The sequence below is a fragment of the Drosophila ananassae genome, chromosome 2L (genome assembly GCF_017639315.1).
Source record: "Drosophila ananassae strain 14024-0371.13 chromosome 2L, ASM1763931v2, whole genome shotgun sequence".
Classification (NCBI taxonomy): domain Eukaryota; kingdom Metazoa; phylum Arthropoda; class Insecta; order Diptera; family Drosophilidae; genus Drosophila; species Drosophila ananassae.
Genome location: NC_057927.1, coordinates 5,275,002 through 5,418,014, shown reverse-complemented (window position 1 = coordinate 5,418,014; position 143,013 = coordinate 5,275,002). Strand labels below are relative to the sequence as shown.

Genomic DNA, 143,013 nt, shown 5'->3' with positions numbered 1-143,013 from the left:
ATTAGGCCGAAATCATCCTAGATTAGGATGCGAGGCGTCTACGGGGTCCTTGGGTCCACACTCCCGGGTCCATGGTCCCCCAGACTCCGGGCCCCGCATCCTTTTCTGGCATCTCCTCCTGTCCCGGCACATTCCCCCCCTTTATTTGTATTCAATCGTGGCGCTGTTCCGCTAAATCACCGTCACATTATTATTTCGCATTATTATTTTATAAACGTTTCGCTCCGCGTTCATTTCCATTTTTATTGGCCGCCTTCGAAAATGTTCGCAAAATCTGTTGTGTGCGACAAGCGGGCTCCTGCCAAAGTTATTTCTCCTTTAAAACGAGCTCGTTTGCAGTTGTCTCTGAATTTAAATTTATTGGCCCCGGTTTCGGTTTCGGTGTCTGTTTCAGTTTCAGTTCGGTGCCAGTGTCGCTTTTTTCTGGCTTTTGGGCTCACTTTTCGGGGTTCATTTGGGCCGCCAGTCAAGTTCAAGTTCTTATGATTCATTTGGCTTTGGGGCTTAACGATTTTGATTTGTTTGGCTAAATGCCTTAATTAAAAATCCATTTCATATTTGCTACCAACATTCCAGATTCACATTTGGAGCTAAACAAATGCTGTTTGATTTCAGTCACATTTAAATTTGAATTCCATTCAATCGCTTGAAAGATTTTTAAAGCTTGATTGGCTATTTTTATCTTTGGATTATCATGTGGCGAAGCTGATGAAGACACACCCAATATAGATTTTCAATGAGATGATTGTATATATTTTTTATGAAATAAAATGATGGTAGATAGGGGATCTTCTCAAAAGTCTGTTCATTTGGGGCTCACTATAATGTTAAGAGGCAACAGAGAAAGTGATTTTTAAAAACAATACCTTTATTTGAAAAAAGTATCAATTTACTGATGAGGTTATACTTGTAAAAAATCAATACAAATTTTGCTTAAATTCAAATAAACTAAAGCTTCATAGAAGCAAGTAACTTCTTATTGAATCATCGGAAGTGTAAATTCTTTGAAGTATTTAGTCCATGGGACTGTTGTTTTCCTAAGGACTCATTCCAATTTCCACATGTTTTCCTTTTCCAAGTACACATGTAAGGCCCTCTTTCCTCTACTTCCCTCGACAACCCGCACATCATCTACAAAGCAAATAAAAATATGTTTAAAAAAAGAAGAAGATGGAAAATAAATGAAAAACTAAAAAAAGAAATCATAAGAGAGACGCCTGCGTGTACTTCTGTAATTGGAGTTGATGTTGGCGATGCCAGCGGGCAGTCAGAGCCAGACTTTGGGCATCCCATGCCAGAGCAACCCGTACCATCCTCCTCCCTCCATCCCAGATTCCATATCCCAGATCCATGGAGGGTCCCCTCGACAGCATCCAACATGTTGCAGGCGATTTTTCATCATCGCTTGCATGTTGTTACCCCGCCGATGTGGATATTGAAGTTGTTGGTGCCTCGCACACACTCGTTCAGCATTTAATATGAAACAATCAACAGCGTTTGTAGTTTGTTTTTAGTTTACACAAGCGGCGCTTAACGTGAAATAGGAATTTTCAAATTAAATGTGGGCATAGAACGGCAACGGAATGGAGACTCCGACTGCAACTGCAACTGCAACTGCAACAGTTTCCAATTAAACGATCCAAGAAAAATGGCCACCCCTCCTCGGCGAAACTCACGACAATTCGTTAATACCTTGCCATTTGAGTTCTTCACGCATCCGTAATGGAAATGGGGGGTTCTAGGGAGACGGCTACGAGTAGTTGATAAATTCCCTCCATTTAGAGACGAACACAAGTCGGTGTTAGTTGGGATATACGTATAAGCGATATCTGGAGCAGGCTGCTCCCGTAGCCACTCCAGTTGGCGATGCATTGAGAGATGCATTTACATTAAAGGCCAATTTAAATTAATTTCCATTCTCCGCTTTTTGGCAGCTACCAGTTTTCAGTACGCACTTCTCAGAGCTCACTCCTCGGTCGTCAGTCGTCAGTCGTCAGTCGCCAGTCCTCAGTGTCAGTGTCAGTCCATTCACATTTGATTATGACAAACGTTGCTCAGCTGTCAGACATGAGCTACTTAGTTGAACAAGATGGCTGCCAAAGTTGTTAAGGGGAGAGGGGCGAGAGTCCGGGCTCTGAGACCGGGTGAAGTGGTTCCTCTGGTTGGCCAGAGAGGCGGGATGAAGCAGAGACACTGGAGGTCATTAGGAGAAGACAACAGCTGAGCTTAAGCGTCAAGCTTGGAGCAGGAGTCTTCGGTATGCAAAGAGCTGTCAGGAGCTAGACTTTAAATGTTATGGAAAGTTAATTGTTTGAAAAACAGGATATGCAATTTGATATACATATATGTTGATAACTTTTAAATTTTAATTGGCAGACCAGTTTATTAATCACGTTTGTAGAAATCTTAAGAATCCCCCTAATGTGCTGAGAGAGAGAAAACTAATAAGCCAAAGTATCAAAATATTTTGTATCTTATTTTCAAAATAATATTGCTTTCAAAGCAGCCCAAGCGCCATTTTGATTGAATTTATATTCGCACACATATTTATGCAATACACAAGGACCATAAGGACACATTTGCCAGCCAGCCAGATAACAAAGCTTTTTTCCGCAGCGTGGAAAGCTTTAACTGTATATTGCTCTCGCTTTGGCCACAGCTGCTGCCGGGAGAGATGATTTCAGGATTTTGTGATGGGATCCTAGAGGAGGGGTGGCGCTGGGAGGGACTGTTGCGCATGTCCTTAGCCACAAGCTGCGTGCTTATGCGATGATTAATTCGCCAGGACAACAGCAGCTCCAGTGGCAGCGGCGAAAGTTGCTCCACCTACGATGATTTTCCAAATATTTAAGACGTCTTTAAAGTGTAAAATTTGTAGCAAGCATTTAAAATGGCCGCCGAAGAAGAGCCTTCGGGGATAAACGGCAGCTGCTCTCTCTCGGGCAGCCCCTACAGTCCTTTCCCAGCAACAATCCTGACAGCAATCAATCAGATTGCAACAAAAGATACGCAGCCGAAGAAAAAAAACCAGAAACTGAAAACAAAAAATTCTATAAATGTCGAACTGCTCTTGAAATGCTGCGCCAAGGTCGAACTCAACCTCCGATGTCCTTCCAACAGGTCCTTCGGCATTGTTCGACATGTTCCAGTTGTAGTTTTTGGCAAATGTTTGCCAATTTCTTACCCGAAACTCCTTTCGCCCGATTCGAATTTCGATTGCGAGGCTCATTTGTGTTCATTATCGTCCTGCGGCGCGCCGCCATCAGAATCCTTCCCAGCCGATGCTTTGCCCTTCATCCGCTTTTCGCCCACATTATGCGTGTGAACAATGCGGGTATTCACTTGTGAGCAGGACACGGCTACATGTGTCCCTATTGTGTCCTTTCGTCTCCTGCCGCCGCTGCTAATCAGCGCCGCTTTAATTAGTTCACCTCATCAAGGCCACATTAAAGGCGCAGAAGGATTGCAGAAATGTAAGGGATTTGCGAGTCCCCTGTCGTCACGGTTTGCATGAAGATGGAAATAAGTCCTGGAATTGCTTAAAAATGAATATATTTTTAAATTTACAGAATAAGTTTTTAAACTAGATATTTATATTTTAAAATAAAGATTTAAAAAACTATACCATTCATTGAGGAATCAAGAAATTTAAAAGTAAAAATTGAAGAATTATTTTTAATATATAATATAGAAATATATTGCAGGTGCAATACATTTCATTTATTTTTTTATTATTATTAAGAGTATTACTTAAGAAAGTGTTGGCAGGATTTCTTGCAACACTGCACTTGCAACATTGCATCCGTTGCAACAATGTTGATGCAAGGACAGCGGCAAGCAGTGCAACACTGCTTTGTCACCACATATGCCACAGACTTGGTTTGTGTCCCAGCAGCAAAGGATGCAAGGATTCTCTTTTCGAAAACTATTTTGTAAAATGTATAAAAACTATTTTTCTAATTAGCAGGATATGAAATTGTTTAATTTTTGTTCTAATTAGATAAAAAATTAATTTTGGTTTAAAAGTCTCGCCAAGAGAGGGTGCTTTAAGGAGATTCCCAACATCCATTAAGGCAGGACTCATTAAAGACAAGTTAAATTTTTGAAACAAACAAAACGCCAGACCCAAACAGTTTCAAACAGACCCCCGTTCGGGCTGTCAAATTGAACATCGACCTTGGCCATTAATCGTGGCATTCATGTCAAATTTGTACAATTCAAATGTCAATTGAGGCCGAGAAGGAGAAAGTTTTGCAGCCAGCCTCCCCGACGACAGAAAATCAATAATTCCAAACGCGTGGATTTCCATTAACAATTTGTTTTGGCGCCGGTCGCATTCGAACTTGAAACGAGAAGAGCCTTGAACCGATGCTAAAAAATAAATTAGAAAATTCCTCCACACCCGCCCGCGGGCACATGTGCCGGGCAACCCATGGAAACTGGGTCTCTTCCTTCCGCCTCCTTCCACCCTTGGATTTCCCATCTCCATCACCTTGTGAGCCGAGGCCATCGACTTTTCTGCTTAGAATTAGGGTTTTTTGGTGGGTGGGGCTGGGTGGAGTGGTTGGCGCCTTGCCTAATTTGAATACACGCTTTAGGGAAGCTCGTGTGTGCGTCTGTACGGGTAAGTGTCTGAAAATGGAAATTCTGTGTGCGATTCGCTCGGTGACTGACTGACACATATTTGGGCATGATCAAAATTAATGACCCGGCACTCATATAGGCGCACACAACCGAGCACACAGACACCTTGGCTCACGGACTTCGCTGATGCAATTCAAGCTCTGGAAAATGGGTCAAAAGGGCCTTAGTTTCAAGTTTTCATTCCTTTAAATCAGTCCTTAAGTTAGCTTTTCAATTTAAAACTACAGACTTCTTAGACTTGTAAGCTGTTTAGAATTAAATGGTTGAAAGGTTGGATCCTGGACCTCCCCGAACCAAACCCATTTCATGATCATATCTCCGCCCTTGGGTAAATATTATTTTATGGATTCTTTTGCCGCCACCGAGCGTCACATGCAATTTTCCATCATTTCGAGTTAAATGCTTTTTTTCTTGACCCGAGCTGTCGGTTATTAAAAGTCATAATTGAATTTCTTGTAAACAGTTGTTGGTTGTGAAAGATGTGGCCCGAACATGCAAAAACCCACAAATCAGGGGCCGGTGGGCAGGATGAGGCATCCGGCCTGGCGCTCAAATTTTCGAAAGTATGAAAAAAGCAATTAAAACTGAAATAATGAATTCTTTCTTTCGTCTGCCAGTCGCTGCCATGTCGCTTTCGTGGAGGTTGGAGTTGAATCCGGAGTCGGAGCTTGGGTTGGAGCTACCAGTGCTCGGTTGGTTGCTTTGGTGGTGAAGGGATTGGCCCTCTCGGTTAGCCCCGGTGCCTTTTCCCGGGCTGATTAGCATGAGGCGTAACAGTTTTTAATTGCAGCCACATTTGGCTGGGCCGCAATGTGCAGCAACAGAAACACACAGTCAACAAATAATGATAGCAACACTTATCTTGCCATCAGAAAGTTGAAAAAGTTTCTTTTTCGCGTTTTAGGAAATATTTTTAATAACAAACAATAAAAGTCTTCGTCTTCACATTCAGTTCGTCGTCTGAGGCGCTGTTTTTTGAATGGATTGATGGGTTTGATAAGAAAAATGGATTTGAATATTTTGGGGAAACACCTCTGAGGAGGTACATACAATCCTTTAAAGAAAGGCTATTCCTTTTAATATAATTCTATGACTTAGCATTTGGTTAAGCCATCAGTTGAACTGTTCAAATAAAGTTGCCATACTTAATGGTAATCTTTAAAATCATATTCTGCTCTACATCTAATCTAAGGACACCCATCGGGTGTTGACTGTCCTTAGCTGCACTTCCATTATGTTCTTTAGGTTGTCGAGTTATCTACGCCGCTTGAGTCCTTTGTGGCCGACTTCTTCGAAAATTTCAACAAAAAATTGTGACAATTTCCACCGATCGCAGGGCTCTCGTCCTTGACTGTCATAAAGTCAGCTCCTTGGCCAGTTCCGCTAAAAATCGTCGTAAAATACTCCCGTGAACTAGAAAAAAATAAAGCGCACAAAAAATGTGCCTCAGTTCTAGTTTGGTTTCGAGAAATTCTCTGTTCGCCCCGAGGGAAAAAAATGGAAACTAGAATATGCGGACAATAAAAAAAACGATGTGCTGTAAAAACGTTTTAGAGCGAATCCGCATTGTATTTCGCGCATTTTGGCCATTGTTAAAAAATTCGAGCATTTTTTTGGGTCGCGACACAATTTTTTGCCGTCGTATCTCCGTGGTCTTGGTCTTGAATTTCTCTTGGTCCTGGCCTCGTTCCCTGGTCCTGGCCTCATTTTCCATTTAAAATGCACGTCGTACAAAAGTTTTTAGTCGAATTTATGATTTTATCGCTTTACGACCCTCGGTCCCAATAAAACTTTATTGAGGCTGCTGACGGTTCCTTCGCGAAGTGCTCGAGTTCCGTTCCGTTCCGCAGTAGACCTCATTTGGTAGCCTCAAAACTGTAGCAGGGTCAGGCTTGGGCTCGGGATCGGGCTCGGGCTCTGGTTCTCGGCCAGGACATATCCTGCGAATTAAGCCGGTCCAAGGACGCGCCCGGTTATGCAAGTCTATGCAACGGATGGGCTTGCATAATAAAGACAAATATTTGTTTAACGGGGAACTGCTCTAGTTAGCATTGTCCTGGCCGCATTGTTCTGATTTTACCCAGGCACCGCCCACGAGCCGAACTGAGAGAGTCAATAAAGCGTCACCTTCACCTCTTACACAATATTTCACAACAAACTCCTAAATCCGGGGATTAGGCGCAGTGTCCTCGGCGGTCTGTAAAGGATCCGATCCGGGCATCATGCCCGCCGACCGTAGTCGCCGCTTGCTCTAATTTAAATTGCCAACTGCATTGTTTAGAGACCGGGAATGTTTCCTAAAAACTGACCTAATTTACGCCACACACTTTTCTTTGCGTGTTTTCACGTAAGTCTTTCGTTTTTACGACTCCTTAAAATTGTTCCTTAAAAGTTCTGCGAATCCAGAGTGGATTGAATGTTTTGTAAGAGGGTTTTGAACATGTCTGGAGTTGCGGAATCTGCAATCGGAACATAGGACAGTTTCTCAGAAGGAAAAAGACTGATTAAAATAGTTGGTTAGCCAGTAATCCTTGATTCTCAGTAGTGAAAGTTACAGTAAAGTTTTTGGATGTTTTAAAATATTTTTCACCAAATTTGGTTAAAAAAAGTTAAACAAAATATTTTTGAAGCCAATATCTTGGGAAAAATGCTTTGCTATTGACATATTTTACATTATTTTTTATTCTCATAATAACAACATGTAAAAAATAAATTCGATACGTTCTTTTAAAAGAAAGAAAGGTGCAAACATCATATTAAACGGATGCTTTTTATTGAAATATCGAGAAAATTCTTCAATACCATGTCCCTCAAATATCTTCATTATTATCCGGAACCAAAGGATTTTAAGCAAATAGAAATCTTTACTTAACTCGAAATGTCATTACAGCTCAATTTCTTAAGAGACGGGGGCGTTATCGGAAGGATAGTATGTTTTGGGTAAACAGATTGAAAATCCCTTCCACCACCCCCGCCCCAGACACTTCCACCTCTGATTTCCACGGACGAATCAAGGTCTACCTGAGGATGAACGACGCGTGTGTCTCGCATTAAAATGATGTCTTGTTGACGGACATATCTGGCAAGGCCGAACCCCGAGAGGCAGGACGAATACGAGTACGAGGACGAAGACTCACGCGACTCGACTTGGTCCGAGTCGACTGTTTATGGATAGTAAATACACCGTGTCATGGGTCCTTAAGCGTCTTAATTGCCCGCGTATCCTTCGTCGACTAGCAGCGCAATTGGTTTCCAAGGTGGAAATATTATTGGCACATCATAAAACTATAAAACAGCCCGCAGGGGGCCCCCTACTCCTCGCCTTTTCACCTTTCCATTCCCTTCCACTCCGTCCAGTTCAGCGATCCAGAGCCAGGCTATCGAGAATTTCCTTTCCGTCCAATGCCATCAGCGAATTCGTCGAATTCCGAGGAGCGCGCGCGACTTCGATTCCCCGGCGTACGACTCGTCGACGGAATCGCATTGACAGTTTACGACGAACTCCCCGGAGACCGATGTCCCAATCATTGTTAATGTACTCCGTCCTTATTAGTCGTTGATATCCCACGAAGCTGAATTCCACGCCCTGGAACGAGGACATCTTGCTCGTGTGCTGAAATCTGCAATTCCAAATGACAGACCGATAATAGCTTGCTAATAAACTATCATATTTTATATTGATTTATAAATTACTTGTCACGTAAACTATTAATTATGCTTGTACATTTTTCTATTAATTTATTAACTAATATTCAATCGATGAAATTTAATAAACTTGCAGATAGCTGGAAGGTTTCTATCCAAAATATTCGAAGGTGAAATCAGGAAAATAAAATTACTTAAGAAATACATTTCTTAAATTTAATATTGGTAAGGTTAAGTGTTAGTAAATTTTAAATAAAAGAAGAAGTAATAAATAAACTAATGAATATTTTAAATAATTTTTAAGGCTTCTAAAAGAAATATAATTTGAGTAAAATTTTTAACAAACTGCCTGCTAAAAAAACCATCAATCTCATCCTGCTCAGTCGGAGCGGCTGACATAGAAGGTGTTAACATGGCCCTTACTGAGAGTTGGACAATTCGAAATTTATATTTAAGGCCATTAATGGGTCCATTGCGATGCATAATTCCCATTTCATTCAGTTTACGAGGTCATCATCTCTATTGAAGAGCGGCAAGACAATGCGAATAAGTGTGACAGGAGCAATTATAGCCTGATCCTGATGCGATGTCAACACAACAGAGCTCGAAGACATCGGCAGGCAGTTGACATTGAGCGCAGGACGTGCAGGATATCGCACAGAAGCCAAGGACACAGGCGACGCGTGACGCATTGGGAAAATATTTGTACAAAAACATTGAGAAGTTCTGAAAAGGAGCACAGCGTTCCGGCATCCTTGACTTTGATTGGTACCGATCGGGTCTGGCTGCCCAAGGTCGAAGTTGATGAGATGACCTCGAGCGGCGTCGTCAGTGGGCCACCGATCGAGGGTCCTTGAAGCAGTATCCTGTCTGGCTTTCTCTTCGCCTAGAATGAGGCATGCCAAATGAAGTTTTCTAGCCGTAGATTGCTTCATCGAGCATCGGACATCTGGCAGATTGATTTCCCCCAGAGGAGGGCTAACGACTCGATCCGTTCGGTGATCGGTGCAATTCGATTGTTAAATCAAACAAATCGCATAACGCACAACAAAATTTTGAATAATTCTCGAGCACCGCTCACTAATTAGCCGCCGATTGAGGCAATCACATTGATTGCTCCAAGGAAAGCCTCACGCTGGGTCCGTCTTAGACGGACTGACGCTGATACTATATATAGCCAGATATCGGGTCTGTACGGGGAACTTACACCACTCGCTGTTCTTTGTTTTGTTTGTTGATAATTTTTCTCAGCCCTTTACGGTTTTATACACAGCGGGTCGTCGCCTGTTTCCCTCCGATAATGATTGCGATCTATTCGATTGTTTTTTTTTTATCTCTCCCCACGAATAGGTATACAGATAATGAGCCATCCCCCAATGGGGAGATCACCATCGACTTCAAAGGAAATCCAGTCCCAGCATGCGACCATCGTAGTTCCACTCAAGCTAGGAAAACAAACAAAAATCGGGACTAACGGCAACTGGAGTATCCGTGTGGATCATCTTATGTAATGCCGCAATTTGTAGTTTTAGTTGAAAAGCGTTTGAAGTCGGAAATATTAATGATCTCGGAGCAGCAGGTTCGCCAATCCATAAACCAATTAAAGAAAACAATACTTCCTATATTGCGTAAACTATTCGAACTGTTTGGACTGAACTCGGTAGAATCTTTTTTTTTTCTATTTTGAGATGTGCATTTTGGAAAATTTTCTTTTTCGGAAGACTTTTTTTTAGCTAAATCGCCTATCCTAATGATTTTGGTCACTAAGGACTCGCTTGACCAACGGCAGCTGACTCTTCGACTTCTGATGACAATAATGATGCAGGGCAGAGGGCTGGGAATTAACACATTCGCCTCCTCCAGGCGCGTGCCTGTTCCACGTTCCCGTGCATTTATCAATATTCCGGCCGACCCACCGACCGGGCCACCCGGGCCTTACTGGGCTAACCCTCATGGAAGTGCCAAAAATGTGCAACGCCGCCTGCGGAAGGAAAGGAGGAGGAACTGAAAAGGGGAGGAGGAGAGAAACGGACATCCAGCTACTCAGGCACAATGGGATGTTCCCGATTCACTGTCAAGGTAATTTATTAATTCGACAATAAAAACGCACGAATTCTTGGGTTCAGATTCGGATTCACATTCGTTTGGTTTTGGGTTCTGAGCCGTTTGGTTCTGAGCTTGGGGTGTGTTGTGGTCGGACACTCGCATGTGGGCCTTACAACTCAATTAAAGTTGCCTGGGTCCTGGACGCTGAGCCTGTCGATGTCCTTTGGAGATCCGGGGAGAGTATTTTATGGCCATGTGTTCGGTTAGGGTTAATCTTCATTGACGCATTGATAGAGTTCGATTGGCCGTAAGTGAGAACGTTAAGTGGACTGGAGGCACTAAAATTCCAATAAAATTTAATTTTTCGACTAATTCTTTAAAATAAATGAATTAAGAGTTCATGGAACATTTCAGTTACTGTTAAACATTTGTAAGTTCAAAAAAAGTATAAAAGAAAAATCTCTTGAATCTAAAAATATTTTTTTTTGTAAATAATATACAAATAGTTAAGTCAAAGAAAGAAACCTATTTCTTATGTAATAATTTTCCTTTACTTTAACGGTTTTATTAAAAAATGTTATTGCAGTTTTGAAGCAACATAAAAATATTCTTAAGTTCCCAGAGTTTGTGGAGTTCTTTTGGCAACCAATTATTTTTAGAAAATCTTCCTTTGACTGAAATTTTGGAATATTTCTCAATGGCATAGTTCTCTGCCCACTCCAGATCTGCTAGATTTTCAAAAATTTACTCTAAAACCAGAAACCCGCTGAAATACATCCACTGGCAATGGAAAATCAAAGGACCTCGGGGGGAAGAGGACTGTTGCAGTCTGGCGGACTCGCGTCTGTCAAACTGAAAAACGCCATAAATTTCAAGGAACAATGGATGCTGGCAGGACATGGGGGATGGGTTGCTGGGGCAGGGGTAGAATTGGCACATGCACAAACGGCACACATATGCCAGGCTATCGATATGCGAGCTAGGGGTGAGCTGAACGGGGGTGGCTGATGCCAAAGAAGCATTTTCCAGCCGCGTAAGCCGATCAGAAAGTCGTGTAAACACAAAAAGTGGGCGAGCGGGACGATTGCTTTTTTAGCAGTCAATTTAGCTGAGCGGCTTTCGGGTGCTGGGCAAACAGAAGGATGCGCTTATGTACATGCCGGGAGGAGTGAGTGAGCTGAGGAGCGGGAGCGGGAGTTGCGCACTTGCTGGCCACGAGGGCAAACAAAAAGCGCAAACACGCGACCCTCGCACGCGCAATCGCCATCCTCGGGATCGGACGCAATGTTATCCTTTTTGGGCGGACGACGGAGCCGCGAAATAAATTCGTAGGGAAAGGGCCCGATTCCGGGAACAACTGGCAGCCAGTCCTGACAGAATCTTCGGTTGGCAAAAATCCAGAGAAATTTTTAGGGAATCATAAACGGGGCAGGGAAAAAGCCTTTTGTCGAAGGATCGTTTCAGCAACAGTTTACCGCTTACCGTTTGCAGTTTACAGTTCCTTTTTATGTCTTTATGATTATTGCAATTAGAGTGGGAGGGAAGCTCCGTCCGCCGTCCCGCTCGCAGCTCGCTGCTCGCAGCACCTCATGGGTAGACATCTCATGGACGTAATTACTGGACCAGCGTCTCAAGGACGCAGGGGAAATTCTCAGCCTCGGCCGGATAACTCGCGATGATAATGGGCGCGATGGGTAGGTAATAAGCAGCACAGCAGGTAGGCTCCGAACGGATAACTCGGCGAGTCCTCCGGATAACTTCCCCTCTCGCTGCCTGCAAGGACATTTCGCAGGGAGGGGTGGTTCGAACAGCAGGCGGCAAAGCGTCATGCGCAGGGATATTTATGCGCTATGACGAGCAGCGTGTGCCGTGCCTCGCAGGACTTTGCTATATATGCAGGATCTGCCGCAGGACCAGCTCATTCGCAAACTCACCAGCGACGCGTTCACATCGCAGAGGTTGCAGTTCAAAGACGAAAAGTGCATCATACATCACAGACATGGCCGCCAACAGCCACTACAACTACTCCGCCGAGAACATGAACATGTACAACATGTACCACCACCACAGCCTGCCTCCCACCTACTACGACAACGCCTCCGGCAACGGCTACTACCAGGCCAGCTCCAGCTATCAGAGCTACCAGGGCTACTATCCCCAGGAGAACTACTCGGAGAACTGCTACTACTATGGCCAGCAGGAACAGGTGCCCCAAGTGCCCGAGGTGCCCCAGGTAACCCAACAGCCCGCCACCCCTCCGCCCAAGGCCGCCAAGCGCAAGGCCGAAGAAGATGCCGCCTCCATCATTGCCGCCGTCGAGGAGCGACCCAGCACTCTGAGGGCCCTGCTCACGAATCCCGTGAAGAAGCTGAAGTACACCCCCGACTACTTCTACACAACCTTGGAGCAGGTCAAGAAGACGCCTGCCCCCACCACCAAGGCCACCGCCGCCGCCAGTCCCGCCCCCAGCTACGATCAAGAGTACGTGACTGCCCCCACGCCCAGCACCTCCGAGGACGTAGACTACCTGGATGTCTACTCGCCACAGTCCGCCCAGTCCCAGTCGCTGAAGCTGAAGAATGGCGACTTTGCCACCCCGCCACCAACCACGCCCACCTCCCTGCCGCCCGTTGAGGGACTCAGCACACCACCCCAGTCGCCGGGGGAGAAATCCTCGTCCGCCTCGTCAGCTGTCAGCCAGGAGATCAATCATCGAATTGTGACAGGCCCGAGCAACGCAAACGATTTCAATTGGTCGCACATCGAGGAGACCTTGGCAGCAGGTAAGGATCATCCCCCAACAAAATATGAGTTTACAAATCAAAACTGGAACTCAAATTTTGATAGCCTCTTTAGAGTTTGACGAACAATGACTAACCAATACTTTTATTTTATTTTCTCTTCAGATGGCAAAGACTCGAAACGCACCCGCCAGACCTACACCCGCTACCAGACCTTGGAGCTGGAGAAGGAGTTCCACTTCAACCGATACATCACCCGTCGTCGTCGCATCGACATCGCAAATGCCCTGAGCCTGAGCGAGCGACAGATCAAGATTTGGTTCCAGAACCGACGCATGAAGTCCAAGAAGGACCGCACCCTGGAAGGCTCCCCGGAGCACTGCGGTGCGGGCTATGCGGCGTTGCTGCCACCACTGGAGGCCACAGCACCGTACCACCACGGCGGCAATACCAACAACATCAGCACCGCCGTTTCCGCCTCCGCCAACGCCACAGCCGCCTATCCCGCTTACAACCACAGCCACAGCAGTCATGGTTACGGTCTGCTCAATGATTACCCTCAGCAGCAGCTTGCCCACCAGCAGTACGATCCCTACCCGCAGCAGTACCACCAACAGCAGTGCAGCTATCAGCAGCACCACCAGCACCAGCAGGAGCTGTACCCTCTGCCCTAGGTCCCTTGAGTCGCTAGCCAAGGATCGAAACTCGGCCACAACCAAAGAAGCCAACGCACTTCTCTCGGCCATTTGCCGGTGACACGCAAATGCCAAAAGCCGAGAAGGAAGCTGCGAGGATGCGCTGAGTCGCACAGTTGAGCCGCACTCCCTACGGTGCCCAGGACGCTCGGGCACCGCAGGACGAGTGCGCGACAGAGTGCGCAAGTGCTGCGAGCGAGAAACTCAGAAGGAAAGAATGAGGACGAGAGGGAGAGAGCGAAAGGCTCCTTGCTGCGAGCGGAACCCAGTGGCTGGCCATGATGGGTTCTCAGCGATCGATTAGCTGCGGCCACAAACTGGAAAAACACAAGCCAAAACACTATTATGGCCAAAAAGACTTGGAGACTGATAATCGTTTTTGTTGCGGGCCAAGAAGCCTCACTGTACAGTTAGTTTTAGCTAAGTTAAAATTGTATTAGAATCATATTTATTTAAAAAAATATAAAGAAAGTCTATATATTTTATTATAAATATTAAAGAGTTTTGATTTGGGAAAATGGTAATTAAAATGGGGAAATAAAGTACGACCGTTTTGAAGCTTAAGCTAGAAAGAGTTGAGTTTATGGAAGTACTACCATATGTAGTAGACTCTACTAAGTAGAGCTTAGTATAGGTAGTAGTGAGAGTACTTAGTCCATTGTCTTTTTGTTTAGAGTAAGAATTTAAATGGAAAAAGTTCTACCACTTGTGGTTAGCTTCAAACAAAGGCAAGTTTAATATGAAAAGCTTAAGAAGACAACCACCTTCAAATCAATATTATAATTATTTAAAATTTCGAATGAAATTAACTTGTTCAATGGATGGATCTGTAAACCAATGATCTGTGAAAGCTAAAGCTGAATTATTTCAAGTCAAATCTCTTGATTTATGTCTGATTGATTTCATTCTTTGATCACCCAATGCACCACCCAGTGCATTTCGCTTTAATTTTATCCGAAAATCAAACGATTTAATGTTGAGCACGAATCGTGCAAATTCGAGCAGCTGCATTTTTCTCGCCTTGATCCCCCCGATCGCCCTCGGCTATCTCCAGACTTTTCTATAAAATTCACTCTTTTCGCCAGAGAAACGTCCCATTTTGGTCGGGCATTTCGGGCACATCTACCACCACATCCCTTCCGCCTTCCTCCCCTTAGCCGTGTTTGCTCGTCTATTGAAGTGAGACATTGATTGGTCATTTTTCATTGCAGACCCGTGACAGTTATGGGTAACGCAATGCAAAAGAAAAAGCCGGGTCCGGGTTCAGGTTTGGGTTCGGGTCCGAAGTCGAAATGCACACACATTTTCCTGGGGCATCATTTATTCGACTCATTAGGCAAAAGTGGACAGTGGGTGAACTCAGTATCAGTGAGCATCTGTGGATTTTGATTTGGGTGGCAAATACGTTTGATTAAGTAATATAAGTAGTAAATGTTAATATCTATACTTAATTAGTAATATAACCTATACTGTACACTATATTATCATATATATATCATATATTATATTTTAGTCGGTGGTTCTATCTTTTCTTTCTATCTATCTTTAATTTGATATTTCCTTAAATTCTCATAAAAGACTAAAATTTTCTTTGGGTTTTCTGAGGTCATTTCATATTTTTGCCAACATTAACCAAAAATCCTTTTAAAGGATTCCTTTTATGAGTTCCCAAAAAGGCAACTCTTTCTTAGCCAACATTAAGCAAACGAATCTGCAGAACTTTTTTATGGTTTTCCAAGAGTCAACTTTCCCTTTCAATCTTTTTTTTACCGATTCTATTTGTTCAAAATTCCTAAAAAATTTCATGGAGTGGTAAAATATTTACGTGTAAATGACGAAAGAGTTACGTTAACTCTTCCCTGGTCCTTCCCCGAAGCCAATCCGTTTTTTATTCTTTTTATTCGCGTTTTGCTTTATTAGAGAGACCTCGGAGACACTCTTAACTCATTCGCGAACCATAAAACCCAGTAATTCGCGGAAGGAGCCGTCGTTGTGGGCGGAATCCTTTTGCAGACCCGGAGCAGTCAAGGCTGCAAAGTCAATCCTTTAGCGTAATCCTTTAAATAGCCAAAATAAAGCCCGCCTTTGTCAAAACAAAGGACCTCGCTCGCAGAATTCGCATTTGCGAATAGGCGGGTCATTGTGTCCACTTAGTCGCACACGGTACCTGCCTCCTCAGGATCGGGTTCGGAACAGGAATCCTTGGGCTTGGTCCGCTCGAGAACCCTGTCTTGACCCTATCCTTTCCTTTGCCCAGGACTCAGCCTCAACCATAACGATCGTAAAATTATCCTTTCGCAAACACGAGCACACGGCGAAGGCCTTAAGCCGGCGAAGGAGTTACAAAGTCATAAAAACAAAACACCTTTGTCCGCGCAGCATTGTCGGTTGGCGAATTATCCTTTCTGTCGCCGCTGCCGAATCCTTAATCCGCGACATACCTTCAAACAGCTAGAGAAGGACAGCAATATAAACGGTTAGAGGGAGTAATGAAGATTCGCAAATGGCAGGACCCTTGCGAAAGGGGAAGGACACGCAGGCCAAAGGCCGAAATGCAAAAGCGTACAGGGAATCGAGAGGTAAGCCTTTAGCTGGAAAGGATTACATTACATTATCCTTATGTTTAAGATAAACACGGAGCGTCTAAGCCAAAACATTGGATCAAGCGTGCTATTCGAATTAACTTTGCTGAGCTGGGTAACCAAAGGAAGTTTTTAGCATTTCCTTTGATTTAAGAATTTAATAAAAGGAATTACTAATTATGTTTCTAGGCTTCAACCCTCATTATTCTGTATCAAAATAATCCCTTAGAAAATTAATTGGATCAGTTTCTAGTTATTCAAGGAAATAAATACCAGAAGTTGACCGAAAATTAAACTTTGGAGACACTTTTCTGTCGATATTGAAGCCACTTCTGGGCTTGTTTTTACCTTCGATCTTCATTATAATATCATAAAAATCGAAAAAAAATGTCTTTCGACTTTTGCTAATTTCCAAAACGGTTACACACGATTTGGGTAAAAATCAACCCAAAATTAAATTTATCGAATTGCACAATATTTTGATGCAGATGGAAACTTCTTGACGCCCAGATTCGTAAATGGTATTCCGTTTCCATTTCCGATTCAAAAAAGAGTAAATATTGAATACAATTTTCTCAAAACTATGATTTTGGCCAATTTGGTCTTTGGTCTGGTTAACGATGAGTTCCACCTCGATTTATATCAGGAAAATATCAATAACTTGGCTAATACTCATCCGATCGACAAATGTTATGCCTTCCCAATCTTATCTATATGAGTAGAATAATTTTTAAACAAAACCTGACCAACTAAAATTTTAGCAAAATTTTTCATTTTTTCAAAGGGGTAACATCATGATTTTGGCCAAAAATTTAATCAACATTTTATTTTTCTGATTTCTTAATATTTTGTTGCAGATCGAAGCTACTTCCATCCCTGATTCATATATGGTATTTTGTTTCCATATCAAAAGATCCATTTTGACCACCCCTGATCTTAACTTGGTTAACAACGCATTTTCCTTTGAATTATTTCAGGGAAATAGCTATAACTTTTCTAATAATCATCCCATCGACGAATGTTATGCCTTCCCGATCTTATTTTTTCGAGTAGATTCACTTTTAATCAAAACCTGGCCAACTAAAATCTGACCCGAATTTCGCAATTTTTCAAAGGGTCATGATTTTGTCAAAAAATCGACTAAAAATTTTATTTATCGAATTCGATAATATTTTGATGCTGTTTGAAGCTACTTAAATCCATGATTTATAAATGGTATTCCGTTTAAAAATTGACAGAGAAAAGGCGAAGATATTGCCCTTAGTGTGTTTTTTGTATATACCTTTGTAAGAAATTACTATCCTCCCATCTTAGCCAACTTATGTTTTCTTGCATAGGCCAAAGCCATTGACACCAATGATAAGGCCAAGAGATATCATCAAAAATAAGCTGATAAAGCCTCTTTTTGTTGTTCACATTTTTCTAGGATTTCGTGGCCCTTTTCTTATTATAGTTAACAATTATATTTTAATCATACCGTCCCAAAAGCCTGTCAGAATTTTGCTCTCGTCATATCACAGATATTTGTACGACCCGTAACATCGGCAAGTCATTGTAAAGGTCATCACTTCTGGTGGTGGCGCACCCTTTGTTGTGATGGCCATATATTTATGGCGCTCAAAAAGCAATTAATTGTGACCCAAATCAACAGTTTCCGAATGGCTGGCAATATCAACACGGCAGCCCGATCTAATGGCCCGGCAAATGCCACCGATCTCCACGGACCACGGAGACGTTGGAATCGCTATGGATATATGTTGTGTAGTATTTAGTATGTAGCTTGTGTGATGGGAATGGTAATGAGATCGAGATCGGAATGGCCTGGTATGCTGCATGAGTTATGGATGTCGCCCCTGACTGCTTCATTTCTATGCATAGAGTTGGTTCATCTGCCGTGTACTTTCCACGGAATCTTCCAGCCGAACGCCGATGAAATCAGCGCCAAAACCCAAAACACACATATTAAACTAAGCCAAACCTGATAGTCTGCCAGCGGCTAGATCAGTGCTGAACCCTGCCCCAAACCGGGGGTTAACATAAATATGGTAATAAGCCACTGCCACTGAGAATATTCGAGCCAAGACACCCCCGACCCCATCCCATCCCATGGACCATCCTCATGTGAGGCTGCGGGATTTATGGGTTCACCGAATGCTTTATGGCGTGTCGCTTTGACTAATTTATCTGCAAAATTCGACGGCGCTGGCCACGAATTTTATTGTTAATTTATGATTAAGCTGATTATGCTTGAATCGGGCTTGTATCAATTTTTTCCTTTTTTATTTATTTATGTTCGGCTCTCGATTTTTTGGTTAGATATTCAAAACAAAGAGATAGGGTGGACTCTATGAAAGTTGCTTCAGAAGTGTTTGCCAAACCCAAAAATAACTCACTAAAAATAAATTAATTGAGTATTTTTATGATAATTACCGATATAAGGAATATAATATCCAGAGATTCAGCGACAAAAGCACAAATCAACCTCGTTTATGGTGATTTCTTTTTAATTAAAACTGAAAACTCCACCGAAAATTTTGCAACAAAGAAAGCATCTTGTAAAGTAATCTTGCAGATATATTTCAATTATTGTTGTTGCTGGGCCCAAATGCTAATGAAAAATCTGTTTCGTTATTCTGAAAATGAGAGCGAATGCGAAGAAATCTGTGGTCGGTTTAGTTTAAATGGGCCGTAAATGATAATTTTAATTTTTAATCAAACATATGCACTGCGAAAACTGCACCACCGCCGACGAGCGGCATCCACCGCGGATTTTCGAGTCAAAGAGACCGCCGAAAAACACATGAGCAGACATCCTCAGAATCCGCGGATGGCACACAAAACGTTGCACCGCTCGACGTAGCACATCTTGAGTTCTCGTCCCAGGGAGCACGATCTGCCACTGCCAACCGCCTCCGCATCTGCGCTATATGACTGGATGGCTGGCATTATACTTGGGTGTTCATGGCCACGAATTTTTCGTACAAAATTCCATAGTAGATCTTGGGACCTGGAGAAGAAACTTGCCAAGGCGAGGGGTCAATTTATTGTGCTTTTTTAACCAATATAGTTTAAGTTTACAAAGTAAATGAGTTAAAGTTCAAATTAAATAACCCAAACACAAAAAAGTCAACAAAAATGAATGATTATAAAAACTGTACTTCTATATATCCTGAATCCATTGGCTATCGCCCTCTAGCGTCGTTCCAGGAGAAATCTTAAATTAATTTCTCATTGGAAATAATTTTTTAAATTTTCTAACAAGATATTTTCGAAAATGGGAGATTGATTTATCTACATGAGCCTGTCAAAAAGGCAAACTATCTACATGCTAAATACAATTTAAGTGTGACTTGGCATATATATAAAAATAATATATATATGTAATCAATCATATATATAATTAAAGAATAACTAACTTTTTATAAACCAATTAATGGATTATTTTACTGCAGTTTTTAAAAGTATCCTAGCATCTTACATTCGAACAGATAGCAAAGACCAGAACCACTGTATACTGCTTGCAAATACACTGCTTGAGAAAAGAATGTTGCTGTGCTTGTGTTGCTCAACATTTCGGAGGACCCTGAACAGCCTGCAACCACCATTGTTAAAAAATCACAAAATATCCTTCAGAGAAACTAAAATGATATACACATAATAAAATAATAAAAATATTACATTTATTTTCGCTATTTTTATTTTTACCCTTTAATTTCTCTGTTTTTTCTCTGGCCTATTTCCTTTCCATTCAAGGGCCAAAAAAAACTATTTCAGACATTGCCATGCACTATTGTTCTTGGTAATCGAAAGAAGTTATCTGCTTCCCTACTTTGTTCTCCTAATTGCGGACCATGAATGAGTTTCCACGGCCCCCAAACAATACGCAGTGCATGTGGGGAAAATAGCCCAAATACGAGATATATGAACGTGTCTCATTCGACGAAACTTCAAAGATATCCGACATTTTTGTTTCGTCTTGCGTGAGTCGTGAGCGTGAACCGGCAAAAGTTTTGTATGGCGCCTCTCTACAGTTGTTCCTCAATTAAACTTTTGTATAGCGGACGTGGGCTCCCCATTCCCCTGCTTTTGATTCGATCCAAGTTCCCCCTTTCGGAACACAAGCACAAACACAAAGCGAGAGGCCGAGCAAATATGGCGCAAGTAAACAAAAATATCTGGAAGATACAATTATACGCACGCAATTCGTCAATCAGAACGACATTTTTCTTTTATTTGCTCGCCGGTCATTAAAAGCAACAGCAACCTGAGAACGAGAGAACAAATGTAATAAAAGTGCCGCAAGGCAGCGTTTCTTTTTTGTTTATTTTTTGGTTGTGTTTTTAAGCGACTGAGGCAAGTATAACTTGGTTTTGTTTGGGTTTGTTTTGTTCGAAGTTCAGGGCTTTCCTTGGGCAATTATAGTTCTGTTAGATTGAGATGCTCTCTCCTGGGCTTCGGAGCTGCAGTCTCGAACGTTTCGTTGCCGAGATACAGAGATACAAAAGGTAAACTAATTAATTGATTAATGGCCGCGATCACACGCCTTATCTCGCGAATTAATATTATTCAATTTAAAACTGACTTAAAGTCGTTTTCACCACAACTAAGAGTTGTCGCACTATAATGGCGCTCATTAATTCCCCCAGCGAGCGACAGAGAAAGAGACGGGGCTACGCGGTGAAAGAGAGAAAGGTATAGAGCAGTCAGCAAGATCCTTTTGAGATCTTTATCGGCTCCGATCCCTCCGATCCCGTCGAATGAATCAGTTGCCGCAAGTCGGGCCTCAGATAATGCCAATGGATCGCATAACTCAAATCTTATCCAGGCCCTGGTCCTGGTCCTGGCCCAGGCCCTGGTCACATGAGTCCCCGCAATTAATTGAGCTGTTAAATGTAAGTCTCGGAGAAACGAAAGGGAAAAATTAAAATTGACATCCCAATTAATATTTGGCTCGTTTGCATGTCGGGCCCCAGAATACTCGGAACGCATTACAGGTTCTACAGGTTTCTCCGTCCATGGTAGTGCCGCCGAAGAGAAGTTTGTCTTCGGAGAGACCCCAAAACCGTATCGATTTCAATCAGTTAGGTGTGGATATTTCAATTCTGTCCTCAAATTACTCTTGAAACGAAAAAATATCTAGGGGGATCAGAGTTTGTGGATAGATGTATTTAAAGAAAAGCATTCTAGGCAAGTAATATGTCCATACAGATCAATATTTCAATTATCAGACCTTTAAACTTTTCATTCGGTGAAATTTATTAAGCTTTCTATTCTACAAATTTCAACTCCTCAGAGTTGGCCAGTCAAGAAAAATATATACAGAACCCAATTAGATAATTGCATTCCTCCGGTTCGCCGAATGTATCTCATAGATTAAAACATTTTAATTACACGCATCGCTTGGCGGGATTCCAGGCGGGCTGACTGATATGGATTTGCTTCACGCAACGTTCCGGGGATCAAATATGTATAATGAAAACTTCAACGCCATTGCGGGCTCCTTACCTCTGACGGAATGCTGCCAGTGTTTGGCCGTTTTTGGGCCAGTCGTCATCGCAGTCATCCACCAAGATGGTAGGCATTTAAGCCCGGCACATACACAGGCACTGCCATAGCCACACATACACTCGCACACGCACTGTTCACACGGACAGGGCGAGTCCGAGAGTATCCTTTTCGCTTCCTTCACTGACTCCGGCCTCCCTTCAGGGGCGTAGTGCATGATAAATGTCAGGGAATTCGTCAATGTCAAAATCAGACTGTTACAAAGCAGCAACGGCGTCCGCAGCGCACCGAAGTGAATGAATGCGGAGAGAGGGGAGCGGTGGCGGTGAGCGGATCAGGAACAGGAGCAGGAGCAGGAGCTGAAGCGGAAAGCAAGAATGCGTCCAGGATGCGAGCAGGAGCATCACAAAACAACAACAGCTTGGCCAACTGCCGCACCGGATTCGCATTCTCATTTCAATATCATGCATTTCAATATTCACTTAATAGTTTCGCAACGATTGCCTTTTTGTGGAACTAACTTCAATGCACTGGAAAAAAATGTATCCTTTTGAAGGACTTTGCATTTTAATATATAAATTATTGTGTTTATAAAGGCAATATTTTATTTTTATATTTTATAATTTATAATTAGTTAAAACTTATTAGTTTAGCTTAGTAACTTGTTCCTGTGCACTCCAGAGACAGTCCGGAAGGTGCATGGGCATATGCAGTTTCCATGGCCTGCCAATGCAAAATCATCTAGTGGAAATTATGGTGACTAATTGCACCAAATTAATCAGCTCCTGGCGCCCACAACGCAAGCAACAATGGCAATATGAGACGGCGTGTGCAGTCGTGGCTGTTGAGTAACTGGCTAGAATTGAATTTGATATGCTCCATTGGCACCTTACCTCATGTCAGACTCAAGTCGGAATAAAGCAATTAAATTAGTTAGCTGTCCAAAGGCGTTTTCTATTACTGTATTTAAAAAATTACCCTTTAAAAAATCCTCTGAAAAATATCATCTAACATATTTCCTTTAATATAAAAAAAGCTTAAGGGATGCTTGAATTCCAAACAATATTAAACACATTTCCACTTCCATATAAGCAGAAAAAGCAAACATTTTGTCTGTCCTGGACCGACAAAAAACAAAATAGCCATGTCCATTGGCGAGTATTTTGACAAATTGCCCGATTGGACATTGAAACATTTTATCTGCCATGTCGTCGATGCCAATGGGCGCAGTCCGAAGAGAGGAGGGATGATGGGCTTGTGGGTGGGTGGTGGATGGCGCATGGTGGATAGTGGGTGGTTGCTGAAGTGGGTGGAAGCTGAGAGGCGGTGGTGGGTGGGAGATGCGTTGGGTCAGTGCGTGGCATTTTGGTCATTTATATGAACACTCGTCCTTTTTCATTGCCAGTTGGTGTGTCCTTTTTGCCCCAGCTCCCGTTCTGTATCCTCCTATCCCGCTCTCGATATTCTGCTATCTCTGTCTGGGCACATGTGTGCTTCCAAACTTCCAAACTCCAGGCCAAGCCAGACCAAGCCGAACTGATCCAAAGGGCCGCCTTCGGGAGCACATCGTCATGGCGAATGACAGATTAGCAGAGTCCCAATGGACATTTGTAACCGAATGGAGACTCTTGTGTGGGCGGTGAGTGCACTTGGAGAAAATGTATCTAATAACTAGCGGTTTAGCTAATAAATAATAACGTCAAGCTCTAATAATGATCTAAGAATCTATAGAGTACTTGTCCCTTTTTTTCTCAGTGCTTTAGAAGAGTTGGTAGTTGGGTGGTGATTTCGAGTGTAATTTAAATTGCCAGGCTGGACGGAACGCAGCGCTTCTGACCACTGCCCACCTTGAGGGTCCCTGGAGACGCTCGCCGGTGGGCGCTCCTTATCGGCTGTGATTACTTTCTAATCCGTGACAGCATCAGAGCCGCTCGGGTCCAGCGTTGACACAAACAAATGGCCAACCGACAGTGGATGTGGCAGTGGCAGTGGCAGTGGCAACGGCAGTCGGAATGACAGGGCACATCAAACGGGGCCAGAGTGAAAGGTATTAATTGCCATCCCAGGCGTCCAACCGTCCAGGTAGGCTGGCAGGACATTGTGGTGGGTGAGAGTGTTTTTAATGTGAAAGCAATTTCAGCAAATCCCATCCAGCAAGCCAACTCAAACGAAAGAGCCGCCGCATACAGGCGACGGGTGCTAGTTCTTTGGTTATTATAACCAAAGTGGCCATAATTATTTTGATGTTGCTCCGTAATTAGTGTTCGATCAGGTGAATGAAGGGCCAAGGGGAAATGGGAAAAGGGAAAGTGAAAAATTGCATTTCATGCGTGGCTGGCTGCCTCAACAAGGAAATTACGCACCCATACACTGAAGAGTGAAATGCGTTTGGGAGAAACTAATTGCTGACATTCGGAGCAGTGCAACAAAATGGCTGAGTTAAATGGAATGAATGAAAGTTAGAATAGGATTCAATACGATACAGATCAGGGAGTTAAAAGTACCATCGACCCCCTCTCTTTTAGCCAAATACACTACCGATTGGCTCACACGCCCCCGCATCTAGACAACCAGACACCCAGACATCTGTCTAAATTGAATACACCTTGGGGTTAGGGGGTGCAGAAGCCAACGAGATCTTTTGCCATTTGAATGCGTGACTCTGTCGGCTGTTGAATAATGGCCGCAACTCCCGTTGACGAGCACAACAAATTTCATTGCAACGTCTCATACTATCAATGTCGGCAATATGTCAAATATAACAGCGGCTGCAGTCGGGCGGTGGAGCGGCAGATCGGAGCATAGACAGCGGGAGTAGCAGCCACGTGATGCAAAAAAAAAAAATTAAATTAAAACAAAATGAGAGATGCAGGAGCTGCTGCGATGCACAGGCCGAGGCGCATGAAAATTCATTTTGAAAACTGCTCCCCGTTGCCGCTCCCGCTCCCGCATATGAGGCACAAATTAATAACGACGCCAACAGAGTCGACGGCGCGACGAGGCTATATGGCTTTATATCTAAATGCAGTTGGATGGGCAGCCGATTCTAAGATTGAGATGAGCTCGTGATGCATCAGAATTCTTTTACAAAAAATTATTGGAATCATTTAACTAAAAAAGTATTTTGGTTTGAATTTAAATTTAAAGAAACTTTTAGTGGATTTTGGGAAACAAATAGTTTCAGAATCTGGTTGAATTATTTTGTCTACCATTGCTTTCTTAGACAAATAGATAATATGGTATATATTACAAATCTCCATTTAACTTCCATCTTTTGGGACAAATTTAAAATAGGTAGTTTATAGGACAAGTTCATATATTACACTTTAAGGACCTTAGTTTCTTACACTATTTCTACATGCCTAAGAGATGTTTCTTTTTTTCCCATTAATTTATTTTTATGATAATTTTTTAATGTTGTTTTTTACGAAATTCCTTTTGTGTCACGCTGCCACATGTATCGCGGATCCAAATGCAGCTCCCCCGACATCAAAGAATTCACGTCAGCCTCTTCCCATTGGCTTGTTTGAGTGACAGATCGTTCTGGCAGAGGCTTTGAAGTGGAACCCGTGGCAACCATTTAAGATATAATTAACTCGGAATATATGCACGCCAAAATCGGCGAGGAGGAATAAATGGATGTGAAATTTGTTTTCAATATCGAAAGAGGCCCCCCCAGCGAATGCCAAACAAATGACAAAACATAATTCCCCATTATGTGGGAAATGTGTTAACAGAGAAATAAACTAACAAACAAACAGAAAGCCCCCAAACAAATAGCAGTCGAACCGTCGAGCGCTGGCTGAGAAAGAATCAAAACTTTGCCCACTGACAAGCCACTCAACTCACTGACATTGAAAACAACAACAGCCAAGGAAAACAAACTCACACAAAATTAGATTAATTTGGGTAATTTGAAGTTTCGTTGTAATGAGTTTGGTCAGTCATTTGGCTTTGACATTTTCGTTCATTTGGCTTTGTTGTCTTCATTTCGAGGGACTCGGCTTTGTCAACGATTTTCTTATCCCCCTAGCCCTCAACCCAACCCGTCCCCAATAAAAAAATCCATAAAAAAAAAGTCAAACACAAAGTTTTATTCAACTTAGAATCTCCGTCATAACGCCACATTCTGTTCGCCTCGGATGCTGTTTGTTCCTCGATTTATTCGACTGCCCGAAATGTTGAAGTCACCCATTTTTTGAGTGCCTCGAGCGACATCAGTTCCGCATTCAGAGATTCCGACTCGCCTGCAGTTGCATCTTGGGGCTGGCTGGGCTTGTGGGCTCGGGAGGGGGCGTGAATTCCGGGGAGGGTGGGACGAGCGTGTTTCTTATTATTTTTCGCTGATTAATCGATTGTCGGCTGCGTGTCGCTGGCTCTCCCTGCCTCCATATGTCATCCCCGCTGCAGTGTTCGGTGATTCAGACACTTGTCACTGGAAAAATGTAAACATGAAATGCGTTTATGTAGAAATGTAAAAAATATCATCGCAAAATACAGAAATCCCCCTTGTTACGCGCGCCGCTGGCGCTGCACTTTTTCATGTTCCAAGGGGGGGATGCAAAGTTGCTGCGAATAAAAAATGGTTTAACACGACGCGTCTCAGTTGAGAGACTCCCTCCGATTGGGGGGCCATTGCGTAAGGGAAAATGGATTATTTAAGAAGGGTTTTTTCCAAAAAATGCTGGGCTAACTAACTGACAGATTGTCAGGGATTTAGTAAAATTCTTAGCAACTAAAAACCTTTTCTTTTCGTTCAAAACCCATCACAAATTTCACATTCAATGCCTAAAGTAATTGATTCGTTTCATTAGTGAATATTCAAATTTAAAGGCACTACAATTCTATTTGTATTTTGAAAATGAAAGCGAAATGCAGCCAATTCCCAAAAGTAACATTTTTTTCCAAAACCAGACCAGACCAGGCAAAAAAATTCGAGCAGCCCGGATTGGGTTTCCATCGCTGCCTTTTGCGTTGGCCCTGCTCATTGTTTTCCGAGTGCCCTGACTCCGGTTCCCAGTCCCAGTCGTAGTCCCTCATCCGGACTCTGAACCCCGACTCTTCCCTGCGGGCTCCCCCTTTAGCTCGGGGTTCCAGATCCCGGCTGCTGGCTGGGCTGCTTTTGATGATGATGGCATTTCCTTTGGTAGTTGCGTACGTCATAGATTAATGACAGCAATTCATCAAAATCACTCGATGGACATGACGAACAGCCGAAAATTCAGCAGAAGCAGTCAGCCAGTCCAGTGGCTCTAAGGGAGCAACCTAGAGGTCGATACTGTGGAACAGAGAAGGGTACAAAGCCGCCCTGTCAAAGTGGCACATTTTTGGTTTTTCAGTTTATAGCATTTTTTCCTTTTTTTTTTTGGCATCCCAGGTCCTGAAAGTTTTTTTTTACCATTCTATTTTATTAAGCGTTAAGACCACCAGAGCTAATATTGTTTGCTTTTGAACATATTAAATGCTTACAAGATTAAAGCGATCTAAATTGGCACAGATATGGATGGGTTTGGAGAATTTTTACTTAAAAATTATCAACTAATTTGGAGGCTGATCCAAATCAAAGGCGTCAAAGTGCATCGTCTATGAAGACGCAGCGATCGATCAATTGCCGGAAGAGCAGGCAACTCCCGGCAAGGTCCAATGACAACGCTTCTATGAATAGACCATCCCAGCACACTTACCAACTAGATGGCTGCCTGGCCACTTAGCATGAATCCGGCATTAGTGGGAAGACATCGACATCCCATACAAGACACTTGAGATCCGCCATGGAAGAGGGGGATTTGGGAAAGCGGCGTTTGCTTGCCACGTTTAATTAACAACAAAAGTGTGACTGCAACACGTCCTCGCTGCACAGAGTGATCACTGTACAGTGTACACCTCTCGCTCCCCAGACATCTGTGAGTTTTTATTCAAAACTCTTGTCGCCTGGTCGACGGCATTATCGGAAACTGATTAATAACCGATGTCGGGGCCCTGGCGGCATTCCCAAAGTGTGGGTTCGTGTTTCCCACTGATTGTCCCGTCCCCCATCCCAAGGCGGGAGATCTTGTTCCGAGCTGTGTATTTTGTCTTGATCTGCAAGAAGACTCTGGTGCTGGAGCCTCTTGCGACCAAAAACACGATCTCTGAAGTGTAAAAATAAATGGGGAGAGGGAGTACTTTAGATAAACTATTTTTAACAGTATTTTGATTAATCAGAGAACCCCAATATTTGACAAGAAATATTTGTTTTTCGGAAATGAGCGAAACTGCAAAGCCATTTATAGATTCTCGAAATCAATCAGACCATAATCACTCCCAAGATTAAGATGCCTCAAATAGAGGCCTTGGCATCGATTCGAGTTTTCATAATTGTTTTTTAAGTGCCGCACAAATTACTTAATCACGTTCGGAGAAGCCCTGGGCCTAAGACTCGGACTCGGGAACGAGTTCAGAGCGTCCGATGGCTCCTTGTGGGGATGGCGATGTCCTGGCCTCCTGCGATTATTCAACTGTTTTGTTTGATAAATGTTTTTATCACCGCATCGAGTTCATTCAGTGCCAGCAGCGCTTAATCTGAATGCCATCGTCAACTGATGGCAGCGCATTAGTTTGCCACGGGCCCAGGGGCGTCCGAAAGGGGCTGTTGGTTGGGATTGGGGTTGGGGGTGCTGGGAGAAGCTGTGGGTTTGCCAACGGAAGTTTCATTACAGTCGCTCCAAGGAGGAAATGAAACGAATGCCCGTCCGGTCTCCACTCCTTGCCGGCGCTGAAATCGATGCGTATCTTGAGTGATGATTTGCGGTGTGTGAAAAGTTAGAGTTGAAAGTTTGTGGAAACCATAAAATAATTAACACTTGATTATTATTCGGGGACCGAAAGTTTCGCAGCTTGGCTTAAGTGTCGACATGGGTGACATCGATTTAATTTCCACGCCAACTTCTTCCTCGAAAACTATTCGACTGCAATCTAAAAACAGATTTAGACTCGGTTGGCTGTCAGCAGCAGAAAGGAGGAGCGCTTTAGATGCAAATTTCTGCACTGCGAGATGGATGCAGGCATTAATCTATCAAATTTCCACACCCTAGTCCCCACTTTTTTTGCTCCTCAGCCTTTGTTCTTTCTAATAAACTTAAGTGCAAGTTGCAAGCCGGCGACAAAAGCGCCAAAGACAAAGGAAACTGGAATAAAAAATTAACGTCAAACAAAGAAAATCCACCATTATTATGTGCCACGCACATCCACATACAACACAATGCGAATAAAAGAAATGCGGTTCACTTTGCGACATTTTTTTGGGGAGCTCGAAAAGTATGAGACTATGTTTGTAGGGTTTACTGGGAGCTAGAGCTCTTTTATAATTCAGGAGCCAGACTTGAGGTAATCAACAGATGATATTTATAAACTAAACCAAGTCAAGAAAACTTAATTCATATTCAGAACCGTAACGAGTAGCCTCTTAGAGTTCTGTGCCTTTTTAGCCTTTCAATACTTGTGTCTTCTGAAAACTTTCCGAAAACTCTTCGATCCACCCAAAAAGGACAAAGCGCCAGGAACTCCGCGTTTCATCCCTGCCAAGGGAGTCTTTTTGGGCAACCTATAGTTCGCTGTGTTACTGTTTTTCCTTCCTTAGTTTTATTTTTTTTTGTAGTCCTGTAGGGAAACAAGGGTGACATGATGGACAGACGTCGACGTTTTTCATCAACGCTCGTCATCTTGTGTCATCGTCAGAAGGCGACTTCCTCGGAGACTTCCAACAAAGGACTCACGCACTCGAAACAGTGCGTACGGCGGCCATTGGTGGTGGCTGGCGGGCAGGGTGGTGTGGTGTGGTGTGGTGGGGATGATGGCTGTGCCACTGCCGCCATGGTGGTGGTGGCAGTTGTGCGTATTTTTGTGTCACATTCCAATCTATATCAATCTTGTGTTCGCAATGACGGATGGCATTTGTCAATGTCAGACATTTTCGTTTTCCATTTGAGCCTCTAATGGCAGACAGGCAGAGAAAGCAGGCGCAGGCACACAGAGCTCCTGTTTCCTGGGTCCTGTGTGTCTGTGTTCAGCCCAGAGTCCTGAGCTCTGGGCCAGCCTTAAAGTCAGCTCTGGGCTGCCACTTGCCACAGTCAGCAGCGCCCACGCCCACCCCAAATGCTACGCCCTCGACGCATGAGTTTGACGAATTTGATGTCAAATATTTTCCTTGTTTCCCCCAGCGTTTTTTTTTTTTATGAAAAGCGTTTTCTGGGAATAGAATTGGCTTCTGTGGGTGCGCTCCGCCCTTGCCACAAGGGAAATTCTCCAACATTGGGGGTGGTTGTGCCCTCACACTCGCTTAATTCTTATTAGTTTTTGCCGGCAATCTGTGTTTAGGCCGGAAATCAGTAAATGTGTTTGCACTAAGTGTTTTTGATTCACAAATATTTGCATTCTTAGGGAGATGTTGGGGATTCAATGCTGGGAGAGATCTTCAAGGATGTAGAACCTTTAAATATTACTTAAAGTATAGTAAGTACAGAATATACCATAAACTGTATAAGGTATCCCCCAGGACCTTTGTTTAAACCCAAATATTCATTACACTTCGACCTTCGAAATGAGCCTCTTGCTACAAATTGGAAAATCATTAATCACAGGGTTAAATGTTTAATTTAGCAGAGCCGGTGCAGGACAGTTGCCGTCAAAACAAACACTCGACATCATTCAACATTAAGTAATGATAAACCAAGACCTGCGTGTCCCTATAAAATATGAAGAACAAACGAAACAATGATCGGAGGCTGAGCAAAGTAAACAGAAACCACCCGCAAATGTGTCAGCCAGGCCGAAAACAGTCCAAACAGAAAACCAATGCCGGCATGGCCCGTCCCGGCCAAAATAAAACCAAACCGAATAGCCGCCGTTTTGTTGGACATCATTAATAACAAAATACAACGAGCGGAGCGGCCAGAATTAATGAATGCTTATGAGCTGGCACTGCCAAAGATGTGCTAAACGCACGTCCAGCCCCAGAAGGAATCGAATGGAACGGAACGGAACGGTTCCAGAAGAGATCTCTGGCCAGTCAGTCGGAGCGGAAATTAATGAATTCGCCCGAAATTAAAACCGAAAAACAAAACCGAAATGCATAAACAATTGAAAAGTGTGTCGACTGATTGGGCGGACTGGGATGGCATCCACAATCGAGGTACTGGTACCATGTTGTCTGCCCTGTTAGAGACCATCCGAATCCTTTGGCAGCAATCGAGTTCGAGTATTCGAGTAGACTTCATGTCGACATTACGTTTGTTTGATCGTTTCGAGTGGAGCGAGGCACGCGGGGCGTTGGGTGATTGATGAAGCCCAAACGCGGATTTCACACCCAGCCGATATCGCATACAAATCGAATTAAAGACAGAGCCAAACGATGGCTAATTAATTTCCACCAAATATTGATAAATGATTCCTCGACTGGCAATGCAAATCTTCGTCGGAATGAACCTAAAAGTTCTTGTTCCACAGAAAATAACAAATAGTTACAAGTTAGTCTGTTAGCTAGAAGTTATTTAAAATTTAAATTCATCTTTTTAATACTATTCTCTATTGAAACGCAAAATATCACATCTAGAAACTCCAAAGTTAGTCACATTTTTCTCAGTGCACTTCGATCGAGGGCCTATAAATAGACGGCCCTGATAAATGATGTGCCGAAGAACGGCTTCAAGTGACGGGGGCAATTATGCGAGGAGCCAACTGAGGCCCAAATGACAGGTCGATTGAGTTAACGTTAACGCTAAACGCTAACGCCTGCTGCCCCTGGATCTTCCATGGCCATGGATTGGCAAGAGGCTGGGGATGAGCCGAAAGGGAGGAGTTGCTGCATCCAGCTACCAGCTAAATTTGTGGCTATTTCTGTAGGAGCGTTTAGGTCGATCGCCGCACGATCGATCGCCAATCATTAATAATCCATTGGAACAAGGTCTTGTAGCAGAAACAGCAGCAGACGGAGTCTTCGGTGGACTGGTATCTGGTACCAGGGCCAAACAGGTGTGCCCGACCCCCTCTGTTCCGGCGCCCCCTGCCACTGGACTGTGGGCTTTCGAAATCGATCATCGTCACGCCGCTGCCGTAGTCGATTAAAGTGAGCGAATTTTCATTACCAGAATTCATTTATTTCGCTAAAGAAAAATATAATTAAATATCCCGTTGATTGTGTTGCCTGATCGTTTCTTTTTTTTTCGATTTTGGCTTATGTTTTGGCTTTCAATTTTGTGGCTTCAACCTGAGTGGGCTAAGAATAGACAGGGGCCGGGACCACACACACGAAATTGGTAATAGAGATTGTTTATGGAATGGGAATGTGAGGCTGGTTTCTGGCAATTTTAATTATAAACTTTAGGCGATGTTTTGGTGGTAATTAGAAGTGTAATTTTTTAGGCACTTAACTTGCCAACAGAAACAAAAATTTTCATGTAAGTACTTTATAAGATTTTGGATTGAAAAGCCTTTCCTGATGGTCCTTTCTGATGGATACTTGACTTTTAAGTTCTAAAATACTTACAGAAAAATGGTCACTATTTTATCACAGAACCGATTGTGCCCACGATGAAATTGAAACTGAACTCCTTTCTGCCCTTAACTAAAATCTATCTCCATTCGCATCTGGCTCATCAAAGTCAAAAGTCAAAGGCCATAAATCTCCGGCAGACGGACAGTGAGCGACAAAGGATAAAGTCAAAACACAAAACAAACAGACGCCCTACCGCCCGCCCACGCGGAGAAAGGATGTGTGCAGAGCGAAGTTTTATGATGGTCAGTGTCAATGGCGATTGACGTTTTGAAGGACATGGACTACCTACGGCAAGGATTACAAAGGATTGCCGAACAATCGAATGGGCAATATTTGCATATCCATTTGCCACGCATCCCGGAAAATGTCAAGGCCACTCGGCAGGAACACAATGGGTGAAATGGAAGAGAGTGTAAGCCGGTCCTCTAAGGGTGTCAAAGGTTAGAGGAAGGGGATATCAGGCGAAAGAAGAACAATAGTACGGAGGACTATCTCCGCTGCAATTGAAGGACATGTGTTGACGGGTCTTCCCGCTTTTAGGCCGTTCCATTTGGCTAATGACTCCACTTGGGTCTTGGCATTCGGCGGTTCACCAGTTGCTAATGTGAGTCGGGAGAGGACTGGGGATCCCTGGCTGCGTGCTGCATGAAATGGCTGCACATTTGCATAATTATGGTAATTATCAATAAATATTCATTAGTGTGAGACTGATGCTTAAATTTAATTTACTTTTAATTAGTCTCATAACAATTACGAGCGAGCACTTTCGGGGCAACAAGTTGCCTCATTGTATAAAATAAAATTGTCTAAAATTTAAGTTCGCATACAATTTATACAAATTATTATTTAGATGAAGGGAACGAAAACACAAATCAATTTTGTTCACAGTCCCAGTAAGAATAAACCATAAACCTAAAGGCCATACTGTTTTCTTTATTTAAGTTAAGAAACATAAAATATTGAAATGAAAAATCGATTTCCAAATGATCTGCCCTTATCTGGGCAACTCAGTAGCTTTTGTTTTAGGCCACCGAAATGAATTTTAAATCGCTGGCGTACGACCTCGCAGGTTAAATTTAACCTTTATTCAAATTCGTTGCATTTGTTGTGTAATTAAAATTTTAAAATCTAAGCTGAGGGGGGAAGATATCCCCCTAAACCGAGAACCCAAATCAGCCATTGACCTCACGCAGCTGGGAAAAGGCTGGAAAAACTGGTTTTCCAACTCATTTGAGCCTGGTCAGGCCGGCATGCAGGCGATAAATTTTCTACCTGTCAATAGATGAGCGCTACCTTAATGGCATCCGAGAGATAAACCGGCAGTTGCCTTTGATTGTCCACTGTCCAGTATACACCTCTCCCGCTCACTTTCTCCTCCGTCCTTGTCTCTGAAAATGGCCGTCCCGAAAGGAAAGCAGAAAGTGCACTTGCCGGCCGCCACTTAAAAGGTAGTTTTCCATAATAGCTCGAATTATTTAGTAACGAAAAATACAGTAAAAATTATTCAGACGATTTAGGGCCAAAAACACGCACTAAATATGCTTCGGACTGGGCCTCTTCCATGGGTAATGGCTGTGTCAACAGGCCCTTGGTCAGGAATGGCTGCTCCAAACCCGGCAATGAAGTCATTAAAATTTCACCCTTATTATGGCTTTTAAAGTGATTGCAAAATGAGCAGCAGCCGGAGTTGGAGCTGGAGCTGGAGCAGTTTGCCGATGAAACGTCTTCATTAAACATGCATCAAATTTGCGATTAAGTAAAAAGTGCACGCACATTTTCCATATGAAATAATCAACCTTCCGTCCCCACACTGCCCGACTGCCCTTTTATTTTTCCCTTCATGTGGCTGCCACGGAAGGTGCAAGGAAGCAATTTCCTGTAATTGCCACCATTCTTGTTAATCACACTCCACACTGGCACACACAGTCGCCGGAATATGCATCCACATGTGTCCAGTAGCCGTCCGAGGGGCATCCGAGTGCAACAGGCTAAATCGATCTCTTTTTGCTGTCTTCTAAATTCGCGATGAAATATTTATGAGCCGCTCACCTGGGCTCAGGTGGAGCTGAAACTGCAGGAGTAGGAGCCATAATTGAGGTCCTGCTCGGCCGGATCGTAATACTTCCGTTTCGCGGCTCAAATCGATCGTTTTAGCAGCTCCAAATAACCTGGCATTATCGGGGCGGGGGCCTTTCAAAAAAAAAACTCTCACAGCTCTGCAAAACGAAAGTCGTTTAACATTTTTATACTCTTGCAAAGGATATTACAATTTTGGCCAAAGGTGCAAAAAAAATGTCGAAAATAAAATATATATATTCTAGATCGGAAATTACTCTCAATCCTTGGTATAAGGTTATTTGGCCAAAAAGGACAACTTTTGAAACACCTTATTTCCAATATTTCAGGTATTTCGCATCGGATGTTGAAACCGAATACCATTTTCGAATCAGGAATTCAAGTTAATTCGATCTGCAACAAAATATTAAGGAATTCTAAAAATAAAATTTTTTTCAATTTTTGGCCAAAATCATGATGTTACCCCTTTGAAAAAATACAAAATTTGGGTCAAATTTTAGTTGGTCAGGTTTTGCTTAAAAATTGTTATACTCAATGCGACAAGATCGGGAAGGCATAACATTCGTCGATCAGATGGGTATTAGCAAAGTTATGGCTATTTCCCTGAATTAAATTGAGGGGAAATGCGCTGTTAACCAAGTTAAGACCAGGGGATGGTTAAAATGGATTTTATAAGTCACCTTTTATTAAATATTTAATCTATTTTTCATCCGATACGGAAACAAAATACCAAATACGAATCAGGAATTGAAGAAGCTTCGATCTGCATCAAAAGTTTAAAGGATCCGATAAATAAAATTTTTTTTAAATTTTTGGACAAAATCATGATGACCCCTTTGAAAAAATAAGATATTTGGATAAAATTTTTTAAGGCATGGTTTTGATTAGAAATAAATCTACTAAGAAAGATAAGATCAGGAAGGCATACCATTTGTCGATCTGACAATTATTAGCCAAGTTATAGCTATTTTACTGAAATAAATCAAAGTGGAATGCCTCGATAATAACGCCTGAATAAAAGACACTCCTTATTCGTTAACAATCAAGTACATTTATTAACTCAGCTACTTATGTATATTCAGGATGGGTACAAGTACAAATGTAGCCGTAGCAGTGTTGCAGATCCTCGTAGCAACATGCCCAATTTTAGCGATTGTACGTATTCAGGTGTCGCAGCAGTAGATATCGCCTATCGAGATTTTGGTGTTCCCAGTTCCAGGTTGATATAGTATCCTTTTAGTATCTACAATACCTTGTATTAGTACTACAATACCTAGGGTAGTATCCTTGAGAGTCCAGTGGATGAGCATCTACTCGGTAGAATAGGCCATAATGGAGCAGTGCCACAAATCGTCGGCGGCAGTTGCTGAGATACAGAGTTATAGGTTTAGTTAAGCAATTTTTTTTTTATTTTGCGATTAAAAAAAAATAAAATAAATAAAAAGTGTATTGAAAATTCGAATCTGCAGAATTACCATTTCATTTGCTTAAAACTTTAAAGATATACGTTGTTTCACATTTTTTTATTGTTTTCATGAAAGTTATTTTAAATTCTATTAAACTTTTTAAAATGTTTTAATTGTTATTGCTAACAAGGCATAAAAAAATGTCAGTAATTTAATTCTTTGAATAACACTGCAACAATGTGTCCGATAAAATGTAATACTTTTAGTTAATAGTTTAGTTAGTAATAGTTTAGTTAGTAATAGTTTAGTTAATTGAAAAATCAAATTGAGTTATTAAAGTTTCAAAAGTGTACATCGTTTCATTTAATGGCTTACAAATTTGTGTTATTATTTCAGTTTCCTTTAATTTAGAAGAAATAGGATTAAACGACGGCAATTAAGAACAAAATTGTTATATTTTTCTCAAAAGTATTTTCTCCGCAACATCCATCAAGTAGATGTTTCAACTTTTACCACAATTTGTCCATATTCAGGCATATAATCAACCCACTTCCTTTGGTGGCGCTCAAAAGCGTCGCCATTAATTACTTCAATCAAAAGATTCCTTTTTATTCGGCTCTCTGGAGGTGTTTGGCTCTGGTTAATCTCCATTTCGGCCATGCCTGTCGTGGCCTTTTTGCATTAGCAATTTCTCTCTGTAATTTGCCACAATTAACGACTGATCGGCAATTAAAGTTGCATTACCAGCGACGGGCCTTCGAGACTCGAGCGGCACCTGCGGATGGCTGAGATGCGTGGATACGAAATCGCAGCTTCATGCGATCCATCAGTTTGGGGGCCATACTATATACTATATGCGGTGGGTCGTGATTGCCTCTGATTGCTGGTGCAACATCAAAAACGAGTTAAGGCCACCGCCGAGTATTTGGTGGACTTTTCGCAGTTTCTAATGAGGATGATGGAGCCGCTGGCTCCGGATTCGGCCTCGTCGGTTGCCATCAAGCCCGGAGTGCAGCCGATGACTGAGTGGAGGTCAAATGGTCCTCAATTGCAGTCTGAAGGTTATCAATAAAGAGAGGTTGCTTTAGTGCTTAAATTTAAACAAGGACTTTTCGAATGTAAACCATGAAGAAAGCACCCTTTTAAGACTTTAGTTTTTCCATCTCGGCAACCACATGTTGCTGGACCCACTTAGGATATTAAAAAGCCAACTCACCCTGTGGTAAGCTCGTATGCAACTCCTTCGCAGGCAGCCAAGATTTATGGAATTTAATTTCCTGAGCTGAGCTCTTTCTGCCCAGCCAGGCGTGGAAAGTAGAGTTTTGTTGCATGGGTGTGGGTGTCGTCCGGGATGGAATGTAAACAAGGATGCAACGGATGCGCGACCATGTGGAGAGTGACACGTAATATTCGCAGCAAGCCACAGGCTGTTGTCAGCACATCTGCAGTCGGCGCAAATGGAAAGCTGAGTGGAAATGAGGAATGGCCCTTTTGCAGCACGACCCAATAACATTAGCAGTAATAGTAGCAACTGTTACCTGAAAGGAGGTAGGTCACAGGAGCCGGGGTAGGGTTGCTCTGGCCGGGTGAAGGAGAAAGTGAAAGTGCGCCTAGGCCGAGTCGCGATGGCAGGCAAATTTCATGCACCATTGCGTGACAGGCAGCGACTCCTGATGGGAGGGAAAAAGTGTGCCTGGAAGCGGCAGGACATCGTTTGTGCACAGTGAAAAAAGCAGTCATCGATACATAAAATAATTTCAAGGATCAGAAATGTATGAGAAAGTATTGAACATTTCTAGTTCAAAGATAGTGTGAGTGAAATGTAAGTTGCACTTTCCTTTTAAATGTTTCATTATCCTTGACAAATCTTAGTAATGAAATAGTTTTAAATGTATATTTAAGAATTGTGTTCTGAATATTTTTTTCTCCCTGCACTGCTACTGTCGTTGTCCTTGCTGTTGTCCTCTCCTCGTTAATGCCACACACAGGCGGAAGAGCCAGGCAGCAGAAAAGGCAGGGCGAAGCAGTCGAGTAATATATGAGTGCACTCACTCAAACTGACTAAATTCCCTGCCCCCACCCTAGCCATCTTCCCCCAGCCCCCAGCTCTATTTCCAGCCCCACAGAACTGAACCGAACCGAAAAATGTTTGCTCTTGATCGATTGCCGTTGAACCGTAGCGGAGGCAACGCACGCGTAACAAATGCAATCCTCCTTAAAAGCAGAAATGTGTCACACGTTGGCAATACACCCCAGAACCCAGAAGCCAGAACCCCAGAACCCCAGAACCAGAGCACAGGCACCCAAAGAGCCCCCTCCAATAATGGCTGAATCCTTTCAGTGCAACTCCTTGACTCCTCGCCACCCTTTTGTTGCTTTTTCTCCCCAGGATTTCCTCGGTTTTTGGTTTCGGCTCTCGCTTTTGTCGTCCTCATTGTCGCCGTTGTTGTTGATGTGTCCTGGCAGATCCTTTTGTTGCCTTTTTATTATAAACTTTTTGCGCTTCGCTTTTGTTCCAGAAGCTTCCTCTCCAGCTTCAGCTTCAGCTTGAGTTCTTCTGGTTGTGCAGAAAACAAAGATAAATTGGTTAATTTCCCCAGCCACCCCCTCCACCCGGACAGACATCAATCGATGCTCATGTCTCCCACCCCCACACTGTATCCCACGCTCTGGTAATGGACTAGAGTGAGCTTACGCATTATTCTATTTCCTTGAGTTTTTCCCCAGTTTCCCCATAGTTTTTCTACTTTGAATTTTATCTTAAAAGTTTTTTCATTCGCAGTAGGGATACTAGAGGTTTAAAAACCATAATAATGATAATATTTGTAACTATCTTTATTATTTAACAAATGCTATAGTTGGAAACATCCTTTAATTCCACTCTCTTGGCCCCTTTTTGATAGACTGCCTAGCAAATGGGAACTGTCGCGTCTATGATAATTAAAAGTCAATGTCGCAACACTCTTTTTAATAGGCTGATACTTATCAATGAACTTGCAAGTTGCAAGATGTATTACAATCCATAATCGATGCCAACAATGTCGGCAATTCGTCAACCAGCAAGAGGAGCAGAAGCCGACATTCAGTCAGTTCATTGAAGTCAGGGGCCAGCGGTGGAATATGGAATAGAAATTCCGGGCTGACATCCTCGCACCTCAATTTCCGCTTGCCCCAAACCCCAAAATTAAGATTTTCTGAAATCAGCTACCGTAGCTCTTCCTGGCCAGCTCCTTGCCGCCTTGCCGCCTCTTTACCGCTCCAACGTATACTTCCAACTTCCTAGAACAAAAAGTCGGCAAAGAAACACACAGAAAGCGAAACGAAAACTGAAATACGGCTGCATCATTAAATTTAATATGATACTCATTTAATGAAATTGTTGCCGATTTGTTTTGAAAATACACGCGCTTGCTCCGCCCGCAACCTCCTTTCCCCCTTCTCTGCCCGAGTCCCTTTAGCTCCTTGGAGTGCGCCGCCTCCGAAACAGTGAGGGAGGTAAGTTCCTGCCCCGCCACCCTGCCTATTCCCAACTTTAAGCTCCGTCTTCGGCTTGGTCTTCAACCTCGGTTTCAGTTTGGGCTGAGTCTGGGTTCTGGATGCGGGCGGTTCTTGGCTTGGGGGCGTGGCTGAGAAAGTGCAATATTGCGAACATGGCCGGGTAATGACGACAACGTCATCGCCATCGAAGCCGCCGCCGTCTTGCCAGGAAATCCACTCTGGCCACAGGATACCAGACGGTTAGGAAAAAGGGAAAATCAACGTTGGCACTCGGAAGAAGTAAATGGTTAATAGAAGTAATTTATTTACTAAATTATTAAAATATTAAAATACATAGTCTACTTTTTATTGACCCATTTCTTGGATTGTTTCTCACTGTGTAGCCTGGTTAGTTAGTGGCAAAAATCATTCCAATGACAGCGAAACGTAAAAAGCTCTGAAAGTGTTAAGTGGTTCCTCATTAAACTTTATGTACTTCTCTGCCCCGCCGTCTCTTCGTTTCCGTTTGGCCCAGAACGCTCCTGTCCTCCGGTCCCGCTGCTCCTCGACTGGCCATTGTGTTTGTGTGAGCATTCTGGGATCAGGGATGGGGCCTAAACGATTGCCCTACCAGCGTCATTAGCACTTTTAACCGCATATTAAATTTAGCAAAGCCCTGATTAATGACCTCGCACTTCATTTTTGTGCATTTGACCAGTTCCGGTTCCTGTTTTTAGTTTCTGGCCGAGACTCTCCTCCTCCTAACACACGTCGGACTTGGATCGGGGAACACTTCTGCTACCGAAAATCTTATCTTTCAATGAGTCGCCGAGACAAATGACACGTGATTTTATTTGATTTACTTACATCTGCAGCTCAATTTTCAGTTTGACTTCTGGTGAGTCGAGTATCTCGTTTTCCAGCTTTTTGTCGCTGGCCTTTCTTATGGCCAACAGTTACAGATACAGTTACAGATACACTTCCCTGCGTCTTTGGCCCGGCCATTATCCGAAATGATTCGATCATTAGCGACGTCGTCGTAGTCGGGATTGCTGTGTTCTTTCGGCATTACGGGTAATTACTGGAATGTTGTGACAACATTTCCCTGCCTTGTCTTCAAATTACTTAATTTTAATGGGGAACCATATCGCACAAAAAGATTGAGATATCCAAAGGAAATGTAGGTGGCTCGTTATTCCATCCTTTTATGATTTCTTAAGGAACTCCACAGATAATATTGATAAGCAAAGAGACTTCAGGTTGTAGTTTTAAGAAAGTATTTCTTTATTGGTTGAGAGTCCATATTAAAGTAAGATCCTCTAGTCACTTACATACTTGATAAACTTTTCATTCTTAATAGAACGGAAAGTGAAATGTTATGAATCATAACTTATGATTTATTATATTTTTGCTACTCTTTGTCAAATATAGATTTTTGAAACTGCTTGTAAATAAGTATCTTAGAGATAATATCTTTTGTAAAACTATATTTTAAGCAAAAATTAAATCGAATACAGAGACCTGTTTCGCATAAAATGTTAAAAAATATGAAGTAGGATCTCGGCCAATTTGTATTCCATAAATTCATATTTCTATTTGACTTGAAACTGTATTATATTCATTATTTTACTTGCGCAAGATTTAATATTTATTAAATTTTCTAAAAAAAGAAAAACATGGAAATTTAAAGTCTTTATTTTTACAGACAAAAATATTTACAAAAAACTCATAAAAAAAACATGAACATTTCCTTTTTTATTAAATCCCCCGGCGGCAACTTCGCACCGACTCTTTCGGATCGCCGGCAAATGGTTGCCCCTCCGGCATGGCGCATCTGGCGGCAACAGCAACAACAACTACAACCGACAACCACACTCACACCAGCAAGAGGAAGCTGTCAGAACGGCGGCCATATTGAAAATCAGTCAAGTATTTCGAAACCGGTGGGCGGAGCCACCGACGCGCATGCGGAGGTGCGAGCGAGGCGACAAGTGTGCGGAGCGGCCATGCCCGATGCCGAAACTCGAATGCTTCATGTGGCATGCGGCATGTGGGGTGCTAGCAGGTCGCATGCGCATCGCACGGCCGAGGAGGATGAACTGCGGAAGGTTTTCCGGGCACCAGGTCCGGGTTCCAGGTCCGGCCGGCGCTCCGGCTCGAACTCGAATTCGAAGTCGAATGGGTGCACTGGTGTGGGTGCGCTCTCTCAGGTAACTGTCATGGTATTGGTGGCATTTTGCAGCAGTGTTGGTGCGATCTTCGAAACAACGCAGTTCGAAATCGTCTTCGAATTCGGCTCAAAACCGGACTTGAATTCGGTTTCGATTTGGGTCCAGAACTGGTTTGGTTAGGGCCCAGTTTACCTGCTCTCTCCGGCCAAGTTTGTTTCTGTAAATGTATCTGTTGCCGTCTATCTTTGTATCTGTGAGTGTGATGGGTCCAACTGCGACTCCAATATCCCTGGCATAACCACTGCATTTGGTTAGGCGGTTGCCCGAATCGCTTTTTGGGAGTTAATATTCTATTAGAGGCTCATTTGTGTGATTGCCATCAAGGATGTTTGGCTTTTTGCCCGCTGCAGTTCGCAAATCGCAATTCGCAATTGATTTGGCAATGGGCTATCGTTTGCCACACAGCTCAATTGAAAGCCAGTGTGTTTTCCACTCTTGTAATTATCGCCCGCCAGAACAACCTATGATTTATGTGCTCCGATCGCCTCGGACTCTCGATGGATCTTCGTGATGGATGGATCGATGGCCGATCGATTGATGGATTGTGTGAACCCCGGTCTCATAGCACTTGTCCGCTGGCATCGCACAGTCTTCATTATTGGCCCGGAGTCGAGTGGATTTCTGACATCTTGCTTTGTTTCCTACAAATTTTCAGCCAGTCCCAATTTGCTTTCCGTAATTAATGATTTATTTCAGTTTTTTTGAAGTGCTGTCTTAATTCCAGCGAAGTGATTATTGATAGTTTGTCTATCGCACTCACTCGATCCGAAAGTGTGAGATGTCTCAAGTGACTTGTTGTTCACATCTGTATGGCCCTAGGCCCTAGGCCAAGATTTTGTTTCAGTTTCTGATATGCAGATGGCGGAGGTTTGCTGAAAGACAATATATCAGACCTTTACATCATTATTTTCAGCGACTTGTTTCGGATCATTTGGGATTAGATTGTAATTTACATATCTGACTGTTTAAAGGCTAATACAGTTTTTTAAAAATCAAGAAGCAAGAAATAGTAACTTAAAAATATTAAATAAAGGAACAAAAGATATTTAATTGTGTTTACTCAAAATAAGTATTTTATTCAGAGGACTCACAAACAAAATTTTAGGCCAAGACTATTCTTAGATGCCAGAAATTATTCTAAAAATTATATTAAATAATACAAATGTTCTTGAATAACAAAAAATATTGCTACATTAATTTATATAAACATTATGGATAATTTAGTAGAAATTACAAAACAGTCCCTCAAAAATATCTCTGTAATAGGCCGTAGAACTCATTATCACACCCCATCGAGTGTAAGACTTAAATCATAAACAGTTTTGCATTCAAACTTATATCGAGGTATATTTTTTTGGACTAGACTAGGTGAAATCATAATGAAAACTCTTATTGAGGGCCGGGTAGGAACCATTTTTAATTAACTTCAGCAGACCGAAAACCAAATAGGAACTCAAAGTTGGCAGAAAATCTTTCGGAATAGATGTGTCCTCTCGATGTCGCTGTTTCGGCCATGGAAATGGAATATTCGCCTTCGCATCCGTGAGCCCAAATTGGCAGCTGCTCAAAACGACGGCTATTTATGTAAACTAGAGACGCGTTGTGATTGAGGAAAACACTTCTGCGGGAATGTTGACATTTCTCGCGCCTGCAACCAGGCAGACAGGGAGATTGGTGGGAAATTCCGCCATTGAAGACACATATTCTTGCCGAATCGTACATATGATTTTGTGACAAAAACGTGAGCACATTCACTGAATACTCGATTACAAATGGCCGGCGATTATGCCAACAATGCGAATTCAATTTGTTTGTGCTCCTGACTGCCAAAGACCGACCGGGTGAGTAACATCGAGTTCAGGTGAGTTGAGCGGATGCGGGTGGAGCAGCTGGTTATCGTGGTCTTTGGGTCCGGACTCCGGGGCTCAGGTGTCTGAGTCGGCCATTGGTCAGTGTTTTGTTAATGCCACTTGATTAATCGCTTATTATGATGTCAGATTAATAAGATCGTTTTCAAAAATGGTCCGAGATCGGGGCCTGATAAAAATAAATGTTTAGTTTGCCATTCTACATAAAATTGTTATGTTAAGTCACTGCTTACCCTCTGACATAATCGCTGGCCATGGAAAATCTGCATTCAGGTCTTGAAAGTTGTCACAAAGTAACTGGAATGAAATAAATCATTAACAATTGCATTTTTTGAAAAATATTATTGAACTCACCGTCGTATTTGAGAACAGTCATAATTCCTTCCCTCTATTAAATCCCATAAGATAAAACAGTTTGAAAGTAAATTTTTAAATACTATATTTTTATTATAAATATTACAAATAAAAACAAAATCTCATTTGTAATTTAATTATAATTTTTCATTATGCTTTTTGCTTTGCCTTTACAGCTCTTCAACTGCATTCTCCATCATGTTTACACTAAAATTTTAATTTTATTTACAACAAATTGTTTAGCTTCCACATTTCGTTTCAATTTCGCACAAATGTTTGGGTTTCTTTTATTTTTTTTTTTTGTATATTTTTTGTTTATTCAAATATATATATATTTTTTTTTATCAACGCATTCGAATTTTGTTTCTTGTGAATTTCTACATCCTATGTTCTTTTTAAATATTTTTGAATTGAAACTTAAATAGTTAGTTTCTTACAGAATGAGGCCGAAAGTTACGTATCTGGATTGAGTTGAATTCCGTTCTCATGGGTGTTTATAGCCAATCGTTTGAAAAGTGCTCTTTTTCGACATCCTTTGACAATTTCTTTTCATGCAAATCACAAATCCTTTCACCTGGGACTGGGAATCGGTTTGGGAGTGTGGGAAAGGGCTGCTTTTTGGGGGGATTTACAAAACGGAACGCTCTACAAAGTTACGAGTTTTATATTGGGTTTGTTTAATTATATATCTACATATAAACATACGATGCTTTACTATTTTCTCTCCCATCCTCTTATCCTTCTCTTTCAATCTTTTGACTTTGGTATATAGATTTCCACACATCTGGCGTGGAAATTGAGTTTGAGTTACGTACATACATTTATATAGTTGTTAGGCGTATATTCATATAGAAATCGTTCGGTTCTGCGTTCAAAGGGATTCCCCATATACTCGAATAATAATTCACTTCATTCGCTTCATTTACTACTTTACAGGGTTTTCTTTCTTTAATATTTATACATATTCTTTGAGTTCTTGTTTTGTTAACAATTCGTATTTGTTTTCATTTGCCAATTAATATTTTTGCTTTATCGGTATACTTTATATCCTTTTCGACCTAATTCGAATTATATTTTTTTTGCAAGAACTAAAAATTGCACAAGAAATTACAAATTACAAAAAAAAAATACGCAAAACACTTTTAAATCGAGTATCTCTGCAAATCGGACTGGAGTCCAATTTAGAGTTTTAGAAAGTATTTAAGCCAAAGATCCTTATCCTTTTTGTCCTTGTTGAATTTTGCCAATCGTTTGCAATTTCCTACTATTCATAGTTACGACAGAAGTATGGTATAGTTCTTTATTGTAGATGAAAACGTTTTGTTTACTTTAAGCAACGTCTTTCTGTGGTTTTGGTATTTCTTTGTCTAAATTTGAGGACTTCGCTTAGGGAGAAGTCCTTTATTAACATGTTCTGCTTTATAAAATGTTTTGGGTTTCTTTGAACCAACATGCAATGGATTTTGACGCCACATTTTTTATGTTTTTTTATTGGTTTTTATTTAATGCTTTTGCGCTAGGATTGCTACAAACATTGATTTAGTTTAATGTTTAGGGTTTAGGGTTTAGGGTTTATGATGGGGCTGTATATATAAGTTAATAGTACTTATGACGCGTAGAACTAATGTTATCGTGTATATAGTATATATGCTTCATATATATTTATTTATATATTACTCCTTGCCTTTAGCTTTACTTGGTATCATGTATAGTTATCCATATATTTATACGTATATATATGCATTATAGTTAAATATAGCTTATTTAGATCTGAGGTCACATGAGTTGGTTTTGTTTGAGTTTTACGCTTTACTTGTATCTTTATCGTAATCGTTATCTTTACGTTTATCTTATTTCGCTTTCTCCACTCTCCATTCGTGTACAATTAAATAATAAGTAGAAAATAATAACAATTAACTAAGTTGTAGGTAGAGTTCTGAGCTTCCTCTCTTTGTTTAGTTAAGTTCACGCGAAGTTCAACGAATTGGATAGATAATAGATAGTCCTCTGGGATCGAAGTAAATTCATTTGCGCTCTCCGAACTAACGTAAATTGTATTTAGATAGAAATTTCATTTAACTGGACTGGACTGGACTCTCCTCCTTTATCCCCCCAATCTACTGCGGACTGTTGGGTGGCGTAATCTCGTCGCCCTCGCCACCGGATCCCGGCTCGCCCTTCGTCTTGTTCTCCTTCTTCCACTTCATGCGCCGATTCTGGAACCAGATCTTGATCTGGCGCTCCGTTAGGCAGAGGGCATGGGCGATCTCGATCCTCCGCCGGCGGGTCAAGTACCGATTGAAGTGGAACTCCTTCTCCAGTTCCAGAGTTTGGTAGCGTGTGTACGTCTGACGGCCACGTTTTCGTTCTGTTGGTGCCAAGAGTGGAGAAAATATTCACAATTAAAATCAATGCAATGATACTTCACCGATCACCAATTCAACGGCAACAACAACAACGACTACAACTACAGGTCGACTACAATGCGTACAACAACAAGAGCGGGAAAATACAAAAAAAATAAAAAATAATCTTTGGCTGTGCACTTTTGTTCTTTGAGATGAGGGATCCGAACCAAGAAAGGGGAACCCAAAACCACATGAAGCAAGGCGCTGAGACTCAGATACAGAAACTGAGGCTGATTAAAAGACAACCTTACCGAATTCGGATATTTGTACTTGTCAAAAAAACCAAAAAGAAAAAAACAGGGCCCACAACAGGTCTGTGATGAGGGGCGGACGCAAAAAGGGGTCTCCTCTCTCCTCTGTCGGGCATCCCGATAGGAACTCTGGGTTTAATTTTCAACATATACCCTTACTAAGGTATAAACGACTAAAGCGAGGACTTAAATATGTTCTAAGAGTTAGGGGAGTGATATAAGAAAAGGTCCTTAAAGATTTTTTAAGAAGATTAAACAAAGATATACACATTTTCTGTAATAACTATTTACTCTGCATATTTTCTTAATATTTTTTTACCAATTTCCTAGCACTGGTAGATCATTGGAACTTCGACATGACCTCCAAATTACGATTCACTTGTGGATTAAACCAGACGGAGATTTCATGGACATCAAGCGGCGAGCAGACAAGGTAACTAATTATGCCCCAATGCGCTCCGTCCGTCCGCCCATCCGGGCGTATCTCTGTCCACCAACCGGAGGGGTATCATGTCTGTGATTCAGTCAAGTGCAGTTTCACCTCTGAGCCTCCTCGGCCCCGATATCTCATCCCGCCCCCCTATGGACGGTAGCAGGGCCTAACTGTAAAATAATTCGGCATAATTACAGGCGACTGCCACCGCCGCCCACTGCAACCCCCCCGGACCAGTTTCGAAAGCAGCCAACCAAATGAGCCCGGCGCCTAATGACACTTACTATAATTATAATTTCGGTAATGACAGAAAGAGCCCTGTGAAAATGTCGGGAAAAAATATGTCAAATATAATACGCAGCAAATATTATAATTGTCAATGGCAATCTACTCCCGCCCCGTTTGGTCATGTAATTGAAATGGGTTGCTAGCGTGAGAAGCCATTTTCGGGTGGAGTTTTCCTGGCTTTTACTGGCCGGCCAGTTTCTTTTTAACTTTATTTTTTTCAGAGTTTCGGGGTTTTTGGAAAATGTCCGGCTATGGAATGGCCGGAAATTGGAAGGCGGCCACAGCAGCATTGGCATTGCGGTGGCTTTTAACCAACGGCCGGGCCGGGCCGGCCAGCCAGCCACGCCAAGCGGCAATCAGTAGAAACTTGGAGTGGGGCTCCCACTCCCCCCGATCCAAGCTCTATCGTCCGCCCCTGAGGTGGGCAGTCTTAACTATTTTTTAATAACATCTTCAGCATTTGTCTTGCTCAACTCGCTCGACCAATTTTTTCTTTTTTAATATTTTATGATTTTTTTTGTCTTCCATCACATTGGCTCGAGGTCATTACATCATAAGCTCTTTTATATTTTTTTTTTTCTCCAAGCCTTTTTTTTCTGTGCGGCATCCATTAAGGCGCGCGAATCCAAATCGCATAGAATCCGAGGAGGAGGCTGGTCAGGAGGATGGGCGGAAAAGGGATAGCCGGCACAGCGGTGGTCAGAGCAGCTACCTTCTTTTAAATGACACGGCTGATGCCATGTCTATAACCTGAGGCACTCGCATTTAATCATCATCAGTTAGACGAGTCGCTGTGGCGGCAAAAAAAATCTTGAAAGATTTGTGGCAAAAAGCGTGCGTGGTCATCCCCTCCTTGCGACGCAGAATCCGCGGGGGAAGGCCACAGAGTGGAGTATTAGGAGCGGATTAAGAGCGGAATAAATGGGATGGACTTTCACCGAAGACGACGGTGAAAAATCCAAAAAAAGCTTACACAAATTCTATATTTAGTTACCATATAAATATAACTGATGGCTGCCCTGCATAATTGTTTTTTTTAGATATTCCAGTCATATGCCCGCGAAGCATGAAGCTTCTAGGGCTTCCCATACAAAGATCTCTATCTTATTCCCTATTCTGTTTAAGTTTATAAACATTTCCATTTCCATTTGCATTTGCATTTCCACTCCCCTTTCACGTAACAGAAGCTTTTGCTGTTAATTAGCAGCACAAAGCAGTACGCCTCCCCCTCATGCATTGCAAATAAATGATTATTTTAATTGATGAAAACACCTACTAACTTAGTTCGCTAGTTTGATGCCAGGGTGCTCCCTCCTGAGAAATCCACTTCACTGGCGAAGTGGATGAGTGAATGGTTAGAGGGGCGTGCTTTGGCAATTTGAAAGCGGGCGCTCTCTGAAATATGCTTTTAATGATGGCTTTGCACATTTCATATGGCCACTGGCCAGTGCTCATCATTAAAACAACTAAGAAAAAAAAACTACAACAAAAAGATTGTTTTTCTTAGATACTTTGAGGCTAACGTTGATCGGTTGGGGCGCCCGTTTCTGGACAGGAGCTTCGAACTGTTGCCAGAAAAATTATTATAAACGCATTAATGGCGCTTTCGAGGGGCATGTTAGCCAGCTCCCCTGCTCCCCGGTGGAAGTATCAACAACAGAAATATAATAAAGGTGAAACAATTAATATGAAAAAGAGTAGCGATACATGTGAAGTACCAGGAGGCAAGACCTCAGAGTTCTCCGCTCCCCTGGCACGCCTCCGCCCCCTCAGCACCCAAACCCCTCCCCCCAAGTCCATCAGCCGTCCAGACAAAGTGGCTCAGTGGTTGAGTGACGGAGCGAGTGGACCGGGAGCATTAATGCTTTTTGATATGAAAGCGTATTGTAATTAAATTGCGATTAGGCCACCATTTTAACCATTTTACTCGTTTATTACACTGCTCCGGCACCATAATGGATTTTATTTCATTTTCTTCCCCAGCCCCAGCCCCTCACCGGTGCCAGGTCTTCTACTCTATCAGCTGCCTCCTCGCACACACAATTACATTAGTGGTGTGTACACTATATATATTATATGTATGTAGTGTGTGTGTGTGTCGGTTAACGTTTAAAGGAAATCATTAAAATAATTGCTAACAACATTTTATGGAATTCGTTGAAGCAGGAAAAATTAAAAAACATTATTTAATAGCACGAAAAAAATTCTATTTTATAATGCCCATCATGAATTATTATATTGGCAGAGATTGCTTCTTCATCAAGTATCCAAGCCCTGTCGAGCGGAACTAGGTGAGGCCAGGAAGCCAGAAGGGAAACTAAGGAACTAATATGGTCTAACACGTACTATTAAAAATAATATAAGTTTATAGAAATTATTGAAATTACTCCTCTTAATCAATATAGAAAATATTAGCTTAATAAATTGATCCATATTAGTTTCCTTTACTTTTAATATTGTTTACTAAAAGTGTTTTAAGATTCTCTCGTTTTTAGCCATATCATCGATAGCCTCCAAAATACATGACTTGGCCCCGGGTTAAGGCTGGCATATTCCATCTCCGTGCTGGGTGGTCCCAGTCACTGTTGCCGTTTTCTTGGGCCAAAAAGCCGCCCCGTCATGCAACAAATACAAAAATTGCATTTAACATCTACAAAACGAAACGTAAACAAGTACAAGCCATTGGCAAAAACAAAAAAAATAAATAAATAAAAAAAAAGCTCACATCAAACGCGAGTAAATGTTTTTTTAATTGCGGAAATTACAGACAAACGCGAGCCGCCACAACAAAAGCTGGAAAATTATTATTATTTATGATCGTAAGTTGATAAATTTTTCATCCAGCTGAAGAGTGTTCGTGTGTGGCATTTTGCAAACCTAGGCGCGAATAAAAAGTTGTGGATGCCACTGTTGATGTCACTTTATTCTCCGCGCTGTTCTAGTGTGAATCTGCCAACTCATTCAATGACTTTGTGCTAAATATTTAGACGGTTTTGTGGCTCAGGGGACTCTTGGGGGAAAAAAATTGAAGTGGGTGAGCTTTCCCGACTAGAAAGTTTTCCACCCATTTGATTGTTTTGCATATTTGACGTATTTTTCCCGTCCGAAACTTTTCATCGGTGGGGCCACGACCTTTGGGGAGTTGCCCGAAATGGAACAGAAACACGAATGAATATTTTAGAACACATCTGAGGTTTGATGTCTTTGGACGCCTCTCGAGCAATTTCTCTTTTTTTTCACCCTTTTTTTTTAATTAAGACCAAGAATTTTTACTCTTATTAGCAGAGGTAAGAGTTACAATTAAGCATAGGAATTGACCATTTCATCATTTGTTGCCAGTTTTTCGTAATTTTCATCCTTTTGCCTTTTTCCATCTGTTTTTAATCTCAGGAGACCCGACAGAGTTTTTAATTTGGGACTTGTTAAGCACTTAAGAGGGTTAAAAATCGAAAAAAGTTGACATCAAATGGAACCCAAAAAAACCAAAAACCAAAGGAAGACAGGGGAAAAAAACAGAAAGGATCACCGAGGAGCTGAGTTGGGGCTTATGAATGCATTCATTAAACCGAGCAGGAGAAGGGAAATGGAACTCTAAACTTTATTTAGTTATATCTCTTAAACAAAAACCAAAATTTTAGGGAAGAAATACAAGGAAACTATGCGAGCCATCTGATTGTTCTTATTTTTTTGTTGGGTTGGTTTCGGTTTGCTTTCTTCTCATCACTATCAGTCCGATACACTGGGACAAATAGGGGACTATATTTGGAATTCTATTTATTTTTAAAATAAAATAATTATAGTTTTCTAGGTAGAATTTACTAATCATCATAAAGAAATCTTCTCTTAAATAAACTTAAAACCTCTTAACTTATTTAAGAATATTTCTTTTAGTGTCTGGTATCCATTCCCCCATTTTGGATGCTCAGTGTGGCCATGGCTACCCATGTCAAAATATTTGACAGCTGACTAAAACACGCTATTCGAGGGACGGGACTCCAGCGAGGAGCAGAGCGGAACGCTGCGGAGCGAGAGAGAGACTCATATCATGTCCCTGAGCGGGCCCCGAATGCCGAAAACTCTCCCTCTGCCACGCTGCCTCTCGCTTTCTCCAATGGCCGCCAGTTCCATCATGGCAGCCATGGAAACATGTGGCCTGACATTGACGTCGTTGACGTCGACAGCGGCAGAAGGAGGAAGGAGGAAGGAGGACTAGCAGGATGCTGCGGCGGCTGGGGGAGACTTCAAGGCAATCTCCGCTCGATAAAGAAAAGCTTAGGGGGCAAGGGTAATGACAACTATAATGGCAGCAAATTATGGAAAACACTTGAGGCTGCGCAGAAAATTACTTAACCAGCAGACTCTTAGAGTTTAGTTAATTAAGGTCGGAATTAGAGTTTAAATATATTAAAGAGAAATAAAGAAAAAATATAGAATATATAGAAATTTTAATTAATCATCTTGTAGCACATTTAAACTACTCTTATAACTTCAAATTAACCTTTTTTAACCTGCTTTTAATATTAAAATTATTCCCTCACTAACCCATATTATCAAATCCCTGTAACTCCTAAAGAATTAATTCAAAATGGATTTAGAAGGAATCCCTTTTGGCAACCTGCTCTCCTTTCAAAAGTGCTTTGCATAACCTCAAATTAATAATTCCTAACTAGTTTCGGATGCTCCCGAGCCCCCACACCAAACCGTAAGATACATTTTCGACGGAATCCCAAACGCAAAAGCGCGGACCGCAGGAGGCCCAAAAGGATCGAGAGCGGGAGGACGAGAGCTTCCTCACTTCATTGCTGCATGAATAATATTCGTAATTTGTCAAAAGGTTGGCCAAATCCCAAAATACAGAAACACAACCGAAACAGCGGCAGAAACGGCACCAGAAGATGAAGAAAAACATAAAAAAATGGAAATGGAATCCGAAAACAGAGCTGCGATTGAGCCACAAACCGCCGCATCCCTGGCCCAGTGGATGGACCCCCATTTACGTCCAAAACTGACCCATCTCCTGGAGCTCTGGGGTGCCCCCAGAGGACCTTTGGCGAGCTGTTGCCATTATTCTGCTCCTCAGCTGGCCACAAAAGGAAACAGGGAGCGTGGTGTCGGTCGGGGTGGCAACTGAAATAAAAGCGAAATTTCCTCTTCGCATTTGCTGCGCTTTATTAAACTTTTCCCCCCGAAAATACGGGGAGTACGGGTGTGTTGTGGACTCGAAATCCCCAAAGTTCCTGTGTCATTTTTTTGCGCTTCACGTTGCTCAAATTTTTTGACAGACCCCTGTCAGAGGGTGGGTTTTTTTCCCTCTATACGTATATATTTTTAGAAAAAATCTTCACGCATTTGCCAAATTATCTTTTGATCCGTCCTCTTAAATTGCCGGCAGAATAAAAAAAAAAATCGGCAGAAAGCGATGGAGATGGGAAAATCCAAAGGAATGGAAAAAGGAAAATGCGTTAACACAATTTCACTTTGGTGGACACATCTAAGCCAGGGCAATCGTCCGCCTAAGTAGTTGTTTTCAAACCCACCTCCCAGTCTGTCCCTGTCCCTGTCCTGGCCATCGAAAAGTAGTTTGCGCGCAAATCCTCAAGTTAAGCAAAACTCTCCAGGACATTAAGTGCAGCGCCAACAGACAACAAAGTCCACGGATGGCAAAGTTTCCACCATCGGTGGAGGCAACTGCCAAACGGATGATGGCCGGGATCAACGTTTTACCAAAAGCCAGGGCAAAAGTTTTTCCAGTAGACAACGTGCAACTTTTTGGCCAACAGCAGCGAAGTTCTTTTCATTGTCTTGAACCCCACTGACAGGTCCTGCCTGGTTGGGTCGGTTGGAGGGGGCAACTGTCGCTTATAATGCGCAGAATGAAGTGCACTTTTCATACTCGTACTAGTCGGAATTGAAAAGTGCTCCACTCCGGCTGCCTTGGAATAAATATTTCCATTTTGCGTAAACGAGGGATTTCAAGAGCAGTTTGAGTGAATCGGAGTAAGCAGCTCCTGACAGCTGCAATAAAAAATGCATTTATGCAACAGAAACTGAACCGCATTTGTGGTTAAATATGGTAGAGTTCATGGGGAGCTTCTCCAAATAGTATTCCTTTAAAGAGCTGACATTTCTCCTTGTGTGTGCCGTGGTCTAGTCCAACAGGCAAACACTTGTTGCAAAAATTTGTCGACTGTCACTTAAATTTATGACCCCGAGTGGCGGAGACCACAAAAAGCCAGTAAAAGGATTCAAAGGCAAGGGCCTGCCAGCCAGCCATCCTCCCCATTCTCACCAGCCCATTATCAAATGGAAGGGGCTTCGGGCTGAACTTCGGGTAAAATATCAAAACAACATTAACGCAAAAGAGCCGGATGGTAGAAGGGCCCGAGCTCCATTGTTGCTGACTGGCATCTATGAGTAACAACTTAATTGAAACCGAGTTTCGTTTTTCTATACAGTCCGAGGAGCCTGGCCCAGTCACGATCGGAACCTTTGTGGCACCTTTGTTGCCTAATGCAGACTTGAAAAATGTCCAGGCGGTTAGTGGTGGCAAGCGACTCACAGTGGACAGCTCCTAAAGAGCTAAAATATAAGTTTAAACTATTATTTTTATATAAAAACTAATCAAGAATTAATAGCTTTATGATTACTTTAACAGAAAATCCCTCAAATTGGTTCTGCCAGAAAGCCAATTTATATCCGCCTGAGGCAAGTGACTAATTTTTTAATATTTGTCCCACTGTCTCCGACTATTTATGGGCTATGCAAAATGCAGCAAAAGGGGCATGAGGCATGTGGCAAGCGGCTGGTGGCAAGGAGCGGGCAGGGACAGCATCTCGCCGAGCAAAAACCTAAGCAGAAATAAACTCGTATGCATTTAATCATCGTAACTTAAGCTCGGGGATCATGTTGTGGCACAGTGAGAATGGCGCGGTTTCCGCCGCGGGAGACGCCGGCCAAGCTTCGAGCGCTCCAACTCCAGCTTTAATTCTGCAGCCCCCCCTCTAGCCCGCTTTATTTTTAATAAAGAAAAGAAGTTAAATAAAAAAAAGGCATTGTGAAATAAGAGAAAAAGAGAGGAAAACTTCGTGTCACCGTGGCCGGTTGGTTGCCGTCCTGTTCTTAATTTTTTTTTGTATTTTTATTTTTTTTTGCACCGCTACAAAAAAAGGGAGTTGGGTGCAGCGGGGGATAGGGGCTGGGCGGGGATTAAGACGACGGAGTGGCCACTGCGGAGTGGTGCTATGAATGGAGCCTCGGCGTGTTCTGGAGATTAATAAATTGATGGCATCCATTGCACATAACGTGTAACTAATGGCGCTCATCAATTCTGCTTTACATCTCAATCTGGCTTTGGCGAAAAAAATACATCCAGCAGGAACAACAAAAAACCACAATAACAACACAGCACAAACTCCAGGCCCAAAGGAGGCTGGTAGGAGGGCAGGAGATGGCCAGAAAAGCTCTTCGCATTTGGTAATGACCCAGGAGCAGGTCAGGCTGCGAAAAGGACGAACCACTTGAGGCCAGCGCGCCTCACTTTCTCCGGCGAGAAAGAAAGTAAAAGGAGGCTGGGATTCTATATTTGGAAAGGACTCTCGCTTTACTTATCCCAATTTCCTTCGAAAGGCAACCCAGAACCCGCCGCCCCACTTATGCAACATCCTTTTAGCCACATGCAGTCGCTGTGTGCTCTAGTTTCTCGAGCTCTCATTAGTTACGCTTTGGGTTTTTGGCAAACCCTATTCTCCGGCAGGGTCGTCGGGACTATTGTCAATTTGCATTAGCCGGCAGGACCGCCTCCTGCGCCGAGAAATCAGTCCTGAAAGGGAGCACCTCTTCCGCCACCTCTTTTTTTCATCTGCCAGTGTATTCATCGATTTTCTGATTTGGGAAATTCGCAAATTTGAACGAATGTCAGGTATCGGAGACGACCTTTGTTGGCCGTGCTCCGCTGCAGATGGATTACGGCTAATGTCGAGCAATTGGCCAAGGCAATAAAGTGAAATTACCCGGACGTGTCAAGGCCGTCGAAGGGTGGTAAGTCAACATGGACGTGCGGGAGGAGTTTATTAAGAGATTGAACTCTTGACATTTTTTTTTACATATTTTAAAATGTTACTATCTAAATTTTAAATATAAAAAGTTATTAAATTCTCAGTAAACCTTGATTTATTCGAATTATAATTGAGACTAAAAACCATTCGAATTTGTACTGCTTGATTATAGATCTTCTCATAAGCAGTTTGAAAACTGCTTGTCCTTCCACTGCTTGACTCTTTCTAAGTGCGACCGCTAGATGGCGCACCTAACTATAATTAAAATCATTAATTATTTTATTACTCTTTGTTGTTGTACGCATAATTACAAGTTACTAAGTGGGAACTACAATCAATTCTAACGGGGACTAACTACTTCAACCCACTACTATAAGAAGAAGAAAAATTCCACTTAATACGTTCGTGGAATTGTCGATCACTTTCCTTGACACTTACCAAACTGACTTCGCATCCAGGGATACAGTGGTGACGGCATCCCCGAGGATTGCGAGTTCGGGTTTTGGGAAGGGGGCGTGTGCTGGCCGGGATGGCCCTGGTGCATCTGTGAGGGCCCTTGGCCCTGGTGCATCATGCCTTGTGGTGGTGCGCCCACTGGCGGTACTCCCGTCTGCTGCTGTCCGTACATGCCCATGTTGTGGTGGTTCTGGTGCACCTGAGATTCAAAATTATCACTAGTTAGTAACTATATACTATATAGTAAAAATCCAATTACTGCTAGATGTGGCAAGCGGCTGTGGGAAGTGGATCTTACCTCTGTCACGTCGGGAACTCCAACGTCCGTATACCCCAACTGTGGGTGCGAGCAGCGAAGCGATGTGAGAGAGAGAGAGAGATGGAAAAGCGTTAAGGTGTTAAGCGATACAAGCAGGTGGGATAAGGAGTTCCAAACTTAATCATAAGAATTATATTAACACAATACCAGGAGACCCAACCCTTTAACCCTAAAACTGAAGCCTAGAACTCACCTGCGCCTGCGGGTGTCCCATGTGGTGGGTCAGCGACATCTGGGCGTTCATGTGGTGGCCGGTCATCTGGTCCACCAGCGGGGGCGAGCCTCCCTCCGGCACCATGCCCAGGCCCCCGACGGCCGCCTGCAGCTTGCAGCTCGCATAGACGACGGGCTGCTGCTGCTGCTGTTGCTGCTGCTGCGGATGTGTCCCCTGTTGCGTCACCTGTGGGATCTGCTGCTGGTGCTGCGGACCCTGGGCCTGCTGCTGTTGCTGCTGGTTCTGCGACGGCTGCTGTTGCTGCTGGGCGACCAGCTGGCCATTGGTCTGCGCCTGCGGCATAACCCCGCCCACCTGGCTGGAGGGGCTGTCCGGGCGGGAGTAGACCTGGTGCTGCTGATGCTGTTGCTGCTGCTGCTGCTGGTCCATGCCCTGGCCGTTGTAGTAGGGCATGCGATCGTAGGGCGGGAAGCGCGGGTAGGGCATGTTGCCCTGATGGTTCGGGTTCTGGCTGTAGGGATGCATCTGCTGGGCATCGAGATCGGTGACGCCGTTGCCCGGATAGTGGCCATGATGCATGTCCGCCCCCATGTACGAGTTGGTGAAGTACGAGGTCATGCTCTCGCAGTTGTTTGTACTCATCGTCATTGTGGCGGCTGCTTCAGCGTCCGCTGCTCCTGCACCTGCTCCGGGTCCTCCCCCCAAACCTGATCCTGGCGTGAACGTGATCGTGACTGCGGCTCAACGGCTCGGCGGCTCTTAGTGGCTAGTGACTGTGGTGCTCCGTGCTCCTGTTGCCTCCCGGTGCTTTTAGCTACTTTTCTTATATACAAAGTGAACTGAAAAATGGATTCTAAGTTAATACTGAAAGAGATTGGTATAAGGACTCTCAGACCACCTACCTAAATATCCTTTGAACACTTAAGTACAATGTACAGTTGCGTATCCTAATCTTAGTTAGTGTGTAGTTGTGGTGTGAGGTATAAAATGATTTCCGCTTTTCTGTTCCTCTGTTTGCTGTCTTGGCCAAAAGTGACGATATCGTCTCCTTTCCTTGGTGTCCTTTTTTGATCCTTAAGTAGCCTTATCCTCTAGTTGGTATTCCTCAATTTTGATTTTGAAACTCTGCAAGAGATCGAATGGGAAATGAGAATTTAAATGATGTGTTCACAGTTCTAAGTTTTTGTTGAAAGTGAAGTTCGAACTTCAAATGAGATCCAAGATCCCAGATCCCAGAGCAACATGTGGAGTCTTCTGACAAATTGTTTGTTGCATGCTTCAATGAGTTCTTGTTTTATTTCAAGATTTCCGACAGCATTTTTTCTTAAAAACGTATTGGCAATAAGAAATCAAAGAATATTCTATCAAAAATCAGTACGAAAGACTGCCTCATCAGAAATTCCCCAAACTCTAGCAGAGATGTCACGCTGCAATAATTTCCCCTCGCAATAATTTCCCCTTGCCAAACTTCGGTAATCCTCCAGCCGAAGATCCCCCTTAGGAATGCAGTCTCCCCCTCTGGTCTTGACAAGCTGACAACATTCATTGAATTTATGAATATGAAATCAATTGTGTTATCCCCTTTTGACCTGACATCCTTCCGGTCAAAGTGATTTAATTTCCTGGCTCATTATCACGAGTCTCTGCCCTCATAAATCACAAATGCCCCCCCCCCCCGCGCCAGTTCGCCAGCCCGAATAATCCAGACGGCCAGAACGGGACGGGACGAGGGACGGGGAGCTCCCCGGCCACACGCTACATGCCAGGACCTGCATATTCATATGCCTCTCTCTCTCTCTCTTTGTCCCTCTGGCATCTGTGGTGATGGTGACAACCCTGCCGAAAAGCCCCAACAAACTAACGGTAACTTGCTGTCGGAAATGAAACTTCCCCGACGTTTCTGCAAAATCCCCAAACAAAAAGAAGAAGAACTCGCCCAGAAAAAAAGGACACAATAAAATAAAGAGAATGCTAAACTTTAAAATATTTCTGTCTTGCATGCCGGCCCCCCATCCCTCCCTCCACTCTCATTGTGTGCTCTGCATTCGCCGCCCTTCCAGGACTTCCCTTTTTCCCCGGCAGGGAACTGGGTCCTGGGACCAGGCATTTCCCTTTTGTTAACGAAATAATTTTCTTGCCTCCGTCGCTGCCAAAGCCAAAAGCTTCCCTTTCAATTACACATTTCCCAATGACGGCGATTGAAGTTGTCCGGGGAGGAGGAGGAGGAGGAGCGGTGTGGGCGCAGTGGGGGAGTATGGCGCGAAAGGACAATGGCGGCGGCGGAAGGAAGCGTGTGTTTGTGTTTGCGATTGTTTGGGGGAGAGTGTGTGAGGGTCGGAGGGCCGACCGGAAGCTGGCAAATCGCTGGACTGTGGCCCCGATCTCTGCCTATATCAGACATGTGGGCGGGAAAAAGCGGGAGGAGGCAGGAGGCAGGAGTCAGGAGGCAGGGCGGCAGGCGGCAGGAGCCTTGGGGTAGGCAAAGAAACTCACTCAAGCACAAGCGAGATGATAATAATGTCTGATGTGTGTTTTGTCTGTTCTTCCTGTTTTTGCCGCTGTTGCGGTTGGTGGCCAGGGGCGGGAAACAAGGAGAAGTCCTGCCTGCCTGCCTGCTCACTGTATGATTTATGTTCGTCTGATGTGATTTATTCAAGCGGAGAAATGGCTAAAATTTGATTTGCCATAAAAGATTTCGCATCACTTTAATTGCAAACACCTTGGTGCTAATATTTTGTTTCTTAATTATATTAAAAATAATTTAAAAAGTGTATAATTTATTAAATAAACTGACAATATGAGTCGAAATACTGCCGCCATCTGCTGTGAGTTCTGAGAACTATCTGTGAAGTTGTTGACGTCTTGTCAAATTTGACATGCGTCACTTCAATTCTACACATCACATCCTGAAAGTAGGCAGCAAATTTGATGGACAAGGGAAACGCCATCTAGGAGATAGTTTACAGGGCTTAATTTTTTTTATTTTAAGTTAAGAAGTAAAATAAAGTATATTCTTAAAAAATATATATTATCTAAAAAACTATTTATTTCTGTGTCAAAATTTTCTATTTCTCATTCTACAAGAAGTACTTCCTTTGATTTTACTTGCCTTGAGAAGAAGCTAAATATTAGGCCTTAATTAATGCTGCCTGGTGCTATCATTCAGATTTTGGTTATAGAAACATTTTCTTTATTTTCAATAAATTTAAAAATTTTTAACAATTATTTTGTCGACCTTGTCCCACTGTGCTCGTGCACTCAGCCAAGTCAACAACCATAGTTTTAAGCCCGGCCCACTTACGCACACACGCTTGCCATATGGGCAGTACCGTTACCAGTTTTAAGCCACACAGAAAGCCAGCTGATTGCCCAACTCGAACCGGAGAAAAGTGGTCAGAAAACGAGTCAGCCATCCATCACTCCGGCCCACAGAAGAGGAGGATTTTACCCGGGAATTCGGTTAATGAGCACATCAACACGTTCCCATCCCGCTCATCATCCGCACCCACTCCCACGCATGCGCCGTCTCTGTCTAATGAATGACTTCTTTCTTCAGCCATCAACTGCAGCCATTTTGATTTACGATGCGGCTGCCATGCGAAATAGCGTCGGCAGTCCGTTGGTCATTTCACGTTCTGGTCGAGACAGTTTGAGCCTCTAAAATATTTCAGATGCTTGTTTTAAAACAAATGTTTTTTAAGCATTATTATTTTGAAATAAAACTCTTCCGAATATGTCTGCCAGAGCGTCTAATTTTGTGTTACCTTTTGGGAAGGCGTCAGCCGTCAACTGTCAGTTCGTGTTCTTGTTTCCACCGTGGTTGTTGCCACGGTTGTGGTTGTTTCTGCCGCTTGGCTTGCCATTGTTGAAGGCACCACTGGCGGCAGAAGGGCGTCCCAGAGGTAGGAGGCAGTGGCAGCCTCGAGGAGGAAATGCCAGCCAACGGTAAACTTAGCCAAGCCAGTTAGTGCGTCTCATCTTCAGGTAACAGAGACACCTGGAACGGGCTGGCCAGGAGGAGTGGCCCGGGGGGGACTTGGAACGTCTCTCAATTAAACAAAGTTGAGAGAAGCGTTCTGCATGGCTGCGATGACGCTGTCCGACCTCTGCCGGCAGCTTAAATTGCTGCTTTGCATTTTATTTAAATAATAATTGGCCTGACTAAGTTTAGCAGGGGCTGCGAGGAGGAAGGCGGAGCTCCTGGCATTGGCCTCAAAAAACTTTGAAGATGGCCGAGAATACCCGCGCCAATTAGAAGAAATCACACACAGAGCGCTAAGGAATGAGGAAATTTAATTAGAAGAGTTCCATAAATCATAGATAATATCAACATTGTTTTTAATTATTTTCTCATAAACTACTGTCTCAAAGAGATTCCAATGTGTACTCTTTCCAAATCTCTTTTGATTTTTTTTTAAAATAATTTTGCTATTTACAAACGACCTTGAAATCAAACCCACCCGGAATAAATTTCAATAATCAGCTGAAGGAAAAACTCAGAGCACGTGCTCTCGAGGGGGACCCTCGAAAAATGACAGAAGAGTTTATTGTGCCATCAACTAAAAGAGCAAATAAAATTTTATTACCACTATAAATTTCAGGCACTTGAAGCGACTCACCAAAGCGACAAAACAGAGGCAAACCCAAACAGCGACATCAGAAAAAAAAAGCCTGAAAAATAGTCCAGGTGCGTAGGCGGGGATTATTCGGAAGGAATACCAGAGGAACACGCGTTCAAAAGAGGAATTTTAAAGGCCGATAGCCCCTCCATATCGACGCCCCTGACTTGGCCCATGGTTCTGGCCCAGCCGGCAGGAGGATAAGCCCACGCGATTTGAAAACCGGCGGCCAGACAGAGACGCCAAGACCGAGAGAAGAAACCGAGGCGGGAAAAGGAAATGCCCGATAGGGGAATGGGGCACAAAGGTGGAGGACACCAAGGAGCCCCCAGGCCCGGCCTGGCCTGCATTTTTCTCACATTTATCTTGCTGCGAGTGCTGCGTTTTATTGCGATTGGAAATTGAGCTTGTCAACGCGGCAGCGGGCAACGCTTGGCTAGCCACCGGACGGACCCTCGAGCGGGGTTCAGTTCAGTGCGAGGGGCAGATGGTCGAGTTTTGGGTTCCCCGGGTTCCTGAGATAATAATAAAAATGTCAGGCTTTGACGATTCTGCTCGTCGCCATCGTCAGTTCATAAATAAACTGCCTGCACTTGAAAAATATTTGTAAAAATTTAACAAATAGTTAAGTTTAAAGGGAAAATATTGTAGACCATTATTTTTTTTTTTAAGATTAAGAACCAGGGTTAAGACTTAAGTTTTTTATATTTAAAAGAAGTCTGTCCTTAGGCAACTTTACTATACTATTCTCGCAGTGTCTGGTTGACTCCTTTTCCCATTTTGAACTCCTTTCGGTTTCCCTTTTTTGCTGCATTTAAATTTTTGGCCATGATCGCGGAGAAGTGGCAGAATAAGGCATTTTCCTGGCTATTTAATTGGCGCATACTTAGCATTTACTAATGGACATGAGGCACAGTGTGAAGGCACCTGCCCCAAGTCAGAGGCTCCTCGGGGAATCGGTCCAGCCGAGCCAGCTGGGAGGTGGACCACTGGGAGGGAGTGGTGGCCACTGGCCAGAGACAGTGAACACACACTGAAATGGACAACGACAAGAGCTGATAATAAATCTAATTGACACATTTGCAATGGTTGACTCCCCGTCTGCAATTCCATCGAGAGATCCGGCGAGAGATTCCCGATCCGAGATGCAATTAAAACTGCAACTGCATTGCTAATGATCCTGGATACGCTCACCATCTCCATCTCCTTCACTCGCCATTGCAATTATATATATATGTATGTATATACTATATGGATGAAAAACAATCTCGGAATAAGTTGAACGACTTGACAATGTACACGCACACACAAAATACATAAATTGCTGCGATCATATCGAATCATCGATCAATCGGATGGATCGTTCCTGCCGCGATAACACCGCAGGACCTCAGCCACCGCTGTCTGCTGCTGTCCACACTCCGCATCCACTTCACTCCGGCTCAACTGACATCCATCCATGTTGGACTTCATCTGTTGCCGTTGATTGGCAGCAGACGGCTCAGTAAAAACAGTTCAGTTCGATCCAGCACAGCACAGCAGAGCAGAGCAGGCCAATTGATTGGCAAAATGAAACATGGCCAACACATCGGATTCGTGTATGTGATGTGGATGGAGGATGGAGGATGGGGGATGGCAAAAATGCCTTCATTACAACGCGAAATGCGTAAAACGCAGGCCACGCATGCGCATTGCCTCCAGCCTCCAGCCACCATCCTCCAACCTCCAGTCTGGGATGGAGACTCCTCACGCAGATCTTCCTGCACGCAACCCGGAGGATCCATTCCCGTTCCCAAACCCAGGCTGGCTCCGTCCACTATCTCCACCGTTTGTCACCGCCAGGCCGCTTGTTAAGTGCAGTTGGCTTTGAAAAATGTATTGTGCCACAATTGAATTGTTAAGTGCCTGGGCCAGAGACCTTCCGAGCGGGTTGCGTGTGAAAATTATAATTTCCTGACCAGTTCCAGCTCCAGCTCCAGCTCTAGCTCCACTGTTGACCCTCGAGAAAAACAGTGGAAACCAGCACAGCAATGTTGTCAACAATTTGCAAAGGTTGTTTTTTTTTATTATATGTGCTGCCCCGGTATCGCAATCAACCACGCGTAGAAACATTTAAGTGGAAGGTAATTAAATTTCATTTTATGACCGCTGGCCGAACGAAAAGAAGGGAAATTGGTTGCGCCACAAAAAATAAATAATGTTTTTAGCGCGGAAAGTGAAATTGGCTGGACTTGAGCTCTGAGTAAAGAGTTGAAATGGGTAACCTTTTGGCCAAAAAACTGAAGAGTTGGCAAATCCGATTTCTCTCCAGATTTCACCTCAGATATTTTCAGGGAAAACCTTCGACTAGAACCTGTCCTGAGCCACCCGCTGGGTGAGTCCCGGAGACTCGCTGAAGTCAGCGGGTGGCAAAGGTGAAAGTTGCAGTTGTTGCATAAGGACACGCTCAAGGATGAGCGCAGATGATGCAACACACATGACAACAAAGGTCCTGGGCAGGTACTCGCCATAAAATCAGCAACTCCCTACCCTGGAGGGCTGGAGGGAAAATAGAGCAATTAGCCTGGCCTACGTGACGGGGTTTTGGGCCAGGTTGAGTCACCGTTTGTCTAATTGCCTGTTAGTGTCAGAGATTATCTGGAAAGGTTCTTCCCTCCTATCAGTTGCGTGGAAGTGTCACAAAGTCAGCACGTAATTGAACAACATTAATTGAGGCCGAAAAGCTTTTATTAATCAATTATCGAGCAATCTAGGGGACTTAAAGTCATTTAAGCGAAGTTACGTGAAGGGGAAGCCTATTTCCAGACCTCTTGCTTGGGACTTGCAATCAAAATCATCCACCCCTGAAATATATATAATCGATAAAGCTCCGTCCGAGTCAAAATAAAAAGTTTCTGCTATCTACCCGCTGCGGTCTTAACCTGCTTTCGATTATCTGCCATCGCATTAGCAGTGTCATCTTCATCTGCCGCCATGTGCTCCCATTTCATACTTTATTTACTTATTCAAATCGCCTGATCCCCTCTGCGCCAGGTCCTCCTCTCTCTGTCCTGGCAAGCCCTCTACTCTCTCCTTGGGACAGCATTCAACTTTGCCGCCTGACACTTTTCTGACAGCGACAAAAACTTTTGTTCTATTTTCCGCAACAGAAGCCGGGCGACGAGCAAAACCCTCGACAGCCAAGGCAGGCCAGGCCAACATTGCAAAAATGCTAAAACAAAAGGCTGGAAAAAAAGAATCTATATGTATAAGATGTATCACCCCCAGTGACACGCCCCCTCCTTCCTGGCAGCCCCCCCAGCCACCCAGCTCGTGGCGAATGTCATGACAGGCTCAGTGACTTCGGGACCCGAGAGCAACTGAATTGCTGACTAACAGCCTGTCGCGAAATATGAGTCCATTTCAGCAAAAGAGATACCGCAGTAGAGCGTACTGGGATACGGTGGGGACTCGCTAAGGAGGTCGGTCGGTCTAGTAGGAAACTTATACATCTCCCTGCTCTCTTTTTGTCCAAAAAGGGCTGCTGCAAGTGACAATGATGATGTTGCCCCAGGGACCGTCCTGTAATCCCCATCAGAATCCCAGCTCCACTGTGCGTGCACGTGCTTAAATACTTTGGCATTACCCACCGCCCACCGCCCACTGTCACCAGCCCCCACCAGCCACCCATCCCTCCCAGCCAGCTCTCGGAGAAGTCTTCAGGATGTGACACAAAATGCCGCCATCGTCGCTGGCTGTCATCATTGTCTGCTTTAAAGATTACACAAAATATTTGTAAAAATACAAAACAGAACAAGCCACCAACGGCAGTGGTAGGCGGTGGGGCGGTGGTGCGCTGTTGAGGAGGGGGTGGTGCGGAAAATAAACTCACAGCTTTACAAAAATAACAACTGCGGAGGCAGAGCAACAACAGACAAAACGAAATCAAAGAAAAAACAGCACAACAAAATGTTGTGGGGCCAAAAAGGAAGGAGCGGAATACACGAAAATATTTACAAAATATTTTCCACTTCAACGAAATGGAAAACGCGACCGCCCCAGTTGAGGGCGCCTCCCCATCCCCCATCCGCCATCCATCCCCCTCCCAGCCATCTGCTGCATAGCTTCTGCCTGCCTTGAGTTGACTTGGCTTTTGTCTGACGCTTTCCTCCCATTCCGGAGCTATCATTCGAATGTCTGGCAACGGCTCGTTGGCTCCTCCATTGCTGCTCGAAGGTGCCCAGAAGTGGGTCTATGATTTGAGATTTGGATATCAGTTGGATTGAAGATGATCCTTTTTATAGTTTCTGATACTATCTATCTTTATTTCTAACTATCTAACTATCTTTAATCCTAAAAAACCATTTACCACTTACTCTAGATACTATAAAAATAAAAATCCATTTCCAAACAGAAAGATATATATTTCTTATAAAGAAACATACTTTCTTTTAATTAGTTTGGATAGAGACAGTGATCTATCTATTATTGATCCTGATACTATCTATCTTTGATCTAAAAAACCTTAATTTCTTAACAAAAAGATCTGTATTTCTTCCTCATTCTACTAGAAAATGGCCAAAAGACCACCTCTATTGCCGGTTTTTGCCGCAGTTTTGTGTTTCAGTCGGCGCCGACTGCCAACGAGCGTGAAATGCCTTGGGAGCACAACAAATGCAACAATGCAACTGCCACTGCAACAGCAACTACAGCACAGCACACCACATAGCAACACAACACAACACAACAAGCTGGGGGAAAAGTGAAGCGAGCAACAGCAAATTGTTGAACTGAACTTGACTGAGAAATCAGCGGGCTGAAAAATGAGGGGCCAGAAGATTTTCGCACAAAACGCGACAAAGTGCTTTGTTAAACGAAAGTTGAGCAAATGACGGCTCACATATGTGGATAGTTTTTTCTTGCCTCTTAATTGGCAAACGAGTTTTTAATTGATTTTCCTTCTGATGGCGCCTCCACTGACCCACAAAAGTGAAAAGAAATATTCTTTTAGAGAGTTGGCCAACTATTTAATGTCCCTCCTTTTGTTAAATATTTAATTTTTTTATTAAAAGCATAGAAGTAGAGGTGGCACTAATGTTTATAAAAAAGTTAATCCCTTTTGGGGCACAAACCCCACTCATTGCACTCCGGGGAGCAACTCGTCCTCGCACCTCCCATGATATGATAATTACGCGGCGCCACAAAACAGGGCCAGGGGACAAGTGGAAATGGAAATTCATTTTCATTTAGTGCCGGCCACAAACTTCAACGCGGCCACTCAAAATATGAAATGGAAAATGTGTGAATATTTTATTTGCTCTCGGTTCTGCCCGGCCCGGCCCCAAACTCCATTTTCCTGCCGCCCATGGAGTGGCAAGCACATGTGGCAACAACAACCATGAGGCATGTCAATGTTAATTTAGTCACCGCCACAAAATAAAACCAGGAGGAGGAAAAAAAAAAACGAAACAATTCCATTGGGCATTGTTAGGGAAAAGCAACCACCTACTCAGCCGGCACCACCACCAGCCTGATTTCACATGCGGCTCTGTGTCAACTTTCATGAAATTAGTTGGCAACATGACGAGCTGCCAAGCAAATGTCGCCGCAGCCACAGCCGGAGCACAAACACGCCCATTGGAGGGGGAGGAGGCGTGCCAGGGGGACGTTAGCCTAATGCGCAGCTGACATCGTGCCACCAAACAGCCCAACAGCCAGAGACCCAAAGAGCCACAGAGCCAACCAGCTAACACCTTGGGCCCAAAGTAGTTTTCGCTGTTTGTGTTGGCCACGAATTTGTTTTGGGAACCAAAAACCAGAGGTCCATGGGGATTTGTGCGTATACATCTGAGTGTTAATGCTCATATATCCATTGTGCCGCACTGTACTGCGGCATACACGTGTTGCAACATACCACCGAGACTCCAGCCAGCCTGCCAGCGTTGGCGGCGTTGGCTGCTAATTAAAAAATTTCCCTCACCTCGTCACCACCCACGCCTCGTTTCAGCGCCTGAGTCCTGCCAGCCATTTAGTCTAATTATTACAAATGGCCGAGGGGGCAGGACTCGCACAACAAAAAACAATAAAAAACACCTCGAATTGCAGAGAGACTCTCCGCCGAAATGCACTCACAAATTCATTAAAGTAATTAAATGGCCATTCAAAGGCGTGAAAACCACCTAATTGTGAGGACAGTGGGACGAGAGTCCTTTATTTAATTTTAAAATTAATATTCTTTATTAGAACATTAGTTAATTGGGTTGTTAAGCCCACTGTTCTGTTGGCTAGGATACATTGAACTTTTCCGCTGTCTCGGAAATCTGTTTTCCGGCATTTGAACTTTTCCGTGACAAACACGAGCTCCCAACTCCCTCGGAACACACACTTCTGTTAAATCGATAAAAACATTTCAACTGCAATTTGGCTATCGCTTAGTGCGAACATTTAACAGGAAGAACATTGGTAAGTAGCTGGAAGTATCTGAAACTACTTTGCAGATACAATATTGCGGGAAAGCAGCAGCAACCCCCGCACAGATACAGATTCCTTCCTGCCAGAAGCTGAGATTTCACTTCTCCAGGGAATTTTCAGACCCAAAATCGGATATGTATGTGGCGTACAGTGAACATTCTACAAAAGCAACAAGCTGGGGAGATGATGATGGAGAAATGCAGAGCCTTTGGGCCCGAAAATGATGTGGAAACTGGAGGCAGAGCCAGAAGATGAATTCGAGCCATAACCAGAACTAAAACAGGCCAGGCACTCAACCGATAAGGTTAGTCCAGTTTCACTTATATCCTGCTCCTGTCCAGCTGCCCATATGGATGAATACCAAGGTCTGGGCGCAAAAAAGAAGGGAGGTGGAGAACTGAAAATGGCATTAGAACATCGTAATCGCAGGCACCACAAAAACCGGGTGGATTTTTCCTCGATTTTTTTCCCATTGTTTTGTTTTTGCTTTCATCCATGGCGCTCGGCTCGAATGGGAAAAACAACCCCGACCAAAATGGGGTAAGTCCTTCCATGTGTGTGTTTGTGTGTATGGCGGTGGGGTGGTTTTTACTTGGCCAGGCCAAAGTTATCCCATCTCCCGGTTATTGAAGTTTTCCTTTCGCTTTTCCAAAACGTAGGAACGGAAAATTGCACTCGCATTTAATTACATTACTTACTCGGGGATAAAGAAAAGAGTTTGAAAAGTAAACTCATTCTCTGCCATTGTAGTCCTTTGAGGGATATTTACCTGAAACGAAAGAGGGTGAAATGGAATATTAATTAAATGCTACAGATTCTTAGTCTTATATTCTATAATTAACATAGTATTATTATCCCAATTTCAAGCTCGATTGCTTTCCGATACCAATTAAATCTTTGGCCAAAATTAATTAAAGGAAAAGTCACTGGCAGCCAACCTAACTCACTTGCAATTCCAAATACCTTTTAATACCAATTAAAAGGCCATAAAAATAATAAGCAAGCTGAGCAAAAAGCCGAGAAAATATATCAACAACAGCAAAAGTCACAAGAGCGAAAAAATTACTTAATTAGTTGGCCAGGCCAGGACAGTCCTCGGCCAGTCGAAGCTGAAATGAAGAAAAAAAAAACCAGGTCCAACGGCAAAGTGTAAATTGAATGAAATATTCATGCGGAGATTTCTTGAGGACCGGCCTCGTCTCCGTCCTCGATGCCAACCAAAATTGGCAAGTGCGAATGCCGGCCTGATGTTTTATTGAATTGAAAATCTCATTATCACCTCGCTGCATTCTTGGGATGCACTCGGAGAGGGGCGAGTGGGGCTCTCGACCAGTCAGGCCAACGCATTTGGCAGATACTCGCAGCTAATTATCGTAATTATTGCAAATTTACAAATTGATATGAAATTGATTAGTGCCCCTTGGACGTGGATGGTGGACGTGGATGCTGGACTGGACTGGACTGGACTGGATGCAGGTTCCCCGTACCATCCTTTGCTCAAAAACTGGTTTATGGCGGACAAGTGCTGGCCTTAATAAAGATGCCAAATCAGGTAGAAGAGAAATATTTCTCTCCCGAAATATTTATTTTAAAGGAGGCATCTTCCATAACCCCTTGCCTTTAAATAGATCATATATAGGCCTCTATATGCAATTTGTCCATTCGACTGTCACATTGTTTGCTTCCATCGAGGCAAGAGAGCCAACTGGCAACTGGCAACTGGCGACTGGCAACAGTAAATTCTCATGGCGAGAACAAATTTTTCAATTAAGCCATTAATTCACTTCGCGCCACACAAGTGCAAACACACCACTACACACGCACTCAATCATTCCACAGCCACAATCATCATCATCTTTGATGATCATCATGAGGGGCAGGCATCGCCGTCGTTCCTTCTGTCGCATTATTTTATTAAGCGAGCGGCTGGCTGGCTGGCTGGCTGCATCTGCGACTCCGATTCTGTTTATCTCATCCAATTGAAATGCCGCTCTTCATCTCATCTGCCGTCCATCCTGCCCTCCCCTCTGGCAGCAAATTTCGCTTGTTCTCCACTTTTACGCAAATTTTATTCATGTTTGCCCTCCGTCTGTCGCCGAGGAGCATCTTCTTTGGGATCGTGTGTCGCTTTGTTCTCGGGAACAAGTTCTGGGCCTGCCTTGGGAGCTATTGGTTAAAAAAATGACATTTAAGGATCTCTGAATGGAGTCTTATGGCTCTAAGGCTCTACAACTTTATAGTTTTCTGGTAAGAACCATTAATATCTTGCCATTCGACCGCCAACCGCTTAGTTTCAACACCTTGGCTACAAGCCTGCCTCAGTCTCTTTTTTTTTGGGCCACCACTGCGGGTCGCCTTGGGTTGTCGTCGTCGTCATATCGTCATACGCCCCGTGGGTGTTCATGCAAATGGTTTACTTTTCACCTGCTTCCTTTCGGGCCGGAGCCCCGCCAGGAAATCCATGTACAATCTATATACAATGTGCTAGTAGTAGTGGTTGTGGCATGCGTGCCGCTTGTTGTTGCTGTTTGTGGAAATTGCATGTTATTAGCCGCATACACGATCCCTTCCACTGATAACGAAACCATATTTTATTTATTCTCCCGTTTTAGCTGTTTTTTTTTTGCTTTTTGTACAAAATTTGCGCGCTTAGACATTTTATTTGCCAATAACCAGCCAGCTACCCACGAGCCACAGCTTTTGGGGGGCGGGGCCGGAGCAGTGTCGCAGCATAATAAGAAGACATTACACCAACAACAACACCAACACCAGCAGCAGCAGCGGGCCAAACAGGAGCAGCAGCGGAGTGGGTCACCAGGGGGAGGTATTCTGCCTTTGCGTGCTAACATGCAATTTCATTGTAGCCGGCCAAAAAATTGGGGAAAGGGGATATGGGGGGGCGTTGGCCGGGTGGTGGGAAAGAGGCAGAGCTGTAACACGTCTATAAAGAATTGTGAATAAATTTCTAAATAGCAACGGAACAGTGGCTACATCACAGATTTCTTCAAAGAAAAATAGAAATTTTCCAAAGAATGGCAAGATAGAGCTCATAACTGAAGAATTCTTAATAGTATTATTTATTATTTTATTAGCCAGCAACCTTTATTTCCCCAAAAAGTAACATCTCTACCCACTGTCCCTACACAATAAACAAATATAACGTATACGCCACGTGTAACCCAGACATATCAGGCAGTTGAACAGTTTTTTGTCCCGCCTCGCCTGGATTTCAACGGAGGGTGTCCAACTCCCAATATGCGTGGGTGGTTATCCTCTACGAATTCTAACCAGCGCTGGCAAAACTTTTCTGTTTGTTTATCATTAAGACATTTTACACTTTACACGGTTGCCCTTATAATCTCCCGGCTGTCATATGTGGATACTACACCCTCCTTGTACACATCCTTCTATGTGTGTTTGTGTTTGTGTGAGCAGGATATTGGCGTCGCCTGTCGCCGTTGGCTGTTTGTGGAAAGGATTACAAGGCAGCCACAAACAACTGCGACTGCGACTGCTACTGCCATTGGTAACTGGTTACTGGTTACTGGTAACTGGCGACCCAACTTCTGTTTCGTTCCGGGGGCCTACAACTCCACCTATATCTCCTTCTTAGCCTGGCTAATTACAATAATTTTTCTAATGTCGCTGCGGCATAAATTTGTAACGTGACGTGGCGATAAGAATCTCTCTGCTCAGCGGCGGAGTTCGTCGGGCCGCAAAACTAACATGACAATTTCCAGAGCCTTGGAACACGAACATGGAAGACCAACATGGAGTTGGCCAACCTGGACAAGGTGGCCAGCAACAGCAGAAGAGCCATCAGCCACAAGCCGGCCAGAAAGAGCCACAACCAGAAACGTGTGCAGCGATAGGCATCGCTCGGATCGCTCGGATCGTTGTCAATCAGAGGCCTCAGCGAAGGTCCAACACACTGAGAAAAAAACTAGCTTAATACAAAATTTAACTAGGCCTATAGGAGAGAAAAGCATATAACTTTTTTCCAGTGGCTATCTTCGTTTTAAATGCGCAATAGACACCGCTGCCGCCATAGCCCAAAGTAGTCTGTGTGCAGACTGCTCCACCACTGAGCCACCAGATCCGCCCGATCCACCGCCGATCCACCGCCGATCCACCCGGACCGCCCCGAGAGTGTTGGCAATGTGCGCCGCCGGTGGCATTTAACCGCTGTAAATGAGTTTATCTGGCGCAATCGGCAATTTTCGGTATCCGCTTTTGTTGTGATGTCGCTGCGCATGTGCAGTTGAATGTTAATTAATTGAAATGTACTCGAACTTACAGCGAAGACGACAGCGCCACGGCAACAACAATGGCTGAGTATCAGCCGTACCCCTCCGGTGGGGGCTCTCCCTCCTCCCTCCTATTGGCAATCGCGATCACTTGGCGATAAGCAAATTGCAGGCGCTGCAGTTCAAAGGAAAACGACAATTATGCGCCGCACTCAGGTCTCATTTTGTTGGATTTTTTTTTTTTTTGGGTTACTTCATTGGGGCTTGTGTTTAAAGCCAAAAAATAAAACAAAAGCCTTGAATTCGGACAGGAGAGCAAAAACTGGCGATCAGAATGGGAGTCGAGTTCAGTTTTGGCCCATAAAGCTTGTTTCCAAAAATAAATCGACTTAATTTTCAGTTATTTAAAGTAAAGTAATGGCCAGATAATTAATGATCTCTTCTGATAGGACTCTCTATTAAATAAATCAACATATCCAAGGAGCAATTAGTCTAGAGTACTTGCATTTAAATCTACTTTCGGAAAGCATAAATATTCTGTGGCTTAAACGGATTACATAACTCCAACTGAATCATGTCCTACTCCCACTTTTTATCCTTTTTATTTTCATTCCAGCCGCAAAACAAACAACAACAGAAGCAGCAACAGCAGCAGCATCGGCGTGGAGCCTACGTCCATGGCTAATTAAGTTATTGGCTGCACGTTGGCAACTTGTTGCGGCATTTGGTTGACATTCGAGTGCAATTGACTTAATCCCCGGTAAGCTGCTGCCTCCGCCGTTGTTGTTGCCACAGACTGTAGACTGTAGACTGCAGCTGCAGCTGCTGCTGTTGCTGCTGCTGCCACTGTAACTGCCCCAAAGGTGCACTATTGTGCACTCGCCTTATTTGTACCGACAACAGCAGCAACATCCAGCAGCAACAACTGCAACATGAGCCCGTGGATCCGCATCCACTTGCATCCACCGACTGCGTTGGCGGTTGACGCCAGTTGCATGCCTCTTCACTAACCCCAGCCCTCCCTTGCCTCCTGCCACAGCTTGTCGTTCCTTTCCTGGCCCGTCCACTCCTGGCTCTTGTATGATAATTTGTTTTGGGATCTCCGCCGCAGCGTCTAGTTGGGCGCGTGTCATCATTAACGTGGCCAACATCCCCCCCTCTCCACGCTACCCTATTGTTGTTTGTGGCTGCCCTTTCACATTGTTCCCGCTGCATCTTGGCCGCTGCGGGGCAGGGAGCAGGAGGCCTCGACAATGGCATCGGCTTAAATGGAAAGGCCAACACCCGCGGCAACAACAAATGCCACAAGATCGGCGCATACAGACGCAACGACAGTTGCTACTGACCCAAAAAAATAAAGAAGGAAAAATGGGTAGCCAGCCATGGTGGTTTTGGCCATTTTATTAAAAGAATTATTCATTTAGTATTCTCTTACTGAAGAGCTATATTTTCGCTGGCTAGACCCTGTCTTAATAATTAAACACCACAGAATAAAATCTTATTTTTGTATCGGACATCAGCTCATTAGTTTTTATTATTCGAGTAACCTGATCGGCCATAAAGCTTCGCCCGAACCTCTCCCACATTTGATAAATCTGCGAATCAACAGCTCTAAATTAAGCCAAATTAATGGCTATTCGTGGCCAGAGACTCGAAATCAATGGGAACTAGTTGGCTGACTCAAAATCTGGGCCAGACTCGAAGAAATAGCAAATTAAAATCAGCGAAAAAAAAAGCGCAAATCTGCGAACAGAAATATCGAACAAATCTTCCCAAGCTGCCGCCGGCGCTTTGATTAAGAGCTGTGACATTTCTATCGCAGAGAGAAAGAGGGACACACAGAAACTGAAATTGAAATTGAAATTAATGCCAGATTGATGGCAATCGCCGGACGATGTTGCTTGTCGTTCCATATTAATGGACACCGGAGAGCGACAGAGATTATCTGGCCAGCCTTTGATCATCTGGCCAGGTCCAGTCCCGGAGCCATGCAGATGCTGCTCTGGCTGCTCCGATAAAGCGAAGCGCATAAAATTTGTAAACTAATTGCAGAGTCAAAGTGCATCTGACAACTGCATTGAAGATGTACTTTTGTTAGAACGAGAGATTATCGGGCGACAGGTGACAATGACAGCTTCATTATAAAGCAATTAGTGTGTGGCTGCGATGCCTGGGCTTATTCAAAATTAATTTTTAATACAGAGCACGGGGAAAACTGCAAGTGACAGGAGTCACATGAGAGGACACAAAGAGGACACCCACATGGGAGCCAGCTCCCCTGGCTCCCCTCGCCACATTCAAGCCCAACTTTAGATGACAGCCTGCACTTGTCTGGGCCAGACTTCGGTCTTTACGCTGCCACATAGTCAGAAGTTGTTGGAGTGCGTGTGTTATTCAATATAACAGCATGTTGAACAGCACTAACAACAAGCAACTGCAGCTACAGCTACAGCTATAGCTCCAGAGACTCGAGAGCATGCTGGAAAATCTAACGAATTCGTAAACGATATGCTAGAAAAATGTCAGTCAAACTGTCGCTTCCAACACACGCGCAAAAGCAACAGAAACATGCACGGCAGCAGCAACATTTAGTCACTTGATGCTTATATTGAAAATTGTTTTCTGAATTGCATTTTGCAGTAGTTGCATCCGACGTTTACAGTGAAAAAATACCAAATAAATACCAACAAAAAATCATAGTCTAGTTATTGGGTAAAAATATGCATACCTGGTACTTTTGTTAAAAAAAAAGGAAATACTTTAGCTATTATTTAAAAAATAAGTAAAGGGTGAAATAGTTTCTAGACTTTTCCCCAAGTGCAGGCATAGTTCACCTTAGTTTTGATCAGACTACGGGCAGAACCAGCTGTAGTCTCGAGCTCTGGGGCAGGCAGACGACGAGCAGAATGAAATAAAAAAAAAAAAATAACGAAAAAATAAACACATTTATGGAAATTTATTCATAGAACTTATGAAACCGATAGACAACAACAACAGGGGAAAAAAAGCGGCTGTCTGACGGGGTCCCACAAGTCGGCTTCCCCCAGCCAACCCCTCCATTCTGCCTCACTTTGAGCACCGTTGGTGGCTTGTGAGCCTGGTTTAGTTTCGCCAAACAGTTGGCAGTTTCTTTTTTTACAGATTTTTTGCTTTCTGTTCATATATACATATATTTTTTTTACCCCACAGCCTTGGGTTTTTTTTTGGGGTAGGGTGAGGAGCTTTGTGCAACGGGAGGCGTTGAAATGATTGCCACAGCATGTTATATTTACTATATAAATATGCGAGTGCGGCAACAAAGAGATTGTTTTTATCTGCCTCGGCTCGGAATTGTTTGCCCAATGAAAGCGGCAGCTTACAAATGAAGAGCAAATGGGGAAGTGCAATTTGTTGACGATTTCATAAAGGGGAGATGCACTTTCCATTATCTTGTTGATGAAAAGTATATTCTTTTCAAAGTATTCACTCAAAAGTGTTGCTAATGTTAAGTTTAATAACTTAATAATATTTATTTATTCAATGAAAGCGTGATAGAGATCTCAGATGCATCTATAGAATTATCCGCTTCTCATTAGATACTCGAAACATTGATAAATTCTTGTAATTTTTCATGTTTTACTTGCGCCGGCAATTAAATTAATTGCTGCTTGAATGCTTTGACGCCATTCAGCATTCGCCGCACATCATTATTACAGCCGAGCCGATACACAGATACGCCAGATAGGCCAGATAGGTGGCAAGTGTGTTTGTGAACATATTCATGTGCCACATGAGAGAAAACTAAAAAAATATGCGCGAAAATATGAGCGAGAAATGATTTATGGCCATTGGCAATTGCATCTGAGCCGGCGATGGGGGAAAGTGGGGGATAAGAACGTAAATTGGGGAATGGCAGCCACGGCTTCTCGCTTCCTCTCACTCTTATCAGCTGTATCTGTATCTGCAACTGCATACGCTAATTATTTCATATGTTCTGGGGTGGAGCAGCTTCAATTAGGTGCAATTTTATGATTTTCGTTTTGGTGTGTCGGGCCGTTTAGGGAACAACTTGTTTGATTATTGAACCGCGCGACGACTGTTTAACCCGCGATTTGCCAGCGATTCAGTCGCGATTCGCCATTTCCGATTGCTCTCAGGCTAATTTGTTTTGTAAAACGACGACGACTACGAAGCGGCCGAGAAAGATTTATGAACTGCATTAATGATCTAATTAAATAGCAACTAGCCGTGAATATCACTGGCGGACTTGCATTGTTTTTCGCCATAAATCATCGAGTGCTGTTCTGATTCAGGCTGAGACTTTCTGATTATATATTGAATTATCGACACGCGTTTATGCTAATTAATTTGATTTGCAAACTTCTATCGTATTGCCAGATTCTGAATGAAAGCTAATTGGTTTATGGGTAAATGACTTTGATTAAAAAAATTGCTAGTTACTAAGCAGAAATTATACAAAGCTTAGCCAAAAACCCCAGACTATTTTAAAAATAATTTCAAGTGAAAAAATGTATAAATGATTTCCCAGAATTTGCCAAAAAAAACTCTTATCAGCTAAATACCAGAGTCTGTAAATCCTAAATCGCCATATTTACCTTAGTTTTCTGTGATTGTTTTCGTGTCTTTTTTTCGATATATGTAAGATTATTGTTGTGTAAAAACGGTGCCCAAAATATATATTCGTGTATATTTATAATTATATATGTGTACTTTGTTCAGCTAAAATATTCATTGATTTCATTCTCTCACTATATACACAATATTGTTGTTTTTATTTCCGCTCCGATCCGACTTCAAATTTTTTCCGTTTAATATATATAATATCACAATTTCTTTTTTAAAAACGTAGACGTTTCGTAAGATTTACACTTATGATTATTTGTATGATTACTATTATTATTCGAATAATTATATATTTACAATCACAATTCAGGCGTACTAAGCATATTTATGTGGAAACGATGCGAATGTTTTGAGATTGAGATTGCGTTACTGTTTTTATTTTTATATTTATTATTATTTTTTATTGGGTTTCTCCAGGCGCTGCTGATGATGAACTTTTTGAATTTTTTGAAATTTTGCAAACGATACAAAAGCAAAATTAATAGAAACCGCGCCACCACGATGGCAATCAGAACGACAAACGAAAGGACGAGAAGATGCAAACGCAAATAATTTCGATGTTGGCGCGACGCTTTGCGTTTTCTACCCATAAACACAGAGGTATCTGTATCTCCGCTGGCTTTCATACAGGTCGAAATCGAAATCGAATTCAATTTGCCACGGACCTTCCTCTGGTCCTTATCAGCATAGCATGGATGTCTTATCGGCGAGCCAGAGGAACTCAAGTGAAATTGCCAATCTCTCCACTCGGTGAGTCTGAGTAATCTTCCTCGAAAAAAAAAGGCAGCCGAACGTTCAGCTTTGCTGCCGGGCCGATCTGATAAGCCCTGATGTAGTATATGGTCTTGTATCGCAACAAGAAATTTGAATTATTTGGAAATTAATTCGGGGTTTCGCGATAGATTCAGCTGCCACGCGCGATTTTCGGCGAATTTTCCATGTCATTGTCAGGCATTGGCTCCACCACGCGGCACTTGGCGCCCGCTCATTTTGCGCCAAAATATTTGCGAAGAGGTCGCTTATGTCACTATTATCTTGTTCCTGTTCTTGGCTCTTATTCTCACTAGCCTGTTTTTCTGTTTTTGTTTGTTTGTGTGGCCTTTCGTCCTGCACACGAAACTAAACTGAAACTGAAACTGAAGCGTCTGCCTTCTGCCTTCCGCTGTCTGCGAAACGAGAACTTTTCGAATTTATTTTCGTATTTTATTTGGGATTCCTTTATCTTATTTTTATTCTGGACCGCTGGAGTGTATTTTTACGCCAGTTTTTTGGGATTGGAATGAACCGAACGAAAAGCGAGAATACGACGTACAGATACGTGTACCAAGCGCGCACCGACATCCGAGCGGAAAACGAGTCATTCACTGAGTGAACTGAATGAATAAGGCGAATCACAAGAGCCCGGCTCGAGTGCTGTGTTGCTGCCGGCCCATGGCAACATGTTGCTGGCAACACTCGAGAGCTGGCAACTCGCGAACTCTCCCATATTATTGATTCTCCCGTCGTTTCTGGCTTTTTTAAAGGTTTAGTTATGGGATAATTTTAAAGTATTTATATTTTAAAGTAAAGACTTCAGGGTTCTTGGTATTAAAATTATATTAATCTGATGCTTGAATTTTTATCATTTATTCACAAAGTTTCAGGGATAGAATGGATTAATGTTATCTCAAAGCCATGTTACTTATAAGCTAATTAAAAAATGTTCTACATAAAATTGGTTATTTTTTTTTAGTCATTATATATCAGCAATACATTTAATAGTTAAATTATTTTTCTCATTTAATTGCTAGTATTGTTAAACTACTTTTTCGCATCTCTGCTGACGAATGAGCGCTTTGCAACATTGAATCAGCAACATATCAGGAATCTCAGGCACACGGCGACCAATGAAAATGATACATTGTTTCTGCCTTGTTTTTGTAAAAGTATAGAGGGTGAGTGAGTCAGGATAAACAGTCAGGATAGTAACGTTTAAAGGGGGTAATCTAATATAGTCTCTTCATATCTAAATAAAAGGAATATTTAGCAAATGCAGTAGCAGAGAAGCAGATAAAGCAGAGGTATCTGAGGAGGTTAAAAAATATATTACATATTTTATAAAAATTTATTTGGACTATTTTATTTAATAGTAACACATTTACAAACAAATTTAATCTATAACCATATTTTAAATTTATTTGAAACGTTTTAAAGTGCCAATTTAATAAAAGTATTTCCGGAGTGTTCTCCGACAACATTTGTTGCCAGGCAACTCGCTGAGAATGTTTCTGGCCACATGTTTCGGGTTGCCCGCGTTTTGGCCAACATAACTTGTTGGCCCAATGTTGCCGGCGTGCCATTGAAGTAATAATTGTAATAGCCACATCCAAATAAATGGCTTGCGGTTGAGAATTTGTAATCTGGCAATAATTAAATGCACATTCAAAGATATGTAGAAAATATTTTTAAATAAATTCAATTGCAAACAAATGACAAATAAATTAATAAAAGCTTTCGAGAGACAATCTACAATTGAAAATTATTTGTAGTTTTCGAAATGGCGCTTTGATTTTATGCCGATAATTGCTGCCATGAATATATAATAATTCCGAAGCGAAAAAGGGCCAAGGGGCTGTGTTTGTTTAGCAGCCAGGAAACCCTTTTTCAACTTTTTTGTTTATGGGAACAGGCTGAACTTGAATTTGAGCTACAACAACATAATCACAAAAATTACCGCCATGCATATGAAATACAAATATTCCCCCACTCGGGATCCCCCTTCCCTTCTCACCCGTTCCCGTTGCCAAAGAGCACGCAACAAAAACCAAAAAAACAAAAAACCGAAAAAAAAAAAAAACGGAGAAAAAGATTTATTGCTTTTGGCGGCGCAATTGTTGTTGCCGCTTCTGTAGAGGCGAGAGGAAGATACATATAGTAAAAAGTTGAGCCGCAATTGAAAGTGAAAAGCGTGGAAACGGGGAAGTCATCGAGAGTGTCGTCGGTCAGTGAACGCCGCCGGCTAAGGACTTCTAGTTCCTAGACCGCCTCTCCTCCTCCTTTCCGGCACATCTCGGCGGAATGGAGGAATGACTTCATTATGCCCCGAGGTCCTGTTCTTCGTCCTGCATTCAAATCTATATCAGACTTTTCAATATCCCTTTGCATACATTTAAGCGCTAATTGCGTGAAGCCATAAATCTAAATTCTGTTTTTTTTTCTCCGACAGAGACGGCACATAGCCCAGGGGGCTAGACAGGGAGAGGAAGTGCTGGCTTTGATAACTTCATTTAATGCATTTTCAACGCACCAACTAGCAACAGTTGTGCCTGTCGTTTATTTTTTATAATTTCAACTCAAAACTGTATATCCGCGTTGGGGCTGGAGGCCAGATAACGAGCCTATGTAAGAATTATTTTATATAATTTATTTTAGGAGGAAATAAGAGAGATTCTTCCAATTCATTTAGCAATAGTGTATAGCATCCACTTTTAAAAACTTTCAAAAATCTCTCTCGCTTCAGTTTCAATTGCGCTAATTTAATTTAATTTGGCATCTGTTTCGAGCACATTTAACATCCATTAAGCGAGGCAATTCTCTTGATTGCACTCACATCCTTGTCCATACACCCTGTCTAATGCACTTCTCCTCCGCCTCCCCTGCATGCGGCACACACACCCCCATTGTACACTTCCTCCTCCGATTTCCACAATCCCCCCAACCCCTCAATCAAGGCGACATTGAAGCGGGACGTCATTAGCCCATGTCCTGGGAGCGATTCCCGAATCACGAATCAGGAAGGAGCTGCCCGGGACAATGGCCACGGGCGTATCAAAAACAATTCTCGCCGCAAAATCCGTTGAATTGAAATTTCAACTTAGGAAAAAGGGTCCAGTCCACTCCCCCTTTTGGACCGTACTCCCCCTAGACCGTATCCTGGCTTCCGTCGACCCACTGCTGTCAGGCCAAAAGCTGACAAAGACGAAAATCAAAAACGTTACGTGGTCCTGGCAGCATCCACTCCAGGACTCGAAATTAGAGCCTCCCATGCAACTGCTAATGGGAGAGCACACTCGCTGCCACAAAACTAAAACTCACAAAAACAGGACAACACTTGAGGGTAAGAGATTAGAAATTATAAAAATTATTTAATAATAACAAATTATTAGTTCAAATACGGTTTCTTTAAACTGAATAGGTTCTCCTATTGTTTAATTTTAAGATAAACTAATGTAATTTTTTTTGCATCCTTTTTCCTATTCAACCTCAAGGACTATGGGAAATGGTAATACTGTAGTATCTTTATTATATTTCCTATTTCAGGACTATTCTTATGACCATTTGTGTGGATATCCCGCATCCATATTCACTGTGGCAGCAGGCTCAAACCAAGAGGGAGCGACCAGAGTCGAGTTGACTGGCAAAAGATATTCCAAACTCCCATATCCGATCCGCACACACACACACACACACACACATAGGCATACTGAAACACCCATACAATCGCACATTCCGGCTCGCATATGAGTATTGAACGACGAAATGAAACGCACATAAATCAAAATGGCCGGACAGCGGACCCAGCGACGGGTCCTCGGTCGAGAAGGACGGCGCTGCCGTTACCGCCGCTGCCATTGCCGCTTGCTCTCCGTTTTAGACTGACAGGCGGACTCCGGGCCGATTCCGGGCCCAGAGGGAAGGGAAGGGTGCTGTGGGTCCGGGAGGTGGAAAACTGAGGGAAAAGAGGCAACTTTGGGCGCACGGGAAATGAAACTGAAAAGGGAAAGGAAACGGCGTTTTGCTGCCGTTGCCGCTGCCGCTGCTGCTGTTTCTGCTCTGCTAACGGGTGGTGGTTAGTGGTGGGGTGTAAAAGAGGCCAGGGGCCAGGGGGTGGTGGTGCCGGAAAAGAGGGTGGTGCGGGACATGGCTGAGTGCGCGCTGCTGAACAAATGAAATGACGACGGGTTGACTGCCTGTCAAAAGAACAAACATGGGCGCACAAGCCTCAGTCGCTGCCTCCGCTGACGTAGCAGCCGCAGTCGACGTCACAATCAAACACAGATAAAAAATTTAGTAATATTAAGTAATAAAATATATTACACTCATAATAGTAGCTAATTATAGTACATGAATATAAAAGAAAACTATGTTAAAGTTTTACTTTTTTTGCCCCTTTATGTAATTTTGACCAAAATGTCTTCTAAAATTCGGCTTGGTGCATCGGCTATAGGAAATCAAATGAAATGAAATGCACACATGATGAAACAAAAGCCAAAGCCAAAGCCAAAAAACAAAGCAACAAAACCAAAACAACAGAAGCGGCTGGAACAAAAAATTATCAACCCGAAAGGCCGCCGCTGGCAACAGCCAGCCAGAAAGCAAAACAAAAGCTTGCAAATAAACAAAAAGGAAGCCCGGAGAAGCCATCATTGTAATCATCACCAGTCGAGGGTTAACAGGGCCGGGAGGCGGAAGGAGGACCTGGGGGAAAAGCCAGCAGGAAGAGCACCAGAAAGCGGCAGAGAAGCGGCGGCAACAGGAACGGAACAGCGGGCAGCCCCAATCCTGACAGCCACTGTCTGTGAGTGTGTGTGTGATGTGGGGGTGGGGTATCTGAGTGTGAGTGCTAGCGTGGGAGTGGGTTGAAGGCCAAGGGAGTGGGGTCGGGGGTTAAAGCCTACTCCCTGGTGTTGGTCACATTTGTGGCCTGGTACTTTACCCGCTGAATAATAATTAAGGCTAATAGAATTGTTAGTCATTATTGATAGAGATGGATTATAAAAAATATTTTACAATATTGTATAACAGAAGTAGCTCCCTATCGGCTCCTTAGACTCTAAAGTCCCTTGTTCCAGAGCCTCCTAATGAAACCATAAGTCAGAGACCATAAGATTACAGCGAATTACAAGCCGCACCTGTCATCGAGCCAACCCCTGCGACTAATTTCCGTCGAAAAATTTAAGAAAATAAAATAAAAGAAAAACAAGCATCGAACACGCCCCCCCATGTATGGCTTGGAACATCAAGTGGAAATTGAAATGTTTCCATTGTAACGAATATCAATTTCGACATTTTCTAAGGACAGGACACTGCTGAACAAAAAAAAAAAAAAGAAAAGGGCAGAAGGACATGGGGAAGAAGCGGCTGGACATGCATGCAGCGATGCGATGTCCTGTCCTGTGCGGGTTCTTGTTCCTGTTTTTCTAGTGGTGGTGTTGGCAACGCACATGTTCCAATCTAGGCGTACAAAAACTGTACATGAAATGATTACTCGAACCGGAGAAAGCAAAAAAACAACAAAAAAATTGGAATAGAATTTCAATTTTAGAAACGTGTTCCGTTCGCCGCCTAGGAGGGTGAAAAAAAAATAATACATATAGCCCACGAAATGGAAAACATTTTTTTTTTCATTTCTCATTTTTTGAAACAAGGGAACACACATTTTTTCCAGGGCGACTTGACTTGTCTTTGCCGGATTTTTGGACACTTTCTAGTGCCAGCCAGCAGCAGCCAGCTCCGCATCCGAGTGCGTGTGCGTGTGTATTGGGAAAAAAACACCCCCGAAAAACCAAAAAAACATGAACGGAAACTGAAACATGGAAACACGGACACGGACAATGACGGATGAGTGCTGTCATTATGGCGGCACTGCCGAGGGCTGAAGTGTGTCTAAAATCGAGCTGACGAACTGTCACTCACTCATTCACTCACTGGCTCGCTCGCTCCTCGGGCCCGGAGAGATTTTGTGGCATCTGGAATGGCGTACGTCTGTCCAAGCACACGAGTTCAAAAATGGGGCGGGTTTTCTCGCCGCGCTCCTCAGATTGATTGAGCTCGGAACGGATAACCCGGAAACTGCCAAAAAGCAACATGGCTGCCAAAGACATGGCTCTACTCTGTCCCCAGCATCCCCGTTTCCTTTTTGATTAATATTCATAAATACGGTGAGTCACGGAAAGGTGCAAAGGAAGATCCGCGCAGCCAAAACTGGCATCCGGAAAATGGAAAATGTTAATTGTTCGCGACGCACTCAAGTTGAAAGCGCAGGCAGCCGAAATGGAAATGGAAATGGAAGTGCGTCTGCCTTAAAGTCTCTAACTCTCTAACAATTTGTGAAGGGGCAACTGAAAATTTTCCAAATTTTATTCATGGGATTGGGTTTGGCTCTTTTTTTTCCGGGAGAAGAAAAACAAAAAATTTAATTGGTTGCGCTTGAGAGATGCTTGGCGGAGTTAAAGTTGAACAATGCCTAATGGGTTGCTCCCCTCATGGGAATCGAGAGGGGCAACATTTTGGAGCTACAAGAAGATCAAGATCAGAGTTTCTTACCCGAAACCATATAGGAAATAGACCAAAGAAGCCTTGGATGCATACCTGGAATTTAAAAAGAAAAAAAAAATTAGTAAATATTTTAAGATTGGTGGTTTATTTCTTAGTTTATTTAACTTCATTTACACTGGCAAGCTGCACTTAAAAATTCGTCACACGCTTACACGTGCGCCAAGGAAATTACACAGCGGAGCCACCCCTCGGAATCCTTTCGGAACAACCCCTTGTTGATTTTCCCCTGGCCTAATGAATCAAAGGACCAACGCACTGCCTAAAATCAGTTAAAGAAACTCCAGCAGAAAATGGCAAAGTCAACAATAACAACCACAGCCAAAAATGGTCAACTTTCCCAGCGTCCTTTTTTTGGTCCTGGGGGTTGTCCTGGCAGGAGAATTGGCAAGACCAGAACCCGTGCCTTACATGAGTTACAATATTTTTCAATTAGAAATTATTCTGTTGAAAGTAATTCGATTATTTTCACTCGGCGGGCGACACGACTGCCAACTGCCTTTGGCCGGTTGCCGTTGTCAGCTTCCGTTGGGCGCAGGACCAAGGGGACGCCAGGATCCAGGACCTTGCTGAAACTCCACACAGAAGCTGGCAAACAAAAGTGAACAAAAAATGCAGGCGAAAAATGTTTGCAAACAATTTTTCGATTGGCGCCACGGCCAAAGGTAAGGAAAATATATATATTTATATATATTTTTGTTGAGTTTTCTGTTGAGTTTTCAATTTCTTTTCATTTCCCTCTCTCTTGAAATGAATTATTTTGCCGAAAATGGAAAATCTGTTGCTGACAAAGTTAACAGTCGCGTGATAATCATTTTATCGTTGAAAGAAGAAAAAAAAACCTGTAACAGACTGGCTCCTGGTTGAGACATTAAATCCCTTTAAGGATCAGACAGAACATCGTTCTGAAGGCCCTTCAATCGTAATCGCTGATCGTTCATCGTTCATTCGTTACAAATGTCTCTGGCACTTCATAAAACAAATTTATGAACTCGCCGCTCCCGATCATTGATCTCGACATCTTCATAAGGTGCTCTGGATCCAGATTGAATGTGTCCCCAAGAAGACACTTAAAAAAACCAATAATGTTAAATGGGTTTCAAGAAGGAAAATAAATTCGTATGGATAAATGATGAATTTTAAGAAAGCATAACTATGTTTATATCATTTTAATATTTATGTTTTCTCGACCACAATTATGCTATAGTTTTTCCCCAAGTGCACTCCTTGTTATATCTCAATTGTTTGATCCAAATTCCATGCAATTGCTCCCCTGGCTACCCATTGTGGCTGCTCTTTTCGATCCGTACCTCACATTATTATTGTGCTGCCAAGTCGGACTCTGGGCTAATGAATTTAATGCAACTTTTGGCCTGGCCTGAACGCTGTGCATTGTTGGCCTGGCTGGCATTCGTCTGGGTTCGTCTGTTTGTGTTCCTCCGGTTTTTTGTGCTGACTTTCCTCAACCATTTGTGTCTGACGTTTTTGCGCACGAGTTATGCGTATTTATGATATACGCAGTACGTACATCGGAGGAGCGTTTTTCCCGCCGGCAACCGAGTTACTCCGCTTTTTAGTCTGGGTCCAAGTCGGCCAAGATGTCTTGGGCCTGGGATCTGCGCAGGCACGGGATGTTGGTTAACCTGTTGCGTTGTTGTCGGTCTTTTTTGCGCCTTTTGATTGTTAGCCGGACTCCGGACTGGGCACTGACTTGGCCGACTTGGACCGGTTTATGACATTTTCTTGTAAGCCACGCACCTACAAGTCAAATTTATCTCGCTCATTGCGGAATGAAGTTGTTACAGTTTTTCCCTCCGTTCGATTTGAGTTGATTTTTGATTGTCACACAATTGTGACATGAAATGACGCAATGCACGAGTTATGGCTCCGACTGCTCCCCTTAACCCATTTATGTCCCACTACAAGATAATCAAGCCGGGATCTGGTACAAGGTTTTTTTTTCAGAGCTATTAGCTCACGGTTAAGTTGAGTTATTATTCTCAATGACTGTTTTGTATAAACTATGATTAGGGATTGGTATTTCCTGTCCCAAATTCTGGATAATCAAACAATTTTTGACTCATATTTCCAAGGCGCACAGGTCGACTGAACCAAAAAATGGCAGAGTTTAAGGAACACCATACAAATAAAGCGAGAACCCAAAGAGGACGACCCTTGGCCCTTGGCCATGACCAACATGGTAATCCAATTTGGCCAAAGGCTTCCTGGAATCCCGATCCTGCTCCCATTTCAAAGTCGAGTTCAAATCGATTCATTAAAATCGTGGCAAGGGATCGATACACAGATTTGCCAACTGCCAAGAGACAAACCATAAAGAAGGAAATCGAACGAAAATAAAAGAGCTGACCAGACACTGACATACTCGGGCCATAATCAAATGGCAGGCACACTCACACACACTGCCGGACGGACAGTGGGTCCGAGAAGTTCGCAGCTTGTGGTAATTTTGTGGGCGTTTTTACTTAGATTAGGTCAGGGAACGTGCTTTGAATAGGGCACCCGACTCTCCAAGACGTCTATCTAAGCCATATCAGCATCGCCATGTCGATGTTGTCGTCCTTCCTGTGTGCGTGCGAATCAGTTTAACGAGTTGTTGGCCAAAGGGGTAGATAGGGGGGCACCTCCTTTCACAACACGGCCATCTCCTGTTGGCCCAATATATGCATGCGGCGCACATAAATCACTGTCAACCATAATCATTTAAAATCAATCAAAATGCGAACGCTTTGACTGCAGAATTGCCTGGAATTGGCCGAACGTGGCCAAGTCCCAGCTTCGAGCTTCAATCCCTGGCCAACATCTCCTCGCTCACACATGTGCATTAGCACGGCTTGTTGTTGTCCCGCCCCCTCTGGTCGGGGTCTGGTCCTCCCTACCAGCCCCCCCCCTCCCTCTGCACTCCCCCTCGCCCAACTCTTTTGGCCTCCTATCAAACGTCTATGATCTCGTGCAGTTGGTCAGTTCTGGCTGTCTGGACTTTCGGTTCGATTCGAGGGTTGCCGCCTGGAGTTGAAGCGATTAGTGGCCTACAGCACAATCTCTCGTCGCCCCCGACTCCTCCCCCTACATTCTCCCTCTTTCTCTGCGCGATTTTTGTTTTTTTTTTTCCCCACTCTGGTCTGCCGTCAATTTTGTGCAGTTTTTACGCGTGTGTCTCAACCTGTCCGAAACGGCCTCAGTTCTGGTGAGCGGCGACTGTTAGAAAATCGCACACACACACACACACTCTCGAAAAAGCTTCGGCATTAGCATATCGACTCCCCCGCCAAGGCCCCCTGGACTTGTGTTTTGACGGAGGTCCTCTCCAGCCCCCTCCCACAAAAGTCCAGGGTCGTTGTTTGCTGGTGTCTCGAACAGACTATCGGCCGAACTGTGCGTCATGCATCCATCCATCTAACGAGGGCCGAGTACAGTGGGCGCCAAAAATAGGCTTTCCAAAAAATATAAATTTTTTTACAGACTCTTACTATAAGAGAAACAAATCCTACGATCTATACTTTATAAATTGTACAATTTATTCAAAAACTTTGTAAAAATCTGAGAGATACATCCATAGTCCGCCACTCGGATTGATTTCCAGCCAGACAGTGCCAGTGGCGGTGCAGTTGTGGATTTTGTCAGTGAGCAGTGCGCCCAAGTGGTGCAGCAGTCATAAGCTGATCCACTTTGGGTGGGCCGAGCCGCTTATCGAGCTGCAATGACGCCACCGAGCCACCGAACTGAGCAACTCGAACCGTTCAGATAGATAACCAATATAGAACGAGGCGTAAATTGCGCCTCAAATTATCAATAGATTGACGATTGGCCAGAAGCAAATTGCAATGCTGGCTTATATAAGTGCTTATCGATTCCATCTGGAGGTGTTTGCTCGGTTTCTCGGCTTGTATCTGTATCTTTTCGCTTTCGCCCCCAAGCAGATGCCAGTCAATGTTCGATGCTTTGGCACCTGTCAGGGGGCGAGTGTGTGAGTGCCATGAGTATCTGTGTGTTATTGTGTGTGTGTGTGTGTCTCTGAGACTGTGTAGGTGGATATATATCGTGTGAACTGCCGCATATGTTAATGTTCCCCTGGCTGGCCGCCATCTTCCACTATATGTACCAGAGTGTGTATAGTTCTCGCCCCTCTTTAATTTGCCTTTGTTTTTGTCGGTAAGTTTTTTTGGCCATGGCAGTCTTAGAAAATTACAGTGGAGACTTCACACAAGTTCCTATTCCTCCTTTTTTTTTTTCTCTCTTTATATTTTGAATAATTTAAGTCTAAGAATTTCTTCGGGTTTACCTTTTTGCCTTCACCTTTGTGGCTTTGCTTTGGTTTCCCCGGCTGTGGTTTCATTTCCAGCTCCGGCGGCTTTCATAATAATAATGGCGATAAATCATAAAAATTGCACCTTTCATTCAACCCGGAGTTGGAGCTGAAGTCGGGGGCTTTTCGGCCCTTTTTGGGCACTCCGCCGATCGCCGACCGCCGACCGACGTCCAAGTCTTTCCCTTTTCCTGTCTCTGGCCCCTAATGATAACTTGCAGCCGAATTTGCACTACCTACTCGGATTTAAAAATGGTTGTGCAAAATATTTAAAAATAACTTTGTTATATTGTAGTTGACATATTTTTGGGATTGTTCAGCTTGTGGCGCTTAAAGCGTGGCGGGAACTATTCCTTTTTTGGGATGCCTCACAAGCTGTGTTCGAAAACAAATACCATTTGGCTTCAAATTTTGGTTAACGTGTGTTTCGTGTTGTTGCTGTTCTGGCTTTTGAATTTTGCGTGTTTTGAATAAATTTTATGCGTTTGCAGTTGACATGACATGTGCGTGCAAACATTTTTCATTTCCCCATTTTGTATGCCATGCTAGTATTTCAAAATATATTCGTAATTAAATACAAACAACAAGGGGCACAGCCGACCAGACCAGGCCCGACCGAGTGCCGAGAGTCGAGAAATATTATGCTCCAAATTGAGTTTTATTGTGGCTCATATGTTTGCCCAAAAAGGATAAGGATCTGATGCCGGGCTCATTGCACTAATTACAGGACTCGCTCATTCATAATCCGGAGACTGAATTCCTGTTCAGCTTTGCGTGCTGGAATGTCTTTTTTATGTGTGTGTACTTATAATTGTGGAGCAATTAAGATTATAGTGGGTGGCCTGAGCCAGAAGTGTGTTGGGGAATTTCAGTGCCCAGTTCCAGATTCAGGCTTTATTTGAAATCTGATTAAATGACGAAAAAATGTCGTAACTAATAAGATTAATTCATGCAGCTATAAGTATGTTTAGAAATCATTTCATACACTTTTCGGGTCAATTATATTCTAATAAAGTCTCCATAAATAATACCCGTCCGCTATTATTTGTCAGAATTTTCTTTCGAGCCAATATACTAGAACCTTTTCAAAATTTATTGTACCACATAAAAAGTGCCAAATCAGCCATCAACGCTTCGTGCCAAATGGATTTTCTCGGCCATGACAAGAATTTGTTTGAACCAAAAAGAAAAAGAGCCAACCGGGAATTAGCCGAAACTGTGTGTTTTAATTATGACAAGAACGGGTAGGTTGACAGTTTTAGCGCTCGGCGAGTGTCATGCTTGGAAAAAGAACTGATGTTTATTATTCAACGGAAAAATAAAGAAATATATGTATTTGAGAGTATACAAAATATTTTAAGTGTTTTGCAACATGTTTATGAGACAGCCGGATTGGGGAACATATTTATAAAGATTTCTCGAAAAGCTGCTGCTGGCCCCCCCAAAAATAAATACAGACATTTTGAAAGGGACTCGGATTGATTTATAGCCCCAAATTGAGGAGATCCCTGCCCTCCCCTCCCCTCCCCACCGTCTCGGATATTATCGAAAAGGTATCAGCCTAGTTCGAGGGTAAAGGGGACTTGATTCCCATTCATGGCCAGCTGCAGGAAACACATGGAACTAATTTTTAATAATTATTAAAATTGCTCCAAACGCTCGCTTAACCCTCCACTGCCCCCGCTTCTTGTGCACAGAACCTTGAAATATTTCTCTTGCTTTCCCTTATATTTTTTTTATATATTTTTATACTATTTAAAATTTTATGAATTCATTAAAGAAATAAAACAAAATGTTACTGCGCATTTTTGTATTCCCTTCACGTTTCCAGTGACCTTACCCCCACTCTGATAAAAAAAAACTCTGAATTTTCCCTCAACTTTATTGTTTCTTTTTTTGTGCTAATTAGTTGAAAATTTTCATTGTAGCTAATTAATTATGTGACACGCTTATCTTTGATCTAAAACAAAAAAAAAGTTTGTTGTCTTGTTTGGCTCTGCGGAAGTTGGAGAGGGATGGGGGTCACCTTTTCACTTCCGACTTTTGAACTGGCACACCTCTTATTTAGCCATAACAATTAAAATCCAATAAGCAGCCAATTCGTGTAATTCACTTAGCTATAGCCAACTCCCGGCCATGGTTATCATTCTAAGGCCATAAAATCCGTTTTACTGCCGCCTAAGAACCTTTCCGCAAGAGGGGATAATGTGGGGCAAGAACCGGAGCAGTGGCGGTGGGCTGGGCCACAGCCAGCTGCGGTCTGTGCGGCAAATGGCGAAATGATTGCTTTTTATGACCTCATAAAATTAGATACAAATCGCTTTGTCGACGTTTATCTTTCTGGCCCGTATCTCCATCTCCTTCTGTAGTCCACTGGAGTGCCGATGGAGACCCCTCCTGCCAGAAAGAATTATGCCAAATGGTTGGCTGGGAGCTGGGCTGGGAGTTCTTGCCACCAACTGGTTGAGTAAATCATTTAACGCCTTTTTACTTCCGAGCCCGGCTCGTGTGTGTGGCAATTATCAAGTGTTCACTGTGGTTAGTTTTACGGCCTTGACTTGAGAGCCAGGGATTTGCTTTTTTGTGATTTTTATGGCTTTACGCTCCGAATGAGTTGTGATGCTCGAGGGTGTCTCTTTTTTTACAGACTCTGATTCAAACAAGTTAAGTAAATCATTACGAATTATGAGTAATAGAATTATGGACTTTATCGCCATTGCCTAATCTGATATGCTTCTAATTGTTAAATCAACAGTTTAATTTAATATTTTCTAGTAGAGAAATTTTATAAAAGAGGGTTTGAGTTCAAAGAGATTTTAATTGAATTCATTACACTTAAAAAAAAAAGCATTACCCCCTCTTTTGTGGAAGGAAAAAAAAACCAAAAAGGGCAACTAAAGGAGAGGGGCATCCGAAAAAAAATAATAATAAACCGCCGCTCGAATTCGATGCAGACACGGGCGGATATTTTTTGACGTTGCCCAAGGAGAAGACATGCTGTGTGTTCCCCCTCGAAAAAAAAATTATATATACATATATATATGTATATGAACCCCCTCCTGCCCCATCCAACCCCCGCTGGCGAGGGGCGTAAATGGTTTCGATGCCGAAATACAAAGAAAAAAAACCGAAATTCTCTGACGCAGCTGGAGGGCAGAAGCAAAAGTAGTAACAGGAACAGGAAAAGGATGAGCATGGACGAGGTCGAGGACGAGAACGACGATGAGGACCTGAGCCACATCCTTTGTGCCAAAAAGGTAGCCACAAAACAACAACAACAACCAAAATGCCAACAACAATGGTGGTTGCAATTTCCAAAAGTGGAAATGAAAACTTTTTTTTTTCGTTTTCAGTATTTTTTGCATACCTCCGATGAGAAGAACAAACACATTCGAAAAAGGTTGCATAAATTGAAGAAAAATAATCCAACTCATCACGGATTCTTGGGCAATCCGTAAGGGATTTTCGCGAATTTTTCCCCATTGCCTCTGGTTTTTGGTTAAAGGTGTCACAACTTTAATTTCCGCCATGGCTTGGTGAGCATCTCCTGGTGCCATCAAGGGAGATGACACCACGAACAAAAAAAAAAACCCTTACGACATGTTCACTTTGTATGTAAATCATCCCAGAGCAACAAGAACAGGATGCAAAAGGGCAGGATGGAAGGATGGCACAGAGAGGAGGTTGGCTTCCAGGATGCGCCGTAGGTGGCCAGCGGTATGCAACGACCGCAGAGGGCGCCGTAAAAGCTTTTTGTGTCAACGCCATCAACGGTGAAATCAATTCAACCGCCGTCGCCAGAGGACCACAGCCCACAACCCCACTCAAGCCGCCCGTAACCACCCATTGGACCATCGTCTGCTCCTGGCATTGTTGATGATGCCAAGCTGAGGTCCTGTGGACACCAACGAACAACGAAGGACACTGTTGTGCATCTTCCCCACTCCATCCGGAGTGTGAACTTTCACCTACGCGTTCGACTGCACAGCATGGGGCACACAGTACGCCCAGCGCGAAGGAGCGGCCCAGGACACAGGACACAGACAGGGACAAAGGAAGGGAGATGGCATCAGCAAGTGTCAATAGCAAAAGCGCCGAGGGAATTATGAAATATTTTATTAAAACCGAAAGGCAAATGAAGAAAGGGCCGCCTGGCCGGAGAATCCGGGCATGGGAAATTGTCTGGGGTGGAAAATTTCAGTGGTAATTGTTTCTAAATGAAAGCAAAAATGAAATATTGAAGTCCAGAGAACCGAAAATCTGAGGTATTTGGTAGGTATTTATGGGGAACGTTATGGGATTCTCTCTACAGTTTAAGCCCGTTCGGGGGAAGTCAGTATAAAATCTAAAATAGGATACTATATAGATACTATAAACACATCCCCAATCAGATCCAATCAAATGAATGCATTTCCATTGAGAATCATTCAAATGCCGGACAAAACAATCAACCAAATCCCGAGCTGTAAAATGTCAACGCCAATTCCAAAATGCAAAACAAACTGTCACTGAATAGAACCGCAGAGCTGGGGGGGGCTGGCAGGTCAGGCCATAATTTATGGCTGCCAATTTCAATTATTTAATCAATAATATTAATTTTCGTATCATATTTTGTCATGGCCAATAAATGAGAAATTTGTAAAACAGGAGCCAGAAGGGACAACGGACAACGACATTTCACTCATGCAACGTGCAACGCACACAGACACATGCCACAGATGCAAACAGATGCACAAAAGTGCATTCGTGTTCACACATTCGCACATCGAAAGGCCAATTGTCCTGCAAAAACAACCCATGGCCCACCGGTGTCCCCTCCCTTGTGGCAGCATGGCATTGCACATTTCATTTGCATTTTGTGCAGCGGCTGCAATTTCATTTGTCATGCCACCTCCAGCCCAGTCCCTGGCAGCCCCAGGACATTCCTGGGCAACCCCCAATGAAATTAGCCACTTAAATTCGCTGGCCACTGCCACTTTCATTAGCAACAATTACTCAGAGCGGATGAATGGATGGTTTTGCAAAAGTTTTCCAGGACGAAACTTTCGCTTTAATATCGGGTAAGGACATAAAGTGAAAATGTGCATCCTGGCTGTATGCATTTTTCCACTCGATGCGATCCTTGTTTTTAATCAAATTGTCAATCGCTGTCGCTTGTTGTCCTCGCTCGACTTGTAGTCCGAGTGTCCTTTGGGCCTGTTGTGTCGAAGGGGGACGCTTGCCCCTTATTTATGGCCAATAAACTTCAAACGTTGCATTGGAATTTTTTCATTTATTGCCTTATTGGCAGGCAGGCGCCTGCTCCATCCCGGTGCTAGTGCTGGTGCTGTTGTCTTTTCCGCTTCGAGGACAGTGTGAATTTAATTTTGTGTAAATTGCAACAGCAGAATGAAACTGACAAAATACTTCGCAGGACTTGGCACTTTGGCTGGGGCATATCCTGGCCCAAGGAATTTAATCAAATTTAACAGAGAGGGAAAAATTACTTGAATTTACATACAGATTAGGTTGAGTGTTGTGCCGAGAATTTTCAAAATGAAAATGGAAATGGGAGTGGGTAGTGCTTATCGTAGAGTACCCAGCTATAGCTGAAGTTGTAATGGAAAAAATTCAAATCCCTATTAAAGTATTCTCTGAAATGTATATTTTCTTAAAAAAAAATCCCCAAAATATCCAAGACACTTAGCACATGCCGACCAAATGAAAAATCCTGGACCACCAAAATTACGTCACTGTCTAGACTCAAAAATAATCGCAACTAATCGCAAGAAGGTCATAAAACTGATCATTAACCTAATAACCATAAAGATAATGAGGACACTGCCATTGACCTTGCTACAGTTGGGCGACCACACGCCTTCAGAAACTAGGATTAAGGATCGGCAGGCCATAAAATGCCGAGCAACTTGCCCTTTCCGTTGACCTTGGCGTGGTGCAGGAATTGCATAAGATTACACCAGGCCCCGAAAATAGGAAACGACGTCAGAAAAACGCCTGGCGTGTCCTTGCCGGTGTCCTTGTTAGGAGAACCACCGCTGTGAAAGTGTAACTGCAGCGAAGCGATTGCATAAGTTCCTTTCAGACGTCGTGTCAATGTTTTGGCTATTGAAATTTTGCGAAAATCAAATGGAACAATGGCCAACTTTCTCTTTTTTTGTTGGACTCTAATCCGAGCTGGCCTTTTGTCTCGGCCAGGCCAGGCTCGAAACACTTTCGCCTCAAAAGGATTTGATCCTTTGTGCCGGCGAACAAACAGGTTGCCTGCCTGCCCGTTTGGAAGGGATTGAAAAAGAGCAATGCACTTAGAAATATTATGTAACTGTGTTTTTGACTCTAAAATTAGCAAACCAATAATATCTATCAGACTTGTTCTCAGTGTAAGTAAGACGAGCAAGATCTCAGTGTGGCTCAGTCAGCGGTCCAACGAAGATGGATTGTGTGTGAAAATCCTTTCAAATGATTTGTTTACCAACAGAGCCGCGGCCTCAGCCACAGTCTCAGCCTCCTTCTCGGCTCCTAAGCCTCTCCTAGTGCCCTGGCTCCTCTGGAAACTCTTCCTCTGAAGCAACTGTATGGTGTTCTTCTCCTTCCCCTACCCTGTTGACTGCCTGCTGGCTGGTGCGGAGCGTTCTTATCCAGCTCTGGCAGCTGTTGCATTTTCCACGCATTTATCAGTCGATGCCATGTCCATGTCCTCCGCATCCACATCCACATCCACATCCTCATCAGCTCTCTGGTGCCGTGGACAACACATATTTCAATGTTCGTGACTCGATTTTTCCGCTTACGTTTTCATTTCGCCCCGTCTTGGTCCCGAACCCTCCCCGAAACTCTATCTCCCCTTCATTTTCCTGCTCCTTGCTGGCTGGAGCGATTTAATTTTTATTATATGCGCCTCGGTCAATCGCACTCACCTCGTTCCTGGCCAGCCATCACCTTTGCCTTGGTTTATCGACAAACACTTTACCAACGAAGCCATCATGAAATGGCAGACTTAGATGGTCGGCCAGAGGCGTGGAAAGGAGGTCTCTTAAAAGGGTATCAACTATAGAAATTAGAAAGAGAACCCCTTCTCCGTGAAGCTCTACCTCCATCTGTTTACACACCGCTGGCCTTTTCTGTCTTCTCCCCTTTAATTTCTCATTTTGGGAAGCTCTCGTCCGGGAAGTAAAAACATGTTTGTGCCGAGTCTGGTCCTGGGACTTCAACCCGATTCGGCAGCTCATCTCCGTTAGGTCTCGACATGGGTTATGGTGGCTCGGACTGGTTTCTGGCCAGGCAACTCAGTCAGTAAGAGGCCCCGCTGTTCTCAGCCTGTTCACCTGCCTATCGCGGCTTATTAAAATAACTCTAAAGGAGAAATAAAACTAAAGCCTTTCGCTAATCGCACTTGTCACTTTTGTCCGCGTTTTGTCCCTTCCCATCCGAGCCACCTTAAGTGGTCATAGCTCATAAATGCATCCGGGGCAATCTTCAATTCATTTACATTTTTATTCGCACAGATTAGGAGTATCGGCAGTGTCATCTGCTTTTGTGCCCTGCAGCGGCTTATGCTAAGAGCTGCCAGTCCATGTATTCCAGCCCAGTTGTGTGGAGCTGTAGAGCTGCGGTGGAGGCATCACCTTCGATGGACTCGCACGTTCACCAAACTGTTGCAATGTCGCAAATTTTTATCGCACGTCTACAAGAAATTCAACGCGTGCACATTCCGCATTCAAGATGCTCACACAGCATCCCAAAAAGAGCTAATCACAGTGGATGGGGCTTAAAAATAAATATAATTTTTATAAAATTTTAATTTATTTAAAATATAGCTGCTCATTATGTGTCTTTTTTTCTACTCTTAGTACCAAGAAATCCCTATCATTTTTGTCCAAAATATAATGTTCTTAGCCCATGGTAAATCGCTTAGCTGTCTGGTCCTGGCTGCTCGCACTCGCACACAGCTGTCTGTCTATTTGCCGGTTTCGGCCAAGAATCGAGGGAACCTCGCATCGAGTCCCTGAGTCCCTTGGCCCGACTGACTTGGCAGGCTGCCTGCCCAGGAAGACGGAGATGGAGACGGAGACGGAGCTGGAGCTCCAGATGAATGCTGGGATGTTCGATTCTCCAGTCGATGAAGAAGGAGAAGAAATCGACATGGCTGCAATTGACTAGCGCTTGTTTGATTGCATTCGTGGGCCAGTCGCAAAAGTCGAGGAAATCGCACCTTTACAAAGGTCTGTTTGAATGTGGCTTCCACATCCAGTCGTTGGGAAGGCAATGCGATTGCGATTGCCTTCAAGCCTTCAAGTCGGGTTGTGTCTCTGCCATTTCGCAGGAATAAAGATGTTAAACGTTTTGCTGATTCGTGTTTTATGAACTCAATTTCAATTTATAATCTCTGTTGCCACTCACTGGCCCCCTCGGTCATCCCCCTCTGTCTCTTTTGCCACTTTGGGGCGTTTTTAGCCTTTGTGTTATCGCCTAGAAATACACTTGGCCAATTGGCCAAACCTTCTGGCCCTGCTGCTCCTCCGTTCTGTACCCTGTCACTCTCTATCTGGTGGGTTACTTAGTTCGGTTCGGTTTTGGTCTCAGTTCTCGGTTCTCGGTCCTTTTGTCCGTTGCATTGTCAGGTCTGCAATTTTAATGTTGACAGAAATCAGATATAGCCAACTGCTGGAATGCTGCCTGCGCATTTAAGGTATTTGAAATGTATCCCATTCAGCTACCCATTCCATCTCAGCATCTCCATCTCCTCCACTCTGCCTTACTTGGAGCTGCGGAAAGCGATGGCATCGCCAATGAGGCTGTTTCTGTCTCTGGCCAGTGGGTGAAAAGTGGTTGCGTGTTTACCTGCAATGACAAAGAGGTGAGCATAGGAAATTAGTTCAATTTGTGGGATATACAGATGAGAGATCATACTTAAAAGTGGGCGATAGAATGTTAGAAATTATAGAGTACTTAGTGGGATAAATATTTTGAGGTTTTAGTTACTAAGCCTTGTTTATAACTATATATTTTATATCCTTAAATCAATATCTTTTTAAATCACAATATTTTTCCCTATTAAACCTAATTAAAATTGTAGTATTTCATCCCTGAAAAGTAACTCCCACCCAAAAATAATGCGACACAAGAAGAAATCATATTTCACAGACGAAATCATTCCAATTAAGTGCAACATGTATTTTAGTGGCGCCAACGTCGCCCTCGTGGGACCTTTGACATACATGGGTATGGCTACCCAATCTTCTAGCTCCCAGACCCCGACTCCGACCCTCCATTCGGATATTCCCTTTTGGCTGTTGCGGGAAAACTGTGTAAAAGATGTGTTGTAGTTCTGAAGGCAGTTCTGAAGATCTAATTTCCCCACAAGCAGCTTGTAATATCCTGTTTGGTCTGAGCTAAAGGATATGTACTTCCTGCGGCTGTGAGATACGCATACTTTCAAACAGATTATATTTCGGTATTTAGATGTGTGTGCTTTTCGGCCTGACACTTTGAAACAATTTAGTTATTTCATATTTGCTGACATCATCTCGTTCTAATGCAAAAGTCCAACTTCCCTTTTGGATTTGGGCCTTTTTGGGGGTTGGGGGCGTGGCCCTACCACAGCATTCGGGGGTGGTTTCCGTCACTGCTGCTCTCCCTTTCGCACTCAACTATTGACGTGGTTGACGTCGACATTTACATTGATTTATGGCCCGCTTGGTCCTTTTTTTTCCTGGTCCTAGGATAACTGGGAATCTTATCCATCAGGATGGGCCACCGCCACCACCGCCGATCTCCCCCGCTATCCAGAGCTTTTCTCTAATGAATATAATTTGAGGACAATTAGTTAATTGAGTGGCTTATCCGGACTTATCCGCTTTTCCTAGGTGCGTATGTGTTATCAGGCTGGAATTTCACATTTTCTTTCTGAAAACTCCCCAACTGACCCATCCCCGTTTTCCCCCTTTTCCGTCGATTGCGGTAAATGCAGTACATCCGATGTCCAGTGACGGTTGAAAGGAAAATGGGGAGGGAAATGGGTGGGAAATGGCGGGAAAAGCGAGGCGAAAAAGTGTGTAATGAATTATTACCCTCCGATAAAAGTGCATGTCGAGCTGTTGTTTTCTTTTTTTATTCAGGCAGTTTCAATGTTGTTTTTCCTCTTTTTCGGAACGGGTTCAAAGAGTGCAAAAGTCGGGTTTCGAAATGCGGTTGAAGAATATTAAAGATGGCCTAAATGAAACAAAGGGATTGAAAAAATGATTCCCATTTTTGGTTCTATATTTTTAAATTAATTCTTTCTCTCCTAACAAGCTTCCCCCAGGTCCTGCAATCACCTGCCGACTTCCCATTTGCTAATCACTTGCAACATTCACCGCTCCGGGGTCTAGACAAACACTTCAATTAGAAAACACCGAACATCTCTCCCCTCCTGCGAACAAAAGCTCACTGCCCCTCCTCGGCCTGAGGCCTTTTTTGGCCGGCAAATGAATTCATTTTAGTTTCGGATTCGATGAATCAGTTGGTAAATTTTTTACCATTGCTGGCCCCAACAAAACGGGGGGCGTGGCTGCAACAAACAACAAAAAAAAACTGAAACTGATGCGAAATACGAGAGGGCGGCAGACGATTTGAGGATGTTAAATAAAAATGTGAAATGAACAAAACACAAAAAATGGCAATCGATGCAGCGCCTCTCTAGAAGTTGGGGGATTCAATCCACTGGGGAAAATAATTTAAAGATATTTTTAAAGTTTTAAATTCTCCAAATAACTAAGTTTCTATACTTTTCTGGGAGTGTAGTGGGAGGGGATTGCAAACCGGCTGAGCTAGCTGTTTGGGATTAAGTTGTGAATCGTGATCTTGGCAAGAAGACTGGGCAAGTGCCTGGAACAGGGACTCGTGACTGGGGACTTGGGAGACTTCCAGCTGCAGTTGCAGATGAAGTCGAAGTGCACAGTGTCTGTGGAGGCAGAAGAGCCTTGGAGTCTGGGGCTTGCCCTGCCCGCGGTGATTAATCCATGAACTTCTCCACGGAGAGCTCTTCACAACATCATGGAAGGTGGAAGATTTTCGACTCTAGATACTTTCGGGGTTAAAATGGCTGAACAGACTCTGAGCAGCTGGCCCTGGCTCTGCCGATATTTAACCCGTGATTACAATGTTTGTAAATTTTTTTTTTTCGCCCATCCTCGGCTTGAAGATTTTGTTTTAGCTTTTCTTTCTCCATTTTTTTTATTTTTGGTTCACCTTGCGGGCCAATTTGTTCGAGAGTCTGGGGCAACGACAGGCTGGCAAAATGAAGCTAAATTGCTGGAACAGGAGGAGGACGAGCTCCGGCTCATGCTCCTGGTAGTTGAGCAATTTATTACTGCCGCAAATTGATTTTTATCTACGCTTAATCGATTGTTCCTAGGAGCGACTGGGCTAGCGACTGGGGGCGAGGGAGGACGAGTCGGCCCGGGATTAACGAAAATTATTTATGTTAGTTCACACGTTGTTTTACACGTAATTTATTAACTCGCTTTTCTAGTGCAAACTCCATGACCTTGGGGGCAGTGTTGGAAAATCGGTTTTCCGCCCGACAGGGGTGTGAAGGTGATTTACAATTTATTCCTGCTCACTCCTAACTCCCTCCCAAAACGTACATGGATGATGCGATAATTTGCGCCAGACTGGAGCTGGAGCTGGCCAAAAAGATATTTATGACAGAGAAATGAGCGCCAATTGCTGCAATTACCAGCGCGTGTTCGGCCGTCGGCGAAGTTGGCCCAAACGAGTTTAGATTCGGTTAGATAGATAGTAGGTAGTGTGGAGACAGCGATCGATGGGGGGAGGTGGTGGGTTGGAGTTTAGAATTAAAGCTTTAGAAGGGGGTAATTTGCTTCAAGAATATTTGTGGCTCAGCTGAAATTCTTCCTGGTTTATTATGTTTTTTAAGCAACAAATACTCTATGATACTTGTAACCACATTAAAGGCTCAACTAACAAATCGATACATTTTTAATATCCACAGTTGTAACATGTAAATTTTTAACTCCAAAGGGGGGAACCGAGTGGAGAACCGCAGAAGAGCAGACCGCAGCGCTGTGTTATATATATTAATTTGCGAACAATCGAAAATCGACATGTGACACGCGTTCGAATTCCCTCTGCACCCTGGACCCCCGACACTCTGACTCATTTTTGTAATTTTTTGTTTTTTTTTTTTTTTTAAATTTATGCGTTACGAATTGCATTTGCAATTTTTTTTCAGCCGCTGTCGTTGCGGCTGCTCTTGTTGTAACTGCAACATCGATGAATGCGAAATGAGAAAAGTGAAAGAGCCGGTCGCGGGGATGGAGATAGGAGGGTCTGTAGTCGGCTTCCCTCCGTTTGTCACAAATAATAATAATAATCGTAGCAATGAGGGACCCCGAGAATAATTCCTGTAACAGTACGGACGATATATTGCGATATACATTCATGTAACCGACCTGCATCTGTCGCAGCCGCTGTCGCTGTCCTGGTTCCTGTCTCGTTTTGTGTTCTGTCTCCCTCCCCTATGGACTGGGGGACATATCAAAAACAATTCCAGCTCATCAGCATCATCGTTGTCAGTCCCCCAACCCTTATGATTTTTTCTTTCCTCCCCGACATTCGCACACGCCATAAATCAATGTTCGATTTTCCCAACAACAACAACAGCAGCAGCAGCAGCAGCAGAAGGGAAATTCGCATGGGCAAAAAAAAAAAAAGGAGATGAAAGAGACAGACGGGAAGAAGGGAGACAGCATCAGGCAAGGACACAGGACATTATGTTCGCGCCATGTTTAAAAATGCGTTGTTGTTTTTTTGTTCCTGGTCTGGTCTTTCGCTCGCCTGATTTTCAATTCCCATTTTTGTAATTTTTATTTTTTTTTTTGGTCTCAGCGCGTGTTGCATTTCATCTCATGCGTTACACACATTTCATTGTGTTGCCCCATGTTGGTGTTGCTTGTGGCATTGCTCAATTCCATTTGCTATGTGGCAGCAGCAGCAGCAGCAGCGGTGGAAATGCATCGCATTTTTTTCGGTGACATGCGGGGCGCCGCGACAATGGCAGGAAGGGGGGGAGGGGGGCTCTGCCAAAAGGCCAGGTATTGCCAAGAAAAGGAAATACTTGTGGTAAATGGAAAAGATTTCAGCTGAATGGGAAATACTTCTGAAAATAGCTTCATATAAGCGGAAAACTGAATGGAGAACAACTGGTCTGAACAACATAAATTCCAAAGCTTGGCCATAAAAATAATTCTATAAAAAAAATTATAGAAAATAAAAATGCCACTTTCCCCTTGGCAACTTCATCAAAATAATGCACTCTGACCCCCATAAACTGGAAAATTATTTAAACAAAACACTTTCGACACTCGCTGAGGAGGAAAAACTTTCGCCTCGAGAAGACCGGCAGATGTTTCGAAAGTTTATAGAACTTTTTAATAGACCCCCCCCAGCTAAATAAACACAAGCTGAAGGGAGAGGATCAAGGTATATGTTACCTGGAGTGGACTGAGCGACACTTTCCGTCGAACTGAAACCTCCGGAAAATGAATGACGTAGTGGAAAACGGATTGCCGATTAATAATATTTATTTATTTAGCTATTTGCGAAGCTTTTTCCGCTTGGTTGGAGGGCGAAGTTTTCGCTTTTCGAGGATAATCGTGGACAGCAGCTCGACGGGCGTTAGGGGGCACATGTTCGCTCGATGCGGCCGGAGGGGAATCGAGCGGAGGGAGACGCGGAGGGGGGCGGGAAAAGCCTCAGATCCATTGGCCGTGTCAGCCGGACATTTGGCCACAAATCAATTCGACACTATATATGGATTATTTCTTGAAAACGATTTCAACTCATTTGCCGACGGTAAACTGTTCAAGGGGTCTGCTACTTTATCGCTTTTGGCCACGTTTTCTCCGGGAAAATTATATAGCGCTCAAATCTCTCTCGACTCTACGCTGCGAATTTGCCAACTAGAGGATGCCTCCAGTTTGCTGGCCGCCTTAGGAGCCAACAGAACCATATATTTTCTGCTCTTCTCCATCAACAGAATTCTCAGTCGTTCCTCTTATTTGGGAGCGTTTTGGCTGGCGCTCGAAAATGCTTAACAAAAGACCCCCCCCAAAATGACAACAATGGGGGTATGAGGTGGGGGTGGTGGCGGAAATCAAGGCGCAATAAATTATACCGCCTGCAGGGGTCGCCACTTAAGAGAGCGGCCCCAGGGTCACAGCGAACGAGATGGGGCGCCCAGAAGAGAGCGGCCATGGGCCACCTAATAATAACACAATTTCCAACTAGCAATAAACTTTGGGCAATGACTTCATTGCTGTGGCAACTATAACTTTATGGCTCTTTGATAGCCCCAGCACCACCCCCATCCCACCCACTCGAAGAAGTCTCCATTCTCTTTGAGGCTCTCGGCATGCGCAGTCGGCGGCTCTCGCTCTCTTCTGGTAGGATGCCACCCCCTTAGGAGCACCACCCAGCCACCTCCCCCAGTGGCACCACCATCGGCAACCATCGGCGTTGAGCGGTCACAGGCTGCTGTCGAAAAGTGGAGGCACCAGGAAAAGCACAGAAAACAATAAAAACCAGAACAATAACAGCTAGTACGATGGGGAGCCAATGGGAAATGGAAGGGAATTTTAGTTACTATAAGGGGTGTATTAGAGTTGATATTTTAATTCTTTAAAAAAATTAAAATAAATCTTTTACCATATTAAAATTGATAATCTAAATATTTTTATTAAATTTTTAATAATTAGAATTAAAATTCCCATAAGGGGTGTATTAGAGTAGATATTTTAATTCTTTAATAATATTAAAATGAAATAAATATAATATTTTTTCAAAAAAACATTGATCATCAAAGTTTATTTATTAAATCTTTATTAATTAGAATTATATGGGAGCCAATGGGAAATGGAAAGGAATTTAGGTTTCTATTAGAGTTGATATTTTAATTCTTAAATAATATTAAATTAAAATAAATATTTCTTCATGAAAATCTTTATTAATTAGAATTATACAACTTCTCATAAGTAGTCTATTCCCTTAATGATTAAATGATCTTTGTAACCCCCATTATATTTAATTTACTTTATAGAGTGCATCCCAAAAATCAGTTCAGTCCCATTGTCGCCTCGGAGATTGTCATCGTCATCTCGACATGGCCATCATCATCTGCACATTTATTTGGCTTGGAAGTGTGCTGCATGTAAAGGCAGCTAATAAAATTAAAATGCCATATTTCAGCCGTTGATAACAATAAGTGCGCTCAAGTTGCCCCTCGGATGCTGCCACTGCCTCGGCCTCAGCCTCGGCCTCTCCTTCCTCCTGCGACGATCTGCTGCGTCTGGCAAGGAGGAAATTATTTTTTGGCACGAACGCACGAACGTGCGGCCTTGCCGCAACGTGTGGAAAGTGTTTTTTCTGTGTGGCAAGCAAGGGGCCACTCACTCGTCTCTGGTGATATGACAAAGCATTTGAGCTAAAAAATACCTGTGGAAAAACTGCCTGCAAGGAATTTTCAGAGATATTGATTTTGGTGTCAACGCCGACGGCGCAATTCTCTCAACCGAAAATTATGAAAATTGAAAATGAATTTGAGTTTTCCAGAGGGGTGCACAGAGGGGGTTGGCAGGAGGTGCATGGAGTGCCTCAGGCTTTCCTAATTTTCCCGATAAGCATCTTGCTAGACAGGAGAAAATGATTTATGCGGACTTGATTTTTATTATTGATTATCAACGCGGAAGGTAGATTTTCCAAGAGGGGGAGGCCTACGAGGGCTAATCTATTAATGTGAATATTTATTTTTTGCAGAAAACTGTCAGAAATCTCCCTCTTCGCTTCTACAGACTTGACTTCTAATTAAATTAAAATTCCTTTTACATGACAAGACCGACACACACACACTGGCAGTCTGGCAGAAGGAGTCAACAACTGGTGGCCATGTCCTTGCAGAGGCATAGCTGTGTGGGTGTGGGTCGAGTGCATCTCTTGAGCTCGTTTTGTGCAAACTAAGACACGTTGTCAGCATTCATGTCACCGAGACACAGAGCCAGAGAGAGAGAGGAAAGTTTTGGGGCATGGAGACCGGAAGTCCTTTCAAGTGGCTTTGCATGCTGGCCAAAGGACTTTTCATTAAAATTTTCCCTTCCATCGCTTAATAGTTTTTTGGCTTTTCTTTTTTGTAATCTTGCCACAAAAATGTTGCATTGTAAGAGGAAAAATGCTTAAAATTAGTTATCATTCTTGTAGGTCCTACAATATCTATTTAAATTGTGATTGTTTTTTAATTAAAAGTATCCCCATTTCATTGAAAACTTATCCCAATCAACAGTGGCACGTGTAAAAATGCTATTTTCGCTTTTTTTGAATTTCCCTCGTAATGGACTTCTCCGCACGGACAGCGTTTAAAGATCAGCGTTGTTGAGGGCGAAAGCTCCCATGATGAGGCTTCAATCCGAAGCCAACCAGACGCCACCCCCCCAAGCGGAAGGAAGGGGGTGGATTGGGGGGCCGCGAAATGGGTAGTCCGGGGGGAAACACAAAAATCTTTTTACGTCAGTTCTGCTTGTCTTGTTGCCTGGCATTTTCTTGCGTTGTTACCTTCGGAGCGGGAGCAGTGCGAAATGCTTGGTTGCGTTGTTGCTGCCCCACAGCAGCCCCACCCCCTCAGACACTCACCCAGCCCATACCCAGTTGCCCAGTGCTACCAAATTGGCGGGCTTTAAAAACAAGCTATTTTATTTAGGTAATAAAAATAGAAATACTTTATTTGTGAGGTTCAAAAAACAAGCTTAAAGTCGGGAAATCTTTTTACTTCTGGAAATATTTATTTTTAAAATTCTTAAGCTATTTTTTATAAATTTTTTTAAACCGTAACATCACTGCCTTAGTTTCGTTTTGTGACTCTCGCCGGCAATTTCCTTTGGAGCTGAATGTACAACGAAAGCGAAGCGAAAACTTTTTGCGAAAAACGTTAAACGCAACTGTCCGTCCGTCCTTCCGTCCTTCCGTCTTTCCGTCCGACCGCCCCTTTGTGTCTGTCTGTCTGTCTGTCTCCCTCTCTGCTTCTGTCTGTCTGGGCCGGTTCATCCTTCCGCTAACCCCGCCACTCCTTGGCCAGTTTAGTATATAACAAGTCAGCGTCAGCTGCTCCTGCTCCTGCTCTGGCTCCTGCTTGCCTTTCCGCCCGCTACAGCTCAGTTCCTGATACTGCTGCCACTTTGTCGGCTGCCTCGAATACTTCCATGTTCATTTTACAAGTAAAACGGAAATGACAGTTCCGCAGCGACTCGAACATCTTTCGCTCCTCCGCTTCTCAGTGTCTCTGGTGCTCCCTTACCCCGCTCTGCGCTCTGCCCTTTCACTTTGGCGGACATGGAAAGTGAAAGAAACCTTTCTCGCATAATAGTCTGTCAAAGTGCTCCAGTTGCTCCTGCGAGCACTTAGCACTTGACAATCTGCAGGCCCAGAACGACAGAGACAGGAAGAGGAGACTAGAAAGAGAGAGCTGATCTCTGAGATCTTTAAAGGAGGAGTTCCCCTAAAAATGATCATTCTTTCAATGCTTCTAGGATCTAAATCTTAACAGCTAGTATATCAACTTCCCATCCCTCCAACACAATTATCCTTCAAATTTTAAATTAACTATTTAATCCTTTTATTGCCGCCCCTCTTGTCTCCTGACACCCCCCTTCCCAGGCTCTGCCCAAAGTTACTTGAACTAATTTTCTAATTATGATTCCGGAGCACAGAAATCATGTCAGGCGTCCGTTGCTGCTTCACTCGCTCGCTTGCTGAGTGATTTATGGCTGCTGCTGGAAAAATGTCAAAATATTTGTTGGCCAGTCTCCACACGCACCCCACACCTACCCCCGGCCATCTTATGGCCCCCAGTGGAAGTTCCCCCAAAAGTTTATGGACTTGCCTACGCAATATCGAACTTATCCAAATCACTTGGCAAACTTTGGCCCTCTTTTTGCCGAACTGGCCCTGGCCTCTTCGCTGTATTATAATTCCTATTGCTTCTATTGTTTGCCGGGAATTTGATTTATTTATTTATTTTTGGCTCTCGGCTTGTATTCGCTAATCGCCAGTGGAGCGACTGATTAGCGTAATTTTCCGGATACCGCGTCCGTTTCACTGCCTTTGATATCAATAGGAAAGTTGGAGATCCTCTGTTTGCATTATTATTGGAAACTTTTATGATAAGGAATAATTGGGAAGGAGGGTGCCATCGGGATTATAAAGCGGTATATAATCATATGAGATAGGTGGCGATGTCTATATCTTTGTCAATTTTAATCAGATCCTTGAGGAAGATACCTTAAAGAATTTGTGAATTGATCCGTCATCCTGCATTCAAAACTCTGAGCAAATTTTTTATTCGATTTTTTCTAAAACTTTTCCATGAACATCCTTGAAAATGCGTAGGACCACCCATATGCCCCACAGCGATGTCTATAAAACTGCCAATACTGAACCGATTCCTGAGCGGAATACCTTAAAAGATTTCTAAATCGATTCCCTGCAATTCTGTATTAAAACCTCAGATACAAATTTTATATCGATTTTTTTTAAATTTTTCTGTTGGAACCACTTTAAAATTGGAGATGACATGACAGGACCTATATGGCCCACAGCGATGTCTATATCTTTGTCAATTTATGTCCGATCCTTGAGTGGAATATCTTAAACGATTTGTCTATTAATTCCCTTCAACTTATTTAAAATCTCTGCATAAATTATAATTATTTGATACATTTTTGTCAATTTTTCTTTGCTACTAGATACATATATTTTTGTTATATTCCTACCACAGAACGCCCACACATGTTGCTCCATATTTTGGGGGACCTCATTTCAGCGCCAGTGGGGCATAGTCGAGTGCAAAGGACAGATATAGTGGGATGAATAAAAATATAGTATGCCAAGTGATTCCCACTGGCCCCAGGGCTGAAATCCTGGGGAAATGGCGATGCCATGTCAACTTCCAAGTAATTTGCAAGAGCCTGACACTTTTTCTGTTTCTGTAGTTTTGCTTCGTTGATTTATGGCCCATCATCAAAATACAAATTCAAATACGAAATACAAGAGGAGGGCATACATGTGTGCGTGTGATTCAATAGTGGGCGTGGCATCTCATCAGAGTGTGAAGGTCATGTTTGTTACCCGCCGAGGAAACAATTTCCCATTTCCGCAGTCGAATTTTTTGGTTTTGTGACACATGCGAGGCCCAACCAAAAAAACAAAAAAAAAAACAAAAATGAAGATGAGGTGACAACCCGAAAGCTCCACAAAACTATGAATAAACTCGCTGGCGAATAAACGAGAAAAGAAAAGGCAAACTGGAGATGAAACAAAAGTCCATGTTATTCTACCGAAAAAGTCAAAAAGTCAACTTCACATGCCCGAAAACTCGCACAAAAATAATCCCGAAAAAGTTTTGTGCTCAAAAACATGAAAACGTTGAGCACAATGACAGGAGGGGGATTTTTGCAAAGGGGGGGCAGGCATAGCCCAGGAACGGTGGCGGCTCCAGAGGCGCAGAGGGTGGCAGTCGGAGGCTGGGATGAGGGCCAGAGACTGAGCCGGAGACGGAGACGGAGGCTGGGAGCTGGGAGCTCCCGACGTTGATCACAAAAAGGAAAATGTCAAAGTTCTTCTTTTGCGGTCTCCGAGGTTCTTTAAATGTTCTGAGTAACAATTTTTGTTCAGCTTATTCTACTTCTGTTTTTCGTATTTTTTATAAAAATTTTATTTCTTGGAATCAGCGACAAGGGAATTTTGCGCAGAAGAATCACACATTTTTAATCAGTACAGTGGCTAAAAAAAACAATTATTTTAGTTTATAAAATGTTTGTTTTAATAAATATTGCTACCATTTTTGGGCCTGGCTTATTTTTTCCCTTATTTTTGTTGTTGTCACGCTTCCGTTAACATGAAAAGGAAGTGCACGTCAAAGCTTAGACACAAACCACGAAGCGTAAAGGTGCAAGTGAAGCCAAAATAACAACATTCATTGCAATTGCCACCCAGCAAAGTGAGCAAAAACAAAACTACAGCTTGGCCAAGAGGTAGGAGACCGGCAATGGCAGTAACAATGGATTAAAGGGCATCCGTAGCCAGCAATGCGTGCGAGCGAGAATTTGTTGAACAATTTCGCCAACTCTAAGCGGAGAGAAAATACTAACTAAACAAAAAAACAGGCAACTCCAGCTTGCATAAATGAATAAATGACTGGCAAATGAAAAGGGAAACCTTCGTGGAAAAGCCGAGGGAGGAAAGTAGAGAACGCGAAAGCACAAATTACTAACAATTAAATGGCGAACAAAGTAAGCCAAGCCGAGCCAAGCCGCAATTATCACATCACTGGCTAACAAACCCCAAAGCCCCCCCTTGGAAAAAAATACAAAAAAAAAAAAAAATAAAAGGAAAGACAACTTTAATTTATGAACTGAAGCAGAAGAAGGAGGCTAAGGCGATGGCGATGGCGATGGAATTTTGGTATTTCTGTTTTCTAGCCTTTTCACTTTACTTTCGAACCGTCTTCAAGGTGAACAGCGATTTGTAAAGATGCAGCGATAAACAGGTAATAGAAACAAAAAGAGCCGGGGAGAAAAAAACACCCTAGGCCATAAAAAAAAAGTTGTAGGCCTAAACAGGTGCTAACAATCGGCGTGGTAATTTGCAGACAACCAGGCTACGCTAGCGGGGCAATAACCATAATGTTACAAGGTCCAAGAAGTATCTCTCAGATACCCCCTTCTTCTCTGGATGTATTTTTTTTCTCTCAGTTTCGTACCAAATTGACAACGATCCAATTTCATAATGAAAATTTTTGCCGCTGTCAGCCTTCAATTGAATTGGATAAAAGAAGCGAGCGAGAAAAAAATTGAACAACATGGAGGGGGTAAACTTTTGCAGGCAAAATAGCCCGTCGGGGGGAGGCAACTGGAGGGCAGGCCAAAGTAACCCCCGTGAAGAAATCCAGCTGACAGGCCAAAGAACGAGATGGAGCCCCCCAAAAAGTACAGCATGTGTTTGTTTGTTGGGGCTGAGTGCGTGTTTGTTTCTGTTTTTTTTTTTGTATAGTTATATCGAGTAAACGAAAAACAAAAACTTTTTTCCACTTGAGTAACTTAAGTGCCAATTCCATCCCAAAAAAAAAAAAAAAAAAAGAAAAACCAAGAAGACAGCAATGAAAACCAAAGCCAGCTAAAGTTGAATTAAAGAAGCGCAAGAACAATATTTGGCAATTGGTGGGAAACTAGAACGGGTGGCGGGAAAGTGGACTTGGGTGTTTATTGGCGCCCAAGGGTGTGCATTAAATTGATGTGAGAATCGATTGAAAGCCGAATGAAAGGCTGCTTAATGAATCTGATGGAACAAAGCGTATTCCGGGGGATTAAGAAGAAAGGTTACTATACCAATTTTTATTCACTAATTGCAAGTAAAGACCAGAAACTGGTAGGAATTAGTATACTTCAAAAATAAACATTAAACAAGGAGATTGTTTAATTAAACATTTTAAAAACAAATATTTAAAGGTCTAATTAAATACTCTTCAGGATATTATTCCGAAATATTCAACAAAATATCTTTTTTTATGAAGAAATTATTTTAAGGAATCTAAAGATACATTTGTACCTTTACACATCTCATTGCCGTCGGCAAATGTATCTTTATGAAGTTACGCATTTTTAAAGGATTTTAATGTGAGGATTTAAGGATTTTAAGTTAATATCTCTCAAATAAAAAACAAAAAACACTATAAATCAATATTCTTTTTTTTTTAATAACAAATAAAAAATATTTGAATTAGAAAGGATTAGAAATGGCCGCTGGATTTAAATTCGCAAAACAAACACACACACACTCACACACACACACAAGCACATAGCACACAACAACAATAGAGAGAATTGAAACAGGAAGGCGGCCATGATTTGCCGTCGGCAATTTCAGAATCAACCATTATGGAGTTCAAAATGAAGAGTGAGGACTGCGAGTGCCAGATGCTGCGCCCACCCTGCCAACAACAGCTGCTTTAAGAGAGCGCTCCTCTCCGACTCTCTTATCATGATTTTCTCTTAAGAGCCGCAAACAGCTGTTGCCGCAGTTTGGCGCCAAAATTCAAACTCCTCTGAGAGTCCTCTCTCTCTCTAAAATAAAATAAAAAGGAGTGAGTTCTGACCAAGTTAACAAATATTTTTTAGATAAGGCCTTTAGGGTCTTGGCTTTTTGTATTTTTGAATCAAAACCAAATCGAATAATGCTGATAACTGTCCCGATCTGACTCGCATAATGATCGTGGGGAATTTGCATAAATTCTCGGTGTCAGTCTCCGTATTTGCGGAACATAACACAAAACTTTCGATCGTTTAAGGCATGAGACAAGAATTAGACGTGGTTTCTGTATTTTGGTTTTTTGGTCTCTAGACCCATTCGCACGTTTGACCCCCTTCAAGGTAATCGCTTTTGGCCAACCAATCGCAATGGGGCCAGCTTAACGATTCATTTATTTTCGCAACACTGAGAGAACAGAAGACTCTATCAGCCTATAACAAAAATTTAGATTAAATAGTTTAAAATATGTTTTAAAAACCAAAATCTCCCCTAACAAAAAAAACCTCTTCAAGCCAAAAAAAAAAAAAAAGCCAAGAAACCACTCAAATCGAGTTCCATAACGAAGAGACCTTCGCATTCCAACGCATCCGCTCCAGTATCTCAGTTTCTGTTTCTGTTTCTGTTTCTGTCCCCTGTCAGTTGGTTAAGATATCGAATTGTCCGTCCGTCCATATGTATGTATATATTGGCTCCATATCGATTTCAAATTGGAAGTCCCGACTGGCACGGCTGTGCGAAACAGAAACAGAAAATAATTAAGTTCTCAAAAGATAAAAATCATGTTAGCCGCAGATCAATTAGTTGATTTTTACCATAACCTGGGCATATATCAATTTTTTGTTTCGCCTCCTCTTCTACGAGGAGTATGTGGTCTTGGGCCTAAGGAGACGCCCCCACCTCCCACAGCTCACCATCCCACCAACCCGCCCACTTCACCTTGAGAAGTGGCTCGGTGGTTAGTGCATAAATTTACATATGAGACTGTCTGGAAATGCTTTTTGAAGGCTGTTGAAATGTTGCTGCGGCGGGGGCTCAGTGGGTTAATGGCGGCGGGATTGCCTCAGTGGCACAGGAGGGACTCTCCTCCGATGTAGCACCTGCTCGGCCCCAGTTAGTTGCCTTCTTGGCCCGGAGCAAGACACTCGAGTGGCCGGGAATGGAGGCCTCTCGAATGGAGGCTGATACTGGACATGCACATGCTCGGACGTCAGTAACTCATTTATCGCTTAACTGGAGGTGCCTGCCCCCTCTTGACTCCTTTCCACCACATCCCTCCCTGCAGTGAAAGAAATTTTTAATTTCCAGGACAATAAACACTATTTCTTATGGGTCTTAAGGGGGACTAAGTTTGTCACTGTGTAACTTCGATTTCTGGTTCGTTTTATTTTATTTTGACAACGAATTTGCATGCGCTGGAAGTTGTGTTTTGAGGCTTGTTAATTTTGACTAAAGTCGCTGCAGTTACGTGCTGCGTTCGGTTCGGTTCGGTTCCCAATCCGAATCCCCAGACTCCACATCCCCATTGCGTGACTGAACCAACCTGAGAGACTTACGCATGCGCGCGCTTACAAACTTTGTTCCAAACTCAGATATATAAAAAAAAAAACCTTAAAAAACTGGTAAAAATCAGAAAGAAAAAAATCACATGCAAAAAAAAAGAAACAAGTAAAATGTGAAACAAGAACCAAAACAAAGTGTTCGATGTTTCCGTTTCAAATTCTGTGGAAGAAGACATTTGCCGAGGCCCCCGAAAGACTTGGGGTCCGGTACCATTGTGGGACCCAGACCCCGGGCGGGACAGTGGGACAGTGGGATCTCGGGACAGAGACAATTGGCGCGCAAACAATTGTTCGGTTGGTTCTTTAGTTTGGCCACTTTGGTCTGCGACCGATGGGCAAATGGAAAAAAAAAGAAACAAGTTGGTATTTGGCTAAAAGGAGAGCCAACTGAGAACTACAATAAACAGTGGGTAGCTTAAGTTTAAAATGTCTCAAAAATAATAAAATAATTATATAAATTATTTAATAATAATTCTTATTCTTGTAAAATAGTTTTATTTTATTATCCCGCAATAGTTTTGTGACCACGCCCACTGTGCCTCGCCCATCGCGCTCCAAACAAATGGAAGATTGTGCCGCAGATAAAATAAAGGCACTTGAACATTACAACGGGCCAGCAGCATCCTTCCTCATAGTTAATAATGCGATAATTTCATTTTCATTCAAAGCAAATCGAGGCAGCGGCTAAAAGCCACTCACTGGCTACCGGATTACGAGCCAAGAACCGAGAAAAGAGACGGCGGGCCGAGCTTGTTGCTGGCGGTTTTCGTGGCGTGTTGCGGCAACATGTTGCTCGGGTCTTTTTTTTTTTTGTATCTGGATGGGGGGAAAGAACCTGATGCATGCGCAAAATTTAAATTATGTTGTTTTGTCGCATGTTTCTGCGCTTTGCACTCCCCCCCTCCATCTCTGACTGGCCTTTGTCGTTGTTAAAGCTCCTTTTTTTCGTTTTAGTTCCTAAAGCATTATCAATGAATAAATGAAAATGTCTTTTGTCGAAGCGGGGGAAAATTGTTGTTGGCCCGGCAGATGTTGGCATGCAACTGCAGAACGCTTAACATCTTCTTTAAGTCGCTGTTTTATGTCACAGCCAACTGTCATTTGTACATTGAATCGCGGTCTCCTTAGTGTATTCTCCTTTTTCATTGCTTCTGCGACCGGGCAACCGGGCAAGCCTGCCCGGCGATATGTTCGATTTGCATAAAATCACAGGAAGCACTTAGGATTAATAGTGAGCGCGCCCGTGTCATGGGTTAAACATTTGTGTAACGAAAATTGATTCAATTTGGTCCATACCTTATTCGATGTGCTGCTAAATTGTGGTAATCCATGTAAGTAATCCAATTTTGTAATCCATTTACACCTGGGTTAATCCAAAATTGCACTGAAAATAAAAAATAAGGGGGAATATTATAAATATTTTACAAAAAAGTCATTGGTTTGAGGGAAATTAACGCCATCGGCTGGCGCCATCTGTGGTCTGGCGGCCGAAGCTCGCTTGTAAAATTGGGGAATTCGTTGGGAATTTTCATTTCGGTACGATTTTTGTTTATTTTTTTCATGTTTTTGGACAATAAATTATAAAGCATCCAAGCATAACAAGCCTTAAAAATCCAAAAATAGAAATAAATCGTAGAACGAAGCTATCCCACAGTGAGCAGTGGAGAAACAAAAGGTTCCCCTATTTCCTAGCCAACTTTTGACATTTTCCCACCTTTTAATGTCAGCGTCCGGATCGCATAAGGAACCCAAACCTGAAGCAGGAACCAAATACAACGATCGGACCGACAGCAAAAAGATCACTAACAGAATAACAAGGAAGCTGGAGCCTCCAACCGATCGTCGGGAGCTGCTGTCATATCCTTTTGCGGTAAACGAGTGAGAGGGAGCGCAGTGGGGAAATTTGAGTCTGGGCTTCTCATTCATTTGCGCCAAATGTCATTATTGTTGCTCGTTTGTTGTTGGCCCTTTTCGGGGCAACTGCCGCTGGTGCCTCTTTTTATGGCATCTTCTCGGATCTCGGGTCTTTTGTAAAACTCCCTCGTTAAACAGATTATTTTCACACCCGTAAGTCTGGCCCGGCCCGGTCTGGCCTGCCCTGGTCTGCTGCCAATTTGGTAAGTGAATTGAATGGAGACCGCGGCGACTTGGAGTGCAAAGTCACTCCTTGCAGGCGTTAATAATGCGATTTCAATGCAATTGCTTGGCCACAAAATTCAAAGACACTGAAAGTGCAAAGTGTTTTGTTGTTCTGTTACTTTGTTTCTGTTCACCGGAGACCTTATGAAAGCGACAGAAGGAGTGACACATGTATGCACCTGGTTTAGAAGGTTGCGGTGCCAACAATGGGCAAGCTTCGATTTGGTTGCCTTCTACTCCGCTGATTGTTAATTGCACGGGACAGAAAAAAAAGAGTTAAGGTATATGGAGGATTTAAGCCAAGATTTTGAGACGATCGCAGCGATTAGATCCAATATGATGATTGCTTACTTTGTATCATGATTTATTCAGGCCAGTAACTGGTAAAAGAAAGTACACACTTTCTGATAATGAAACTCCCTCTACTCTGTGATTCCCCTCTAATAATTTTGCAACCAAGACTCGAAGGAATTTTTCGCAAATTGCTCCAAGTTTCGATTTTCGCGGACGCGCTCCACCGCACGTAGCCACTCATGAACTGGCTGGCAAACCCTTGGAATTCAAAAACAATTTTATGAGGGACGGACGGACCACCTAGGCGTAACAGTATCCAAATTCATATGCATAATTTTTGCGCTATTTGCGTTGTTTGTTTTGATCGCTGCGTAATTGTTGAAAGTCTAACTGCAGGCCCTGACAATTGAGTGACAGATCAGAGAGCCAACCCAGCCAACATCACAAAACATCCATAAATATTTTTGTCATTTATGGCCCAGAGTCGTAAAAAACCGTAAAAAGCCATCCCCCAAAACAAAAAATCGTAAAATTAAACAGCGAAAATAGTTTTTGGCCGCTTAAGTCGCCGTCTGTGAGTGAAATACTTAATTAATTGGTTGAATTCGATCCAGCGATCGATCGATGGTTGGATTTAATAATTCCGTTCGTGTGCTATTCGTGGGTGGCCCGGCAAGCCCCGAATTGGAGTGCGTTCGTTTGATTTATGCAGACAACACGGTGGACACTTTTAATGAACGGCATTTGAATGCTCCTCGGCTGATTCCCTAAAATAAAATTCTGCACTTGCCGCTAAAAATAAATAGTGAGAGTTTGTCGAATCCAGGGGGTGAGGAAATCTGCAGTACCTAAATATACGATATTTTGTGGCGCCCTCTGACGGCGGGTGGCAGAACTGCTGGCCATTGAAAGTTCACGGCAGGATATTCTGATGGTTTTTGTCTTGGTTAAAGGATAAAAGGAAATTTTAAAGGACTTGGGCAATTCAGGACAATGCGATGGCGATTTTTGTGAAAAAGAGCTTTTCCCAAAAGGGACTTTTGGTTTAGGTACACATTTTTTCAAACCTCAGGACATTTATGTCCTTCGAAGAGCTTTTGTTACAAATAGTTTTTACAAGGATTGTGGATATTTTGCAGGATATTTAGAGTAGGGTCACAATAATTTCCTATTTCTTATATTTGACAGGACAATATTGTCCTGTTTTTTAACAATATGGCAAGGTTTTTAGTGCCGGGAAAAATAAAATAAATGTAAGGATATTTTTGTTATCATTTTCATCAGTGTTATCAGTTTTAAATATTAACTTTACTTACAAATAACTAGTCGCACTTTCTACACTCCCTTTAAAAAACATCAACTGGCTAATAAAAATAAATAGGAAGTAATTCAAGTTCCACCAAGACCTAGTAAGTAGTTCCAGTAGACAAAAGACCAACCTGGTCATGTTGAAAAGTGAAGACACAGTCAGAGACCACACACAGTCGCCATACGATAATAAAGACTCGTATAAAATGGATATGAAAACCCCAAGCCAAAACGTAAGGCAATAAAAAGTGAAGTTCCTTTTAATTTTATGACAGAGCCGACACTTAATAAACAATAATCATCATCTCAGGGGATGATCTTGATTTTCAAGTGGAAGCAACTCCCCAACGCCTTATGGAGTCTTTTCGCCCCTCGCACATACATTTATGTCTCTTTTATTTGCTTTGGCTTCAACTAACCGGCGAATCAGCGAATCCCAAGTGTTTATTTCATATTTTGTGAGCTGTCGTCCTTTTTGCCAACGAGTTTTGCATTTTGATGAATTGCAAGCGAAAGATGGAGAGCTGGGACGAAGTAACCTGTAAGATATTTATTTCGTGACACTATCTGAGAAGTGGTCGAGGCCGGGGGGAAATTGAGGAGCTGAAGTGCCACAGCAACTCATGTTGCTTCTGGTCTCTTGTGTGACTTGAAATTTAAATTAACCTTTTGAGTTTTGGTCGTTTTTTGTAGCCTCTTCAACATGGGTAATTATTTTTTCATTTTGCAAACGAAAAAAACGAGTTAGCTTTGGTTGGGATGTGAGTTATTGTGCAAATTAAAATGAACGATGTGTCGGTAAGGTCGCCTTTTGTTGTCGTAGCGCCAACGATAGCTTCTGTGATATTATTCCCCTCTGGCAAACCCTGAACCTGAACCCCAAGTACAATGTTTTTTTTTTCTTCTATATCTTGTTTGGCTGTCTAGCTCGTACATGATGTGACTATGATTCGTGTTGTTCACTCTACGCCATGAATTTGCCCTGTCCATTGCGGTCGAGGCGATAAGAATCTTTCGCGTTCCCAGCTCAGAGAGCGGTCCAGATGAAAAGCTTGCTTGCCCCGGCAAAATATTGACTAAGCGAACCTGACAGCGGTAAGTGATTAACTTTTTACATGGTTCCGTCTTCATGGTCAGAAGCGGTACACGGTTCCCGATCCAATCTAAATTCATAAGACAAAAGCGGCAATTTCGGCACGTCGTTTTTGGTTTTTTTTTCTCTGATTTTTTTTTTGTTTGTTTGACTATTTTTTCCACCGACAGTTAGTGACTCTGTTTAGAGAGTTCCGTTATGGGTTTTGGCCTGAACTAGTTACCGTTTAATCGGTGGTCAACCATCTTGATTTATTAATTTTCAAAATGATTCAAGGGCTTGTGAGTTTGCTGGCATTTGGGAGGAGTTTTAAATGGCTGGAAAATTAAATTGGAGGGGATTTTAGTTTTTCCTTTTCTTTTTCAACTTTTTACAGCTTAAAATAAGTCAAAAATTGTTAAATAAAATGAATAATTAAGGCACTCTGATATAGTTTCTTTTAAATCCCAAATTACTCCTCGAAATTCTTGCCTTTCTGGTATTTAGTTTCTCTTCTACAATTTAAATTTCACTTCAAGGCTGGGCTTGGAATACATTTCCCACCTCTTTCTCTTGCCCCTACCCCTGACTCTCTCTCGCTCTATTTCCCTTCGCCATCTCACTTCAATTTCCATTTTCGGAACCAATTGAGACCTGGAATTTGCCATAAATTGCATGTGCGACAACTGTTCCACTGTCTGTGTGCGAGTGGCAGTGTGGGTGTGCTGGTGTCCTAGTGTGGGTGTAGGTGTGACTGCGACTGCGACTGTGACTGTGTGGGTGCGGAGGTGGAGTTGCAACTACAGGCTGAAAGTGCCTCTCAATGAAGTCAGTTCATTTAAGTTCAAGTTATGATGCGGCAGAAATTCGCAGACAATGTTGGAAATATTTCCGACTCTCCATCTCCATCGCCGCCAGGAGGGCGACCCCAAAATGCCAAAGCTGGGAAAATATGCAAGCTTGGTTTTGAATTTTGAATGACCTTGGCACAGAGGAAATGGCAAAAAGCATTATTTAAACTTAACAAGGCGACAACTGGGGATACTCTCTGTCCCTCACACACACACTAACAGGGATACAAAAGGATATATGTATGTATAAGAAGTGGGGGGTTGATGGCTTCGGTTGAGTAGCAATTTGTGCCGAACTCAATCAGAGCACACGGCAACCCATTAGTCCCCCCACTCCTACGGGGATTTTCGGCCCAAAAAAGGAGGTGTGGCCACTCACACTCGCACACACCCATCGACTTGGCACACACACGTGTGTGTGCTTTGTCTCTGCGTGTATTTTGCTAATTTACTAGACAGAAATACGCCTTTAACCCACCTAGCTCATTTATTATATAAAACACAGCACGGCCGAGGGGGGAGTCAAAAGGGTGCAGGACTTTTTGGGGGGGGGGGCAGGAAGTCGGAAGGATACAGGGCGACAGGTTAACTGGCGAAGCAGCTGCCGAGCCTGATTGCAGTCCTCGGCAGAAGGAAGCCAAAATAGCCGCAGGACTCATCGTCGTCATCGTTGCGTCGTCCTCCACTGGGACTTTAACCCTTTTTTTGGCTCACCTCCTGCAGATCCCTGCCATCCTTGCCGTATGTGTGTGTGTGTGTGATTGTGTTTCCGAGGGTAGCAAAGTGGAAAAGTCGTGTTAATTCTGAAAGGCAGCGTGGAGATTTCGGTGTAACCATTTTATATGAGTTTTTAATTACAGAAATTAGCTGCCTTCCGCTTCAGTATGTTTCTTGCTTTATTTTTTTTTGAGAAAGGGTGGAACAGGATTTGATAAATGGACAACCAAATAGGATACAAATCTCTTGATATTATTTAATTTATGTTTTAAAATTAACTGAATATCTGGCTTTAAGTTCCGTCTTCCTGGTTCTGCGCACCAATTTGAAAATAATGAAATATTTAAACGCAATTAACAAGTTCCAGCCGACAGAGCGCCAAAGCCGAACGCATCCAGTATGCAGAAACATAAAAAAACTTTTGTCAAATCAACTTCCTTCCGTTCTCGTTGCGCACAAAATGAAAAATATCATTTGAAATTAACCCTGCCGAGGGCAGGAAAGCCCAGCCCGGCCTGGCACCACCCCTTCTGAGGGGTGAAAAAAAGGGAAGCTCGGCAAGGGTTGGGAAATGGGAAATGGGCTGGCGATGGCGATGGCCGAGGCAGACAATGTGGCAACAAATTTGTATGTAAATGTATGCAAAAGTAATTAATCATAGTCGCACATGCACGCACACACACACACACACACACACAAGGGGCACTGCGGACTTTACGCAGACAAGGACCAAGAAAGGACTCTCTCTTTTCAACTCGCAGAGACGTGAACAGAAATCCTGGCCGTTGGCTGGCCCGGCTGAGGTGCAACTTGTTTAAAGGTTAACTTCATTTTTATGATATTATGACAGAACAGGGCGGGATTTCGGTAGCAGACTAGGATGTGCAGGATGTATCCTATTAGAAAGGATTTTCAGACGAGGGTGGAGTAAGAGGGTTAACCGCGCAAGGAAATTGATTTATTTTTAAGCTTGTCCTTGACCAATTGGGTAGTGTATTGTTTGAGATTAAAAGCTTCGACCATGAATGATTCTGAACTAAATGATTCAACCTCCGGAATATCCTTTCGTCAGTCCAACCCACCCACCACCCATCCGGATTGAAAAGGGTCTCAAGTGGCTTCGACATTGTCCTGCACACACTTATCCTTGCGCCAGAGTGTCCGTGGGCGATATTGAAATTTGAGACCGCAGAGGTCGACAAATCCTTTGGCCCAACTCATGACAACATGTGGCGATGCAGGAGCAGCCATTCGCCTCGTCCTTTCTGCCTCTGTGCCTCTGTATGTGTGTGTGTGTGTGGCAAGACTGTGGGGTTGGTGGCAGAACGATAAGGTTGGCGGCCATGATACCGCCGCCTGATTTTGATGCTGCCGTCGCTTAGTGCGACCCAGCGATAGCGGGCAGACAATGGCGGTGGTGGAAAATTCGAGGCAGCAACACATGTGCTGGGATCTGGGATCTGGGGCGTGGTGAGGGGCACTGAGAAGGTATAGTAGAGGGGGGTTGAAACTCCCGGCAAGCTGGCGTTGGTGTAGTAGTTCTGTTTTGACTTTTTTCCTGCGCCCGTCTTTTTTCTCTGGCCCATAAATCATCGCTGAGACGACACCGTGTTAAATTGGAACTTTTCCCATACTTGAATGGAATTGGGTGAAAATGTGAAATATATGTAGTTGTAGGAAAAATATTAATAGAAAATATAGTAAAAGAGGCTTCAAAAGTAAAAATTAATCAAAGAAACTAATGCAGAAAATTTTAAGTAATATTCTAGTTCTAATTATATATCTCTCTTTCTATCATAGTATTTTTAAAAATTTTTTTCCAATTCATTTTGCAACAAAAATTCTAAAATTTAATTATTCTGAGACACATACATTTTCGGCAAAACAGAACAAGGCTCTCGAGATATTTTCGCCTTTTGCACCAACCACAACAAAGTTGGCAATTTTCTGCATTTAATTTAGGCATGTGCGGGGCATGCAACATTGCCACTCACATGCATGCAAATCAAACACACTCGGACGCCCCCCCTAGTCCCCCTCCCTTTATCCACAACCAACCAGAGCTACGTACAAGCCGAAAAAGCCATAATTTTCCAATTAAGCGAAAATGAGCGATTTATTTGCCATGAAATCAGTGAGAATCGCCGATAAAAATCTCTTCATTCTGTTGCACAGTTGCTCTGGCCATCGGTCGAGAGTGGTAGCGAGGGGAGTGCGGGGGGGACACAGTGGACAGGACCCACGTAGCCCGGCATGGGCGTGGGTGGGGGAGGGCGCAGTCCCCGTGCAGTTGTGGCTGATTTTTTTGCTTCGGTTGCAGAAAGTGCAACGCGAAATGTTTGCCGCCGTTGCAATTATTTATTATGCCCAGAGCCTGGTGGCAAGCGGAGAGATTTTCTGAGGGGGAAAAGTGTTGTGGCTCTCTTAGTGGTGTGGGTGGTGCTGGGTGCAACAGCAGCAGCTGCATCGACTGCGGATGTGTCTGTGGATGCGCCTGGGCCCTGAGCCACTTAACCCCCGTGGCACATGGACGGTGGCAAGAGGGTCACGCCAGCTACACTGTCTCTTGTCGTAGCTTCCTCTGGCAAGAGGGAATTGGAATTCCGTGGCTCTGATGTTGGCTTGTTTTCATTTTCCCGCTCGTTTTCGGTTGCATGTTTTTTGCTTTTCGTTTGCGTCTGCAATTCCAAGCGGAAAATTGCAGAAAATTCGACAGACTATACAAAAAAGCATATAAAATAAGGCAAGGATATCACAAAATGGCTGGAAATAAGAGTTGAAAAAATCATTGCATACTTTAAGGAACTAAGGTTGGAGGTTTATGAATTTATTTTCATTTCCGATTTATGTTGTTACTTTAGCTCCTATTATGTTCTGATTTTTACACCTGATTTATCCTTGTATATTAATAAAAACTTTAACCAAAAAACTTCTAGAAATTCCCCAGATTAGAGCCATTTACAACCCGCCCCATTCAGTTGTAATTTTCGTTGCAGTTGCAACACCTCGAGATACGCCGAACTAACCATCTCGCATGTCCAGAAAGGGACTTGGCTATTTAGCACCTGTGAGCCGCACTTAATTATGCAATTTTTGTGTTGTTTATTTCGACCACACGCCAACACCTTCCAACACCTTGCAGCAAGCCACACAGCCTGGACTTCAATTTAGAGGTGGCGTGTCCATGGACTCTGCCACGTTTTGTTCAACTCACTGTATTTAGCCTCGACTGACTAATTCAATTGTGCGAGCAAGCAGCAGTAGCACCCTCCATCCCGGCCCTAGACCTGCTTCATTTATCAACAACTTTTCACTCGCTCACTCGTCTGCCACTTCCGTTTTTTAAGGGTGGCCGTGGCAGGTGAGTATCCCCGGGGGGAAAGGGGGCTGCCCAGGTGCCAAATGCAATTTGTGTTGCATTTTTAATTCATGGCATCTCTCTTTTCCCCCCAGAAACTGTCTGGAAGTGAAGTTCAAGTTGGTCGTTGTGACGGCGTTGAAAGGTTTATGTGCCAGGAGATCCCAACCTTATAGAGATACTTTACTGAAGTTGATATCAGCCGTTAAGTGATGTAATTATTTTGTATAAATTTTAACTCTTTTAACTTTAATTTCCCAGCATTGCTTAAAGAATCCTTCAGTGATATATTATCCGAAAATTTGGTGCAAATGTTGTCCAACATGAAAACGAATTTATCTTATTCACTGGAATGTCAAAAAAGTTCACTGCTCCCGAAATAGTGCATTTGCATTGGCGCCAGTTGCGAAAAGTATATGTACAGTCGAGGGATGGGTCTGGGATTGGGGATTCGAATCGACAATTTTTCGGACGCACGCATTCCACAAGCGAGGAGTCTCCAGGTTCGAGCAGGACTCGACCAGGACTGCCCATAAATTTAATGCATTTCGCACAAACACACAGAGCCGCGTGAAGTGAACTCCACAAAATTACCATTTTCGCTTTATTTTCCGTTAATTTGCCTATGGTAGAGATTTTTATTTTTAATTTTTATTTTTTTTTTGGGGGGGAAATGAGGAAGTGCAGTGCTCGGAGTGCAGGATTTTATGAAAAATTAATTTTGAAAATCGTTAATTGAGTGTTTATGGCTCTGCACTCACTGGCACAAAAATGGAAATATGAATATGAAACGCAATTTTTAAGCGCATAAATATGGAAACAAATTAAATGCGAGAGATTTACGACTGCCGGCATGGGCCTTAAATAACTTTTATACATTTTTTAGTTGAAATACAATTAATATTTGAGAAGGCAAGCGAAAAGCGTCGCCGTACAATCGTACAAATAATAAACTGCTTAAATCAAATGTCAGTCAGCCAGTTGACTTCAATTTGCATAGGCAGCTAAATCATTTTGTCGTGTCTTTCGAGTGCTAGAGTGAGTATGAATGTGAGTACGAGTGTGAGTGCGAGTGTGAGTATGGGTGTTTGTATGCGCATAACAAGAGCAAACAATATTTCTCACATAAATTCACACTTTAACCAATTTGCATGCAATCTGCGGGGGTGAAACAACTTTTGCCCAACACCACCCCCTCTTTTTTTGTGCCACCAGCCATCCCGCCACTGTCTGGGGTAGAAACTCTCTGCATTTTGCGCATGATTGTCACAGGGGGGAGATCGGAGTAGGAATCGGAATTGGAATGAAAAGCTGCGGGGGTTGCCGACTCATTTCTACTGCATTCAGTGCAAACTTTTTGCATATTTAAATGGTTCTGGGCTATGGGCTATGGGCTATGGTCTCGGTGGGGCTCTGGCCTGGCAGCCAGAAAACTGCACGAGTGACTGAATGAGTTTGAATGAACTCGGCATACAGTGGGGGAGCAAAAAAAAAAAAAAAAACCAAACCAAAACAGCAGCAACACAACACAAACAAACCAAAAAACAAAAACCAAACTACAGCCCACGGTTGCAGCAGAGTTTTTCACTTCCCTGTTCTCTGGACATCGTCACCAGCAACAAAATCGAGAACATTTCAACGCAACCGAGAAAGATGGTCGGGGAAATGCGAAACAAATGGGGAATATGTGTACGGCTATACGAGGAAATATATGCAGTTGAATGGAAGGAAACAGGCAGGATACAGTGGTTACAAGTTGGTAATAAAGTTTCTATACCAGATATATAGATAAAAATTTAAATATATATAGTTGGTGGAAAGATATACCTTGGAAAGTATTAAAGATTAAATAGTAGATGTTATAACATTATAGTTTTAATACCACTGTGCTGTAAGGGCAATGAATTCACCCTTTCGCCTTGAGAGCTCTGTGTATTCTTGGGGCAACCCACTAACCAGACCCACTGCGAACACTCTCTTGCCAGTTGAACTGCACTTTGGCATTGTACGAACTTAAATCAAAAGGTGACTAAACGAGAATTTCCTTTTTAAATTAATAAACTCGGCCAGTCGGCTGACGTTCGCAGCGGCCCTCTAGCCAGTAGCCAGGAGTTGGCTTTTGCCTTTTGGCTTTTGCCCAGTTGGTGCCTTTTGGCCCGGAGGCGCCTCAAACTTACCCGCTAACTGCACTCATAAATTCAGTTTTGGGTGGCAAAGTTTTCTGACATTTTCTGCATTTTTTTATGGTCGCTAAAAACTTTTGCTTCTCTCAGTGAATTTCCATTTTTTAAAATATAAAATAAATACACATTTATCTTACGGAATTGTTTGACAAATCATTAGGTGCAGATACTCGCGGAACTCACCTGAAAAGAGAACCAGATAAAGATATTGATTTATTAAATATAATTATTAAATAAACTTGTGATTTATGGAAAAATAATGAACCCACAAATTTATGATTCTGTTCGGGCAATTATTCAAAAGCAGCCAGTGGATAAAAACGAATGAAAATAATATGACTGAGTACTGAATACATTTAAATTATTTTTGTGCTAGACTCTTAAAATTAAAATGAAATATATATAAATTAAAGTATTGTTTAAGGCTTTATTTTATTCCTCAATATCTTAAGGATTCGCTTTTGGTATTAACTGGAAGCTCAACCGCCGTCGGAGTATTTGCAGTTCAACTACCCCCAATCAGATGGCCGTAGATTGTTGGCCAGGATACGGGTTAGCAGGACCACACACTCGCCCGCCAGCTGATAAATATCACCCTCCGAGAAAGACGACTCGGTTTTGGCTTTGGTAGGGCGGTTCGCTGGAATGCCGAGATACCAACAAGGCCACAGCACATGTCCTGGGCCCAAGTGTTTTAATTATAAAAATGAGACATCGCAAGGCGGGCGAGCAGACATCTTCGATGTGGCCGGGTCTGTTCCGCTCCAACCCTCCATCTGACTTGAAATAGTTGGTCGAACTATGCGAAGCGCGTGGCAGTTGCACGAGCCTTCTGGTTGCCCCCCCGGGGGCGCAAAAACTCTGAGAAACGCCAGGAAAACAACCGGAAGGAAGCGCATGTTGACTGAGTCCTTGTTTTCGTTTGCGTCCTCGTTCCCATTCGCTGACTTATCAGTATAGAGTCCTGCGTATCTTATCACTCGCAATTTAAATGCGATGCCAGGAATGGAGGGTTGTCAGGAAGGACTATCCGTGGGAGTTCAAACTCTAACCGAAGGCGTTTCTTCATTTGGTCTTTATTCAGTCAGTTGGCTAATATATTTATTTCTCATTAGGATCCTTTATTAAAAGTATTTCAAAACTATACAATTTAGAGCTCCTTGAAGATGGCATCTCGGAAATCGTATTATTTCTAACCAAAGAACTCAGCGCTTTGTGAACTAAAATGAATGTCCCAAGAAAATAAATTTAAATGAAGTTCACAACTTTAGCCGCCTGACACCATTTAAATAATGAGGAAAATCACCGAAAAGTTGAATCGCAGGACTCGGGCGAAAAGTCACCAGAAGTAGGCAAAACGGAAGCCATAAATGAAATTAAAACAATAGAGTGAGGGATCCAGCTTGGACCCCCAAAAACCCAGGGTGGGTTCATGGGTTCGCTGGTTGGATATGGCCCTGGCCCTGGTATTTGCTGGTTCTCTAAGGACTGAAAATTAGGGTCACTGGGTGTGTGTCGCTCTTTTTTCTATATTTTTTTTTTTTGTTTTTCTGGAAAACATTGCGTAACACAAACGGAGGACAAAAGCGGGAGAGATAGCGGAAGATAAGAGGGAAAATGGGGATATGGCCAGAGATAGGAAAAAGCCAAAATATCTAGACCGAAAATTTGTTACCAAGTGGAAAATGTTGCTTCGCTTGTTGGTTTTTCTTTTGCCCTTTCGGTTTTCCTGTTTTTATTTTTCCCCACCATTTTCAATGCGGCGCCCATTTTTTCCGCTTCCTTCACTTTTTTTTTTTATTTTTATTCATTTTCAGCCGCGGTCTTGACCAAAAACAAGTAGAAAACTTTTGCCGGGTCTGTTATATATAAATATATATTCTTTGTTCGGACTCATTCGGTATATATATTTTCCTTATTTTTTTTGACTGCACACACAGTCAGCAACTTTTGTTGTTTGTTTTTGGGTTTTTTGTTTTTTTGTTTTATTTGACTGCCCGCTGTTTTTGCCATTTTTTATATTACCACGCCATTTATCATTTCCTGCTGCCAAAACACACTTCCCAACCATCTACGGCCATCCCGCTCCACCTCCGGACGGACTCCCTCCCGAAAATCTCCTATTTCTGTATATAACAACATTTGCATATTTGAAACATTTTTGGCATTATTTACCCAGAGCCCAGAACCTAGACTTCAGCAGGTAAATAAGACGATTCTCATGCGGTTTTAATTTAATTTATTAAAAAAATAGAAAGAGAAACCTGACTCTGGCTGCGATTTTCCTGGTGGGTGGTGCGTGCGAGGCCTCAGTTTGACGCACCCCCTCAGCCACGCCCACAGCTCGACACCGCCCCCACCTCCACCCCAAATCTAATGGAAATTCTAGCTGGCAGTGAAACTGAAACCGAATCGAGGAAAATGCCTCGAGACTGCGTTTTGTTTTCGTGTTCGGTTAACTTCGCTCTTGACATTTCCTGGTGCCAGAGCAGTCCGGGCTTCTGACTCCGGATCCGAGTACGAGTACTAGTACGAGTACGGGGTTTGCTTTTCGACGACTCTGCGTGTTTGCATTTGACACATTTAATTCCAGGCCTCCCCCCACAGCCCACTCCTGCCGGAGCGGCAGTTTTTACCTTCCCAGCCCTTTAGGCCTGACGCTGACATGATTTATTAATTATTCGCCGAAACATGAAACGAACTTGAGTTCTTAATTTTCGACCTTTAAGCAGAAGGCTAAAGCTTACTTATAGCTCTTATGGCTTAGAGGAATCAGCTCAGTTACTTTTCAGATACTTTCTAATCAAAAGCCATTAGAAAACACACGTGTTTTTCTTTTCAAATTCCCATTGGCTCGTGAAAAACAACCTAAGAGATACAAACAGAGCACACCAGAGCAGCCAGACGACTAGATATGTTTTATTTTCGAAAAATTAAATTTTTGTTGAAAAACGAAAACAAGACAAAAGAAATGAAATGAAAGACTGAGGCTGCGGCTGCGGCGCGGCAGCTATGGCATAGAAAACAACTTGTTGGCGCTGCACGCGGAACGCGCCAAGCGAGATAGATGGATGGCTCTGGTGCCAAGATTTATGGTTGATCAAGAATTTCCCGTACACTGCCGCTGCTGCTGCTGCATGCGTTTTTCCAACCAAACCCAAACTGAACTCATCTACTCCCTCGTATTTTTAGATTTCCTTTTCGTTTCGGTTTTCAGTGCAATGCACCCATCTCAGTCAGCATCTTTGCCGCCGTCTAAGATATTCCTTGGCCGGGTGTTTTTTTTTTTCTAAGCCGGGTGAGAAGAAGAGATATGTCTCTTGGGTGTATTCATAACATGGCCGCCCCATAAATATGCCGCTTTTCCTACAAGACATCCGATGTCGGTGCAACGGGCCGCACAGCCAGCCAATCGAAAATAGGAAAACAGGAACACTAAAACTGGGCGTACGCCGGTCGACGCCTTGACGGATTGGACGGATGTGGCCTGGGCAGATGCAGATTCAGATGCAGATACAAAGACCCAGATGCGAGATGTGAGATGCAGATGCAGTGCATCAAGTGCCGATCGCTTGCAATCAACTTGCCGGCCGAGTTTGCGCCTGGTTAATTGAGAAACTAGTTTCGCTGGGCCGTTAAAGCGATGAAAAGGATAAAACTAGTTGGCTGGATAATGGAGGTGATCGTGATCAGACTTTTGGGAAAGTTTTTAAAACAACCAGTTGGTATTTTCCTTAAATAGTGATAACATTTAATCTTTCTCGAGTGAAAACCAAGACTTTATGGTTAACCATATTCCCCGGACAGTTGCTTCTCCCCAGTGAGCCATTAAATAGCCCCAAGAATTATTTTAAAATTCATGATAAACATTTTCTGATATGTATTTTTTTAGTGCAGTTGCAAGTGCACTGATCCCACAGTGCCATTGGTGTAATCTTGGCTCTTGTCTCGTGTCGCAGGAAGTGTTAAGCGGAATGTTTTAATGGCAGCTCAGCCATTGAGGGCTCGCTGGTCCCCGCACACATACAGATATATGCAAATTACAAGAACTAAGCTAATAACATGTTCGCCCAGACAGCCCAGGTGGGACGGCGAATGGGAAAAGGATCTGAAACGTTTTAATTTGCAAGTGCCGCTCCGTAAACGGGTTCGATACAATGTCTCAATTTGAGACTGGATCTGGGGATCCTGGATCTTGGGAGATTCCGATTGGGGATCACCACCTACAGATTTCTCTGGGTGTAGTGAAATTCATAAAAATTCAAATAAATAAAATTGAAATTAAAAGTTGTTGTGCAACAAGACCGAAAGGTGATAAATCAGGTGACAGAAATTAATTGAGTTATTCAACATTGGAAGCATCGGATATCAGTTCCCCCACCTTGGCACCTGCGAGAGTGTGTAGATACTTGTCGTCGGGGTTGTTATTGGATGTGTTTTTATTTCTTTCTTTTTCTTTTTTTTTTTTTTTAAAGCTCTGAGGTCCCCAGATCCGGCTAAAGCCGCACCTTCAAAAAAAAAAAAGCAAGTAGAGAGTACAAGAATATGGCAGAAGAAACTGAAGCCGAAGACATTTCGCCACGACTTGCTTTACTTTTTTTTCGGGTTATATGGTATATATATTTTTTCTTCCTTTTCGTGGCTTGTTGCCGGTTGATTTTGGATTAATTTGTTCTGCAGTGGAGTAATCCCCCACGCCCGTCTGCATTGCAGGCCCATTGCGTCACAAAAGGTAAAAATACGGAACAAAATCCTCAGAAAAGAAATATATGAAATCAAGTGAAGACGCAGCACAAGTCACCTCTACCTGGCCGTTCTGGTTGCGATTTTTGCGGCTTTCCGACTTTGCGACTCTGTATGTCTGTGGCAGGTTTTCGTTTTTGGATTTTTTTTTTTGGCTTTATTTGCTGCGGAATGATATATGAAGTATCTCATGGTATGACATTAACAGCACACACGAACATGTAGTTTTGTTATTTATTGAGTTTTCAGATATTTTGAAGGCATTAACATTGAAACAAATTATTATGATTACAAGATTTATGGCCGCCAGCCAGCGAAAACACACGAATAATCAACTCAGATACAGATACCGGGCAAGAGGACAGAGAAGACCGCAGAACGTTGCATGCATCTCATTTGAATGTTGCCCCATCGCATCCTTCCACCAGCGGCTCCTCCTTTTTGTCACTTGCAGTGGTATCTGTATCTTATCTGCCACACTCTGTCGCCTGCCCATCGTTTTTGCAATTTGATGGATTGCAGAAATATCTCAGAAATGCATTTGAATTTTTTGAAACTCTATAGTCTGCAAATAAAATATATAAAATAAAATATTATTACTATTTTTTAGCCGCCATTCTACAGATGATTTAAGTGATGGCTGATAACCCGGGCACATCCCACAGAACTTCTTCCCAGTACCGGGCACCCCACAGACCCATTTGTTATTGCCTTATTAACATTGATAATCTCTGGACAGTGGCCAGCTAGAGTCTGGTCCTGGCTATCCCAGCCAACTTGGTGGAAGACACTGAGCCGGGTGACCCACGCATGCCGCTAAATCAGAATTTGCCATCGAAGCGTAGACGCGACACTTTTGGCCAATTGCGATTGCAGCTTGGCCGCCAATTGCATAATTGGCTAGTTGAAATGCGCAAGTGCGAGCGGTTTTTTATTGCGGATGCACTGGCAGACGATTCAGCAGGTTCGATAAGGTAAGCGCCCTGTCTGGCAATAGCCATTACACTCTAAAAATATTCTCCTAAATTATTTACTTAATTAAATAACAAATAAAATTGAATCTTAGGGTCTGAGTTATAAGGAAGGTCTATTAGAGAAAACTATATAATTAAATTAATCCAATTAATTTATAATTATATTTTTAAAGTGCTGTTTGTGGCTTAGTGGGTCCTGGAACTCTGCCGGCTGGCGGTTTTCTAATCGCGTTTATTGATTCAAAGACGGCCCAGGCGGACACCTGACCGCAAATGGCTGGGGCCTGGTTTCTATTTCGATTCTCGATGACGATTGGGTGCCAATGCCGGCGGCGTTGCAACTTCGCGCCGGACTTCATAATTGCCACAAGTTGACGCACGTCGCACGTGTAGCTACGTGCTGGCATTAAGCTATCCCCCGTACCCATCGTACTCATTTTTTATCACACTTTTATTGCTTTTCTGCGCCAAACGTCTAATGCGATTCTTCATAATTTTTATAGCGTTTTTATCGCTATTTTCTCCCAGTCTGCTTCCTCCGGCCAAAATGTCTTGGCCTGTCTGTGGGGTGATGGGTTTTTCTATTTTTATTGTGGACCCTGTTAATTCTAACTATTTGTTGCAGTTGTTGTTGATGGTGGTAGTGGCACTTTGACTAATTGCACTGCACTTGCCACAGGGAGTTGCTGTTGCTGCCGCTGCCGCTGCCGCTGTCAGTCAGCTTGTCCAAACAATTTGTCATCTTCTCTGTCATGTCACAAATGGGTGGCTACACTTCTGTATGGGTGAGTGGTGGGTTAATTTTTATTAGATTTTCATGGAAATCCTACTTTATAGACTCACCGTCCAGTCAGTCAGTCAGTCACTCAGTCAGTGTGTGTGTCTGTGCCACATCGTTTATCACTTCCTTTGACAATTTACATGCAAATCAATCGCTGGCTCGTTTTCTTTTCTTTTTTTAGAGACGAGAAACCAGAGACCAGAGCCCAGAGGGCCAGACCCACAGATCCGTAATTAAGTTGTTATAAAGGTATTTACGAGTATTCCAAGAAAATAATTACTCCATTATTCTAAAAATGTGGTTTTGGTTTATTTTTTAAATGAATATATTATTTAAATTTATTCTTAAATTTATGCCTGAAATATTCTATTGATTTTCCAACTCCATCTCTCTGGTTCTATCCTCGCGAATTCCTTGGAGCCAATAAATATTTTGCAATCTCTCAATCTCGGCTTGGTTCCTGATTTCTCCCCCACCACACCGTGGCCAATCAACTTCAATTTCGTTTAACATTTCTTCCCAGTCACTCCGTCGCGGTTGCAGTCCTTAAAGCTCCTCGATCCGAATCCATCCACCAAGTATCGACCCTTGGCTGGAGGACCTCATAAAGCTTTCGACTCGAAGGAAACCAATTTGTTCTGCCGTTTGATTTAAACGGTTTTATGGTCCGTCCTGTTGTTTTCACTCCATGTCCCGGGACAGGGACTCCCCTTCGGGCTGTCTGTCTCTCTGTCTGTCGGTCGACGACCACGACGCGCCCTTAAGTATGCCACTCACAGAGGGCTGGCCGCCCCGCGCTATCCACCACCCACTATCCGCCACCCTCCTAACCGCCTTCGACCGCTTGGGACTCGGGCAAATTTGCAGCATATGCACGGAGGATAAGGACAAAGGACATTTCGGTTTCGCAAGACATTCGGTCAGAATTCAAATATATTTGGGCATGTGTTGGCTACCGAACTGCCTTCCCCCAAAGGATAATTGTATGTGTGTGTGGGTGTGTGTGTGTGGAGCAAATGGCTGCCGTAACGGTTTAATCTGTTTTAAATTATTTTTTCTTTTTGGCATTTTTGGCGATTTCATAAAGCGAGGGAGAAAGGGATGGAGGTGAAAAGGCGCAAACACTAATCGGATTTGCACTGTTAAAAATTAAGTTTGTTTATTTAAAATATTAAATTTATTAAAAATATTACAAACAGTTCTAAATACATAAGTTGTAAAATTTTAACCTTTTTTCTGCATTTATTTTTTGTTTATATTTCAGACTATATTTGTTGAATTTTAAAATATTTTTGAAATTTGTTGTTTATTTTTTTGGGAGTACCTTGCCCTTTTAATCCTCAAACAATGTTCGCTGTCTCTGTCATATCCAACACTTGCTTTCTCCCTCTCCTTTCACCAACACCACCAAAGGAGGCTGAGTATCTGTGTGAGGGTCTCGGGGCAAACGCGTTGCCAGGCCAGCGCTTGGCATCAAGATTAATTTTAGACGAGAAAAAAAGGAAAGAAATAAGTCAAAATGATTAATGGGCTTTAATTTTTGTTGCTGTTGTTGCTGTTGCTGCTGCTGCCCTCTTCTCCTTTCTTTTGCACACTTGTGAGGGTATTGGATGCTCCATCTCGCTCTCACTGTGGCTCCCACACTCTTCCTTTCCCACCCCCGCCCAAAAGGTTCAGTTTTCGGCTATCCGAAATAGTTTCGAAAGGTTAATGCATCATTTTTTGTTGTTTTTTCCAACCATCTTGGCTATCTCTATCCCCGTCCCGCCTCGACAGATGCCCGGCTCTAAGGGCATCTCTTTCACATCCCCCGCCATTGAAATCCCTCCATCCCCTCGGGCGGCGGCCATGCCGGCTGTTGATTACCGGGAGTGGGAACGGGAAGGGAGCGGGATTATGGCTGCGACTGCGACTGCTCTTGCCGCCACCTTTTGATGCTGATTACTTCTGTCGGGGATGGCGGTTGTCAGTATCTCATGGATTTGAATGCATCCCAAAGATACAACAAATGCGAGATACATTTGAGCAGAAACTAAATACAAATTTTAGATATTAAATTTATTTTTCTTAAAAATGTAATTAAGGATTAAAAATAATTCTTATAAACTGATTAAATAATTATATATATTATTATTAATATTTTTAATCTCATGGATTTGAATGCATCCCAAAGATACAACAAATGTGAGATATATTTGAGAAGGAACTAAATACAAATTTTAGATATAAAATTTATTTTTCTTGAAAAGATATTAAAAGATAAACAATAATTCCTATAAACCTATTAATAATATTTTATTATGTTTTAATATTTTTAAAAATTCCTTAAGCCACAATCTCTTCCAAAATAAGTCCACTTTTTAGGCCAACATGATTTCCTGCATCTGACACTGCCACTGAAGTATTCCACTTAACTCTTTCCTAAGTTGCTCTTCTTATTTATTTCCTTTTTTTTTTGCTTTTTGGATTATTTTGAGTCATTTTTTGTTGTGTGCCCTTTTAATTGTGAAATTTCCACGAAATTTTGCGATGCGACTTTCAGTGAGTTGATTCGTGTTTTTCGAGGCTGACACGATTCCGCCAAAAAGCCCAGCCCGACGACGTGGACACCGAAGTCCGAGTCCGAGTCCAAGTCGAAGTCAGAGTCAGATTTGGGTTTGGGTTAGGGTTTTGGGATTTAGCTGGGGTCCAAGTGGCAAGACCGAGTGCGGGGTTGTGGGTTTGGGTCAGTGAGCAATCCGGACCGCATTTGTGTCATTTTGCGACAACTTTGACATGTGTGACATTGTTTTTTTTTTTTTTTTGCCTTAACTCTTTTTCTACGTTGGCTTCTCTCACTTTTCTGTATATTTTTTGCGACATTTTCGTGTTGTTTGTCGAGTTTGCTTTGCGGCTTGCAGCAAACAACAAAACGAATTATTTCATGTATTTCTTGTCGTTGTTTTTTTGTGCGAAACTGAGCCAGACTTGCCCACGGCTAGTTAGTTTAGATACGAGATACATAGATATAGATTATGTATATGTGTAGATACATTGTGTGTGCAGCTTTTGTTTGACTCGAATTTGCCGCTCAGCTTTTTTTTGTACAACGTTCGCAGTTCTTAGTTTTTGTAGCCGGACTTGGGACTTGACTCTTTTATTTTTGTCAGCTCGTGCTGTTCTGAACAATGAGTCGGAGTTTGTGGCAAAATACTTTTGAAATTCAAGACGCAGCCAGCAGATGCAGATTCAATGGTCAGATACTTTAAAAAGCGTTTCTAATTTGTGTTTTTGTGGAAAATCTATTTCGCGTGTTTTTCTTTTAAAGTCACATATTTGTAATATTTGTTTGGACATCTTCGACTGCCGACGGCGCCGCCACCCGCAGCTGCAATATGCAAATATTTTTTACATATGCCGGCACATCCTCTAACGCTTCTAGAGCACATCCTTGCGCCCCGGCTTTTTTGTTCTACTTCCAGCACTCGCCCAGTGTGGGACAAAACGAAAAAATCAAGATTTATTTCTATTTTTTTATGACTTATTGACTTCTTCACACAAATAAATCACAAAATTTTCTCCATTGTGATGTGTTTGTGAAAATATTGGAAGTGAGTGTGATTTATGGGCGGAGAGTTCCACACATGTTGGGAACTATTCTCACGGTGGGTTGTAAAGGTTGTAAAGATGAGGAAACTAGTGGGTGACCTGATCAATTTCGGGGGTCAGAATCAGTATAAAAACGAGTTGCAGGCCCTCCAAAAATATAGATTTCCTCTTGAAGAACCTGCTGCAGCCTCTAAGCCAAGTTTCCTAATCCTTATACACAATACACAGCTAGATCTAAGCTGAATCGGCTGTGATTTATGTATATCCCCACAGCCGAGGAGACAAACATGAAACTGCATCGAGAGCAAACAAAAATTATTTGATTTATTATGAATTTCGTTTTCAAGTTGAAAGTAAAAATCTTGAACTGCATTCGAAGACGGCATTATGGACCAAGGGATGTAGATACGTACGAATCGATTTCAGATCGACGACAACAATGCGAGCTCATAAATAATAATTTGAGAGAGTGCCGGGCAAAAAGAACGTTGGGAATCTAAAAAGAAGAAGGCCAGAAGACCGGGCCGGGCCGGGCCGGGCCAGGGCGAAACTGTAAAAACAGGTAACCTTCGGCACACACACACTAGCAGTCGCAGTTCAAGATACAGATACAATGGAAGCCGAGACGTGGGCTAAAGCCAAAAGTCATGCCTAGTACTTCGATTCCAGCGGCTCAGCGAGTCGAGTTCAAAGCCAGATAATGGACTATGGAGATGCGTTTGCCGAGATATCCGCACCAAATTGCCGCTGCGAAGGACGAATATTAATTTTTATGACCGTACAAAATGACGATTGCATAACTGGCCGCCAGGTGACCGCCAGGACGACTTCCTAATGGCCCATATGATTTCTGCCTCGGAAACCCAGACCCTATGACAAGTGACAAAAAGGAAAAGTACCATAAAAATCTATCTGGCGGAACAGCAGGTTTTCACTTTCGGTTTCGCATCGTTTTTGTTGTTTGTTGTTGTTGCTTTTTCAAGGACACCTTGAGCATTAAAAAAATACATTCCTTAGATTCCTTGGCGAATTTAGGTAGTTTCGCTCCAGGGATTTTCCCTGGTAGGTTTTCTTTTATTTCTTAGCTTTGCGAGGAGTTTTCATTTAGTGCCATGTCTTTTTGCCCTTTTTTTTGGGAAAGTGTTCTGTGCAGTTTATTTTTTAGTTTTGAGTTTTTTGCGTTCCTTGTCGGGTATCTCTTTGCCATAAATCATTGTCACCCGCTTCGGCGCAATGTCACTGCAAGCGCTTCCCGCTGGGCGCTGGGCGCTGGCCCCCGACTCTGAACTCTTCTGACTCCGATTTTTTGACCAAGGCTTCGTTTTCCAGCCACACGAACTTACAAAAAATACAAAATCAAAACTTCCGAGGACTGAATGTTATTTCGAATAAAAAATAATACAACTTTTTCATATATTTTTTGGAAGGAAAAGGATAAAAAGAGGTAACAGTTAGTTAGAAGACCAAAATGAATATTAGGCTAGAACCCTGACCATATCCGGTGTATCGCTCTTATTTCTTGCCTACTTTTAGACCCAAAGTTACTCATTTCCGCCGGCTTATCAAAAGCCCAGATCCCTTAGGTATTTCATTATTTTTTTTTTCACTTTTTAAAAAACTATCCCATTTCTGACGATCAACAAAACAAAATCATTTTGAAAATGCCGTTTCTGGTCTTTTGTTTTTTGTTAACTTTAAAATGTGCTGTGTGTGAAATTTGGGCTTTTATTTGAGAGGTTTTTGTTTTATTTAAATTTGTTGTGGCTTGCATATGATTAATTAGCCGTTTCATGTCGCCATCCATCAATGGGGCTTAAAATATAATTTTAATTTCAAATGCAAACCAAACAAGTTTCCTCTGTTGTTTTGCTGTTTATTTTTTGTTGGATTTGTTTTTTATTAACAGCAATTTCGTTTACTTTTGTTGCTTAGTTTGGGCTTTCGGCCGAATCTCTAAGGTCGTGATTAATGTTTTTACAAAAGAGTTGTCGCCATTTTCATGCCGACTTATAAATCTTTTTGTGGCTTTGTCATGAGTGTGAACTTGATTGAGAATCCGTTTAAAAGGAAGTTACCAATGAATTTGAATAAACTAAAAAAGTAATATAGAAAAATATATATATTAACAAATATATATATTAACAATAACTAGGACATCCACAAAAGCGGCAACAACAACAACAAGGACAATGCGCCGCAACAATGGCCGCATAAATTTTCTATGCGGAGAACCCGAGAGTGTCCTGTCTCTGTGTGTGTGTGTAAGTGTGTGTGTGCGAGAGAAATGGCTGCCCTTTCCCACCATTCGGATGTGAAACTATGTTGCCCAGGATATGTGCAATAATTCAAAAACGAATTCCAAGTTCAAAGCGCCCATTACTCGTGCCCAGTTCAGTCCAGTTTCAGCTTGGTGCTCAGTTTTCAGCTTTCCAGCTTCAACTCCCGACGAATCCTGATACCCAAAATCCTCTGATCCCTGACCCCTGACCCCTGGCCCCCTGATGCCCCTTTTTGCAAATTTATGCAAATGGCTAATAAGCCTGTCAACAGTTTGCAGTTTGCAGTACAAATGAGTGATGACCTGGCTCCAGCATCCGAAAAATGCATTTTGAGTTATGAAGTGTTGAATCGCTTTGTGGCCAAAAAACTTATACCTTGCTGGGTGCACTTTGAAAAAAAGTTTCTATATTCTTTCTCAAAAATAAAGATTATTTATGAGAAAGAAGTTTTTATATGGAATTTGATAAAAAGATACAAAGGCCGTCGGTATAAGTTCTTACTTTTTGTCATATGTCTATGTTCTCTAACGTTTTAAGATTTCAAATCTTAATCTTTAGTTTTGAAAACATATTGAAAGTAAATCCTTTTTTTCATATAGAATTTTTATATTTTAATTATTATATTTACATATTTCTTGATTATAAGATTATAAAATTTAGCAAAAAATACTATAGAGTATCTAAAATATTTTGATGTATATCTGATGATAGAATCTGACTAGAGAATTCTATGATTTTCTTATTTTATTTATTTTTCTTATTGATTTTATATTATTAATATTTATTTCCAATACTTTTCTCCCCTTTTTTGACCGTGTATCTTTAAGGAAATTGAAAAGTCAAGCTCTGGCACTTACCTTTTTAATCCAACAACGTGTGCTTATCCTTCAATCCTTGGGAGCTTTGCAAATTTCTCAGTTGAAGTAAAACTTTACCCACATTGAAATGAAACTTTATCTTCGCATCTGTAGATGTTTTCTTACTTTTTCTTTGTATTTTTTGGCTGTCTACGATTATATTTTCTTTTTTGACTGCGAGAGTTAAAACTTTTGCCTTTTGAAGTTAAAAATATTGCTCGTTTTGCGGGGGACTAGAAAACGTTGTGCGGCAGATTCAAGTTTTGGGTGCACGTTGTTAAGAATAGATAAACACTTAGGTAGTAGGATTTGGCTTGATCAATTGGAACTTTTTAGCACACTGTAGTGATATTGCACAATTAGCGGGGTACATCTGCCAGACACCTGCCAGACAGACACTCAAAAAGATACGCGCGCGAATTTCTTTTTTTTTTTTGTTTTCTGTTTTTTTTTGCTGCCTGAATCCCCCCTGGTCTGGGTTTTTGTTTTGATTTGCTTGCTGGTGTTTTTATGGCGATTATTATTGTTATTATTTTTGGGGTTTAATGTCTGCGCCGAACGAGGGCCACTGTGCGACTGCGGTTCTAATTTTTTACGATTATTGTTATGATTATTTTTACGGCCTGGGCCAGGGCGATCTTTACGGCCTGGGGCCTGACAATTGGAGCACACCAACTGCGAAGAGAGGAGCGCCAAAAGCGACCGCGACGGCGGAGAGCGAGCGAATAGTGTTCGGTACCGTTTTCACCGTTATGTCTCTGGGATCCCCACACACACAGGGACACACACACAACCACACAGACAGACACTGGCTCGCACACGTGGGCAAAACAGCGTACTCGGCTCGAGTGCTTTGTTCGATGTTGATTTCTTTACGACTCCTATCAAACTAAAACCATAAAGCATTCAATTCCAACCATATACATGTGAAAATCCCAGCGAGAACTCCTTATTAATCCAACGTTGGCGTTGGCGCTGGCGCTGCCGCAGCCGCTGACGTTGGCTCTGCCGCTCCTGTTGGCGTTGGCGTTTGCGTTGACGTCAGCGTTGGCCGCATCGCCGACTGCTACGCCGACAGCGACGCTGCCGCCCATAAAGTATTTGCCAAAAGAACCGTTCTGCTCTCATGGCCTTTTGAGTGACTGAGCGAGCGAGTGAGTTAGTGGCTGAGCCGCTCTTCTCGGCTCTGCCATGCGAAATTCACGAAGTTCGCCCGCCGGCAACATGGCTCTGGACTTCAGTCTCCGGACTCTGGAGCCTCCTTGCGCCAGAATGTGGGCTACGGTTTTTTTTTCATAGCTAGACATCAGGATTATTTTTTGATTTAATGGTACGTTTTTTTTATGATTTTAGTTGTAAATGAGTAGTAGTTGTAGTGCTATGTTTTGAATTAAAATAACTAACTTGACTGCATAATTCAGATACATTTTTTTATTCATAAATCTACAATTATTTTAATAATGACTTATATGGACTTTTTTAATGTCTTAAATTTAAAACCCTTGAATTTTGTAATAAAGAAAGATAAGTTACAACAGAAATATGTTGGACCAAAAAAAAATTTTCATTTTGTTTCAGTGAAAGGCCAAAATCCCAAATCCATTTCAAAAATATTCCCAAAAAAGGAAAAAAATTATAATTTAAAAAATTAAAAAGTCCAACTCAAAATTTTTTTAAAATAAAGTGAAGTTTTTCTGAAGGATACAAAAGCCTGACGTACTCCTAAGTGCAAATTAAAAAAAAAAAAAATACTTTATATTTCAAAATGAAAAATAAATTTTAATTTATTTTAAATAATTGCTCTTAAAAATTAAAAAAAAAAAATTTGATTTCAAAATATAAAAACTAGTTATAATTTCGAACTCTCGAATTTTTGAAAATAAAAACTTCAACATAAAATGGTATGGCCGGAAGACAGAAATGGAATGACAGTGTGAATGAAATGGAAGATAAAATGGATGATAAATGATAAAACGAGACGAATATACTTCCAGAGCGAGATGGCGGATGTGACGAATGTGGCCATTATTTTGCTTTATGTGTGTCGTGAGCGTGCCGCGCTGCTCTTTTTTCAATTGGGATTTCTCACATAAATTTACGCAGTCGTCGTCGTCGACAGCGCAGTCGGCGCTGCGTGGCTGCTCTGCCGACGCTGGCAGCGCTGAGCATACAGTGGCAGAGGCAGAGCTCTGCGCTCCCAGCGAGAGTCACTTGGCTCCTTTGGCGCAAGCAGAGACCTAGCGCGCTGAGAATTCCAATTGGAACAGTGTTTGCCAGCGGCAAAATGTTCGAGCCAAAAATGCGAAAATAAAGTATACGACTGGATATTAAAATATATTTTTAGGAAATATAAATTATATATATTATATATATATAATTTAATCATCATGATTAAATTCTCTAATTAGTTAAAATATGTTTGGATCTTTGTGGTTTTAGGATTGTTAGTTATAAAATTGACTAAACATTATTGAAAATTATAAAAGTAGAAAGTACAAATATTTAAATTGTTATTGTTTTTTGGAAAATTAAATTATTTGTGTTATTTTTTATTCGAAATAAACATAAAGCTTCTGGGCAAGGGTAGTTTGTCTTTCAAACAGTCTTCATTGGAGAAGAATTATTTGAAGGAATTATATTTATAGTTGACCCCGGAGATTAAGTTCATTTATCTGTTTATTAAACTTAAAATAAACATAAATAAATAATTTTATTTTTAAAATTAAAAAAAAAAAACACCAAAATAAATATATAATTTATTAGTCATGAAGATTGTCTCTTTTTGTAAATTTTTCAACTTTTGCCGACCCCCAAACAATTTTACACTCAATTATGTGCCGGCAATAAATATCAAGAAAACGAATGAATCGGTTTTAAAAGCACACTTGGCGCCCCAGCTCCAACACCCCATTTCCCCTTCACCCGGTCCGGATCGGGCCACCCACTCCAACGGGGATGCGTTCCGGCCCCAGTTTTCCTCTATCCCTCTTAGGAAAGAAGGGTCCCCTGGATGTTGCTGCCCGTACGCATCGCTGCTCTTTGACAACTGTGCGACTCTAAATCATTCAATTCGGGACCAGGATCAGGCCCAGACCCAGGCTCAGCTGGAATCGACTACCCGCCGGTGTCTCCTGGCCCACGGTTCTCGGTTCCTGGTCCTTTTTTGTCCCCGTGTGCTGGTGTCTCTGTGTGGCGTGGCGTTCACCTTGGAAAATATTTTCACATGCCGTCGCTGCCACAGACAACTCGCCCCAAAAGCCAGCGTTTCCGCTCCAGCAAGCTGCAGCAACAACTAAAATAACAAGTACGCATTTTAAGGATACTTTATAGACTTCATAATACCTTGTTTCGGGTTTAAAAAATATTTCTGATTATTTCTCAGCAATTCTACCTATAATACTGTCATTCCCTACCCCAGAATTAATTTGCAGTTTATTTTAAATGTGATTTTTTTAAGAAATATATTTAAATCGATTTCAAGTAAGTATCTAATATTATTTTAGAGATCAAGATACTTATAAAATATATATAGTATAATATAAATATAGATAACTATAGTATGGATATTGTATATATTTTATTCTACGCGACATATTCTTGTGGTAACATTATTATTTTAAAACTAAAACCACCCTTGAAACAAAAATTTTAATAGGTACAAGTAGGGTAAGGAAGAGGGACAATCGCGCGTGCCGTTCAGCTGGATGGGAGACTTCAAAAACCCAGCCTTCCTTGCTCCCTGTTCCCGGTTCCCTTTTCCTGGCTTTCTGGTTCTCCACACCACTCCACTCCACTCCACTCCAAGCAATTCCAGCAAATAAGTCAACCTGTGCAACCTGGGCAACAACAACTGGAACAACAACAGGGACAACAATCCCCCCAAAAGTGATCGATGAAGTTGCCCGCCAAATTTACGACGTGAAACTTTGAATTGTTTCGCATGTCGGTTCGATTTTGCCATCTGCCAAAAGGAACTTCCCTAACCCCATGGAGTACCTTCGTCGCAATTTCCTGGGGCACCGTATAAGCAGGCCTTTTGGTCTTTTTATTTATAAATTTTGTTATATTTTATTTACGATTGTACCTTTCAAGTATATTTTTACCCAGTTCAAATTTTTGTAACTTATCGTGTATGAAATGGTACATTTCAAATTTATTGTATTAATTGCTTTATGAACAGTACATAATTACATATTCTTTAACCAAAATTTAGTCAAAAACAGTTATATAAGGTGCAAAGTATCTAAGGTCAAATGATATTGGTAAGCATTATTTTATCATAGCGACGTTGCTCCTTGGGAGTAAGTCTACAGAACTCATCTTCAAAAATTTTTAGCTCGTTATTAGTATGAAGAGGTGGCCAAAGAGTGGTATAAGCCATGATCCTAAGAAATATATTTCTTAGTATAATTATTTAAAATTATATAGTGCCTTAAGGCATAAATACCTAACGAACTGCCAGGCACAGTCGGCATTCGGTTGGTTATCGATAAGAAGGCGAATTTCCTTTTTTGACTGTCTTGAGTACTCCCGACGGGTTTCATGATACATCTCCACACATCGTACCTGCCTGGAAGGAAGTTAAGGAAGATTACTAAGTGATGGTCAGAGTTTGCAGAAAATTCTTACAATGGAATTTTGTGACGTTTGAAATCGGGCTCACGGACTGTCTCTTTTTCGTCATCGAATTGGACTTGGTATACGGGTACATAGCTTTCAAGCCCTAGATCAATATCTTTTTCGTCGTAATCCGGATCGACGTATTTAGCATCATTCTTGTGTCGCCTGGACATGGCCGTAAAGGAATATCTCGTTTCCATGGAGCTGGGCCTGATAAACATGGATGCATTAATGGTCCTCATTCCCTTCGACTTCCTAATGTGCTCCATAGTTTTCCTCTTTTCGGCCATTTCGGTCCTCCGATCGATGGAGGCCCTCGATGAGCTGGCAGTCCCAAACGCACTCATTTTGGCTAGTTAAGAGTTACGTTTATTGGTTCTGATCTTATAGTATTTGTATCAGTAGGATGTAAAGTATTTATGTGTTGTGCGTTTTTAGGATAAATCCTAAAATTTAAATGAAATTTGTAAGAAGGCTACACAGACTCGAAATGAATTGTGACAAAAAGCGTCTATGACGGATAATTTTATTTATATTAATAAAGATATAATCGGAATACAAATGTCACTGAAATTATTCAACTGTCGGACTGTACAAATATTTCACTTTTTTTCTACTTGAAAACGGTTTAATTATCTCTGCTGATCGTTAGAATTAAGCAGAAGCGATAAATTTAAAAGCTGCGAAACTGGTTTCCCACTGCATATTTTTCAATGCCATTACTTAGCTCTGTAGAAGTAGCATTTTGAGGGCATTTTCCGTTAGTTGGCATGCAAGTGGATAATCAGTCAAGTCGATCGGGTGAGTCAATAAATAATCCACCTGCCCTCCTCGCCACTAAGCTGCACAGAAGTCGCGGAATAGACAACCAGAACCACCTGAATCAGGAGACAGTGGGACATGTGTACATATGACAGCATTTTAATGGTCGTTTATCATAATTTGTCTCTGGCTTTGGCTAATGCCAACAGAAATTGGTGACAGACTCTAGGGGTTCCACGGGTGGTCCTTGAATCCTTGACACTTGAATGTTAATTGAGGCCGCGAGCTCACACACATGCCACACAAAACGAAAGCTCCCAAGGATGGGGGCTGACTGATTGATTTCCTTGGACACATGGGATTATCGATTTAAGCTCCTCCGCTTAATGGCCACTATTTATATTTATTTAGCTAGTTATCAGCAAATAAATCCAGCGACCCCAACAACCTAAACCCATTTCGGTGGCATCTAATGATATGATTATGAAAAATACTAAAGACCCGTAAGCGAAACAGAGAGCGAAAATAAAATACGACTCACAGATACTTGTACGGTGCTGGCCATGCAGATACGGATATTTATGTATCTATGGGATCGAAAGCAAATGCGTGTGCGCCATTAAAATGAAAGAAGGCGGAACGCCTACAAAGTTGGGGCCATCGGCGGGGCAGGGCGGTTGGGAGGTGCCCTTGGTTCTGTTGGCTGTGTTGGCTGTTCTGGGGGGTGGTGAAATACGATGTGGCAACACCCAGCGGCGCCACTAACATGCACCCACACAACCAAACCCGGCTCACCCACACTTTCTCCCTTTCCCTTATTATTATTTTTTTTTTTGTTCCTTTTCCTATTTTTCTGGGGCCTCGCACGCACGCACTCGACACATGGCGCTATCGGCGCTTCCGGTGCGTGCGTCTCCATCGGCCCAACCCCCAGAACACCCACTCCCACTCCCACTGCCACTGCCTTCTTTCGGGCTTTCTGGCAGGCGTGGCTGGCAAGCCCTAGGCGATTCCAGAAGCTGAAAGCAGCACAAATAC

At 42.7% G+C, this 143,013-nt stretch overlaps 4 protein-coding genes and 1 long non-coding RNA gene across 12 annotated transcripts; 1 reads left to right on the top strand and 4 right to left on the bottom strand.

Moving 5' to 3' along the window:
* The first annotated feature begins 12,173 nt into the window (after nt 1-12,173).
* LOC6499977 (segmentation protein fushi tarazu) lies at nt 12,174-14,240 on the top strand. Its single transcript, XM_001953467.2, has 2 exons — nt 12,174-13,118; nt 13,242-14,240. Exons 1-2 carry the CDS (start codon nt 12,179-12,181, stop codon nt 13,748-13,750), a joined length of 1,449 nt encoding a protein of 482 aa, XP_001953503.2. The 5' UTR covers nt 12,174-12,178; the 3' UTR covers nt 13,751-14,240.
* Nucleotides 14,241-25,931: 11,691 nt separating this feature from the next.
* LOC116656560 lies at nt 25,932-32,593 on the bottom strand. Of its 2 annotated transcripts, XR_006507822.1 has the most exons (3): nt 32,381-32,490; nt 27,543-27,989; nt 25,932-26,293 (listed from the first exon to the last, which is right to left on the bottom strand). It is a non-coding gene; the product is annotated as an uncharacterized LOC116656560 (long non-coding RNA). The 2 variants fall into 2 exon arrangements; XR_004311512.2 differs by lacking the exon at nt 27,543-27,989 and having other exon boundaries at nt 32,381-32,593.
* An 11,276-nt stretch (nt 32,594-43,869) lies between these two features.
* On the bottom strand, nt 43,870-137,567 carry LOC6500572 (homeotic protein antennapedia). Of its 7 annotated transcripts, XM_044717597.1 has the most exons (8): nt 136,594-137,567; nt 112,746-112,833; nt 67,953-68,023; nt 57,088-57,310; nt 56,204-57,024; nt 55,990-56,028; nt 55,662-55,890; nt 43,870-46,169 (listed from the first exon to the last, which is right to left on the bottom strand). In XM_044717597.1, the coding sequence occupies exons 5-8, from the start codon at nt 56,831-56,833 to the stop codon at nt 45,919-45,921; spliced, it is 1,149 nt and encodes a 382-aa protein (XP_044573532.1). In that variant the 5' UTR covers nt 56,834-57,024; nt 57,088-57,310; nt 67,953-68,023; nt 112,746-112,833; nt 136,594-137,567; the 3' UTR covers nt 43,870-45,918. The 7 variants fall into 7 exon arrangements, with proteins under 7 accessions (XP_044573532.1, XP_032307704.1, XP_014766630.1 ...); XM_032451813.2 differs by lacking the exon at nt 67,953-68,023 and having other exon boundaries at nt 136,594-137,565; XM_014911144.3 differs by lacking the exon at nt 67,953-68,023 and having other exon boundaries at nt 55,674-55,890; nt 136,594-137,564.
* LOC123257707 lies at nt 100,826-102,415 on the bottom strand. Its single transcript, XM_044717605.1, has one exon. It carries the CDS (start codon nt 101,450-101,452, stop codon nt 101,357-101,359), a length of 96 nt encoding a protein of 31 aa, XP_044573540.1. The 5' UTR covers nt 101,453-102,415; the 3' UTR covers nt 100,826-101,356.
* Nucleotides 137,568-140,716: 3,149 nt separating the features above from the next.
* On the bottom strand, nt 140,717-141,703 carry LOC6500571. Its single transcript, XM_001953464.4, has 3 exons — nt 141,223-141,703; nt 141,041-141,163; nt 140,717-140,978 (listed from the first exon to the last, which is right to left on the bottom strand). Exons 1-3 carry the CDS (start codon nt 141,558-141,560, stop codon nt 140,843-140,845), a joined length of 597 nt encoding a protein of 198 aa, XP_001953500.1. The 5' UTR covers nt 141,561-141,703; the 3' UTR covers nt 140,717-140,842.
* Between the last annotated feature and the right edge of the window lie 1,310 nt (nt 141,704-143,013).

Coding starts and splice junctions, on each gene's coding strand:
- LOC6499977 (XM_001953467.2), top strand. CDS start 12,179: ATGCGCTATGACGAGCAGCGTGTGCCGTGCCTCGCAGGACTTTGCTAT. Junction 13,119..13,241: donor CGAGGAGACCTTGGCAGCAG/GTAAGGATCATC, acceptor TTTTCTCTTCAG/ATGGCAAAGACTCGAAACGC.
- LOC6500572 (XM_044717597.1), bottom strand. CDS start 56,833: ATGACGATGAGTACAAACAACTGCGAGAGCATGACCTCGTACTTCACC. Junction 56,029..56,203: donor TGGGACACCCGCAGGCGCAG/GTGAGTTCTAGG, acceptor TCGCACCCACAG/TTGGGGTATACGGACGTTGG. Junction 55,891..55,989: donor GAGTTCCCGACGTGACAGAG/GTAAGATCCACT, acceptor TTTGAATCTCAG/GTGCACCAGAACCACCACAA.
- LOC123257707 (XM_044717605.1), bottom strand. CDS start 101,452: ATGTGCCCCCTAACGCCCGTCGAGCTGCTGTCCACGATTATCCTCGAA.
- LOC6500571 (XM_001953464.4), bottom strand. CDS start 141,560: ATGAGTGCGTTTGGGACTGCCAGCTCATCGAGGGCCTCCATCGATCGG. Junction 141,164..141,222: donor AAACGTCACAAAATTCCATT/GTAAGAATTTTC, acceptor ACTTCCTTCCAG/GCAGGTACGATGTGTGGAGA. Junction 140,979..141,040: donor TGTGCCTGGCAGTTCGTTAG/GTATTTATGCCT, acceptor TATATTTCTTAG/GATCATGGCTTATACCACTC.